The following is a 138,145-nucleotide window of genomic DNA, read 5'->3' on the forward strand; positions in this document are numbered from 1 at the left end:
CCCTTCTATCTGGCGCCATGCTTACATCAACCCCCTCCACATTGGTGGCAAAAATACTGATACCACCAACTTCAGGCCTATTGCCATCCTTTCCCCTCTTTCTAAAATACTAGAGAAAACAATACAAGCACAACTCATGGCACACCTAACACTAAACAATCTCATCTCCCCTACCCAACACGGCTTCCACCCTGGCCACAGCACCATGACTGCCCTTCTTTCCTTTCTTGAAACCATAAACCTCAAACACGACTCAGGCAAGTTCATATCCACAATATTCCTAGATCTGTCAAAGGCCTTTGACACCATCTCACACACCCTACTTACATCCCAACTTTCCACCCTATACCTCTCTCCCACCACCAACACCTGGTTTTCCAGCTACTTGTTCAACTGCCAAGAAGCTCTCCAATGGAAAACTTTAACCTCCCCCTTCCTTCCAACACCCACAAATGTTCTACCAGGTTTTGTTCTAGGCCCTCTTCTCTTCAACCTATTCATTAACAACTTTCACCAATCCATCCCAGACTCATCTATCATCCAATATGCAGATGACTCAACAATCATCTGCTCAGCCTTCTCCTTCTCTGAGCTCTTAGCAAAAACCCAACTAGTCTTCTCCGAAACAGAAACCTGGATGCAGTCTAACCATCTGACACTAAATGCAAATAAAACCAAACTAATGTTTTTTTTCCCCTACCAAAAACTCCACTGATAAATCCACATTCACCATACAAAGCCAAAACAACACCCTCCTTGAAATCGTTCCCAACACCAAGCTTCTTAGCATCATTATTGATGAAGAATTAAAATTTGACACCCACACTCACTCCGCAATCAAGAAAACCCACCAAAAGTTAGGTCTCCTTTACAGGCACAACCGCTTCCTAAGCCCCTCTACCAGTCAAACTTTTGCATCCACCTTCCTACTCCCCTTCTTTATGTATGGCACCCCTCCTTTCACCAATCTCCATCTTGGCCTTCGGTCCAAACTTGAATCCTGCTACCACAAGAGCTCCAAGTTTGCAACCAATTCAAAAAAACCTCATCCCACCACTGCCAATCCCTCCTCACCCTCAACTGGCTTGAACTACCCAACTACCTCAGTTACCTACAACTCACCATTGCCCTCAAGCTCATCTTTAAATCTGCCAACTGCCCAACTCTCACTACTTCCTTAAAACCTTACATTCCCAACTGCTCACTCAGATCCAAAAAACAAAATCTCCTTCAGATCCACAAAACTGCATGGCTTCCTGGCTATCTACTGCTGTCCCACTCCTTAGCTAAACAGTGGAACACTCTCCCCACACACCTATGCAACTTACCTAACCATACAAATTTCAAATCTCAGCTACTCTTTCATCTTCCTTCCAAATGGGAATGCCCTTGCCACACTCCAACTTAACCCCCCCTCATTCCACCTTACACTGACACATCCAACTACCTCTACCATTACTTCATCCCACCCAAAACAATCCCTCCCCTACCAAAAATCTAATTTTCTCTCTAATATCTATTGTGCTATACTCTCCAATCTCAAATATGCTATTACCCTTCCCATGCATAATATTTTCCTAACCTACTAATGGCTAGTAGCTATATATTTTGAAATGTTAAACCTACAATTGCATTTATAACAAAAATATTCACTTTATGTAAATGTTGAAATTTCTGTATTGAATTCTGTCTTTTCGTTTTTGTAACATTGTGACAAGCCAATTGCAAATATCATGGAGCTTATCTGTAAATGCTTAATTAGCTGTATGAACTATGTATGGCAGCTGTGGGAAGGCAGTGAAGGGGAGAGTTTTAGGGTTAGGAAGAGGGAGGGAAGTTTTATGGTTATGGAGCAGAAAGGAAGTTTTAGGTTAAGGGGAGTGATTGGGGAATTTAAGTTTAGGGAGGGCAAAGAGTGTTGAGGTTTAAGAAGTGTGAAGGGAGTTTTAGGTTTATAGACTGGGCAGGTAGTTTTATGGCAGGGGAGCAACTGGGGAATTTAAGGTTAGGGAATGGGAAGGGGGGTTTCGTTTTAGGGAGCAAGGACAGGGTTAGGAACTGGGTGGGAGTTTTAGAGTTAGAGTAAGAGCTCTGGTAAGGTTAAGTGTTGGGAAGGCTATGTAGTTACTGAGGATCGTGCTATTGGGAGTTCAACCATGTGCTTCTAGCTTGCAGGCACTTGTAGCAGATGCCATTCCAAGTTCTGGATTCATAAATATAATGCTCTGAACAAAGGCAGGTTCTCAGTCAATTGGAAGCATAGCTATGCAGCTCTTAAACTAACTCCTTCTCAATCCAAAGTTGATGACCAGAAAAAGAATGTCTTCTTGAGCTGAAGACAAAAAAAAGTTTGCTGCAGTCATTATCACTCACTGAGCACTTCAATGCTTCAGCCTTGCTCATAAATTCAGTATCAGCATTCATTTATGAACCTGCAATATCCTCGTGGCTTCATACATCAATGATCCACTCACCATCAGCACATGCTAATCATGCCCTCTAACCCATTGCGTCTGGGGCAGATGCCCTCTTTGTCCTGCCCTAGTTATGGCTCTGTCACACATTACTGATGCTAGCTCTCTACAAAGCAATAGATAATCATTTTTGTACTCCGTAACACATCAAAAGCTAGGAAACAATGTCAGGCAATACCAGTAAGTCTCAAAGAAAGCTCATGGATACTTGTATTGATCATGGTACACCTGACCTGAGTAAATCAAATGAGCTAAGTTCAGAGTGATTTTGAAACAGCACATAAGACAGCATGTTTCCTCCGCACAAAATGTATTTTACTTAATAGAAACAGTCAACCAAAGTAAGATTTTGTTTCCTGTGATGAGTTTTATGTGTGTGTGTGTGTGTGTGTGTGTGTGTGTGTGTGTGTGTGTGTGTTTGTGCTTTCTTTTGTGCATGTACTGCTGCACACCTTTACACCAACATATTTATAAAAAAAAAAAAAAAAAAAATATATATATATATATATATATATATATATATATATATATATATATAGGCAAAATCTGGTAAATTTTTACAAAATGATAACAAGAAAGGAGCAACAATACAGACGGATTAATTTATTTGTTTAAAATCTACATACTGAGTAGCAGGGATCGATCTTGGCATATTCGATGGTGCATAAGAAGCACAGGCCCTGCCTCTACCACAGTAGCTCAAGGCTGCCTTTGGCATACATGCAGTGGTGGATAAGAAGCACAGGCCCTGCCTCTACCACAGGAGCTCATGGCCACCTTTGGCATATTTGATGGTGCATAAGAAGCATAGCCCCTGCCTCTACCACAGTAGCTTATGGCTGCCTTTGATATACATTTGATGGTGCATAAGAAGCACAGCCCTTACCTCTACCACAGTAGCTTATGACTGCCTTTGGCATACATTTGATAGTGGATAAGAAGTGCAGGCCCTGCCTCTACCAAGTAGCTCATGACCACCTTTGGCATATGTGATGGTGCATTAGAAGCACAGGCCCTGCCTCTACCACAGTAGCTCATGGCCGCCTTTGGTATACATTCGATGGGGCATAAGAAGTGCAGGCCCTGCCTTTACCACAGTAGCTCATGGCCACCTTTGGCATATTTGATGGTGCATAAGAAGCACAGGCCCTCCCTCTACCACAGTAGCTCAAGGCCGCCTTTGGCATACATTTGATGGCGGATAAGAAGCACAGGCTCTGCATCTACCACAGTTGCTCATGGCTGCCTATCTATCATAATCCAGCTGTGCAAAAAAGACAGCCCACTGATCAAAGACAACCAAAAACTGAATAGTGCACTTTTGTGAGTATGGATTGTACAACAGCACACCAAGTGCATATGTGTTTTACAGAATCCATATGTAATAATATTGTTTGCATGTATAATGTATTTGTTTAAAATTGTTTATCAGGTCTACCACATGACAGAGTCATCCTGCCTGTTGTGATACACACACCTCTGCATTATAACCTTATAAGTTGTAGTAAGGTACATCACATCTCAGCAACCAGATGAACATATTAGGAAACATAAATATGCATGTCATGTTACAACAAAAAGACAGCAGTCCCAGCTCTGTAGTGCAGAGGGATGAAGCCCTGATTATGACCAAGATGACCCAGGTTTCACTAGCAATTTGGGCAGTGGAGGAACTGACAAAGAATGGGAATGAGTGGACAATGCCAGCTCTACCATTCCGGGGTAAGGAGGGAGAGTGAGGTGTCTGACACATGGTTAGTGCTTCAATACAAACAGAGGTCATTGCCTTAAGTGTGATATCCCAAGTTGATGATGGCAATTCTTAAGGAAACGTGTGTGGATACATGCATGGGAGAAGGTCACTGTTTATCTGCACATCATCAAATTGCATTTTTGTATGATTTTTGTCTCTCTGTATGCTAACCTTAATAAACATTGCAATGTTGGAGGGGGGCTATCATCTGGAGACCTATGAGGGTGCTTTGTGCTATCACTATTATCCCAGCAATGAGAGCATTTTTATTTTATAGGTGGTCAGGATGGTCTGTAGGTGATATGAGCAAGCTATTCAGTGTTTGTCTGCAGCATGGTTGTTGGTCTACAGATGGCCAGAGACAAAGCATCATCATGTCTTTGTGGATGACAGCCCCTCTGGATAGCTCTCACTTTATGCTGGGGTTACCTAGTATGGGGACTGAATGGGCTTAAGTCTGATTAGAGAGTCTTGATGGTTAGCAGGCATGGCAACAAAACAAAAGCAATATAAATACACCAGATTAATCACAGATTTTGGCCACTACAGTCCATTATGTAGAGTGACAAGACAGAGGACGCTTAAAGTAAAATAACACAATACAGTAAACTCTCAGTTAACCTGCACCCATGGGATTTGTAGATGCCAGATAACTGTAATTTCTGGTTGCTTGAGAGTTACTATTAAAAATAGGTCTGACTAATACTGTATTGTTAGGTTTGACTTGTTCATAGGTTGGGGAGAGAGGGAATTTATCTTTACAAATAAATAGTAGGGTGTTTTTATTCCATCCATTTTACCAACAAGTTCTTATTTTAGTACTTGAAGTGGTCTGTATAGAGTTTTATATTTTCATTAATGTAACATATTGGTTTTAATATGGACTGTTTCTTTAAATGAAACATTTCATTGATTGGTTCATTTTATCATGTGCAATTTGGTGCTGTGTATTTTAAAACTGTTGCACCAACTGGGTATTTACTTCTGAGGAAGTTACCATACTTTTGGTGACGAACAGCATTTCAAGTTGTAAATAAACTTTTTTACGTTTAAACTTTGTTCTACCTTGGACTTTCGGACTTATTTTCACTTGTTTGTCATTCATTGTATTTGTGCTTTTCCAGCTTGTTTGTCATTTATTTAATATATATATATATATATATATATATATATATATATATGTGTGTGTGTGTGTGTGTGTGTGTGTGTGTGTATATATATATATATATATATATATATATATATATGTGTGTGTGTGTGTATATATATATATATATATATATATATATATATATATATATATATATATAAACACACACACACATATATATATATATATATATATATATATATATATATATATATATATATATATATATATATATATATATCTTCAACTGTATGTTTTTGGCTTATGTTCATTTGTGTTATACAGATGTATGTTTTCTTCAGCAATACAACAAGGTACAGTTTAGCACAGTAGTGCAACAACTGTTAGCGTGACCTCCATTTGTGGTCACGGCTGTACCAACCCACTGCATTTACATTCTCCACACCTTCTCCACAACTGCATTAATGTTATAGGTCTGCCTATATACATACTGATGTTATATCATCCATGGAATCCTTCAAATATACATGCTGCCATGTAGATGTTCTTACAAAAAAAAAAATCATGTGTTATTAGCAAAACCTGCTTATTTATCAGATGTTGACATTATGGATGCTCTCAGTATGCCTTATTATAGACAATGCCGTCTGCACTATAAATGAGCTGGCAGTTAAATAACACCATCCTGCTGGTGCATGGCAGGTCCTCTTATCCTACTGGGGTCTTGCTGCCAGTGTAGGGACTGCTTACAGTATTTAGTACCCTCTCAAGACCTGCAAACAAGTGAACTGATGCTACATTGTGTGGGATAGTAGTGGGTGCTGTGAGTGCTGAAATAAGAGAGCACTGTGTCTTTAAAGCAAAGGCAGACAGGCAAATAGGTGTATGACAGGAAAAAAAAATACAATCAGCTGTAGGAAGAGCTATATCTGGCCCTGCTAAGAGGCATTTCCTGACCTCTGAGTGAAGAGGAAACTAGAAGGACTAGCAAAGAGAGTTAAACAGTGTCTCTGAAGATAAGAACTAATGGATATCCCTGAAGCCAAAAGGGATGAGAGTTAGTGTAGTGAATGATAATCCTTGAGGAAATGCTGGAATGTAAGGTTTGCAGAACTGTTTTGGCAAAACTGTTAGAAATGCACAATGGACTAGATAAAAAGAATTAAATGTGCTGTAAGCAATATTTTGTTTTGCATTTTGAAAAGACCATGATGAAGCAATGTTTTCTTTTTAAAAGCTGACCTTTCATTTATTTGTAAATAAACCTGCTTAAATTGACGATTGCAACATTGAGTGGTTGGGCATGACATTTTTGTGGGGTATCTGTGGACATAATATAGATGTTTACACACTAGAACAGGTTGGGGAAGGTGGCATCTACTACCCTGTATTAAGATGACTAGCAGATACCTAAAGTACCATTAGTAGGCCATGAGCTGTTCTTGTACCAAAGGTAATGAGGGCTGAGAATGCAGTATAAAGTGGGATGGACCATCTGTTCTGTGCAGTGTTGGTCATGCTTACATGACAAGTCACATATATGTTATAGGTTGAACTGTTTAACCCTATACTTGTTTGGGAGCTACTTTTCCATGACCTGTAAGGTGTACAGCACCAAAACTTTTTTATTACCTCTATGAAGTACTACCAAATCCAGACATGTTAACAATACTTTCTTCCGCCCTTCTGTGGTGTACTCCAATAATTTATGTTGCTGCACAACTCTGGGTATGCATGGAATGGTCTACTTACATGGTCTAGGAATCGTGCACACCTCTGACATGCTGTTTTATCCTGTGTGAGTCTTCATTTACATGCCATCTACTATTTTGCTTTCCATTGTCTTAAAATGTACAGAACATGCTTGTACAGGATGAAATGTTTGTGCATTGCAAACCATTTGTACAAGTGTACCACAGTGAAAAGTGCCATGCATAATGTGCATGCACCCCATCCTTTATCTACTAAAAAAATCATGTGCTTCTGTTATTAGCAATAATGCATTAAAGAACTGTATTAGCACTGTCTGACAAGCACTGTTTTTCACTTGTTTGGACTGGTTATTTGTTAAACTGTTCATTTGCTCCAGCTGCTGATGCTACAACAGTTTATTAAAAAAGGCAATATCAAAAGATGTGTAAATGTTTTTATTTTTCATAAAACAGTATGTCTGAGTGTCTATGAATGTCTCTTTTAATCAAGTTAAACGTGTGGCAGTTGAAAACATTACTTCCTTTTTTTCAGCAATTGCAGGCAGCTTTGAGGGCTATTTTAGTGGCATCATACTTGAAGTTTTTTTTTCCCATTAAGGGTGTGTCCTCCCTATATAAGGAAATGCTACCAACAGTGAGAAGCCAGTGGATTTCATGTCAAGCTTAAATGGTTTATGGCATGCATCCAGACAGTACATTCATCCATTGAAGAAAGAAAGAACACATTATATAAGGTAAGTGTTTACTATTTACAAAGTGTACTAAATATTTGACATAATGGTAAACACCTGCAGTAACAGCTTTTTTCCCTGTGGAACTACTATAGCACTATATATTTCCCAATAACAGACACTACACTTTTCATTGCTGAATGTAGATCACCTGTTACTTACAGTATATTAAAGTTTTAAGTTGTACATTTCAATATATGCTGCAGTTTATGTATATAATGCATGTTATCTGTGGATCATAGATCATAATGGGATATAGAACTGGAATGTTATATACATACAGTATCTGCAAGGAAATGAAATCCTGACACAGCTTTCACAAAACAATTGCTGCTGTAAGGCAAAAAGGTAGCATATGTTACACCCCAAAGTATGCCTAGCATGCCTCCTGGTACATAGAGGTATTCTAGAACAGCACAGTCATTATGCATTCTGATTTAAAATATTCAAAATCACTGTTCTGTTTGAGACATTAGAAGTAAGAGGGGACATGATATTGTGATGTCAGCAGTTGTAATATTAAAACGTAGTAGAAAATAAAATGTTGGCAATTTGAGTGGAATATAATTTGTTTTATGGATTTCACTTAATGCTCTATCTGGGGACTAGAATCAATAGGGGCAAACATATTTAAGGATACTTTTGAGAATAAATAAAAGTTATTTAAGTTAATCTAACTAGGGAATGCCATATTTCCATGAGCTCGAAACACTTAGATATGCAGTCTTTGCAGAACTTTCTGCTTCTATCACTAAACGGTCTTTAATTTGCTTATGTTGTACTTGTCTGGCAACCTGCTTATTCATTCTTGCACTTTCACCTTGTATAGCTGATAAGCAGGTAAATAGTGTGGTTATCTGTTTACATTCCTGTTTTTCCACTTTATTTAGTTTTCTGCATTTATATATGTGTGTGTGTGTGTGTGTGTGTGTGTGTGTGTGTGTGTGTGTGTGTGTGTGTGTGTGTGGGAGACACACTGAAGACATTTCATGATAAACTATAAAATCACAAGTAAGGAGTGATTTTTTTTTCTTTTCTTCTTTTAAAGATGTGAAGGCATTTGTCTATCACTACAGATAGTGTCATCTAGTGGTGAAATCTATTATGAAGGAGTTATAAGAGTTTATCTTTGAACTAGTTGTGCGTGTGTGCGTGTGTGTGTGTGTGTGTGTGTGTGTGTGTGTGTGTGTGTGTGTGTGTGTGTGTGTGTGTGTGTGTGTGAGAACCAAACACACACATTTATTAAAATAGAGGATAACTTCTTGATAAACTGCAAAACCACAAATGGGAAGTGATTTTTTTTTTCTTTCTTTCTCTCATTTTTAGGCTATGAATGCAGTACAGACAGTGACATCTAGTGGTGAAACCTATCTTGAAGGCTTTGTTAGAATTTTGTGTGTGTGTGTGTGTGTGTGTGTGTGTGTGTGTGTGTGTGTGTGTGTGTGTGTGTGTGTGTATAAAATAACCTGCAGTTATGTTTGCAAAATGCAGCCGTGGTAAAATGTCAGACTCGTGTATCTATAAAAAAGTGAAGGCTGCTGATGAATGGTACATGGTGTATTGCACGATATCAGTGTATCTGCCTTGCACAGGCTAAATGACAAAACAATATATCATTTATTTCTTTATAGTATCTGACATTTGTTTACCGTGGTGGTCTAACTAGGTCTACAGAACCCGTTTTCAACAGAGGCCCGGGGAGAAAAGCTCCACATACAGTACAATGAATACAGTATACTACAATACAATACAAATGACATTAGAAATACTATACAAAAATAAGTTGAAAGAACATAAATTGTTACAATATATTATAATATATACTACACATGTAGACAATAATAGTCACTTTCACCATATACATTGCCTATGAGTAGATACTGTCCAAAACTAGTATGTAGGTAGTGCAGTGTATGACATTGACTGTTATAGTACATGAAACATAGAATGCTAGTTTCATTTAGGACAATAATAGCCAGAAAGTCAGTGATGCAGAAAGATAGTGAGAGAGTTAAGAAGAATGGAGGCATTACAGTCTGAGCAGTAGCTTAAGGATATGGTACAGAAACAGAGAAGGAGTTAGGAGATCCTTAGGGTCTTGCAGACTGTGAGGGAGTGAAATGTGACAGAAGAGGAGGATGAAGCTAGTGTGGAAGAAGAGGAAGAGCTGAGAATTAGGTAGGCTTTATGCAGGAGAAGAGCCATGTATTTTTGAAATGATTTTTAAATAGGCTTTGAAATGGGTTAGGTCAGACAAAGACCTGGTAGCTAGAAGTAGTGAATTCCATGGTATGGCGACAGAGTATGAATACAGAGAGTGACCTGGTTTTCTTGTAGGTTTTGAGATAGCTAAGAGATTTTTGTCTTCTGATCGTAAGGATCAATTTGGTGTATACGGTGTGACTAGATTGGCTAGTGCAGGGCAGGCAGTAGTCTTGAAAATAAGGTTGTGCAAGGTAGACAGCTGAATAAAGGCAAGCTGGTTGGGGAGTTCAAAAAGTTTAGTTCTAGTAGCGGTTTACAGTGGTGTGTGTGATATTTAGAGTTTCTGACAAATGTTGCAACTTTGTTGTAGCACTGTTCCATCTTGCTTAGGGTAAATGTTTGTAAGTTATTTAGGATAGGAGCATCGTAAAGAAGGGAGGGAAGTAAAATGTTTTTGCAAGGGTAGTTTTGGTTGCTGCAGTAAAGAAATGTTTGTTTCTATATAAGACTCCCAGCTTTTTATAGGTTCTCTTTAAGTTTTGCTGCATATGGGGGTCGAATGAAAGTTTATTGTCAATGACAACTTCTAGAAGTTTGGTTTCCTGCACTATTTCTATGACAGTGTTTTGAGATACAAGGATGTTGAAATGATCAGTGACAGGGGAGGTGTTTTTTGGGGTAAAAGAGTATTAGTTTAGTCCTCTTTGGATTAAAAAACAGTTGGGAATTTCTTAGCCAGGATTCAACTGTAGTAAAGGACTGTTGAGTTTATGAAAGTAGTTCTGGTAGTGATTGAGCAGTACAGAATATGGTGGAGTCATCAGCATATTGAATGAAGGTTCCAGGGTGAGAGGCAGTGTGAAAGTTGTTTGTGAAAATGTTGAAGAGTAGGGCGGGGTCCGAGGATGGAGCCTTGAGGTACTCCAGTAGGGTTATGCAGAAAGGGTGAGAGTTCATTGGACCATTTCACTGCTTGTTTATGATCCTGGAGGTAGATTTGAAACCATTTTTTTGTGTTATGTGAGAAGCCTAAGTTAGATAGTGTGTTCAATAGTAAGGGGTGACACACTGTGTCAAAGGCCTTGGAGAGATCAAGGAACACTGAGGCTATATAGCATCCTGCATCTCTGGCCTTGTTCACGGTGTCTGTAAAGGATAATAGAGCTGTAGCTGTGTTGTGGTTGGGTTGGAAGCCATGTTGGGTTTTGGTTAAAAGATTGTTTTGCAATAGGTATTGCATTACCTGCTGATGGATATCTCTCTCTCGAGAATTTTGGATATGGGTGACAAGATGGACATAGGACGGAAATTGCATGGTTCAGAAGAGTTGTCTCTATGGATGGGGTGATATGAGATTGTTTCCATATGATTGATAATTGTGATTCAGATAAAGACCTATTTATAAGGATACTGATTGGGTGGGCAATTGAGTTGGCAGCCTGTTTAGGTAGTGTGGTGGAAGATTATCAGTTGAGGTGGAGCAGAGTTTTGTTTTTGTAGCAGTTTCTTAATGGTATAAGTAGGTATGGGCTGAAATGAGAATGGGGTTTGTATGACATTTTGTTGAGTAGGGGAGTTATTAATGACATGATTAGAAGTAGTTGATGGTCTAAGGTTGGTGTCCGAAGAGGCTGAAGGGTGGGGGGGGGTCCAGCATTAGAGGTGTTAGTAGGTCTGATATTGATTTTTTGAAGTGCTTGTTAAAGGTTTCTGCTATTTGTGAAGGAGGGGTATCAGGTGAAATCAGGAATATCTGTTTGTTCCAGGGTTAAAGAGACAAGTATGGAGTGGCAACATTTATTGGGGTTGATATTGATTTTATGCTGGAGTTGAAGCTGGGAATAGTATGACTTCTTATCTCTGTTAATTAGTGTTGTCACTTTGTTATGTAGTGTTTTGAAATTAATATGATTTTATTCATTTTTGTTTTGTTTCCAGGTCAACCAGGCTAGGTCCCTTTGCTTCATCAGGTGTTTACATTCCTTAGAGAACTATATAATGTCTCCTCTTCATTTGGGGTATAGGACTGCGTATATTAGTAAAGGTTGATATTAACTAAAATGACATATTAAAGTATTATAAAAAAAGTTTTGGGTAAAACTACTGCTAGCCTACAGTTCACCAAGAGAACTTGGCCGTGTTACAGTTCACCAAGAGAACCTGGCCACATTACAGTTCACCAAGAGAACCTGGCCACATTACAGTTCACCAAGAGAACCTGGCCACGTTACAGTTCACCAAGAGAACCTGGCCACGTTACAGTTCACCAAGAGAACTTGGCCACGTTACAGTTCACCAAGAGAACTTGGCTATGTTACAGTTCAGCAAGTTCAACTGTTCAAGCTGTTAAACTACCTGAGATTCAGTTAACTGCAGGCAACTTTGAATCAGGACGGGAAAAAAATATCTATTGATTTTCGACAGAGAAGGGGTCTGATATGAGCATGTGCTGAGCAGACAGCCATGCATGCCCACAAAATACAGTACCACATGCCAAACTCAGGAAGCAGGGATGGAGGTGGACAGGTAGCAGTCCAGCTAGCTGAAACATTGGGGGAATAGTGTACCTTACTCAATGAACCAAGCAGTTATGGAGCAGAGTAGCACAGCATCAAATCCCATGCAAAGTTGCCCATTTAAAATACTTGGATGTGAAACAGAAAATTATCTTTACATTTGCATAACCTTGGATTAAAGCTTAAACCTTGACTATGCCATTTGTTCTCTGATCCTTTGGTCAGCAAGCATATGCCATTGATTAAATGTATGTTTTCTGTTAGCACAGTTTTGACAAAATGGCACAGTCTCTTTAACACTAAACTCTATGCTAAACCTCACTATTTCTGTGTGGGGAAAGGTTAGTATGTGCCCATATGTTTACACATTGTAGAACATCTTCTGTAACAAGGACAGGATTTTCAACAGTGGAAGTAATACGGGTATTTATTAAAGATTCAAGCAGACTCTGTACATTACATCAAGCAAATGGCAGAATTATATACAAGTAATAATACAATACAAGAAAAGTCAGTCAACTACATCAAATTTAAAACAGAGGAGAGAGCTTGGTGGGTAGACTGGGGTAACTACACAGTCAGCAGCTGGATGGAAAAAGCCAAAGAAAAAGGTTTGCCAGTCCTCACCTCAGCACAATGACTGTGCCACAAGATGTGCATAACAGAGATGAGTAGAAAGATATAGTGCCAGACTGCATCTGTCCATAGCTGTCCATAATTGCTGTAGAGGCATTTGTTCACTGTAAGTGGGAAAAGCAAAGAAAATGGAAAGCAACACCGTAAAAGAGCCAGGAATGGTTGGATCCTCTGACATGTGATAAAAACATGTTCATTATCCTCGATCCCTGTACAATCTGCCAGGAAGCAATGATGTTCAGCAATCAGGAGGAGAATAGGGAGTCTATTGATGGAACATCTCCAAAGAAGATCTTTCCATTAAAGAAAGTTGCGATAGTGTAACCTCGACTGTCGTAAGCCATGTGAACTGAGCCAGTCATAGTCTTCATAGGCATCAATGGCATAGCCTCTACTAAGCAGCTGCAAGTACCAGGCCTTCCGTGGCTGAGAAATGTCATCCTGAGATATCTTGTGCCAGAGGAGAAAGAGTTTAATGTCAAGTAACTCTGGCTCTGTGATGTCTCTAGTTAATTTGCCTAGCAAGGTAGCAGTCCAAAAGGCACCCTGAAAAGTGGTCAATAGTCTACCCACCAGCGTTAAATTAGCAGAGTAGAAATGACATAACAAAGGGTATAAAAACAAAGAATGCAAATATAAAGCTGGATGCAACAGGGAAAAGCCTCCCTTATGCGGTGGGGAATATAAAATTCCTCCATTACTAGGGTTAAACGCAAGCCCTCAGAAAAAGGTAAAAACAGCTGAAAGCAACTTTGTAATCCATTGGTAGGGAAAAAAATAAACAGTAAACACATAACAAATGAAGCAGCTCTGATTTGGTGATGGGGGCATCCAATTTGCCTTTGAAAGACGGGGGTATGGGAGGGACGGGCCAATGGGTGTTAACAGCCTGCTTGCTGGCATACGACTGTGACAGATGTGTGTACTTCATTAAGGATGCCATGCTTATCAGTAACGGTTGCGCCGGTATCGCTAGTGAGGGATTGAATTAAGGATTCCTTGCGAAGGGTTGCCTTTCCAAGGCAGGGAAGAAATTGTTGCATTATGCCCTTAAAAGAGTAGGCCAAATTCCACAAAGTGATGTGTAACCGGACAATGTTGCACTGATACAGATGTCGGAGGTGTGCTCAGGCATCAAGAGTACCAGCCTGTAAGGAATGAGTGAAGGTGGTATAGGCAGTGGCAGTGGCCTGCTTGACCTGGGCATGGAAAAGTTGGGCAAAAAGTGTGTGATGGGCTTGCTGAACAGTACTACAGAAGGTAATTTCATGTAAGTGGGTATAAAGTGGCAGGTGGTTAAGCTGAGAAAGTTTTTTCCTCACATCTACCGAATGTTCACAGTAAGTGGAATTATCATACACGTATCAAACTACTGAGAGTTAATGCATTGCTCAGCAACTTTTCATTTACTGTATAATGTGCAGAACTTTATGAAGTGCACACACTTTGGCAAACTGATGAGCAATTGGAATGCATATTGCAATACAGTGGCCAAAAGTATTGGTAGACATCACCACTAACATTAATCAGTGATAATAGTCCTGTTAGTCACTGTTTCCTTAGTTATTACCTGTGTATACCTCCTGATGCCTAGCATTTATGAACAGGAAGTCCACTTGTCAGCAATGATCTGTTGGTTAGCTGCATGACTCAACTCCTAGAACCTTCTGCTGCCTGTACAGAACAGTTATGGCACATGACAGGGCTCCCACTCTGAGCCTGCAGCAGGTAATTGTGGAGCAGTGCTCTACCCTAATTAACATGCACAAGTAAATACATAGTGTGTGCAGCTACATGCTCTGCACAGCTCAAGGCAGCTGTCCACATTAAGTAGAACTAGCCAATGTCTATTTGAAAGGGAAGGTTAGTGTTGCAGTCCTAGAGCACTCTTGGCTGGTTCGCATGATGGTCAATTGCACTTGGAGAGTATACTCGACAGTGAGTAGAACCAAAAGGAAATATAGTTACATACTGCTACAAATATGCACACATTCACTTGTATGTGCACATGGGTTCATGTACATGTGTGTGTTTGTGAAGCACCATCAAAAAGATTGATTAAGATCAATTACATTAAGTATGACAGTCCAAGCTTTTTAAAATACACTTACTAAATTTCCATTTCAAAGGAATAAAAGGAACATGTCTTGCATTCTTGGGAATGTCTTGCTAATGCATCACAGAGGCGTCTGCGATCTTCTGTATAGCAAGTTACTGGTGGTGATATGGACATTTCCTCTGAAAAATAATTAGCCTAAATACATTATTATTGTGTCATTGTGCATTTATGAGGCATTGTGAGGAAATTTTACATCTTTCCAATAATGCCTTGATAAATAGAAGTCTGCAAACATTTCCTTCATATGCTAAGTGGGCAGTATGCCACAGTGAGGTATGGACAAAAGGCAGAAGGGACTAGGAAGGCAGAATCATTGGCATGCTTCCATGCTTACTTAGACTGGCATTTTTTCTTAAGTTATTTTTTTCCTTTGACCCCACCAGCCATATCTCTGGCTGTTTGGGGGATTCTGCTGATCTGATCCAACCAATACATGTAGTAAGAGGCAATGCTAACATCATTATGCACGGCTGTGAAGTTACTTTATGACCCTATTGTTTTACAGCCTTCTACAGAGGATGTCTTCTATGCAGTCCACCAAAAAGGAATGTGCAATGAGTGAGATTTGAGATTCTTCCTATATGATGAGCTGCCATGTTAAGAAACACTAGGTGGACAACAGATGAGTTTGAGTTGAGCTTGAGGGTGGTAGGTTGGCATAACGGTTAAGATGTTTACCTTACAGACACAAGGTGCAGGATTTGATTCTCACATGGGGTTAATTGGCTAGGCCTAAAATGGCCTGTATAGGCAGCTAGCCTAGTACTAACCTATGAGTCCATTTTAAGTAGTTTAATGACTGCTTTACCATTTATCTTGTAGTAGAAAAATCTCACTCAATGCACATTCCCGCTTGGTGGGCTGCATAGAAGACATCCTCTACAGAAGAACACAATAGGGGCATAAAGGAACTTCACAGTTCTGCATAATAATGTTAACATTGTATTATGTTTGCTTGAACTGATATGCCTGAACATTTAAATGACATTGGTAAATACCAGGTCACACAAGGAGCTCTGTAGGCTTGATCTGTGAGAGTAACCAGTTGTGTTAGACCTGTTTTACTACATGACCAATGATAATGAGTATTTCTGGGATGTAAGGCATTCAAACCAAAATCTCCACATATTATAGTATTCTTTCTTGGGACTGCAAAATGCATCTGGGAAAGTGTTTGATCAATTAGAGTTAAGTTGGGAGGTAGTGCAATATAAGTTAAATGTTGGTGTTTTCTGTAACCCACTTAAAGCGTTAACCATATGGTGGCATGTGTTGGTGTGTGTGTGTGTGTGTGTGTGTGTGTGTGTGTGTGTGTGTGTTTGAGTGAGCTATATTTGTAATTTTTAAAGCCCATTTTGTTTCTACTTCAGAATATATGACCTCCTCCCTCTATTTTAGTTTTTTAGTTCTTGGTCGACGCATACCTCTCAAGTTATAACAGCAAGAAATCTGGACAAAGCCATAAGTAATGGTGGGACAAAGGACCCAAAATAGAGACAGTTTTTTTAAATATTGCTCTTACAAACTTAGAAAGTTGGCAGAATAATAGGCTGTGAATAAGCATGACTCTTCAGAAGGGTATTAAGTCTGAAACTCAGATTTCTGTCATTATTTTTCTCAGTTCAACCCTCAATGTTTTGCCAATGATTTGTCAGAAAAAAACACAATTTTATGAGAAACAGACCAAAAATATGAGGCAAAAATCTGGACATTCAGCAAAAATCTGTACACTTGAGAGGTATGGCTCGACTATATAGACAAGACAAGTCATGTGATATGACATCCTCCTTTGTCATTATCAAAGCAGCAGAGTAAAGCATCTAACAAAGTGAAGATTAGGGCATTGGTGGCTACAGCTGTTCAGCATTACTAGTAACCACTCTCAGGACAAAGTGAAGATTAGGGCATGGGTGACTACAGCTGTTCAGCATTACTAGTAACCACTCTCAGGACAAAGTGAAGATTAGGGCATGGGTGACTACAGCTGTTCAGCATTACTAGTAACCACTCTCAGGACAAAGTGAAGATTAGGGCATGGGTGACTACAGCTGTTCAGCATTACTAGTAACCACTCTCAGGACAAAGTGAAGATTAGGGCATGGGTGACTACAGCTGTTCAGCATTACTAGTAACCACTCTCAGGACAAAGTGAAGATTAGGGCATGGGTGACTACAGCTGTTCAGCATTACTAGTAACCACTCTGAGGACAAAGTGAAGATTAGGGCATGGGTGACTACAGCTGTTCAGTATTACTAGTAACCACTCTCAGGACAAAGTGAAGATTAGGGCATGGGTGACTACAGCTGTTCAGCATTACTAGTAACCACTCTCAGGACAAAGTGAAGATTAGGGCATGGGTGACTACAGCTGTTCAGCATTACTAGTAACCACACTGAGGATAAAGTGAAGATTAGGGCATGGGTGACTACAGCTGTTCAGCATTACTAGTAACCACTCTCAGGACAAAGTGAAGATTAGGGCATGGGTGACTACAGCTGTTCAGTATTACTAGTAACCACTCTCAGGACAAAGTGAAGATTAGGGCATTGGTGACTACAGCTGTTCAGCATTACTAGTAACCACTCTGAGGACAAAGTGAAGATTAGGGCATGGGTGACTACAGCTGTTCAGTATTACTAGTAACCACTCTCAGGACAAAGTGAAGATTAGGGCATGGGTGACTACAGCTGTTCAGCATTACTAGTAACCACTCTCAGGACAAAGTGAAGATTAGGGCATGGGTGACTACAGCTGTTCAGTATTACTAGTAACCACTCTCAGGACAAAGTGAAGATTAGGGCATTGGTGACTACAGCTGTTCAGTATTACTAGTAACCACTCTCAGGACAAAGTGAAGATTAGGGCATGGGTGACTACAGCTGTTCAGCATTACTAGTAACCACTCTGAGGACAAAGTGAAGATTAGGGCATGGGTGACTACAGCTGTTCAGCCTTACTAGTAACCACTCTCAGGACAAAGTGAAGATTAGGGCATGGGTGACTACAGCTGTTCAGCATTACTAGTAACCACTCTGAGGACAAAATGAAGATTAGGGCATGGGTGACTACAGCTGTTCAGCATTACTAGTAACCACTCTGAGGACAAAGTGAAGATTAGGGCATGGGTGACTACAGCTGTTCAGCCTTACTAGTAACCACTCTCAGGACAAAGTGAAGATTAGGGCATGGGTGACTACAGCTGTTCAGCATTACTAGTAACCACTCTGAGGACAAAATGAAGATTAGGGCATGGGTGACTACAGCTGTTCAGCATTACTAGTAACCACTCTCAGGGCAAAGTGAAGATTAGGGCACGGGTGACTACAGCTGTTCAGCATTACTAGTAACCACTCTCAGGACAAAGTGAAGATTAGGGCATGGGTGACTACAGCTGTTCAGCATTACTAGTAACCATTCTGAGGACAAAGTGAAGATAGGGCATGGGTGACTACAGCTGTCATTACTAGTAGCCAATCTCAGGACAAGAAGAATGACAACTGTGTGTCTACAGAGGTGATAATTGGTGAGTTTTAGTCATGTACTGCACACAGTCTATGAGGACTAGCTTGCAAATATGTCACTCCCAGGGAGATGACTGTCTAGTCATTAGTATCACAGTACATTTCTATATTATAAACACTGTGCAAAATGTATTGAAAATACTTTTATGTCCTGAAATTATTATGTGCAAAAACTTTCCTAAGATATTTTGTATGTGGTACTGAAAACTAGACATAGCTTCATGTATTACAGCATATATGCCAGCAGGGGTCACTTCAAAACAGCAAGCATGAAAACAGATAGTTTTCCAAAACCAGTAGCAAAGTGAGCCAGCTGCCTTGTCATACTGAGAAGTGGTAATTAGAATGGAGAGAGGCAGCTTCAGGTAAAATACAGCCTCGCTATGACTTGCAGAGCTTTTGGTGAAGTGTTTTAAGTCTTGTTTTAGTCAAAAGAATATAGAATGAAACATTAGCTTATTATAAATATGCTGAAACATAAAAATGTTGCATACATATAAGTACACTCTTTAAAAGGGTGTGAAAAACAGGAGCTGTATTACTTGCCCAGGGTATACCAAATTTCTGTGACAAGTGCTTCTTGACTAAGAAGCAAAGTGATTTGGTCATTAGCTATTTTACTGTGCAAGACTCAACTTGCAGAATTTCAAATTAATATAATATTTTAGAAAGGTTACCATGAGGTATTCGCCTGGTGTAAGCATTTCTGATTCAGAGATAGCCCTTCATGGTACTGTCTCTGTGGCTTATAGTAAATGCTTTTGAGGCATTCTGGAGGAGCAACATATGCAAATTAGCCAGGTGCTGTCCTCCAGAAAACGCCTGCAGTAAGGAATTTCTGCAGCAGAGGGATTCAGAGAATTGCTCAGCTAAGTACGTTACCTCTTGTCAGCTGTGTTAAGGAAAATGGCCAAAAGCTTGCATTCATCCATTGCTTCCAATGGATGAGATCATGCAAGAGGTAAGTGCTGGAGAGTTTAGTAAGAAGGTAGTGGTGAGGGTTGTGTACATGTGTGAGTGCGTGTGTATGTGTGGCTGCATGTATGAGGATATGCAGAGAAATAAATGGCCTTTTGTATGTGCACTCTTTTCTGTGTGTGTGTGTGTGTCTCTGTATATATATATATATATATATACATGTACCTGGGTGGTTGTAGCAGGGGACTTAGGTAGGGGATAGGTAGCATAGGAGTGTGTGTGTGTGTAGGTGTCTATCTATATATCTATATCTACATCTATAAATATATAGATGGATCAAAAGGTGCAGGTAATACAGTTATTTATACTACCATAATTCCTGTACCTGGACTTGTTTTTTGGAATAACCGAAAAGAAACCTGTATTAAAGAAAATAAGACAGCTGTAACCATTTTTTTTTTTAGAAGGGGATACAAAGAGGGTGACATAGGAAGTAATCACATTACCAGTGAGAGAAGGGGTGGTGGGATTCCCATAGATAATTATCTGAATGCCTGCCATATAGTGAATATATTAAGGTAAATGGACATAGGTTATCAGAAGGATGGAAAACACATGATTTTGAAAGAAAGAGAGTTAAAGAATGAGAAGGATTTTTTGGAATTACTGTTAGAGTTCCCAGATGAGCAAAATGTAAAACAAATAATGAAATGAATGAGAAAATGATCTAAACAGACGTCTCAGAAAGGTCAAATGGTAGTAGAGATGAAACATTACCAATAAGGGAGCAGTTTAGACAGTGAGAATAAATCAGTATTATTGAGATGGAGAAGGGGGGCGGCCACGGTGGTGCAGTGGTTAGCATTGCCGCCTCACAGCAAGAGGTTCTCTGGTTTGATCCTCGGCTGGGGTGCCTTCTGTGCGGAGTCTGCATGTCCTCCCTGTGGTCACGTGGGTTTCCTCCGGGTGCTCCCGTTTCCTCCCACATCCCAAAGACATGCTGTAGGTGGATTGGACACTCTAAACTGGCCCTAGGTGTGAGTGTGTGCATGTGTGTGCCTTCTGTGGAAGGTTGGGCACCGTGCTGGCAACTCGACACCGTAAAACTCTACTGCCAGTCATGAGCGGACAGGTGATCCGCTGTGGCGACCTCTAACCGGGAAAAGCCGAAAGAAGAAGAAGATTGAGATAGAGAAGGGGAGGAACACTTTAAATATTGGTCACAGGTTCACAGAGAATTTGAACTAGCTTGAGAAGTGGAATGGAATTTCAAGGTGTATCAGTAAGACTGGGTAGAAGGAAAAAGCAAGGGATAACTGGTGAGGAGACTGCACAAACAACAGAAGTGATAAACAAAAGAAGAAGAGAAGAAGAAAACAACACTGACTTTAAGGCAACAGAACCAGGGAAAGCTAAAGAACCGGGTATGATCAGAAAACAATGAAGGTAAAACGGGAAGCAGAACTGCAGAAGGAACTAGATGAAGATGTATGGGTTCAGGTAGTAAGGTTCCACAGAGATGCCATACAAACATAGAAATTTAAAATATTTACCTACAAATAGCTCCACCATTATTTTTACATACCTGCAAGGCTGAATGGGATAGTCATAACAGCTGGAAGTAAATGTTGGAGGTGTAACATGAGGTAGGGGCAAACAGGGTAGACTACTGAAGCAGGTTGTTGGAGAGTAAATGTTGTTAACAAAATGCCTGTTCTTATTAGGGACTAACAGGCAGGACCCAGGAGCATATGAGGAGCTGAGAGTGGTAATAATGAAAGTAGAACAAATCAATTAAAAAATGGAAGCAAAAATAAACCCTGAAGTGAAAGAAGTGGAGGAAATGGTTTCACAACTGAGGTGAAAAGAGATTGCAATTGGAAAGTAAATGCTAGTAGAAGAATAAGAGTGAAGTGGAGAAGATGATGAGGGAGATACAGAGCATAACAAGGACAGTATGATACAAACATTACTAGCACTGCAAGGAGTCAGTGTAAGGCATGTGGGGTGTGCCTGACAAGGCTGAAAGGTCAAACCCAAATCTGTAAATAAATATGCATGTTTCCTTTAGCACAAAAGATATGTTGGTAAATAACTAAGAATTAAGAGTTCTTATTAGCTGACTTTTGCCTAAATAAAAGTACTAGTGTGCGCTGAATAATCTCAGTAAAGAGTTAAAAGCCATCAGCAGTAATAACACAGACATGATATGCAGGAGGAAAGTGTTACAGGTAAAATGACATTTGTAGTTGTAGTATAGAATTATGGTACACAATGCAGGAAGAAAGTTCAGTTGGCAGAGTATTAACAAATGGAATGTAACACCTGGTACCAGGGTATACCACTTAATGTAAACACATATATTGCATGATATACATCATAAAGATGCACTATGCATGGATTGTACTATATGTCAGCTGTGTTAAATGTATAGTAATAAAAGGATGTTTTAATTAAAACAACAGATTTTCATCAAAATGCATACATTACTGACTGACTGTAATCCTTAGTGATTTACCAGAAAAATAAAAAAAATCACAAGGGACAGGGTAAAGACATGAGACAAATTCAGAGACATTCTGCAAAATTAGGGACAGTTGAGAGGCATAGACAGCAGGTGAAAATGAAGTGTTTCTCTGTACAAGTAATGTCTTTAAAAGCTGTTAGACATTTTATTTTGCCGCATTTTATTTGTGTGGTATAATGAAGTTGTAACAACTTTTAAATGCTGTTTTATGTTTTATCACTTTTGTTTGCCAGATGGCACTGTAAACTTTTAGTCCCTAGCAGGGTCAGTCTTAAGCCAGTTGGATCTATTTAGCCCAGTAGGACCCCGCTCCCTCAGGGAACCCTGCATTACAGGATCATTATGCCATACATGAATCCGAGATCTGCTTTAAGACACTACACCAAAGTGCAAGGCATTTTCCTTTTGCTAATCTTAATCTGATAGGAGTTAGAGTGACAGTGTTATTAAGCATTGATATTCAGAACTGTGGCCTCCATATGTTAATTGGAATGTAGTGCTTTTCTGAAGTTGGTACACAGCTTGCTGTTGTTCTAGTTGCATGACAGCATTTGCCACTCACATATGTAAAATACTCCCAACCAAAAAAAAACCCCTCGGTATACTACAAGTACCTGATTCCAAATAAAATCTAAATGCAGGCTTGTGGCCTAATGAGATTATTCTACTGTTAGCTGCACGTCTGTTTATTATTACTGTTCTTTTAGTTATACAGTTAGTACAATCAGTAACCAAGTAAGCATATTGCTTGGTGCAAAACTCGCTGCTTTACGTAAGCTGTACCCTAGAAGTTTGTTCTTCATTTATGGCACATTACAAGCCCTTACCTAATTGCACACAGAAACAATAAAACAAAATGCAAACTACATCAGTTAAAATTTCAAAGAAAATGAAGACTACTAAAAACTAAAATAGTTCAAAATATAAATGAAAATCAGGCTGATGATATGCTAGTAAGTAATAAAGTATTTTTAAGTAAAGGATCCTCTCTGCATATTCTCTAGCTCTAAATGCATATTCTATCTCTGAGAAATAACCCTTAAGATTTAACATGTCATCTTAATGGCTTAGTGGTACAATTTCTGAATGTCATTAATTGAGTTTCAGAACTAGTCCCTGGTTGCCAAATGGCCAGATGAGGCATACAAAGATCAAAATTTCTGTACCAGCATTTTTGTTCTGTAAGGATTGGTGGGTTTAACAGTTATCATTGTATTGTATATATTCTAATAATATCTAGAGGTTCTACAGGAAGACTGAAGTTTGTGTTTATCAGCAAAAGACACTGAACATCTGACTTGAAAATGACAGTGCTGACAGTATTTCCTCCATAGAAAGACATCCTGCCTGTAACAAAACTCCGCTGTTACTGAAGAAATGTCCTGCTGGCTATTGAGATGCAAAGATCTTACTGTCTTTGAGTTTAGGCTGCAAGTGAAAAAGGTCATTGGATTTGCATTCACATGCATAAATAAATAGGTTTATAGGCTAAAGACTACTATGGCCTATATAAGCCTGGCAGTGCAACCCAAATGTGTCACACAAGCTATATGTTTTAGACATTCATACAGGAGTGATTGTTTGTTACAACATGATTTACTGACTACTTCTATCCATCAGAGATGTGGGAGCCAGAGGAGTGAATTTCTGATTTTCCATCAAGTGATCCAAGTTACACCTAAATAGTATTGGGGTCCATGGGGAGGACTTTTTTTCACACAGATGGGGAGCCCATTCTGGAGAAAGGGAATTCTCTGAAATATATAACTGCCTCTCAAACATATCCTGATTATGCAGCAAGCAAAATTTAGGTCTTTAGATCAAACAGTTCTGATGCTGTTTGTTGTGTATATGTGCAAAAGGTTCATTAGAGCAGGGTCCAGGTATGCTTTGTAGGCTAGGCATAGATTACCACTCAGTGGTCTGTAGGAGACAGGGCTTTGAGGTGATCCACACAGGACATTGTCTTTATGCCCTGTAGTCTTTTTGTAAGAAATCTTTGCGGACATTCCAATTGCTACATGCATCTGATCAGGTACATACCAAAAGGGGCATTTTACTCAATGATGGAAATGATGAAGGCCAAATACAGTGCTATAATGACTTCCCTGGACCTAAATGCCATGCACTTATAAGTTGAACAGCATAGAAGGATTTCCTTACTACCTTGGATACATGTTGGTCGAAGGCCAGGTAACTGTCTACATGTGTTTACAGATCCCTGACTAGTGGGTCAACTCTTAAGGATGTTTCATTGATGATGTGTTTCCTGGGGTGGCCAACTTCCCAAATGGTACTATAATGCATTTATTTGCACTGAGTTTTAAGCCATGGCTTTGGCACCTGTCATTTGTCTCTGTTAGACCCACATATAAGATGTTAGTGTCTTAGGGGATTCTATGAGTGCTCCTAGTTTGCAATCATCTGCAACCATGGTAAACCAGAGGGCTTTGACATTAGCCTTGACTTCTGAGAAGTAGATGCCAAAGAGGACTGGACCCAGTACAGAGCCTGGAGGGACTCCACTGGCCTCTTTGAGAAGGTAATATCACCAACGCTAATTTCTTAGGTCTTATCTGTGAGCCAGCTGGCTATCCAGTATGTTATATATGGTTTTATGCCTAATTCCATAACTTTGTTAATAATGCCAGATTGGGTTTTTGTATCAAATGCCTGAGCCAGGTGAAGGTAGGCAGTATGCACTGTTTTACCCTCATCCATTGTCTTGGTGACCTTCGTAAAGAAGTTCACAGGGGTCAGTAGGCATGACCTTCCTTTGACAAGCTAAAGTGGGATGAAGCCAGTGTCTGAATGTCAATAAATGCAATAACATACATTTATGTGTGTGTGTGTGTGTGTGTATATATATATATATATATATATATATATATATATATATGTATATATATATATATATATATATATATATATATATATATATATATATATATATATATATATGTATACATACAAAAGACCCCTAGTTACAGTGGGAGTAAATGATAACTCGGATCAAGCAGTAGGTTGAACTTGCAGACATGGGAAGTTATGCAGTTGTGCTAAATAGAGCAGAGACAGTTGTCACAATAAGAAAGAAAGAAGCATTCTGTTGTCATAAAATGCATTTGCTAATCACAAAATACGAAAATGCATTGCAAGTAAAGATATGTGACAGTAAGAAATGTAATCAAATTGCAGAAGCATGTAATAGAAAAGTGGAAGTGGAAAACATGAATATTATTCTATTTACTCAGTACACTTAAGGATTCAGTAGAATTTACTTATCAGGATTATAAAAGTTCTGTTTCTGTAAAATGAGTCATGACACATTCATGAAGCTATATGCAGGAACAGCTAACTACATTATAATGGTAATTGTACTTTTTATTTATTTAGAGAGCTGGCTAAGTTCGGACAATTTCATGCCAGAAGGCAACGACATAGATGTAGAAGATACAGTGATAGTTATAGTTGCCAGTTCAATGAACATGTCTTTGGGAGGTGGAAGGAAACTGAGAAAACCAGAAAAGAAATAAGAAGTTACAGGAAGAATGTTCTAGCCCACACAGACAGTAACCAGACAGAAATTTAACCACTGAGACATGCTGCTCAGGTGGACTGAATGCTGAAATGTACTTAATATAGTAAGTGAAAATGAAAACAAACATGTTTTTAACTCTGCTGGCTTTCAGAAATAGTTACCCAAAATGAATATTGTGGGAAGTGATTTTACACAGTGAATGAATGAAACATTTCCTTTCAGTTTCAGAAATCTCATCATGGAATGACTATGACAATCCCCTTTTGGTATTGTGATCATATTGTGGTGGAGCGGCTTCTCTACCCATGTGGTCATTAGGGCTATGCTGTTTGCAGTTCATGCTTCTAGCAGAGACATTCTGCAAATTTTCAATAACCCATCATGATGGCTCAGAGAAAGAGCCAAAGAATCTCACCCAGAACAAGGAAGCTATGCCCCAACCCTGTAGCTAGGCCAGGTGCTCTGGAATTTGTCAGAGAGCACCTGGTGGGTGGGTGATCCAGCTGAGCTCAGGCAAACATGCTGCACAGAGCTGTAGTGTGAGTGCAACAACCCACAATGTGAAGGGAAGGTGTCAAGTCGTGATGCTGAAGTGCACACAAGTCTAGAATGGATTAAGATGGACCAGACATCAATAATGGAAACTGGGTGTTATGCCAGGAAACATTACCTCTGTGTTAGGAAAGCAGATGCAGCTTGTGTAGGAGGCTGAAAGGTACCAGCTAGATTCCACTTTTTTTTTTTTTTCTCATCTCATAGCACTAGTTTTGGAGCCAGACTTCTCAACTGAAGTTGGTCTCTCCTCTACTATTGATCCGACCTGCAGGAGAAGCAGATGTAGAGATACCCTTGTTGTGTGCATTTCAGATATAATTTCTACCAGTAAATGAAAAATTTGCCTCAAGTGACTTAGCTAGGAAAAGGATCAGTGTTCTGCAGAAGTAGTTTGAGGAACTCAAGAGAAGTCTTAGGTGTGTAGCACACATAACATTCTTGGATACTGCCTGTCTGTGGCATTGATGAATAAAGTGTGCTTTATAAAGATGTGATTCTACAAGTGCGTTTTTTCCCATAGCTCATAAATTTAGTTCCACCGAGGACTGCGGATTCAATTGAAAGCTTCATGTCTATACTAGTTTAATGCCTTACATCTGTCTGGGATCAAAACAAGATCATGAGTATGAGGTGCAAGTGACATCTAAATTAACCCAATGAAAAGGCACAATATAAGGCTTTAGGGCAATCCTGGCTTCTTCCTTCAAAACATCAAATGGAAAAGATCAGATATTCCTCTGAGAAGGAAAAGATCATGAAGAAAATTGGAAAAGACATTGATATTATAAACACAAATAAGATGAACAGACATGACAAAAAGAAGAAGATGGCTAATGATAACAGTTTCATTGTGGCATTGTTGAAGAAAAGGGTGACACTGTAGCTGTAACTGAAACATGGTACAAGTATTATGGAACATTAATCAAAATCCTGACCCTTTTGGTGAGTTGTGGTTGTTAGTACATGTCCTTTAATACAGAAACAAAATGGTAATTGTATTTTTAATTTATTTATATGTTAACTGTGAAAGTGAGCTGGCTTATTTCAGACAAATTCATGCCAGAAGGCAAGGACTTAGATGTAGAAAATACAGTATCAGTTTAGAGTAGCCAGTTCAGTGAGCATGTCTTTGTTAAAGAACACCAGCTGAAAAGATGAATGATGTCAAACACCGGCAGTTGAAGTAGAATCTAGAGTTGGCAGAAGAAGTTACTTATGAATGTCTCAGAAGAAATGTTTTATTCTGAAAGGATACTGTATGAGTTGGATTTAAAAACTTAGAGAAGTTCAAAGAATCACTAGCATGCAAAATGAAGATAAAAGGTTTCCATTCAGTATGAAGGAATGTTGTTTGAAAGAGAAGGACTATAGACCAGCTGTTGTTGCTGTTATTATAAGATGTATTGTACTCATGTATCCTTTCAAAGTGATTTTACTATGACACTTTTTTATAGTGCCAGTCTTAGAGTTTTTCCTAATATTAGCCGTAAACACTTCCAAGGTGTAACTGCCCTGTGACTGCATTGGAGTTCCTCTTCTGTGATGGATTCATTGGCTATCACAAACATTAATTAAACTGATTTTGGACTTCAGGCCATTGCCAAACTTATTTAAAGTTATTATGCAAAACACAGAGAAAATCTTGTATTCCAAATAACATTGTAACTGTTCTATAGTTTTAGCAATAAGAGGAACATATGTAATTTGCATTTTAAATAGTTAATTCAAATGTTAACCTATAGGATGATTACATTAATTACAATTAGACTCTTTCTACATCTTTGCTCCTAAACTTTCCTTCTCCACCAGAGGTGAACTTAAAAAATTCATCGACCACCAATTAAACTGCATTTGCCACATCACATAAGGACCTTTCAGCCTTTAGCCTTATTCTGTCTTTCAGCTACTAACACTTTCTAACATTTTACTCCACTGTAGTTCCACCATGTTGTAAACATGAAATATTATCATGTAAAACTGAAAAATATGCATTTCTGTTATAACTGCTGCAACATCGTATTAATTGCTGCTATACAGGTTTTGTTATATATTGTTGCTTTTTGTCCTGTTTTTGATGTGTACAACTTATTTCCTCTCTGTTACACTTTTGTGAATTGTTTCACCCAGGCAAATAAACAATTAGATGGTAAGCTAATAGCTCTTGCATCACTTTTTGAAAAAGATAAATGCCTTATTAAACTTTGCCTTGAAAAACGTTTTACAAAATAAGTTTAACTAAATTAAAAGTGATCAATTAGGTATATATTTCTACACCAAATGTTGAAATTATGACATTTTAAGTTATATTTTGTTTCTTAAAGCTGAGACAAAGATCAGTAAATCATCTTCTATGTTCAGCTGTTGTGCAACTAATACAATAAAAAATAAATATTCCACTTTTCCTTGATGTATTTAGGTACAATGTACTGAAACCACCTTTTACTGCGGTGGTGGTACTGCAGTAGCATTGTCGCCTCACAGTTAGATGTTGCCCGTTCGATTCTCAGTTAGAGCACCTTCTGTGTGGCGACATGCGTGAATGGGCGTTCCTTCATTGAAGGTTGTGCATTAGGCCCAGCAAGCCAGTACGTAAAAATCTACTCCCAATCATTAGCGGATCGGAATTCCGCTGTGGCGACCCCTAACCGGGGAAAAGCCGAAAGACACAAACAAAGTACTGAAACCACTTTCTCTTTGTATTGCTTCCTTTCATTAATTAGATACTCCCAGAATCTAAGGCTGTCTTTTCTTTTTCTTGTCTACTGTAGTACATATTACATTTCCTATTCATTATATTTTATATTTTAAATGCCTTACATACATACATCTTTATCTATTTTATTTATTGCTGCTCTACCCATATATGTTATGTGGATTGAATGTTTCTGACATATCTCTTATAAAAACATGACTATATATATATATATATATATATATATATATATATATATATATATATATATATATATATATATATATATATATATATATATATCTATATATATATATATATATATATATATATATATATATATATATAGGTCTACGTTGATTCAACGAAAGTATATTTTTTCAATTTCCCATTTTCTGAAAGTGCATTAATTCGAAAATGCACTTTCGTGAAAAAATGGACCAACGAAACCCAGGGGAAAAAAAACAATGGTAAACACTTTTACTCAGGGGGACAAGCCCCCCTGCACCCCCCAGATCCCCTGCTACTGATAAACTCCAGATTGCACTTCAGGGGAAAAAGGGAATACTCCCTTATCCTCACTATGTTATGATCTACAAGAACAACCTCTGTCTTTTTTTGTTGATCCATTTATTCATGAAAGTACATTTTCGAATAAGTGTACTTTCGGATAAAAGGGGTCACCTAATTGCGTTTCAAAGAAATGTAACTTCAATGGATCGAGGTAGATGCATATATATTTACACATTTTATGCATAAATGCTTTATATACTTAGACACATGGTCCAATACGTTTATCATGTGTTATTGCTGTTCATTGTTGCTTTTTCGCCTGGGACATGTCTGAAAAGGGTCTTCAGATCAGCATACTTACCCAGTTAACAAATGTGAAATAAATAAATGTATAAATATCATTTTATGTGGTGACATGTATGCCTTATCATGTAAACTACACCTACAGAATCACAAAGAAATGGCCATTTGAACTAACCAAATGTATAAATATCATTTTATGTGGTGACATGTATGCCTTATCATGTAAACTACACCTACAGAATCACAAAGAAATGGCCATTTGAACTAACCATGTCAATTTGCTACTTTTACTAAAGACAAAAGTATCCTTACTCAAAGACATTTTTGTTTTTTTCAATACATTTTTCACCAGCTTTTCTCATCCTGTAACTCCTTTGATATGACAAGGTAATGTTTTGGTAACAAGGGAACAGCATGTCATCTACTTGTACTACTTTTTATGAACTATCTTTTTTGATAAATGAGCACGCAAAGTGTCATAAATGTTTCATTCTTCCCTATTTTCTTATTTGATCTATCAAAATAAATGTTTTCTGTCAGTATATTTGGGTGCAATTTCCATAGATAGTGCTTTATTTTTACTCTTTTTAAGCTGTACTAAGGTATAACCCCTATCTATGAATTTCACCTTTATGTTATGTTTTTATTCCAAGAAATCGCTATACTAATATTCCCTACAAGTGCTGCTCACCTCTCTGTATAATAAATATATCAAATAAGTGAGTAAGATACTGATCCTGAGCATGTAGAAAGCTATTTACTTATGAGGCTTCTCATAAAGCCTACTATAGATCAAACTGCATTCAGTCTTTGTCAAGATAAAATGCAAGTAATTAACCCTAGTGTTACTTATTTCAAAAGTCAATTGTAATCCAAAATCACTATTTCATATATCTATGTAAAATAAAAAAGTCTTCCTAGTCAGCTCTACAGTTCAAGAACAAACTCTATCTATCTATCTATCTATCTATCTATCTATCTATCTATCTATCTATCTATCTATCTATCTATCTATCTATTTACAATGGAAATATAATACTTAATCAAATGTTTAAAACATTATATGTCTAGTAATCAAGGAAAACTGCTCAATCTGTAAATAATAAAAAAATAAAAATAAATATAAGCATCTTTTTTTTGCAGGAGGCAAGCCTCCCTGCACTCCATACCTCTTCTAATTATATAAATCAAATCTGAGATCTCACTACAGTGGGGAAAAGGCAAATTCCCCAGTCCCACTGTTTCACAATGACATGCAAAATAACTGGTAATTCTCAGTTAGTTGATTGACAATGACCTGATTTTCACTTTTCAAGAACAACAAAAAATTGTTGGTAAAAGGGAGGGCACCCATATATATGAGCGCACCTCAAAGCTCACTCTGCTGAATAGTCAGTTTGCCAGTAGAATTTATTGTGTGTAAATTTATCAAAAGCAGTCATTGCAGAGTGCAGGAGTTAATGCAAAGAGGCAAATTAATTCACATTTGTTTTTCTGTTCTGTTAATAACATTTACCTACTTTCAGTTTTCAGTAGGATTCTCTACTTTCTGTCATTGATTATTCCATGTTAGTGAACTTGAACCATTTTAATTTTTTATGACTTGTTTTCACTCAGGCTGTGCCTGCAAATGGTCTGTTGTGATCAGTGTACTGCCCCAATGAAGACATAAATAAAATAAGATTGAGTTGTTGTGGATATGATAAGTGAAACTGTGTTTTAATGTCAACATTTTCAGATACACTGCTACCCCATAATGCCCAAGTTTTAGTTTATGTGTGTGTCTTTATTGGTTAGTGTCAGAGTAAGGGCAAGGGGGCAGGACTGCCTTAGTGCTCTGCAATGTATGCTGGCTTATATGAAGTGTGTATGAGTACCATGTTTAATGTTGGTGTGAGGGGAAATCTTTTCTCTAAAATAATGTGTAGGGGTGGGGTTAGGAACAGGGCAGCGGTACAATTAGGACTGACACATATTAATGAAGTGGTGCAGAGCGTGAAGCCTCCACCCATAACTGCAGGTTGCTTTAGATGGAACCCTACCAGAGTCATTGGACCTATAGGGCCTGCGGGTTCCACTAGTACCTAAAACAAGCCATGCTTCCTCTGATAATATCTCTAGTAGTATTCACTGAAACTGCATATTTTAAGCATATGTTCCTTAAAAATGGTCACTTTTAAGAAGAGGGTGTCTTTTTTTTTTTTTTCTTGTACTGTAAATTTCTGGCCAAGTGTGCTTAATAGGCTGTGTTTATAAAGCTAACACAATTCAAACCAAGTACTGCCATTGTGCATCATTAAATGTGCTACACAAATACCTACACCCAGATACCCAAAAATGAAATACTGACTATAAAACCTCAGGAGGCAAACACTCCAGTACAAACCCAACAAACTTATATATACTAACTCCAAAATAACCATACCATGGACAAAAGGAAATATCCCAAGGAATGGCTATGTCAGACCTAATATATGTAAGTCCATTTTTTCAAGTATTCAGTCTCTGTGTTTCAGGACTCACTGCAGGAGGTCATTTCAAATGGTTACTCAAATGGCAATGATATAGCTAAGGGAAATAGCTGTGAATAGGCAATCAGAAGAAGAAGAAAAAGAACACTTAAATAAGCCCAAAAACTACATTTACAAAAGCCCTGCTCCCCCACCCCACAATGTGTAGCCTGTGACCCTACTTCCCCTTACTTTATATATTCATACATACAGAGTAATTGCATGGTCACACAACCTGTTTCCCACACTATTTGGCCATAGCAACTATTGATACAATGTAACACTGAAACTTTGAGTCAGCAGAATAATACACAAATGGACATATACATTTCAGAGGAAAGAAACAAAAGTGATTTATCATCTGTATCAAATGTTATATAACAAAACATTAGAAAACCTTAAATTTTATATATATATATATATATATATATATATATATATATATATATATATATTTATTAAATGTGTGTATGTATATATATATGTATATATATATATATATATATATATATATATATATATATATATATTTATAAAATGTGTATATAGGTTTACTATTGAAATGTTGGACAGCATTCATGCAAACTGGGAATGGTCGAAAACCTGATTTCCAGTTCACGGAAGGTTACAGCGAAGAAAATGGTCAGCTCCTCAACAGTGAATGCTAGTGTGCATTTGGTTTTGTGAGGTTGGCATTCTATCTGGAGATCGGGGTACAGTGGGGATTGGGAAATGTACCCATTTCCTCACTGAGTGCAATCTCAGAGTTTGTATATATATATATATATATATATATGTATATATATAGATAGCAGGGGGTGTGGAGGGTGCAGGGGGTTTGCCCCCCCCCCTGCAAAACATTACCTGGAGTGACTGGAAGGCAAGGTTTGCTGGGTAATGTCAACTTTGTTGAATGGAATGGGTCGACATTACTGGTTTCGTTATTGTTGCCTGTCCGATGTTTTTATTTTCAATATTTTTTTTCACACACACATAGGTTCATAGGTAGGTACTAGGCTATTGGCCTTAGGGCCTCTATAAGCTAGCCAAAAAGGTGCCCTGGCTTTCGCCACCCAAGAAAAGTATTTTCCTGTGCCCCTGTTGAGCAGCGCCACAGAGGTGATCCTTGGGGTGAATTTCCTATTTCCCATCCAATCATCAAGATTTTTCTTGAAGAGTGCTAATGTGTTTGATATAGATAGGTAGTTTGTTCCAGAGTATTGTAAGTCTTTGGGACAGGAATCTGTTCCATTTATTATGGTGACCAGGTTTAGGTCCCTAGAACATGTAGCTCAGAGGGATTTCTTTAAGTGGAGCATGTCCAATATCTCTGGGTTTGACATAGCTTTGTATGTTAGGCAGAGATCACCTTTGAGTAGGCGACATGAGATGGAGTAAAGCTGGAGTTTTTTGAGATGGTCTACATAGGGCATCTCTTTGTGAGTTATATCTGTGTCCTTTCCAGTTGTTGTAGATGTCTTGTGAAGTACATACCAAAAGGGACGTTGTACTCTATAATAGGTCTAATGAGTGACGAGTAGTGGGGAAACCTTTTGTGATGAGGTGTGCCATGTAGAAGGATTTCCTGACTACTGTGGTGATGTGATTATCAAAGAAGAGACTACTGTCCACCTGTTTCCCAAGGTCTCTTATCACACTTTCAGTGTTAAGTAGACTACCACCTATGTGGTAGGTCATTGGTACAGAGTTTTTACCAAAGGGGATGGCAATGCACCTTTTGGCATTGAGCTTGAGGCCATGGCTTTGACACCAGGCATCTGTCTCAGTGAGGCCCTTTTGTAGGATGTCCACATTATTAGGAGTTTTGATTATGGCTCCTAGTTTGCAGTCATCTGCGAACTTCATTAGCCAAAGACCTCCTGTGTTAGCCTGTACTTCAGAAAAGTAGATACAAAACAGGAGAGGACCCAGGACTGAACCCTGTGGTACTCCACTTGTCACTGGTCTGACGTCGGATTTGGAGTCTGCTGCTTTCACAGTGTGGGTTCTGTCAGTGAGCCAGTTGGCAACCCATCTTGTGACATAGGGATTTATACCTAGTTTAGGGTGTTTATCTATAATTCCAGAGTAGGGGATTGTGTCAAAAGCCTTGGTGAAATCTAGACAGGCTGTGTGAACCACCTTACCCTCATCTACGGCTTTGGTGACTGCTTCAAGGAAGTCTGTTAGGTTTAGGAGACATGATCGGCCTTTTACAAACCCGAACTGGGTGGGGTCCAGAGTTTGGAGATGACCAATGTCTTTGTTTATAAGTTACATGATGATATGTTCCATGGCCTTGCAGACCAGTTTCATTAGGCTAATGGGGTGGTAGTTCCCAGGGTCCGTAGTGGCTCTCTCTTTGTGGAGTGGGGTAACCATTACTGTGCACCATTCAGTGGGCACAAAGCCTGAGGTGAGGCTATGACTGAACATGGTGCTTAGGGAGGGTGCCAGTTCATTCTGTAGTTCATGTAGAATGCAGCCTGGGATGTTGTGAGGTCCCCTGGATGCTGTGTTCTTGGCTTTGGAGAGTGTGGTTTTTACCTGTGCAGCCATGATTAAAGGAACTGTGCATTCTTCCAGTATAGAGATGGGCCCTTTAGGGAGTGAGAGGGGGGTAAAGTTAGTGCTGAACCTATCTGCCAGGATGTTGGCAATATCAGTTGGTTCTGTATATTTAGTGTCATTGTGCTGCAACTCAGAACAGCTCTGAGTGTTGCCATTTGGATTATTGACATAGCTATAGAATGCTTTGTGGTTGTCTTTAAAATCAGTGGTGATTTTGTTTTCATAACTAGCTCTGGAGAATTTTATGAGGGATCTCAGCTTCTTACTGAGGCTGACCAGGGAGTTCCTCCAGTCATGGGATTTTACTCTTTTTTGCAACAGTTTCTTCTGTTGTAGAGTTTGTTTATGGCAGGTGATCACCAGATTGGCTTCCTTTTTTTGGAGGATAGCATCTTGGTTCTGTTAGGGATCGCATGATCCATGCACTCATGCAAGTGCTTATAAAGTGCATTTGTAGGATTCAGCAGTCGCACCTCTATTGTCCGTCTGCACGGGTGTCGTGATATATATGTGTATATATATATATATATATATATATATATATATATATATATATATATATATATATACATATGCATATATATATATATATATATATAGATAGATATATATAGATAGATATACATATACATATATATATATATATATATATATATATATATATATAGATATACATTATATATATATATATATATATATATATATATGTATATGGGTCTACTTTGAAATCACTAAATACTGAAATTACGAATTTCACAATATTGAGGCCATAAAGCCAAAACTGTAAGTTTTCAAAAGTGTAGAATATCGTATTCCAGTATACTGAAGTGTAATGTAGTAGTTCAAAGGGAAGTTGCTTTATGCTGCACTTTCTCTTTAAGGTTTCTTTGTAACAGGTAAAAAAAAAAGGTGGAGTTTACGCTCATTGGTGTTGTGTTTGAAGACATTCATGTAACTTTAAATTATAAAAATGAAAATAAGTTATTCTAATTGGTTTGTGTTGATGTACAACAGAGGTTTAAAGTGAAAGAATGATTATTTTTAAGGTGACACATTATGTTAAAGTTATTGGTATAGGTTTTGTTGTATACGATAGTGTGGAAATATTAACAGCAGTTTTTCTTTAGCAGTCACCATACTGTTCTCTTTTCTTCAAAGTGGTATGATCTCAGAGTTGGTATATGTAATTTGCATGGGTGTGGTAGGTGCATGGGGGCATAGCCCCACTGCAAAATTGAAAGAATATCACAGTTGTACGTTGAAGTTGCATTTTGATTTTCAATATTTTGGGAGTAGGTATTTTAATGTTTTGGAAACTTGCAGTTTTGGCTTTATGGTCTTAATATTGTGAAATTCATCATTTCAATATTTTATGATTTCAAAAAAAAAAAAAAAAAAAATATATATATATATATATATATATATATATATATATATATATATGTGTGTGTGTGTGTGTGTGTGTATCTATATATATATATATATATATATATATATATATATATATATATATATATATATGTATATAGTCTTGAGAAAAAGCAGAACAGGCACATGTTAGGAACTTTGTAGACTACCACAGAGTCCAACTGCAATCATGTAAAAAAAAAAAAAAAAAAAAAAAAGGGAGATGCATTAGAATAAAGAAGACACATATCTGGGATTCTACTTTTACTGGATCAGTGTTATTTCATAAAGTTGTGGCAGGCATTTAAAATGTCTTTCCAGTAAAGTTAACATGGTCAAAAATGATATGTGAATTCAAGAACGTATAGAACAGGGCGAAGGCCATCCTTACAAGTTGTTAAATAAAAGATGCAGCATATCCAGTTTAAAGCAATGGACAGACTGGTGGAGACCATGTGGCCCCTATGTGCCATCAAAATCTGTTGCTGCAACTCATAATTTTGAAAGAGTACCACAGTTGTCAGAGCTTAGCATTTGTACTGATTTGAACATTTGTGCAAGGGAGTATTCTTGTATATAAATTATTAAATACACTAAAACTTTGCATTTACAGCATAACATTACATTTCAACTGCAGAATGGTAAATAACTGAAGGAGTTGTAAACATAATAAAGAGAAACAAATAGAAGTCATCTGCATACATTTAGATCAAAATCTCAAAGCACACTGCTAAGGCATGAAGTGAACTTTATTCAGCTTTGTTTAACTTTTTTTAAAGCTTATCTATTAGAAGTGACTTCAGTACTTCGACCACATAGTTTTAAAGTTTTAACACTTTGGTAAACAAAACTGCTGTGCTGAAACACCCAAACTTGTTTTGCAACATAGTTGCTGAGAATGATAAAAAGCTCGTTCAGTTTTGTTGAGTTATTCCAATAATGCTGCAAAACTTGTCAAAGCACATACTACACAATCATGTAGGGCCAAATGAAATATATTTACTGAGAGTGCAATGACCTAAACTCTGATAAGGAACAGCCTATTAAAAGGAAAGTAGAAAGATAAATACTCAATTGCAGAGAGGGGAATCTGAGCAGCATAAAAAATGACTTAAATCTTTAGGTAACTTTTTGCCTGCTGTACTATCACACAATTATATAAGGTTATCAGATCAAACATGTAGCACTTATGTTGTCCTATGTCTTATTTTTTAACATTTGTTATTGAGACAGAGGTATGGAATGCCTTCAGAGCTCTTTAGGTTTTTTCCCACATAAATAAATGTCATGTACAACAAGATAAAAATGTTTCTTTTGTCTCTTTTGTGAAACCTTAATACCTAGATTTGTGACTGACTCATAGTAGACATAATGGCAGTTACCAGAAAAGTGTTCTGATCAGGTAATTGTCATATTTTGTAGCATGGCTTGTTGTGTGCCATAAGTGAAATGGAAAAGTAATTTTACTCCCCTAGTAGAAGTGATTATGTGAGCCACACCTTACAAGAGAAACATTTAAAGCAAGCCAAGTCACAAGAAGTATCGTTATACAAGTGTGTGTGCTTATTATACAAGATATGCCCAGCAGAAGTATTAGCAACTGTCACAGTTGGCGTGTGTTTCATTAGGCCATGTCAACTGCAACATAGGAATGAAAGAGTCCTACCCCCTCTCCCAACAAGACCTATATTAAAACCCTTTTCCAAACTATGATGAGACTCAAAAGAAAGTTTTTGACCAAAGATGTAACATAGATTGATGAAAGTGTCTGCTGAGTAAGTGATATCTAACCATAAGTACATATGCATACTAGTGTAAGCACATGCACACGTGTGTGTGTGTGTGTATATGTGTGTGTGTGTGTGTGTGTGTGTGTGTGTGTGTGTGTGTGTGTGTGTGTGTGTGTGTGTGTGTGTGTGTGTAAATGCTTATATTGCCAAAGGTATGATGCACGGGTCTTCATCAAGTTTGCTTGCTGTAACCAGGTTTGTTGTTTCTACTTTAGATATATCAATATTATTGTTTAAGGATGTTAATAGGTTCATAGGTGAGTACTAGACAGTCTGCAGTCCTTTACCAGACTAACCAATAACCCATACTCAAATGTTCACTCCAACCTCAAGAAGAGTAATACAAGTTAAAATAAGGAAGAACTCAATGGGGAGTTTCAGGTTATGTAGGTTTACCTTGAAGCTGGCAAGGGTGCTACTCTACTTGACATGTACTGGAAGTTTGTTCCAGAGGTGGGGAATACACTAAGATATGAATCTGTCTTTCCAACATGTCCTATGTATATACTGATTGTTCTGTGAATGAATAGGATGCCAAAGAGGGTCACATCTTTCATAGTTAGAAAGGCCAGGCACAGGTTACCATAAGGTTGTCAATAGCAAATAGATTTCAGACAAAGGGCTGTCATTCTGTCCTGATAATTAGGATGTGTGAGAGCATTGATCTTTTTAGTTAGGAATAGGAACAGAAGAACATAGGAACAATACTAGGCAATGCAAGCAATCAATCACAAACATAAATTGCCTAGCCATATGCACCTTTAAGAAAATACACTTAAAAGTCCATACCTCATTTTTTCAGTAGCTAATAGTGCTAACTAACTTCCCAATCTGAGCAGGGCTGCACATGAAAATCCTGGTATAAATTTGTGTTGTCTGCTCATCCAATCATCAAGACCAGCCTTAAAGGTAGTCGAAGTAGTACTTTGTTGACCTGTAGTAGTAACTTATTCCATAGGCTGTGAGTGCATTTAGTTATGAACGTTCCAGGGAGTCTTGTTTATTTGTTGGTGCAGATCTATGTGTTTGCAGATCCATTGGCTTTGAAAGGAAAGAGAATGTCAAACAAGATTGGGTCTTTTATGACATAAAAAGCAAGATACAGATCACGTTTCACCTAGGGGCAGCCTACACACTACTGAGTTTAGTGACAGTTGTGCTAATGTATCTGGATAGATGAACGATTTAAGGTCTTTGATTTTCTCAGTAAGGTATCAGGCTTTTCTAGTTGACCAATATAACTTTGATTTATACATACCAAAGGGGGTATTGTATTCAATGACAGACCTGATAAGGGAAGAGTGCAGTGGTAGAATGAGGTATTTGGAACGTGAATATATACATCTGGAAATTAACTGGACCAGATAGAGGGATTTCCTAACTTGTGTGGAAATTGACCGAATGATAGAGAATTATCCACATAAGTACCAAGGTCTCTCATGACCTTGTCAGTCTGAATTTAATACATATGAGGTGGGAACAGTTTTTGTTTTTACCATATACTACTATGTTGCACTTTTTTGCATTTAAATTTAGATAATTTTCAATACACTGGGTATGCGCATATTCCAGCCCTTGTAGGAGCTGTTTAGTATCAGTGGGTCAGTGGATGAATGGATATAACTGCCCAGCTTACATCAAATATAGTCAAGCACACCTATGGGATATTGGACTCAAAATCTGCAAAGTAAATGTCAAACAAGAGAGGGCCCAGCACTGATCCTAGTGATATCCCACTAGTTGCAGTTCTACAGTGAGAGATGGTTAAGGTGTTTGCTTCACAAACACAAGATACAAGGTTAGATTCTCACCTTTGAAGAGAAAGTGTCTAGGCTTAAAATGGCCTGCAAGGGCAGCTAGCCTAGTTCTTACCTATGAACAACCCTGAGGACTTTTAACTTGAGTGATATGTTTAAACAAATACATGCCAAAAGGGATATTATATTTAATAAAGGATATGATGAGATGTGAATAAAGGGAGATTGAGACCTCTTTGGATGTAGATGAGATGCTTTTGGAAATTAGATGAGCCAGAATAACTGTGGAAACATGATGGCCAAAAAAATAAAACATTATCATCAAGAGTTCTAGATCCCTTTTGACAGTGTCTGACTGGAGGTGTGTGTCATCTATATTGTTAGGGAAAATGTTTTGTTTACTAATATTAACTGAACTATATTTGTTTACATTTAATTTGGGACTGTTATCCTTGGAGCAATTATTAACATGGTGTAATCCATGTTAGAGTAATTGTAAGTCAATGAGCAATCTGGTGTGTTGGCCTGCAGGTCTGAGAAATAGATGCCAAATAGTTGAGAGACCAGCCCTGAGTCCTGTAGTACAACACTGGTCATTTTTTTTGGTTTCAGAAAGACATGTGTGACTCTAACCACAGCGGATCTGTCAGACAGCCAGTTAGGTGTCCTGCACACAAGATGAGGATTTGTATTCAGATTTATGACAAAGATCTTGGCAAGTACAGATGTGGTATTTGTACGGCATTACCACTATCTGCTGATTTGGTGACATATTCAAAGAAATGAAAGAAGTTAAAGGGGCGGGATCTTCCTTTGACAAAACAGAATTGAAAACAGTCCAGTGTTGAGAGATTTTTCAATGTCCATATGAATGAGGTCTGAGATAATGCAGTGCATAGTTTTAAATGAGGTCAGTGAGACTAACGGTTCTATAGTTACCAGGGTCTGTGTTTGGGCTGCCCTTGTGGAAAGGTATCACAATGTCTATTTCCAGGCTTCAGGAGAGACATAAAATAAAATGGTAAAGTAGGAGCTGCGATAAGTCCTTTTTGGTACTGATAACCTGGCAACCTGGTATGGTACCTAATCCCATGGATTAGGTGTACTTAGTTTTCTAGAGGACAGATAGGAGGTGATCCACAGTTATTAAAGAAGTTGTCTGGCACTGCTGAACATATGGAATTGCAATAACTCTGAGTAGTGTAAAAGCTGCATTAAATTTATCAAGTAGGATATGAGCTATTTCTTTTAGGTCAGAGTGGACAGTATTATTATAGAATAGTTTGGAATATTGTTGGGTGTTGATTCTTAACTTCCTGACGCAGTTAAATAAATATTTGTAATTATATCTGGTTTTAGTGTCTATTTTAAGTTTGTGCTCACCTTTGACCTTCCTAATGGTTTCTTTAAGCTCCTTACTAGATCATTTAAGTGTGGAATTAAGGTAGATATCATGAGACTCCTTACAAGATTGAAGTAATTTCTTTCTCTTGTTATATACATGTATTTATGTGGGCATTCTACAATAAGGGTTTATTTTTAAACTTCTTGTTATATCCAATGCAGCTAGGGACTAGTTTACCAATAAAATAATTAAAGTGGGAATAGAAGACAGGTATAGGCAGAGGCTTTAGCAATGGGAACCATTGTAGCAAAATGTATTTAGGTCATCAAGTAACTGAAGTAGGTTTGCTTTTGAGAAGTCGTTAAACACGGGGATATTTTCAGGGGAGATACCACCAGTTTTAAAGGAAAAGATCACTGATTTATAGTCTGAGTTGCAACAAAAGGTGATACATATGGAGGTGTGTAAGAAACATCCATATTTTTGAGGACAGGATCAAGCATAGTGAGGTCCCTAGTATGATAGTTAATTATTTGTACAGGGAGTTGACATTTGTAATGCCAGTGAAGTTTTGAGCATACTGACAACTGGCAGTGTACGTCAGCCATTTTATTGATGGATGGTTGAAATTCCCCACTAGAAAGGTCTTGGAATTAATGGTAATTTTATCTAAGGTATCATGCTCAGTAGGGTTTACAGAGTGTATTTTACAGCTAGCTATGAAGTGATCATTAATCTTTTTTAAGGTGAGTTGGACATTGAGAAGCTCAAATGTGTTGTCCAAAGGAACTTGTTTTGAGGTGACAATAAGCTTGACAAATACTGATGCTCTCCCACGTGTGAGTAGGTCTGAAGACATGATAGACACTAAACCCAAGAACAGAAGGAGTACTTTCATTGCTTTGAAACCATGTTTCTGTAACTACACATACATGAATTTTCTCAAGTTGCAGGAGAACCCAAGTTCATACATTTTTTGTTAATCTGGTATTGAGTACAGCCACTTTAATGTGTTCATCAGAATTTACTAGACTGGCATTTCCAATAGATAGACTCTGCCTAAAAATGTACTACAGAGGCAGCAAAGGCTTTAGCAAGATTACAGAAACCTTGGTAAGAGAAGGGCACACCATCTGTGGCAAAGCAGAAAGGTTGGCCAGACATTTCATTCCAAGATTACAGCCGCCACATAGCCAGTCATCATGTCTTTGAATCTCAGCATCATGCTGGGTGATGGCAAAATACCATTCAAGACCAGTATTTTTCCTGCCACAGACATACGCATAGCAAGCTCAATCATATCCTTTGACTTGTTCCTCAGGATATAGTGCCTAAGGTCATTCACCCCCACATGGTTTACTGTCATGAAATCATTATATTTTCAGGATGCAAAGTTCTAATAGCCATTGTTATGTCCAGGATTCTAGCTCTGTTGGTTCATAGGTAAGTACTTTGCTAGCTACTCTTGTGGGCAATTTTAAGCCTAGCCAATTTCCCTTTCAAAGGTGAGAATCAAACACTGTACCTCGTGTCTATGAGGTGAACAACTTAAGCATTATACGAACTCCCCAACTCACTTCAGAAAGACAACTGTCACTCCATTATCCAGCCCTGGGAGGGTGTTGCCCATGTACCTTGCAAGAGTTGCCTATTACTAAAATATTATCCTGGGTAGATGCAGTCCCAATGGGCCTTAACAGTTTGGCGTTTGCACCTTTGTGACTCTTGGAAACATGTGTACTTACTGTGGGTGTGCGGATTTAAGGTCAATATGTTGCCATGTGAATGAATGACCGAGGATTCTCAGTTCTTGGTCTGAGAGACTTGGGCACTGTTCTTTTAAAAACCTCAGTTTGACCTGTTTTAGTGGAGGTGCCTTGTGGTGTGTGTGTGTGTGTGTGTGTGTGTGTGTGTGTGTGTGTGTGTGTGTGTGTGTGTGTGTGTGTGTGTGTGTGTGTGAGTGTGTGTCTGTCTGTGTGAGCACGTGTTTGTGCTTGTGCTTACAAAGGTGCCCTCCAAGTTCAGTAAATACATCTCACATAATGAATCACAGTGAGGTAGCAATAAAGACTGTTTAGTAAATAAGAGGCAGTTAACACACTGTCTCAAAGTACCTATAGTGCTATTAGTCTGCCTACACAAGGGGCAAAAAAGCAGATAGATATCCCATAATGATTAGTACAGATGAAGAGGTAAGAGAAAACAGCTTAATAAATTACTCTCAGTATAGAAAATATGATATGTGATATAGCAAACGTTTTTTGAAGGAGGCAAGCCCACCTGCACCCCCAGACCCACTACTAATTATATATGCTAACATATTCCCCAACCCCAGGAATTGTTCAGTCTTGGATCAGCCAACTGTTAGTCAATTATAAATGATTGACTAAACAGCTGTCAACCAAAGACACATTTGACCAGAATCTAAATGGCAACTCGCAGATATGCACTGAAGTAGTGCAAAATAGTACAAAATATACTGAACCTACTGATATTACCAACATCCTGGCAGATAGATTCAGTGCAAACTTCACCCCCTCTCACTCCCAAAAGGGCCCACAATAATACCGGAAGCGTAGTGTCCTGGAAATCAGACGCACAGGTGAAAACAGCCCTTTCAAAAGCCAAAAAACACAGCATCAATGAGGCCAGATGGTGTCCCCGGATGCATTTTGAATGAACTACAAAATGAACTAATCCCCCCACCTAAACACACTGTTCAACCTCAGCCTCTCCACAGGCTCTGTGCCCATAGAATGGCACACAGCAATAGTTATTCCTCTCCACAAAGGAGGGGACACAACTGACCCTGGTAACTGTCGCCCCATAAGCTTGACTAGCCTGGTCTACAAGGCTATGGAGCGCATCATTATGGAACTCATTAACAAAGACATTGGGAACCTCCAAACACTTGACCCGACCCAGATCATGCCTACTAAACCTGGCTGACTTCTTCGAGATGGTCACTAAGGCCACAGACTAGGGAAAGGTGGTTCACACAGCCTACCTTTACCTCACCAACGCTTTTGACACCATTCCCCACTTGGGTATTACAGAAAAACTCGCCAGCCTGAATATAAACCCCTATGTCATGAGATGGGTTGCCAACTGGCTTACAGACAGAACTCACACGGTAAGAATAGTGGGCTCCAGGTCCGACTCTAAACCAGTCACAAGTGGTGTCCCACAAGGCTCAATCCTGAGACCTCTACTGTTTGGCATATACTTCTCAGAAGTACAGACAAACACAGGAGGACTATGGCTAACCAAGTTCGCCGATGACTGCAAACTGGGAGCCATAATTGACTCTCCGGCTGACACAGACATCCTCAAAAAGGGCCTTACTGAGATGGACACCTGGTGTCAAAGTCATGGCCTCAGGCTAAATGCCAAAAAATGCATAGTCATCCTGTTTGGGAAAAACAAAACACCCACAAATTACCACATAGGTGGCAGCCCTCTTAATAAAGAAGAGGTAATAAGAGATCTGGGGACCCAGGAAGATAGTAATCTCTCCTTTGACAATCATACTGCCAAAGTAGTTAGGAAATCCTTCTATGTGGCCCATCTAATTACTAAAGGGTTTGCATCTAGAAATAAAGAGGTTATAGTGCCCCTCTACTCGTCACTCATCAGACCCATCATAGAGTACAATGCCTCATTTGGAATGTACCTCACAAGACACTTGCAACAGCTGGAAAGACCACAAAAGTACCTCACCAAGAAGATTACTGGCCTCAAACATATGTCCTATGCAGCCCGACTGAAAAAACTCCGGCTGTACTCAGTGGCATATCACTTATTCAGAGATGATCTATGCCTGACTTACAAAGTCATGTCCAACTCAGAATTGATGTACATGCTCCACCTAGAAAAATCCAAGTTACTGCGAGCCATGCGCTCTAGTGAGCTAAACCTCACCACAACAATAAATAGAACATGCTGGAGGGATAGACTCCTGTTACAGAGACTCCCCGTGCTTTGGAACAACATTCCAAACTACATTAGGCAGAGCCCCTCACTAACACTCTTCAACAGAAACCTTGACGAGTGGGTGGATAATAGAAAATACAGCCCTGGGATTACTTCATTGGCTCTGCTTGACAGAGAATCAGTTAATTAATCAATGGGGCGGTGAAAGCCGACACACTCTGGCTAGGCTTATAAATGCCCTTGGGCAGATAGCCTAGTACCTACCTACCTATGAACCTTAAGGCAGAGCCCATATACATATAATACATATATGTATATGTATGTATGTGTGTGTGTGTGTATATATATATATATATATATATATATATATATATATATATATATATATATATATATACGTGTGAGTGTATGTATGTATATATATGTAAACAAAATATACATTTATATGTGTGTGTGTGTATATAGAGATACATATCTGTATGTGTGTTTATCTATAGCTATGTATGTATATATCTATATCTATCAATCTATCTGTCTATCTATATGTTTCCAGGAGTCTATGCCATAAGATCAAAAGTTTAAAAGACTGAAAACCAAAATATCTAAAAATAAAAATATTGAAACCCCATGTGGGAGACTGCACATGCTAATTTTATATACTAACTCCAAGATTGTACAACAGTGGAGAAGGGGCAAATTCCCATTTTTTCTATTTTGTGTTTTAGATATTTTACTTTTCATTCTTTTGAACCTTTAATCTTATGATTGAGACCTCTATATATATATATATATATATATATATATATATATATATATATATATACACACACACACACACACACACACACACACACACACACACACGCACACACACATATATACCTCTATCATTTTGTCAAAGGTAGATTTGACTTAACTACAAATGTTGAAAAAAATTACTGAAAGTACATATGACTGAAAAGCCATTTAGATGGCATTTCTTATCATGGGAGTTGTTAAGGAATGTATTTTAGAAGATTTTGTGTGGATTGCCAATGCCCACTGTCATGTACCCACAGATTTGTAGGTGTTTGTTTGCACACCAGCGTTGATTCACTGTGTGTGGTATTTTCTTTTTCCATGGATGTATGACTGTGCAGTAAGAATATATATTTAAGGAGGTGTGGTAGTAGAGCCTGCCAACTTTGGGAGTACTGGGGGCTTTCCCCTACAAAACACCTTTTTATTCTACATGTGTAGTGCCGACTGTTTTCAGCGAAATGGCTTTTCAGTCAAATGTACTTTCAGTCATTTGTATTTATTGAATTTGTTTTAGTCACACATACTTTCAATGAAATGATACAAAACCATATATACCTCATCAAGTGATATACTATACAAGGAAGCACAGGTGATTAGCAATGCAGTGCTCAATAGGGGAGAAAATATGAGTTTCAAGTAGATATTTGTAGGGATACTTATAGCTTAATTTTACATAGATACAAGCAGAAGGGACCCCTTTTACAGAGTTACATGTATGATATCTGTCATATGTGAGGCAGAAAATAAGAACAAGTAAAGAAGAGATGAGATCATGAATAGAGTCACATAGAAAGAACTTGACCTAAAGGGTATTATGAAAGGCAGTAATCAAAACTTGTATAAGGAGAAGAAAAAAAGAAACAAGTACAGTACATGTGGGTGATTATTACTAGTGTGTGTGCTTACAGGACTGGATGAAACAGTTGCTTTTGGGTTAATCTTAAGATAGAGTCCCTGCTATGCATTAATGTCCCTTCTCCATTGGCATTCCTTTCTCCTTGTGTATGTATTGCCCAAATACGTTCAGCCTCTGCGGTGCAAGCTATGTTTAGAGATTAAATTATTTGGAGTGGTGGTCTTTTCTACCTACTGAGAGCAAAAGTAGCAATACCTGTATTCATTCAATCAGTTATGGTGCCCTCATAACCCTCTGCAGCGTTACATGAATAAGCCTAGACTACAGTGGGTGAAGAATCTAGATACAGCCTGTCCTCTCATTCTGTATTGCACATTTGCCATATGCAGGGTTTTTTGCACTATGCATGCTACTTATGATCCTTTATAAGCCATTAGATTCTGATAGTCACATCGTTATTAATGTTGGGGGGTGTGGAGGCATTGCAGAAGCATTTTGGTGAACATAATCAAGAAACCTTTAAAAAGTGAACTACAGCTGTTGTGAATCTGCATAGTTGTTTCTGCCACTTTCAAAGTAGTAGCTATGGGAGAGACAGTGTGGTACCAGTGTACTGACTGTATATGTGCAGTCAGCCTTAAATAAGGTAGACACTTCCACGTAATATTTATTTGCATTTTAGAAATTTGCTCTGAATACCCCTGCTCAGTTCCCAGTTACTCATGTTGGCTTTTGGCTGCCTGCTCACTACTTTTTAGCGTGAGATTTTAAATACATGTTCCTGAGCGCTTGTTGGTGTGATGTCAATACATATCAGAGAAAGGGCAGGGCATGCATTGCACTGCCTGCTGGCAATCACTGTTTCTCTGAGCTGCAGTGACCTCTGAGTGAGAATGAAAAAGTAAATGAGGAAAGAAGGCAATGCCTCTCACATGGAAGATGTAGATGAGCATTTTATAAGTGGGCACAGTCACTTGTTAAGTCAGCACCCCAAGTACATTTATTATGAGAATGTGTGTACTTAAACTGTTATGAGCTTTTGTAAATGAAACACTGTCATATGAGGTTGGGTGAAGTAAACAAATATGCTGGATCTGTTCACTCATTAACAGGCAACAAAAACAGGCCCATGAATGTCTGATATGTACATTTCCAAATGTTATGCAGCAGTATTAAGATATCAAATGTTAGAATACTAATCAGGGAAAGTACTGTGGTAAATATATATATATATACTCAATATGAGTTTGCATTACCTTGGAGTATTCTCCCCCTGTGCAGTGCACTGTAATCTCATTGTTAGTGTAGGTAGGTGCAGGAGATACTGTACACAATGCTAAAACATTCTGGTAACCAGTAGTGTCGTAATTAGAAATAAAAAATATTTTGTCATGGGGCATTATTGTTGCAAGTCAAAAAATGTGGTGTATGGAGGTTTGTGTTCTAAGCGGCCTGCTTTTTATATAGGGAAAACCCAGAGGATGCTTAACAATCAAATTTATGAACATATGCAAGATATGCAAAAATTGAAGACCACAAATACCCTTTTCAGACACATACAAGAAAATAAGGACCACAGTTTTGCTTTTGTGGTTATGGAGCAGCTAACAAAAGATAAAAGGAATTTTATTATAGAAGAACATCGTAATAAATGTGAATTAAAATGGTAAATTTTACTTAATGCAAAGTATTTTCCAGGTTTGAACGATTCAATGGTTATTTATTCTGTTTTAAAGCTTAAATGCTATGACACTACATAGTTCATTGTTAATTCTATTTTTATCCTTGTGTATGGTTTTACCTTGCAATAAGTTTTATTTGGTAGGTTGGGTCTAACAGTGTACTATGTGATTTTAATTATGTATAAAAGATGTGTCGTTAATAACAGATTTAGTTCTGAGGAAGTTCTATGTAATGTACAGAATGAAAGTGCTAAACCTAAAGTTTGGAATACTGTTGACTCCTTCTTGGTGCCACAGAATATATCAGTTTATGCCTGGTGTGTTTCTGTGGAGTAGTTCATTTTACCAGTATGTCTTCTTCTCTGGGTACCTCTAGAGACAACAGTTCCAATGAGCAAGGGCATGTTAAAATTATGGGAGACCTTACTTTACTACTGCAGCAGGTAAGCCAGTATTTAGAAATGTATTCTTCCTATGGCCAAGGGTGATCGATACAAAGACGAGAAGTATCGAATAGTTTGGAAAGTTTTGGTCTCCTTCTCACTCAGCCTATGCCTAGAGTGAATATGGGCACATCTCAAACACAGCCAGTGTTCGAATATGAGGTACGAAAAGTTAATCACTTTGATTTCCAGATGACTGCACCTAGGAATCCACAATTTGACCCAAAGGTGCATCCACGAGAGATCAATTAAAAATTCCAGGAAGAAAGTTGTTTTTATTCAAGAAATTGCAGCTGGAGATCAATTATATAATGAAAAATATTGAAAGTAATATTGTACCCAATGGACTTAATTTTTGGAAGCTACCTAATGGGGTACAATATGACTCTGAATATTATAACGACCTGGTAAAAATTTTTGATAAACGGGCAGTGACCTTATGAAAGTGATTATAAAATGCAATAGCATTCAAATAGATCACTTAGTAAAAGAGGTAGACTTGCTGAATAATTCCATCAAAAGCAACCTCTTATTTGAACATTATGAAAGCATTTACTTAAATATGTTCAAATCAGTGTACAATTCATGTAGTAACATTTTCAACAGAAAGTTGACAAAGTTTAGGAGAAATTTGGAAGCTTATGCAAAAAATGAGGCATATCCTAGGCTGGTAGGTTATCATGGTAGCTGTTCCCACAGTCTAGGTAATGGTCCATGTGGTATGTATATATATATACATACATATATATATATATATATATATATATATATATATATATATATATATATATATTTATATTAATAGCAGCATCCCATCTGACTAATTTTCTGTATTTCTTTATATGTATTATGCTGCCTACTACTTCTGTTAGCAAAATTAATAACTGCTTTATACCTTTTTCCTTTATTGAATTCACGTACTTCTTCACCTAAGTTGATACAATACATTCATTCTTTTGTGTTGCTTTCAGTACCATTGATCTATATTTAATAATGAATGTGATATCCAATTCCAAATATTCTTTATATCCTCTCATTTTTGTGAAATAATAGACCTGTATTGTGTATCCTTAAATACTTTCATAAACCAATATTTTAAGACTCTTGCAAAAATAGAGAGCTGACCCTCATTTAAAGACTTGTTCTTATTTCCTTTAAACATGGCAACTTGTTTAAACTTAAAAACTTCATCTGATACTTTAAAACTCCATTCAACTTACCTGACGAGGCAAAAAGAAAAGAAATATATTTTAAATATTTCATGTACGCCTTGTATGTATTTCTCTTTCTGACTGCACTAACAATTTGTTAACATCTCTTAAACTTTCTGTTTTTACCATCTGCTTGCATAATAAAGTTAGCACTTCTTCCAACTTACCTACCCATACATTTTACACGTGGAGCAGTCTGTTCTTTGTTCTTCTTTGTTGTGATACAGCACAATACCTTTTTGCTAAAGACAGTTTATTATTTATTTCTAGCAATACTTCTATAACTCTCACAATATTCTTTATTCTCTCTTTTTCTTGATTTTTTTCTTCTGCTACTATTCATATTCCAGTATTAATTTTAGTGTAAAAGCCTTCCATCAATTCATCAATGTTTTGGACAATTCTCACATAATAAAGTGATCCTATCATAAATGGTAGTCCAGGGGCACAGGAAAATAATTTTCTTGGGTGGCGAAAGCCAGGGTACCTTTTTGGCTAGTCTTGTATAGCCTAGTACCTACCTGTGAACCTATGAACATTTACTTTCCATCCTCCTTTCAAATTCTTTTATTCTTATTAAACCCATGTACCTTATTTCAGTATCTCATCTCCTTCTAATCCTTTATTCTTATTAAACCCATGTACCTTATTTCAGTATCTCATCTCCTTCTAATCCTTTATTCTTATTAAACCCATGTACCTTATTTCAGTATCTCATCTCCTTCTAATCCATACTACCGACTCTTGATTTATGGTCTAAAAACTATTTTTTAATTCTCTTGTGTAACCTTACCCAATTTTTACTGCACATGATGTCTTCTATATTCTTTTTATACAGCCCTGTTTGATATGTAACTATGTTACTTTCTCTGCCCTGTAAGCATTTCCTTAAAATTACTCCCATTTTTTTTCTTGATTTACAAAATTAAAATTAAAATTCTCAGGTATAACAACCCTAACATTTATCAAGGTGTAAGGCTCTGTCAGTTCAAAATGTTCTTTCTCTTGATTTTTGACATCAAATCACATCTATGCATATTCACATCTAAGCTATGAATGCAACTTGTTCTTCCTGCTTAAACAATTATGTAATCTAAGACATGTATTTCCCTGCTTTTATTCAATGAAACACAAATATCCGGGCATTCCTCAGTGCCAGTATTCTGTAATACTTTAGCACTACACCTGTATTGAAATATTTCCGTTTGCTCTGAAATATACCTGCAATCTTAAAAACATGTAGAAATGATTTATGTGTTAGCTCATTCCAAGACGTCCCCCATATTAATTTGACTATAGCCTCTTTTGCACTCTCTAAGTAAATCATTCCTTCAGTACTTTAAACATTTTTACTCATTTCATTCTGAAAAGAGTGACCTATATCATGCATAGCAAGTGTAATTTGACTGTTTACTTTTTAAAACTCATCTAAATTGTTTTTATTTAATCACTCTGTATGTTCATTATTTGTTTCACTCTGTATGGCCTCCTGCTTACATTTCAGTCGTATGAATTTCACACTTTTCTACCATCTCTTCCTAGGTGTTTACTACTGCCCCAGTCTCAGTTTTCAGTCCAGTTAGTCTTGCTTCTTCATAATTTGTTTACCTAAAAAGATTTACCTCATTTTTCATATTTTTTAAAATTTCTATGTAATTATGTGTTTTACTTTTTCTTTATTGTATTCTTCACAGTGTTGTAGTACAATTCAAAGCGAAATCAGTGCAAGGCTCATCTCTTCAGCATCCACCCTCAAGAGGGCCTTCTGTTGTCAGGAGGTCAGAACAGCTTTGGCCTGAGGAGAATTTATTGATACCCATTAAACTGTCAACATTCTTTTCAGAGGTAACTTGGGTATCACACTGATTTTTACATGTGCTAATGATTTAGTCCAGAGATGAGTTAAGCAATAAAAATGAAGATGGCCCAGCAGATGGTTCCATTTATTTGTTGATGGAGCTTTATTTTTTTGTAAAGGTATTTGTTCAGCCATTCAACTTCTAAAGGTGAAGAAGCTTGAGGACACTGTGTTTTTTACCATACCCTTTTGGTATGTACTAATCAGGCACATTCAACAATTGGAACATCCACAGAGGTTCCTCGCTAAAAGAATACAGGGTGTAAGTAACATGTCCTGTGCAGACCACCTCAAGGTCCTATCCCTGTATTCTGTCTCCTTCAGGCTGTTGAGGGGAGATCTATGCCTGGCATACAAGGCATTATCAAACTCCACTCTGATGGACCTCCTGCATATCCACAAAACAAACAGCATCAGTATTACCCATTCTGAAGACTTAAACCTTGCCTGAGATATAAATAGAACCTGCTGGAGACTACCCCATCTCTGGAATAGTCTCCCCAGCCATGTGAAGCAGAGTTCTTCCCTAACCCAATTCAAGTGCAACTTGGGCAATTGGGGGAACAGGAAATTCATCCCTGGTTTGGCACCTATGTCTGTATTGGATATAGGCAGCCTGTAAATGTTTCATCTCCCAGGCTCATGCTTGTAAATGTTTCACCTCCTAAACTCCTGCTTACACTCATCAAGGGTACCAGAACTTATTAGAGATTTGGGATGCATGGCTAGGCTTAAAAAGGCCCTTGTGTGATTAACATAGGAATCACCTATGAAAAGCCAGGCATAGGTTACCACATTCATATCTATAGTTCATAAGAGATAGAGCACAGGACTAAAGCTATACGTTTGCCTTTCTAGTTTTGAACCTTTATATCAATAATGTTTTTCATTAGAAAACTCTGGGGGCCTTTAAAGTTGTGCATTGTATCTGGACATATTTGGATAGATACCTGTCAAAAGGGTTGTTATATTCCATAACTGGCCTGATGAATATAGCGGAACAATAACTTCTTTAGTCCTGTACCAGATGACTTTGGATATTAGCTGAGCCAGATAGATATATTTCTTCACCACAGTTGTAGCATTTTGGTCAAAGGACAGGAAGGCATCTATTGAATCACTCTGGGGATGGGAACCTTCTGTCTCAGAAAAGTCAAATGTGCCAAATGTGAATATGCTCTACATTTTGGCCCTTAATTTGAGGTCATTGTGTTTACACCGGTTATTTGTGGTTTTGTCCTTTCTATAAAATCACTGCATCAGACATTGAGTGAATTACAACACCCAACTTAGAGTCTTCAGTGAGCGTGACTAACCAAAGGTCCTGGCATTACAGTTTGAAGATTAAAGAAATACATACTGAAGAGGAAATATCATCACTTTTCAAAGTGATACACATATACAGGGACAGATTGTCCTGATATATTGTTTGCTACCTTATTAACAGTGCAATAGGATACATATGGTGTAAATGCAGGTATATATTTAATTTCTAGTTTTATATAAACTAAATACCCATACAAGAGTATACACAAAGTTAGACAAAGGCAGCCTGCTGCACTTGCAGAGCACTAAATATTTCCTCTGACCTGTTTGTAAATACTGAAAGTCTTCTGTTCTTCAGAAAACTGCTGCCTGTTTCTGTAAAACAGCTTTACAAATTTGCATGAATTAGCATCAAAAGAGATGAAGTGTTTAAGTATACAAGTTTATACTTCTTTGTGTAGCATCTATACAGATAAACCAAAGTGTGATCGATATCCAACCATCATTTTATTTTTCTGGTGTACATCTGTGGCGTGAAGCATAGCTTTGTGCATGTACTTGCCTCTGACATCCTTTGACTGTGAACTTGAGCAGGAGACCTGAATGAGTATGTATATCACACTTCTGTGCAGCTGTAAGCTGTGCTACCCACTATATATATATATATATATATATATATATATATATATTGTATATTGTGGGGTGTATTGATAATGTAACACGATATTAAACATTTCTTACATATATATATATATATATATACATTTAACATTTTACACTGATTTCATATACACAATTTTAAAAAATGGCTTGTGTTTTTAAGTAAAGGGCATATGCTAGAATTCAATTAGTTTAATTGATAGACTAATTGTTTGCTGATTTATGTGTGATATATAAGTAGTTTAGTATACCACAGTTTGTGTTATCTGAGGAAGTCTGTGGAGACGGACGAAACCTAGGTAATATTTCGCAATAAATGGTGAACTACAGCACGGAGTCTTTGTGGAGTGGTTTTTCTTCAAGGAACAACTTTAGTTTCACAATTTGTGGTTTTCATTTGCACTTCATACGTACAACTTTTTCCTGTCATTGGGAGTGACTGCCAGGTTCCACTACGTCGGTAGTGTTTTTCCGCATCCACCGGAGAATTTTGTGGTTTGTTTTTTTGTGAATTACCAGTATGTATATTACACTTCTGTGCAGCTGTAAGCTGTGCTACCTACTATTCCGAAATCACATTGTATATGTGATTCACAGCTCCCACTTTATTCCTTGAATGGGGCTCCATTTGTTGAAGATACTCATGCACCAATGGTTACCTCTGCATGGTATATGAAAGAGAGGTAAATATGGCTCTTTTTCCTTCTTGGTCATGTCAGATAGCTACTACTGGGCCCCTATGCTAGTCCATTCCACAACAGTAATACCTGGTATTATATGCTTAAAGTATTGACCTCAGCCATGGGTATAATGAGGGCAGGGGAGGGTGAGCAGTATAGGCATTGATGTGATAACCAGTGATGCTTTACCTTGATGGCCATACATGGGAAGCATAGGTTAGGTAACAATGTCCCTATACATATTGCAAATGGACTGCATTGTCATTTTTGGTATGTGTGGGAAATGTTCATCCTACTGACAAGTCTTTGTGTCAGTGTACCACAGTTATACTGACTTTTGTTTTTTGTTTCAGCGTGAAATAGCAGTGTTCTTGGCATGTACTGTAAATTGGGGCATTTCAAACTGTGGACCTTCCACTGCTGCTGAATGAAATTAGCAAACTTAATTTTGGTGCCTATACTATACAATCGTTACAAAAGTTACATGGTGGATAGAATCTTTCAAGTCTTCGATGATAAACCCTAATCCCAAGTCAACAAACTTAACTATGGAATACCTCAAAGGCCTCTTACTGTTTTCCTTTTTATAAATTATCTGTCTCCTTCTTCCCTTGATATAGTGATGTGTGCTGATGATCCCTTACTCAGAGTCCAGCGAGCTCTTACTGAGCTACAGCACAGGTTGTAGTGCATGTGTTTTTCCATGTGTAGTTGGACATACAATAAAAATGAATAATGCAACCAAATTAGATGTCAGTCTATTTGTTCCCACACATAAGCTAGCTAACAGCTAACATAGCCCTGCTTACACAGAAGAATAACATGAACATTTTTTTCCACAAAATAATTCACCAAAGATATCTTGGCCTTTTTATAGACCCTTCATTAACTTTCTCAACACATTCTGACAGGGTTGCCAGTGAAATAATAGCACACCTGAAACACTGAGATTTCCCATCTCCTCACTACAGATGCTAATTCAGCCATAGCTAGAAATGTGCTTATACTGACAGTTGATAATGGTGTGAACCTATTAACCCTTCACTCTGGCACTAATCCTCAGACGTTGCAAATCAATGAAAGCAAAATGTCAGTCTCTGCTGCTGGCTGACATGCGCACTCATCATTGTGACCCTCTAAAACATTTCTACTGGCTCCCTGTACAGAGCATGTGTGACTAGCATACTACTATATCTCTACTGCAGATCCAGTGACAGATAGACATGCTTAGTAGACAGCTCCACTACAGCATGCCTCTTCTCAGTCTGTATGTAGCTGAGGGCTGAGTGGAAAATGAGGCTTGGAGTGTCTTGCCAGAGGTGTTCACTGTTCATCAGCAGCAGTTCATAGATTCACAGGTGTGTACTAGATTAATAACCATAAGAGCTGTTTTAAGCCTAACCATGCATCCCAAAGATATGTGACAAGTTTTGGGAACCTTAAGATTATTCTAAGGGGCATATGCTGGCTCAAGCTTGAGTGGTCAAGTATTTATAGGTTGCCCCTGTCCATTCAGGACATGGGTACCAGACTAGGGGTGAACTTTGTTTTCCCCATCCACTGTTCCAAGTTACACTTGAATTGCGTTAGGACAGAACTTTGCTTCACATGGATGGGAGGCCTGTTCAAGAGAAGGGATACCCTACCAGACACACACTTGTCCCTTCAACATGTTTTATATATGTTGCTAGCAAGGTTCAAGTCCCTTGAATGGGTAATTCTGATGCTGTTTGTTTTGCAGATATAAAGAACATCCATCAGAAATTGATTCAAGGATGCCTTGTACGCCTGCCATAGATTCCCCCTCAACAGTCTGTAGTAGACTTACTACAGGGGATAGGACTTTGATATGATCTGTGCAGGAAATTTTATTTACTCCCTGTATCCTTTTTGTGAGCAACCTCTGTGGACATTCCAGTTGTTGCATGTGCCTGGCCAGGTACATACCAAATAAGGCATTGTACTCAATGGCTGGTCTTATGCTGGCCAAATATAGAAAAAGTATGACTTTCCTGGATCTAGACACCATCCCTTTGCTTATAAATTGTGCAACATAGAATTATTTCCTTACTACTATAGACACATGATGGCTGAAGGCTAGCCTACTGTCTACTTGGTTTCCCAAATCCATGACAACTGGGTCTAAGCTTACGGGTATGCTATCAATGAGGTAGTTTCCTTAGGTAGCCAATTTCCCAAATTATACTTTTGTGTATTTCTTAGCATTGAGTTGTAAACTGTTGCTCTAGCACCTGTTATTTGCCCTCATTGGGGGATATTGGGGTCTGAGAAGATTCTATGACTAAACTTAGTTTGCAGTCATCTGTTAACCTGGTCAGCCAGCGGCCCTTGATGTTGGTCTTTGCTTCAGAGAAGTAGATGCCAAAAGGATCATAGGGCTCCTCTTGTGACTGTCCTCTTTGTATAGGTGGACTCCCTTATCCTAACTTCTCTGGTCCTATCTGAAAGCCACTTGGCTATCCAGAGAGTGATATAGGGGGTTATTTCTAGTTCTGTGAGTTTGTCTACAATACCAGAGTGGGGTACTTTATTAGATGCTTTTCTGCCTTTGCCAGGTCAAAGTCGACAGTGTACACCATTTTGCCCTTGCCCATTGCTTTGGTTATCTTCTTGAGGAAGTCTGCCAGGTCTATTAGGCATGATCTGCCCTTGACAAAACCAAACTGGGTTGGATCCAGAATCTGAAGATTTCCTATGTCATTGTCAATCATTTCCTTGATAATTCTTTCCATGGCTTTGCATATCAGACTAGACGGACTTAGGGGTCTATAGTTACCAGTATCAATAGATGGCCCACCCTTGTATAGAGGGGTGACTGTTGCATTTCTCCATTTGTGTGACACAAAGCCTGTCTGGAAGCTATGACCGAATAGTGCCTCTAGTGGTCCTGATAGGCCATGTTAACACATATTTAGGAGGTGTCCTGGAATGTTATCAGGACTCTTCAATGTGGTATTCTTGACCTTGGAGAATGCATTGAAGATCTGCTCCCCTAATCTTAAATTAGATTTGCTATGTCTTCTGGCTCATTGGATGTGGCTTCATTAACAATTATTTAGTTCTGCACATCTTTTTGCTGCCTTTGAAGTTGTAGACATAGCTAAAGTAAGACTTATGGTTGTCCTTGTCCTGGGATGCTATTTTTACCACAAGGTTTCCTTTGGCAAACTTTATTTGCCCTCTGAGCTGTTTGTACTGATTGATGAAAAAGCTTTTATCCTGCTGGGAGTTGCATGTCCTAATTTACACCATATATTTCTTACTTCTGTTATGTAACCTACTGATGTTGGGATTCCATCAGTGTGGCTTGTTTGAGTTTGTTTTGAGCTTTTTCCTGGTAGGCACAGCTGTCTCTATGGATCTATTAACATGATGGTACAGAGCCTCTGTGAACAATTCTGTATAGGTATCAGTGTTCCAATGGTTTGGGGAACTTGCTATTGTGCCAGACTATCAGTTAATGGTAGGAAGTTTGGATTCAAATAGTTCCTAAATATTCCAGGGTGCAGGAGTTTTATTTCAAAGACAACTTTATCATCTGACTATATAACAGACATTACATTAAGGGGGTGCAGCATTCTCCCATGTTAGTAAGGACCAGATCCAGTATGTTCACACCCATAATGGGTGTATGAACTGTGCATTCCAGGGTGTTTGTGTTGACAAAGTCCAGGAATCTCTGTGCCTGCAAATCTGGGGTCAAGTATGATTCCCATTTTACAGTGGGGTAACAATGAATAAGGTACTGGGTTGAAAGGTGAGTGTCTCCAGGAAGTTTAAGTATGTGCTATGGGTCTCCTGGGTCATAGAAGGGGACGGGACCTATAGCTTGCAAGGGTATGGTGCGGGCCTTTGCATATAGTAATTTAGACATGAAGCAACTCAAACACTTCATCCTGTTTGACCAGCCTTGAGGTATGATTGTTTTTGAAGTAGATTGAGACAGCTCCACCTTTAGCCTCTGCCTGTGCAGAAGATCACTATGACTTTAAACTGTGTCTCAGTAACTGTACAAGTGTCTGGATTCCTCAAGGTGAGGAGAACTTGTTTAGACTCCTGGTATTGAGCAGTAAGTAATACATTTAGAGTGTTTTAGGGTGGGTTTTGCTATGTCAGAAGGTTTGTCAGTTTGTCATTCCCTAAAAAAAAGAGCAAAGAGAGGACAATATGTTTACCGACATTTGAAAGCCTAGATAGGACAGGATCTGACCAGCCTTAGCAAAGCTGTGTGGTCTGTTGGTCATATCCACCCATGCTGACAAATATACCCTCTTTGAGTGGCACCAAAAACTAAACCAGTCCATCATTTTCTTTTCAGCTTGTGGCATCATCCTTGGAGAAAGCTCACAGCAGCCTGGAACACATAATCTGAGTGACTGATTACGTATCTCTTCATATAGTCCATGGACGTAAGTCTCAGGTTATTTACAACCACATGGACTATGACAGAGTCATACTGGTACTTGTGAACCAATGATCTGAGTGCATGCATGATCTGGAAGATCCTGGCCCTGAGAGCCAACTGACAGTTACACTGGCCTTACTCAGCCTGCGGACTGGGACATCTGTGTATTTCAGAATGACCAAAATATTGAGTTGTGTACTGGCTTGCCTTATGGGGTTAGACATTAAGGCTGCATGGAATATGGCTATATGTGTTGTAGTGGGTGTTATTTTGCTGAATGTTTTTGGGGATGCTGAGAACATTCTTGTAGGGGCAATATCTGAGAGGTCTCTGGGGCTTAGGAAGAATACATTTAAGACCCTCAACATAAGTGGGTCCATGTTTCTGGTCCATCCCAAATGGGGTGGGTGCAGTGTGTGTGCATTACTGATGACCTGATTGGTATTGTGAGTGAGAGCTTTGCCTCAAGTGAAATTGTGCAATTACATCTCTCACATACCTTATCAGTTTGTTTATGAATCAAAGGCTGTCAGCAAACATGAGGCAATTGCTTTACTGCTTCAGGATGTCCATATCCACAAAGCTGGCTGCTCAGGCAGCAGGAAAATTCATATCCATGGTTTTAGGCCCTTTTTTATGATCAGAAGGTTGCTGAAGGAGCACTGACTAAAATCAGAAGTATCTAATGCAACACTCGAGGGGCAATGCTTGTCACTGTGCAAGCTAGTTTCTGTTTGTACATGCGGGACTGGGGGAAGTTTCAATAGTAATTTTATATAGAAAATGTCAATTATAGGTTCCTGCAACTATACAGGACACTGTTAAAACTTACTGCATGATGAGCAGTGTCACAGTAACAAGCTAACTCGATACAGGCACAGAAAACTGAGTAAACACACAACATTTCCCAATGAGGCCCACCCATAGCTAGACATGTGCAGTGTACAGAGAGAAGTGGGAAGATATGTGGCCTACATATACTGCAGATTTACTCATTTGGCCATCTGAGAAGAGTGTGGCCCATAAAACTGGCCTCATTGATCCATTCTCTTCTGATGGATCCCGGTAATCTCCATCCAGGCCAAAACTGCAGACAGGACAGGGCTGCTTATATCCCACCCTACCTCTGGCCAATTATAACCACTTCCATTGTGTCATACCTTGTACCCTGTGCATTAACCATCTCTCCCAATCACTATTTTAAACCTCCTGTTTGTCTATGTCCATCCCATGCCTCCTTGTCTTAGAGTTGGCACATCTGTCTTGTTTGTTTGTGCTATTGTGCATGTGTGTTTTAAAGGTCCTGTACACTGACCTAACTCCTAAAGAAAAAAAAAGGTGCCTTATACCCACAAGTAAGTTGTCTTGCTTCCACCATCTTGCAGATTTTATACAGCAATGGATCACCGATGCAATGTAATGTACTTTGACTGCTATCACTGAAAAATATTCATGTAAACTTTATACGGACACTGAACCTCCTTCTTAAATGCTTTGAGTTTATATTGGTATGTCATGCTTAAGGTATCAATGTTCACACGTTTCCTGTTAGATATATGGTCCATACATCTCAGCTGTACAGATTTTCAAAGAATGTCCAGATTTCTGCCTCAGATTTTGGTCTGCTTTCCATAAAATTGTGGTTTTGTGGCAAATTAGTAGAAAATCATTAAGGAATGAAGTTAGAAAATAATGACAGACATTTGATTTTGAGACTTCATACCCTTCGGAAAATTCATGCTAATGTAAAACTGTTATTCTATCAAATTTCTAAGTTTGTAAGAGCAGAATTTAAAAAATGTCCCTATTTTTGGACTTTTGACCCACTTTTATGCATGACTTTGTTCAGGTTTCTTGCTCTAAGAGGTTTAGAGGTATGAGTATGCCTTCACTACATTATAAAATACTGTCTGAGCTTACCTTATAATCCGTTGCATATGCAATTTGTCTGCACATCAATTTATTTGTTACTTTTCTGTTTTGTGATAACTTTTGTATGCTTGTCTAACACAGTGAGCCATGACAGGAAATGGCCCTTGGACTAATTCATCTAAGTATCTACCAAATAAATGAATAAATAAAAATAAAACTTCTGGATATATGCTCTAATAAGAGGATGAACATAAAGGAAATGATTTAATAAACTGTTACTTAGGAATGAATAAATAAAATGTTTCATCCAATGTTTTTGAGTTGTATCTAATTCCTATAGCAACTTCATGCACAGAGTACCACTAAAACACAAAACACTGCCTTCGTAACACCAGTTAGCACAAATAAGTAGTCCGTAGGTGTAATCCCAAATTCTTTAATAAATCACAGCAAGTAAAACACAACAGTTTTGTGCTTTCATTCGAAGGTGTTTGAATGAAAATGTGGTACTTGGTTCTGCTTTTGTGATGCTTTTTGTTTTTATTAACTCCATATACAGGCAATGCCATCCAGATAGTTACTAGATAAGCAGGGACTGGAAGTTGATTGCCAGACCTTTCTTCCATATCACACATGCACTGCTAGGTAAATGGACAGTCCTTATTTCCATATCACATGCAGACACACACACACACACACACACACACACACACACACACACACACACACACACACACACACACACACACACACACACACACACACACACACACACACACACACACACACACACACACACACACGCATACATACACCCACAAACAATTTAGAGTTCTAGTACAGGCTTCAGCATACTAAACTGAGATGAGTATAAGCCTGTATCCTGGTGCCATAGTATTCCAAACTCCATGCTGTAAGGCTGACACAAACAGAAGCTAAGTTTTCAGACAACAATTGATATGTATTAATGTGAAAGTGACCCAGGTGTATTTTTTTTCTGCAAGCTGACTCTTGTACAGGTGTTGTTGTATCTTTCGGCTTTTTCTGGTTAGGGGTCGCCACAGTGGACCTCCGGTCCGCTAATGATTGGCAGTAGATTTTTACCTACCGAGTTGCCAGCTCTGACACACAACCTTCAACAAAGGTACTCCCATTCATGCATGTCTCAACACAGAAGACGGTTTAGCTGAGAATCTAACAGGACAACGTCATACTGTGAGACAACAACGCTACCGCAGCACCATCACCAATCTGTTCTGGAGGCTTTAAAATTTGGCCCCAGGAAAACCTGCATTTGTATTATATTTAATTATATTATTTGTTGTCCTACCTACTGTTCTCAGCTTTGTTAATACAGTTTTCTTCCCTTGCATTATTAGCATGGTTTCTTACCTATCATATGAATAAGATTGTTAAACAGCTTCTCTGCATAAAGGTACAATGTTGTTAAAATATGATGCTTTTCTAAGTTTTTGTCTTTGCCCTGGGTTGTCACTAAAAGGGGTCTTTGACAGTGGCATCTGGTGACTTCAAATCAAAGGGGGGGGGGCTGCATGAGACAGCTGAATAGGTGGGATCAACGGGGAGGAGCTATGCTCACAACCACAAAAACTGTAACTTTAATTAAATACGCTGCCCTGGGTGCCAAACTGTCATTATGAGAGTCTAATCAATACAAAATGAAGTGTAGAAGAAAAAAAAATATTTCAGTGCATTGGCTGCATGACATCTTACTTAATATCTAGGTGGAAACAAAAAGGTTGTGAGGCATGAAAAAATAAATTACTTTTTAAATACATTACTGGAATTCCAGTCAAAACCAAGTATAAGAAAAACAAGTAGCACTCAACTCGAACCACTTCTCCTTGCACTGCAGTTCTAATTATAATTTATATTCAGCTTTATTAAAGTACCAAGTAACATGCTGAAAGTAGCAATCTCTGTGATACCCCCACTCAGGAGTGGCCTTAGGTCAACTGGTGCCCTAGGCAAAAGGCTTACACGGCGCCCCCAACCACACCACTCAGTGCTCCCATCCTGGTCTTCTTACAGCAAATAAATATTGGAAAAGCGCCCCTGTTAGGCGGCTGCCTAGTTGGCCTATGCCTAAGGCCGGCTATGCCCCCACTTGTAAAAATGTTTCTTATCCAAAAAAGACCTGCTGCCTGACAACTATCTACTTGTTTCATGGGGGAAACATGATCAAAGTAAAAAATGAAAAGCAAACAAGAAACAAGCTCAAGATACATTGCTTAAAGGATTACTGTACAGGTAATGGACCACACATGATAGATTGGCATTCTGTTTGGTTTACAGGTAAAGCTTGCAAAGGACTTCAAGTCTCCAACAAATATAATGAGCTTCTTAAAATAATGTAATCCTGTCCTTTATTACAAATACTGTCATATGCATTTCAATACCCAAGGCTTATACATTATCTAGTTATGTAAGTATTCTCTGCATGGCAACAACAGAAAGGCTTTCAATGTTGGCAATTCTTTAACAGTATGCTTATTAAAGCTTACTTGCATCTTACAATCTCAGACAAGCTTACCTGATGGTCATTACAGCATTGCTACTTAAATACAGAGCAACAGGCACTTTCTGAGTAATAATAAGCATAAATCAACAAAAGCCCAAAAATAAGGACAATTTAAATATTGCTCTTATAAACTTAGAAAGATAATAGAATAGTAGGTCTTGCATTAGTATGAATTTTCTGAAAGGTATGAAATCTGAAACTCAAATGTCTGTCATTATTTTTTAACTTCAGTCTTTAATGATTTGCCACTAATTTGCAAAAAACACAATTTTTTGAAAAATGGACCAAAAATGTGATGCAAAAATATAAAATAGCCACACAATCCAGCTGGGAACCTGTCAAAGAAGGGACACTTTTTTAATATTAGTACTGCTAACTTGAAGAGCTGACAAAAATAAAAAGAATCTATATGCATTTCCGAAATAAAAGTAATGTATAACTGATCATTCCTTCCCTCTTATATGGTACCCCACTTATTACTAACCTACATTCTTCTCTAAAGACAAAACTGTCTTCCGGTTATAATAAAATCTCCAAGTTTGCTACAGGCTACAAATCTTCTACCCACCACTGCAATGTCTTTCACAAACTTAACTGGCTAGAGCTGTCCAATCATCTTACCCACATTCAATTCACTTATGGTCTCAAACTGATCTTCAATCCCTCCTTCTGCCCCTCCTTGGCCTCCTCTTTCAAAATGCATCTACCCGATCAACTACTAAGATCCAGAATCTGATCAAATTACATAAACCTCCCCGCCCACCAGGCAAACATCTACTATCCTTTTGTCTAGCATGCCTTTGGAACTCCCTGCCACCTCTTATCTGTACCACCTGTAACCACTCTTCCTTTAAAACCTTGCTTCACGCCAATCTTACATGTCACTGGGTATGTTCTTGCTTTCACCCCACATAACTCCCTCAGTATTGTACCATTTTCTCACTCCCCCTCTCTTCCCACTCTTCACACTAAGCTAAAATCCCTCCTTACCCACCTTTCTCTTCACCTCATTACCTCTTACTCTACTCCTTCTTACAATTCCCTGTTTGCTTACCTCTATATTAAACTTCTCCTGTCCCACTTACCCTATCCTATCATAACTCTCATAAGATACCTGTGCAAAGCTCTTTTGCCTTACTGTTATATTTCCTCTGTATGAACAAACATATTTGTAAATATTTACTGAAAGTTTTCTTTTTAAATTTGCTAAAACTGTAAATTGTAATTGTCTCTTCACCTGTATTAATTATTTGTTAAGGACTTGTTGACTTTGTATAATCTCTTTATGAGTTGTATCACCTGTTCTAATGTATTACTAATCTACTACTCAATTGTTAATGATTTGTTTACACTGTACAATGTCTTTACGGAGCTTTTCTCCCCAGGACTCTATGGAAAATGGGCTCTTCTTGGCCCAGTGGACTATCCTGGTAAGCAAACTGCAAATAAATAAATAATATATGAATGTAATGTTTGTAAGATGCAATGAACATAGCATCATGTGTCTGATTATGGAAAGTTTAAATCCTTGTAGTTTCATAGGTAGGTACTCGGCTATCAGCCCAAAGGCCTGTCTAAACCTAACCAACAAGGTTCCCTGGCATTTGCCACCCAAGAAGGTTATTTTCCTGTGCCCCTGTCGAGCAGAACCACAGAACTGATCACCGGGGTGAATTTCCTATTTCCCATCCACTCATCAAGGTTTTTCTTGAAAAGTGCTAGTGAGGAACTCTGCTTGATGTAGATAGGTAGCTAGTTCCAGAGTATGGGAAGTCTCTGGGATGGAATCTATCCCTCCAGCATGTCCTGTTTATTGTGGTGACAAGGTTTAGGTCCCTGGAGTTTGTAGCTCGGAGGGATTGGGATTTCTTTAGGTGCAGCATGTCCAACAGCTCCAGGTTGACATAGCTTTGTATGTCAGGCAGAGATCACCTCGATATGCGACGGAGTAAAGCTGGAGTTTTTTGAGATACTCTCATCATTATTTTTTTTCTTGGAGAACATATGAAAATTTGTCACAGGCTTGATAATAATAATAACAATAATAATAATAACAATAATAATAATAATAATAATAATATTAATAATAATTAGACTCTGTGTTACGAAAAGCAATGTGTTTAACTTTTAATGTCCTAATAGTAAGCCTTTAAGATGAGCTCTAGAAGGCATGGAGAAAGGCCAGTCTATGCCAACTTTTTTTCTTTATAAAAATGACATGGCTATGTCTACCAGTCTGGGACTTTTAATTAGAAGTGCACACATTTCTCTCAATATCAATGTCAGAATGCATCATTGCATTTTCATGACATTCACCATTCTCAAACATCATCTTTATCAGACATGTCCAAATATTTTTTCTTGGTTGACTTCTTCATCCTTTTGTAGATGTTCCATAATTCCATATGATCCACTGGCCATTACCCAGAATAAATAACCTTCCTAGACTACAGGTGGTTGGTACACCATGGATTTATCATGTATCCACACATACTAATTTCCTTAAGATTACTGTAGTGGTGGTCTGTCTTGGGGCTCACTGTCTTCACCATCTTTCTGTTGTTCCTCCGTTTATATTTTCTTACTTATAAGGTAATTCTGTAAGGTTTTGCAGCAAAGTTCCTCATACTATTATTGCTCTTTTGACATCATTAATAATACACTTAAAACATACATTTTTGTTGAACTTAGTAGGTTGTACCTCCATTTCATTAGCCTTATTTAATGGGAAAAGATTCAGTTGCAGTTATTATAAATAATTTTTTAAGTACCGGAAGTAAACTTTGTTGCATAGTTTCAGCTCACAAACAATAAATCCTAAAGACTAATTTGCCAGTTATATAAACATAAATACATATTTTCTGAGCTGCCAATCTTATGGCTTCCCAGCTGTATGTGCTCCTCCCCACACCTCATTATCATAACTGCATCACTTTCTACAATGACCCGTTTTCAGTGCACAGATAAATACATAAATAAATAAACATTTTCTTAGCTGCCAGACACCTAGTTTCTAATCTGACTGAGCACCTAAGCCCATTCTTAGGACTTTAACTCTCCCTGCTCTACAAAGATTTATGCATTCTCAGGAGTGCATCTCTGCCTGCTCTACAAAGATTCACATGCCAAACCCTAGACTACAAGGAGCAGAACTATTTAAAACATGATACTTATGGCTTGCAAGAAAAATCTTAACAATCCATAAATTGCAGGCTACCTCACCCATCTCAGGGTTATACCACCATTTGCATTTTAATATCTAATCATCAAACAGTGTAAGAAAATAATTTTACATAAGTAGGTCCATCAACATTTTCCAGAACATTATGAAAATATGTTTTTAATACATGTAAAAAACTAGTAATAACAATAATGGTTAACAATGGTTGCATTCCTTATGAGTTCACCTCTTATTTGTACATTGGAATACTAATTAATATATACAGAACACATGGTGACACATTAAGATATTCATGGAGAAGCCATATGTTTCATAAACATTAATCCTTCATAACAGTTTAAGAATCATGAAATATAACTCATGGTCCATAAACTCTAGCAATATGGTTTTAAAAATTATCCAGGCACAGAATTTATGCAGTCTAAACTATCTCCAAGATGAAATGGAGTGCTGGCAAGTATCAGGTATGTGGCAGTAACTTCTTCAGGTTCAGGTCTGCTATAAAACAGAACAGTTTGTTTTATCAAATAGCCATAATAATGAGTTTTACCTAATTTACACAAGGTATTCCACAACAGAATGTTGGCTCAAGTTTATGTAAATGGGACTTTCATCCTGCAAATAATGACAATAATCTGTCAGGAAAGCAGCTTTTTCAGATAGGTAATTCTGTATGATAGTAAAAATATTCATTATAACATTTTGGACATCAAAGATGGTCTCTAAGACAGATATATAGAAATAGAAAGCAGCTTGTGTCAGGTAATAAACGGTGTTTAATAGCAATGGCATTTATTTTAACATTTGTACTATCACAGATGGTCTCATGCAGACTGGTTGAAAGAAACACAGATCACCATCATGCTCGCATTGTTCCGTTCCTCATAAAATTTGTGGCTTCCTGTAAAATCATTGAGGAGTGAAATCACTAAATAATGACAGACACTTGAGTTTCAGTCTTCCTATCCTGCAGAAAAGGCATCCTAACACACAATTGTTATTCTAGCAATTTGTTAAGTTTATAATATAAATATTTAAAATCTGTCCCCAGTTTTTGGCCTTTGTCCTGTCATTATTTTTAGCTTTGTCCGGGATTCTTGCACCAAGAAGTTGAGAGGTAGTACGACACTGGTATAGAAATGACTGTCTGAAGCACAGCGTGATATATCCATTTTAATAAATAATTATTTAACAAAAAAGAAACTTAAGCATAGCTAATACACTAGTCCAGCAGTTAGCACAGCTGCCTCACAGCTGATTTTCTTGTTCAGTCCATACACATACACAGACTCAGACACACGCGCACACACACACACACACACACACACACCCTACCTCCATCAGATCCAATCCTCCATGTCAGCTAAGTCTTCCATAGCAGTCTGCCGATCACCTGCCCTCCTCCATAGCAGCCCGCTGATCACCTGTCCTCCTCCATAGCAGCCCATGTAGGCTGTTCTGCTTTCCCCATGAGACCTGAGTTGGCTGGAGCCTCCAGCCTGTGGGCAATGCAGTCCAGTGTTCTTCCGGTCTGTCCGGCAGTCTGGAGTTCAGGAAAAGCAAGCATGCATGCTTGAAGTTCTGGACTGCCTAACACAGCAGTCAGGAACTAAGCACGCATGCATGGAGTTGGGGTTCCGAGACTCATGAATTTTTTTTAAATTTTATTCTATTAACGTGGGGGGCAATTTATTTTTCTTTTTCTTTTACAGGTGGGGGGGGGGCTGCAGTCCTATAGCACGAGCTGCCACTGGTCTTTGACCATTTCACTTACCCTATTGTCAGATAAACAAGCAAATAAATAAATTGCAAGTCTATATGCACATAATTTGTAATAAAGTAGGCATTGTTTCTTTGCTATGTCACCACTGAATGATCATTTCACTGTTTCTTTACCAACTGTTAACACCCTTGACCATAGCACTGTTTCATTTTCTAGTTTTGACATATCACAACTTATGCACTGATCTTCATAAACATACTTCCATTCCCTTAAAAGAAAACTCCATCTTAGAGCTAAAAAATCTATTTTTTACTCTTTGTTTTCCTAGCTATTTTAACAACCTGAAATCACTCCGAGTGCTTCTTATAGAATTTTAATACGTTTTTCCACATATGGCTGCCAATTGGCTTACCATATTAATGTTATCTTGTTTTCTTCAACCTTCTCTGTTTCCCATAATCCATTTCAAGTCTGCTTTGTGTGAATAAGGAAGTAGTGGCGTATTTCCATTCCACTGACATATAATGAAATTAGTGTCAGTTACTGTCATCTTATATACCTCCTGTAACAGGACTGATTCTTTTTTCCTGGAATGACCCTCATTTATGTTTGTCTCAGAGTCCATGTTACACTATACTAATGAGTTATACAACTTCAACCAAAAAAGTAGCTAAATTGCAGGCCTTTGTTCAAAGTATCCTTTTGCAGTCCAAGATGAAGTGACAGTCCCCTCTCTCCACAATATCTCTGAGGTATTGAAACTGTCACTACACTTAAAGATACTTGCAGTTTAATGTGTGACAACTGCTACAGGAAAGTAAAGAATCTGAGAATTATTTTTTTTCAAATACCTTTATTGAATTATCACTTGTGACATAGGCAATTTTACATTCATATAACGGTAATCAAACACTTTTCCTTGGTTCTTGCAGTGGAAATATTTTTATTTATTTAGTTATTACCTGAATGTTGAGAAAATGCTTTATTTTCATTTATTTTATAATTAATGTCATGTTCTTTTTTACCTCTTACTAAGTAAGTCTACAACAATATATGACTAACTGTCTACTTCTTAACTTTTGATAAGTATTTTTTCTGAGGCACAAATGTCTGGTAGCATTATATTTTCTATCTTTTCTTGTTATTCTTGTCATATAGTGATTTATTAAAATACAGGAAAATCACTCTTCTACAAACCTGACTCCTTGATAATGGCACAGTAAAATTAAGGGACTGTAAAATAATTGTATTCACCAGTCCTTGCAGTGGGAAGATATCAGTTGCATTTGTTTTACAACTAATGTTATGTTCTTTTTCTCTTTACTGTGCTGTTCTGTCATTCTATAACCAAACATTATCAACTTTATATTCCTTACCTTTGGATAACTTTTTGTATTTTTATTTGTTTATGTATTTATTTTATTTAATTTTATTTTGCAGCACATATGTCTTCTGGCATTAAGTTTTTCTTTTTTAATGTTTTTCTGCTCATTAACTGAATTTGTTAATGTACAACACAATCTCTTTGATAATGACACAAGCACTACTGATGTTCTGGGCTCTGTAAGAGGAAACTGCGCTCCTGGTGATTACAGCTGTCATTGAACAGAGGCATGCAGCAATGTTTTCTTGTTCCTCTGACTGAACTTGTAATATGTCTATCAGTAAGTGCAGAGGACTAAAGTCCTGCTTCCACTGCTAAGAGTATCTGGTTTGAATCTTTCCATTTTCATTTCCCTGCTATGTGACCTTGAACAAGTCACTTAACCAGGCAGTGCTTTGCAGCAAATGGGAATTTGGACTAGACTCCCTAATGGTCTCATGGACTAAATGCTTAGCAGCTTTGTAGGAACCTATGCTCATATCCATTTACTCCTTTTTTTACAGTACATATCATAACTATCACAGCACTGTTTCAATGTTATGCTTTTTAAATTCTTAGCTTTTCATTGCATGTCAATCGTTTCTGTAATGTTTTCTCCCCAGCCATAATTGCAGTGGTGATGTGTTTAACATACAAAACATTTCCTTTCTGCACTGTCTTTTCCTGTTTATTCCATTCCATGTTCAGCATACTTCCCAGACTATAAGAAATTACATTATCAATGATATTTTATTGCTCATGTACTCTTTACTTTTGTTTGTCATATGTGCACATTTTGCCCTTTGTATGGTTCCCCAGTTTACCATCTGCCTAGTAATCGTGTCTTGTGAAATGATGTGAATAGCTACTTTAGGAATGCTTACTGCTAGTAAAGTGGGTCAGCCGTCTCACCACCCACTAATATGGCTGTCTACCCCTGGCAAACTCCACAGTTATTGGACTAGAAAACAATGATTTGGTGACCTATATGAACACAGGCAATGCCAATGACACAAGCATAAATGGCTGTCAAATAAAGATGCTCCATTCACAATATGTTACACATATGACTGCCGTTTCCCTTGTAAAATGGTAAAAAAGGCACAGTACAAATTCAAGAATGTGTGATTGTCATCTATTTTCTCCAGGACCTGCACAGTCTTAGGAAGCACGGTATATTGCTGATGCACTTAATATTTTTAAAAAGCATTTTAGTGTCCTTTCTCAAGCTCATTTTCTCACATTGCTCTCCCCCGTGTTGCACAGGAAGTACTGCATCTCCTTGACTCCTGTCTATCATCCACTTCAAGCACCAAAATACTTGTTCCAAAAATGGAAAATCAGGAATTCTCCTCAAAAAAACATAGAGCACTGCTGACGCTGCCAAATTTCATTTAATACATTCTGGTACCTCGGCCCCACTGGCCTTCAATGGAATAACCTCATACAAATCAGGCAGCATTTTATATTCCATCCCCACAACTAATTCAGCTTAATAAATTCATTAATTAATTAAGTTAATTACACTTTGTCCAAACATACTTCATTCTGAAGCAAAGATGTGCCCCCCCACACACTAACACATTACAATAAAACATATCAAAAGTGCAAAAAGTGAACTATAAACCTCTCTTTTTATAAGAAAAATCTGATAGTATTATTTCCAAAAATATACAACATTCATTAATTAATAATGTCTTCATATTTTACATTTTTACTCCCTTTTTTAGATTTTATACTATCTAAACAATCAAATTACATTCCTCAAAAACTTAATTAAGACTATCCTAAGCCTTATTAAAGTGCAATAAAACAATTAAAATCTTTTTTCATCTTTTAACATATACATGTTATTTTTAATTTTTTTATTTTATTTTTTAATTATTGTATTATTATTATTATATTATATTCTTTGTTGTTTATATATACCAAATGCAAATCTAAACACCCCACTCTATTTCAAGATTAAGACCTTTCTGGAATAAAGTGCCAAAATAAATTATTAATTTGGATTCCAATTTAACCAACTTCCTTTTACATTCATCACCCTCCAAAATTTGTTCCCCATATAGCTTTGCTAGTACACTAAAAAAGAAACTATCTACCTGACCTCAATGTGTGCTGCAAAAATGCTGTGCCACTGGACTATCTAATCTCTTGTTTCTAACATCTCCAAGATGTTCCAGAATTCTGAGTTTCACTCTTCTCTTTGTCTACTCCACATACCATTTACATGGTGTGCATCCACATCCAATGATGTAGACCACACCACATGAATTACAATTAAAACTCATTTTTTACAGAAAATTTCTTTCCATTGATCATCCATCCATCTACATTCTTTATTTTATCACATACTTTGCAACCCCCACATGGAAATACCCCCTTCCTTTTAGCTACCTAAATCTTATTTTTCATTCTTAATAATTGTCTTAAATTATTAAACCAGCTAAACGAAAAAAAAACCCTTTCAGGGAACAATTTACCCACTATTTCATCCCTACATATAATAGGCCAAAGGTCATTGACTAACCTTCTGAGCTTCACAGAAAAGGGAGAGAATTTACTCACAAAAAATAAGGGTTCAGCATCTACTTTGTACAAATCATTATTCTTAATGACTTCCCTACTTTGAATTAAGTTACCATTTAATCTCCTACAGCCCCTCTTATTTTTCAATTTATTTAGGGCGTCATCTATACATTCCCCACTGTAATCACGCTTTAATAACCTATCTTTAACCAAAAAAACTCCCTTTCTAACATTTTTATATCAGAAGTATTAGTTTGTATCCTTTTAAACTCCCCATATGGTAGTGATTTAATCAAATGGTCAGGATGAGCGCTACTCGCTTGAAGGAAGCTGTCCACTGCCGTCTCCTTATGAAAGGGTTTGTACTGCAAAAAGCCCTTATCATCTATGTAAAATTTAATGTCCAAGAACTGCATACATTTCCTATTCAATCTATAGGTAAATTCCAAGCCGTACGCATTACGGCCAAGTAAGTCTATGAACTGATCAAATTCACTAATATCCCCACTGCATACAAAAATCAAATCATCAATAAATCTTTTAAAGATAATAACATTGTTTTTAAAAAAATCAGTCACATAAATAAACATAGTTTCAAAATGTGCCATAAACAGAACTGCATATGAAGGGGCAAATGCAGCCCCCATAGCAGTTCCTTCTAGCTGTAAATAATAATTTTCCTCAAAAACAAAATAATTATGCATCAAAGCAAATTCTAATAATTGACAGATGTATGTAGTTTTGGGTTCTTCTCCCAACATCTTCACTACTGCCTCCAGACCTATCCTGATATTAATATTAGTGTACAACTATTTTACATCCACACAGGCAAAATAAAGGTTAGGGTTCCACTGAATCTTCTTAACTTCTTCCAACACATGAGATGCATTTTTAATATAAGATTGTATTCCTGGGAGATAACATTTTAACTGGGAATCCAAAAAAATCCCTACATTCTGTAAAAAAGAACCCACCCCCAAGACTATAGGTCTACCGGTGGTGGTGGGGGGTTGTAAGAGATTTATGGATTTTCGGAATAACAAAAAACCTAGCATCTTTGGGATATTTTAAATACAATTTTTTAACATCCTCCAAGTAAAAATCCCCAGTCTTTCTCCCCTTTCCAATAGTTCTTATAGCAAACTATTAAATTATTTTATTGGATTATCAATCAATTTTTGATATACTTTATCATCTGATAGTAAATCCAAAGCCATTTTCCAATAGTCCTTTCTATTCAGTATCACCCAATTCCGTCCCTTATCCACCTGTGTGAATGCAAATTGATCAGTAACAGCTCGTAGTTGTTTCAAAGCTAACCATTGTACTTTATTCAAATTCTATGATTTTGACCCAGACATGAATCTGTTATATGAAATTTCTACCTGTTTGCACAATGCACATTCAAAGACATTGATAACATTTGTGTTTTTTGGGGGTATGAAAGAACTAACATAAGGCACTTTAGGTACTTTTAACTTACTATGCCCAGTTGAAAAACCTATATTCATTTCACATTCATCTTCTGACTTTTCACTTTCCATATCCCAAACAACAAATGGGTTTTCATGTACAGAAATGTCCAACAAATAATCATCCACATTACCACTATCCAAATCAGTTAATGCACAAATATCCCTTTCTAAACAATGATATTGTTTTTAGCACCAAAAAATACCCTTAAGTTCCACTTCCTAAAAAATGCTTTAATCTCATTAATTATCTCAACCAATGAAGGAAAAAAATGTAGGCACATATTTCGTGCCTTTAACTAATACACTTTTCATTGCTTCAGTTAAAACCAGATCAGATAGATTCACATTTTCCAAATTTTTCTTTCCTATTAAAGTTTCATTTTCTACCCTTTCATTAGATGCAAATACATTTAAATAAGCATGATGTTTGGAAATAGAACTTGAAATTGGGCTAGGATTAAAGTCATTGCAATTCACCCTTCTCAGTAATGTGTTAGTTTCCAGGTACTCAGGGAGATCAAAGTTCGTTAAATATTCAAAACGTACCTTTGACTGTCTTACTCAACAGATTAGTTCTTTCTTCCCTTTCCCTGGAACCTTCTTCCTTTACTTTTCCCTTGATTCTGATCCTCCGTTGAATCGCTATCCACCAAAGACAAAGCCTCTTCTGATGCCCTTCTAACATCTTCGAAGGATACACTCTTCCGCACATTAGAAACAAACTCCATGGATAATGTTGACATCTCTGGTGAGGAAGGCCCTGAATGTGATCTGCCTCTTTTGAAACCAACCGACTTGGAATGCCCCCTTGATTGTTTACGTTGCCATGAAAAAATTATTCCACTGCTATAATCAGTGATATCACGTGCTAGTTTCTTTTTCTTCCTAGCAACCACCTCCGTCTCTACTTTGGCAACATTAACTTTAATATCAAGCAATTTATTCAAGTAACTGGATTCGGAGATGTCATTAATTAAAGTCTCTTGCAGCTCAATAATATTTTTCCGTACTTTGTCATGAGCACGAGTATTTCTTTTTATGAAAATTTTTAACAAGTTTATAGTGCATGCAAGAGAAACAGACTTCCATTCTTCCAAGAGGTCTAATTCATCCTCTGAAAAATCATATGCTGGAAGTCTGTCAATTCTTAATCCTCTAGGCATTAAAGTCATGTCCACATATTTTTGCAACAATTTTATATCATAATATAATGACACCTCCTTTTTTAACAAATTTTCCAGCTGCTCATACCTCTCATCCATTCAATGGTCCCTCCCCAGAGACCAAGGATCACTCTCCCAACATTTTATTGTGTCTCTCCTTCCACATCTCAGTGGATCTAAACTTGTTCACATCAACTTGTGTTATCATCCACTTCAGCCACATTTTATCTGCTGTCTGTGTTGTGCTTTTACTCTTCCCATTCAATTCATTTGTCGGTTGTTTTCCTTACATAGCACTGTTTACCATATTTACATATGTAATGCATGAATGCCACAATCAGGGACCCTAATATTAATAAACTGATTAATGAAAAATAGAGTGGTTTCCTTGTGTCAGTGTTTCACTCTGTCTTTGCATTAAGGTTTAGCCATGCTGTGCTTCACCTGTACTTAGTGCAGGATTGTGTGACTAGCAGACATGGAGCTTATTTAGTGTTTCAGTAGCGTAGGATTTCAGATTGAAGTGGAAATAGACACAGCAGGCATGTTTCATACACATGAGCCTGAAGCTTCATCCCCAATCACTCCTATTGTTTATTTACTTACTTATTTACATTTTTACCAAGAAAATCTGACTTGGAAATAAACACCCTTTTCAGTGGATATCCATGGAGAAAAGCTCTTTGGTTACATATACAAAGTTATGAAAATGTGCAAAACAATTATTAAAGCAACAACATTTATAAGTTTATAAGACATACATCTCAAGATTTAAAACAATGAATTAACTGTACTGTGCACTGCACATAAGTGAGTCTTTTATACCAAATTAAAAGAAGGACGGTTTTGGTGGTTGCAATGTACAACAGAGATATTTGGATTTGTTTTACATGAAAAAAATTGCAGATTGGGAGGTAAAGTGTCACTAGTTGTATATGCACATGCGCATGCACAACCCCTCACACACAATCTTTTTTCTCCATTACACACATACTCATATGTTCCTATACATACATGAAAGATGTACTTCATATATATGTAGCACATAGACAGATAAAGTACTTCTGACTTCCTTTCCCTAATGTTTTATTTAAAGAGCACATAACACTTGCATGCTAAAGTAAATTCAGCTGTATATCATGGTTGCCATCAATGGTTACATTTCCTTTGTAGACTAGAGAACACTCGTGCACTCTACCAGTGTAAGGCCTGACTCAAAGTCAGTCGAAGATGGATGTCTCTTCCTATGCATCTGCACACCAGATATTCATCCCCTCTGGTAGGATGTCCTAAGAAAGCATACAGGATCTGCAGACATTATTAGTGTACCTAGTTGATAGGGTTAACACCTGTCTTACTTCCTGCAGAGCAGTCCTGATTTAAATAGTTCTGTCTTGGTGGTGGCGGTGAAGGAATGGCATGAAAATGGTAAATGTGTAGATACTTTACAAGAATTACAAAAAATTTTTCTCTAAATGTCACAGACATATTTCTGACATCTTAATATATAAAGTAGTACACACAGCCAACATTTAAATCTAAACATTTCAATACTGTGATGCTGATTATGTACATTTGTCAGAAGAGGTGACAACTGCGTTTGAACCCTTGACTGATCTAATTGCATTATTTTTCTATGAAAGACATGGCTGCATTGGAAGTATCTGTGAATCAGTGTAACTTCTCTTCCAATCTGCAATAAAGACAGTGGAAAGCAGTTTCACACCTCTCCTGTCTTTTTATAGCAGCTGCGAAGCTCCTTATATCAGTAGGACAAATTGCCCATATAAGATATTCAGCAGTACCTGACAGGGTAAACTACACATTTCTCTGTGTCTGTGGTATGTCATGCAGATGGAGACAAATTCTTCTGTAAAGTATGTGAGAAGTTGAGCTTAAAAAAGTGGATGAGTTTTTCCTTCCTTTGATTACAAGGCAAGGTAATGAAAAGTTTTATAAAATACAAGCAGGTTTCTGCTGGAACTATATTGTAGGGAGAAATGCAACCTAAGGGCTGAGTTAGATTGTAGGAGAAGGTGGAGTTTTCATTAAAGTACTTTGTCTCATCTGCTCAGAAAACAAAAAAATGAGTCTTTTCTCTGAAAATGTTTGCACTCTTACAATCCATTGTTGCTCATTTGATACTATTGTTACAATTAACAATATGACTGCCTCTTTTTTTTTCGTTGTGTCTTTTTTAGACTGGCCACAGTACAGGCAGCACAGGTTTGAGGACCTTAACAGATACCCTGCAACTCTAACTATCTGTCCGGAAGCCACCATTTTAAGCTTAAAATAATACCACTGAAGTATGTGTCCCAGTAAATAACTAGTACAAAAGCTAATCTTTTAATTAATGCTAGATGTTATAAGCACAAGAATTTACAGTGGTTTTTTTTGCTAGTCACCATGAAAAGCAGACGCCAGCAGCTCCTATCCTTTCTTTTGGTTACCCACTATCTTCATACTGTTTCTGTGTATATTCACCTGTTCTGCACTTTACCCTTCCCTGAATTTATTTCTAGCCTCATTCATAATTGCCTTTTCTAGTGCACCTGCCCTATTTTACTGTCTTCAGACTCTTACATATTAATGTTTTTTTGTATGTTTTGCCCTGCTTTTAGCAGCTAGTAATACCTCTCTCTCCCTCTGCAAAGCCCCTCTCTATTGTAGCTTATTTTAACGATACAGCACTGGGTTTCCTTCAAGTAAATCTACTTGTGTAGCTTGAGGCCAGTGTCCTTTTGTAAGCTTACTTCTGCTCATATTTTATTTCTTTTTATTTTATTTCTGGTGACTATACCTTTAGAAACTTTATATCCTTGTCTCTCAAGCTAGTTTTTCACTATCTTTTCTGATTCTTTCTATGACTACATCTTGAGCAGGGTGCTAGCCCCGCTCCGTTCACCCTCGCTACACTCGGGCTCACTTTGCTACCCTACCCCACCCCCCATTCCCACCCACCCCATTACAATTACCTTTATACCTAACTATTCCTCCCCTTCCTGTACCACTAGCCACTACAATTCCACTTCCTGCCTATTGCCACAACCACCTTACTAATCTGTCAATCTTGTGAACACCACTTCATCTATACCACTGTCTCTCTACCTACTCTGTCTGACCATATTTTATTCCAACATGTAGTTTTTTCTAATATCTTCTACACTACTCCTTATTCTACACTACTCCTTATTCTCTCTATCTCCACCTCTTACCACTCCATTCTCTCTGACCCACTCCTGTGTTCACCAACTTCTCACTCATACATCATATATCCAACTACTTCATCTTTTACTATCTCCCCTAATCTCTTTACTACCTCTATCTCAAGTCTATATAAACTATCCATAAAACAGGTTTTTAAACCTTCCCACAAAGCTAAGTCAAAACTGGGTTCAGGCGCCTAGGCGGTGCGACAACCCACTGTGAGACAACTGGAGGTGGACAGATGGCAGTATGGAAGTTTAGCTGCAGTGACAAATGCCTGCAGACAATTCCCTGTGAAAAGAAAAGAACCCCCTGCACCCTAACCACAGGTGTGAGACAAAAACCCTGTATGTGATCTACACACTACACCCCCTAGAAAACACCGTGTGCAAGTAACACTGTAACATGTGCCTAGAATAGGATGCCAAGTGGGCATCAAAGTGGTACACTGAAACCTGTGTGCTGTGGGCAAAGCCTTTATTAATGCAAAATGTAAAGTAATGTGGGAAGTGCTTGGTGCATACTAAACCATGATATAATCATAACTTATAGAAATGTGCCACAGCACGGAGGAAATCCTGCACGTCACTATAGTCACACTTATGTTGCAAGATGTGTTTTAGACGACGCTCCCTTACAACAATTGCCTTTCTTCGTGGTGTCACAGGCATCCCCCGCAACAGAGATTCTCAACAGGTATCTGTTAAGTTCTGCTCCTGTTGGATGTGGATGTCAAGGATGATTTGCTTATAGTCAGACGTGACCAATAAGGGGGTGACCACTGGTGTAGAGCATCTGTCTCCCATGTTGGTAATGACCTGGTCTGGGATATTGGAGCCCCTGGTGGGACAATGGATTAGTTGATCCAGGGCATTGGAATTTATAAATTCCAAGAACCAATGGGAAAAGGAGTTGGTACCTGAGTTGTTGTAAGGGAGCGTCGTCTAAAACACATCTTGCAACATAAGTGTGACTATAGTGACGTGCAGGATTTCCTCCGTGCTGTGGCACATTTCTATAAGTTATGATTATATCATGGTTTAGTATGCACCAAGCACTTCCCACATTACTTTACATTTTGCATTAATAAAGGCTTTGCCCACAGCACACAGGTTTCAGTGTACCACTTTGATGCCCACTTGGCATCCTATTCTAGGCACATGTTACAGTGTTAGTTGCACACGGTGTTTTCTAGGGGGTGTAGTGTGTAGATCACATACGGGGTTTTTGTCTCACACCTGTGGTTAGGGTGCAGGGGGTTCTTTTCTTTTCACAGGGAATTGTCTGCAGGCATTTGTCACTGCAGCTAAACTTCCATACTGCCATCTGTCCACCTCCAGTTGTCTCACAGTGGGTTGTCGCACCGCCTAGGTGCCTGAATCCGTCAAAACTATACAAACTCCATCTAGCATCTACTACACACTCTCTCCTCACTAAAAACCTACTTTGTTCTGGAGCTATCCATCCCAACCCTGGCCCCTCTTCTCTCCCCCAAAACTACCTCTATACTGTCCCCATCTTACTCCTTTAACAGTCACCAACCTCAGTCACAACAATCATCTCCATCCAAATACTTAACTATTTACTCATTGAATATTCAGAGTCTAGCAAATAAAGTCACTGAGCTGCACTCATGGATAGCTCGCAATACCCCTCACATCCTCTCCCTATCTGACACCTGGCTCAAGCCACACATCTCAAATAGTGAAATACTCCCACCAGGTTGTAATATCTTCTGATCTGATAGACCTGTTAATAAAGGTGGTGGCGTGGCCATCCTCTACTCAAACATTCTTAACCTCTCACCATACCCTTCCCCAATTCCTGACTTCCTTCCAGCTGAAATCATCATCCTTAACTGTCATCTGAATCCCCACAAAAAACTTGCAATTGCCTCTATCTACCTTCCTCCTGGTACCAATCTGCCCATTCTTGAAAACATCCTATCCTGGTTCTCCCACAACATACCATATGAGACACTTATCCTTGGTGATGTCAACATCGATTGGTCCAAACTCACAACTGACTCCCCCCAACTCAGTGTCCACCTACACGGCTTCCACCAACTTATAACATCTCTCACTCACTTCCATAAAAATTCCTCTTCCAGCTCCATCATAGACTGGATCCTTACCAATTCCCCCCACCAGTACCACAATCCCACCACCTTACCTGACACCCTCAGTGATCATCTCCCTACCACCATCTTAAGACACTACTCCCATATTTCTAAATCACACATTATCAAAGACTGTCGAAAACTATCGACTTTCCATTCATCCCAATTTAACTCCTTTCTCCACAACAGAGATTGGTCTATTCTAAAACACTTCCCCCTAAACGATGCTGGAAGCACTTTCAATAACATCTTCATGAATACTCTAAACTCCTTAGCTCCCTCTAGGAAGATCAGAGTAAAATCAAACCATGCTCCCTGGCTCCCCAAAGAGACTAGGTCCCTTATGAAACAAAGAGATCATGCTTGGAAAATCTGGAATAAAACTAAACAACCACCTTTTCTTCAAAAATGCAGGCAACTGAGGAACCTTGCAAAAAACATACAACTAATGACAAAAAGTTATACTATAGCTCTGCTCAGCTTAACAACAAATCCAATCCTCAAAAATGTTGGTCAACTCTCAACAACATCCTCTATCCTGGAAAGCCCTCTAATCCCTCCCCATACCCTAACTCTTCCTCTCAGGAAACAGCTACCCTCCTGAATAAACACTTTATCTCTTCCATCCAAAATCTGGTAACCTCTAAGCCAAACTCTACTTCGACACCTACCTCTCCAAGTCCCACTAACACAACTTTTTTTTTTTGAGCCAGTTCCCTTTACTTACATCAAATCTCTACTACTCAAGATAAAACCTTGCTCTCCTTCCACTGACAATCTATCTCCTACATTCCTCAAAATTGCTGCTGACTCAATTCCCTATCCTGTATCTATAATAATTAATCGATCTATTCTGGAATCAACTCTCCCCACCCTTTGGAAATCTTTCTTCACTATCCCTCTTCATAAAGGTGGAAACTCCACTGACCCCTCAAACTACCGACCCATTGCCATTCTGTCCCCCCTCTCCAAGATATTAGAAAAAATGTATTCACTCATATCTTCTCAATCACCTCTTCACACACCACTTACTTACCCCTACCCAATATGGATTTCATCCTCACCACAGCACCACCACTGCCCTCCTCTCCTTCACTCATATCATTGCAGAGGCCCTAGACAACAATAAACTCATTTCCTGTCTCTTCCTAGATCTCTCCAAAGCCTTCGATACTGTCTCTCATCCTCTACTACTATCCAAACTCGCAAATCTCCACCTATCCCCCTCCACACTTGCCTGGTTTAATAGTTACCTATTTGGCAGGGAACAATTTGTCAAATGGCTTTCATCCTCCTCACCTTTCCTTCCCATCTCCACTGGTGTCCCCCAAGACTCCATCTTGGGACCCCTTTTGTTTAACATCTTCACCAATGATCTTTACACCTCATGCTAAGAATCCTCCCTTATTCAGTATGCCCTCGACTCCACACTTATATCCATCTCAAATAACATTCCTGAACTACACTCCCTGACCCAACAGGCCCTACTATCCACTGAACAATGGCTCTCTCACAACCTATTGATCCTAAATCCCCCCAAAAACAAACTCCTACTTTTCCTTCCCCGTTCTCTTTCTCATCACAAAACCTCCTTTTTTATTACATCTTCTAACAATACAAATATCCAACCTGACACCCACACAAAACTCCTAGGGGTCATTATCGATGACGAACTCAAGTTCAACCTACACATACTCCAATGTATAAAAAAAAAAACAGAAACTAGGTCTGCTATATCGGAACAAAAAATTCCTAACCCCTGAATCTAGACTTACCCTGGGCCAGGCACTCCCCCCCCCCCCTCTTATACGCCGCCTCAGTTCTATATCCGGCCTCCACTCTAAACAAACTGCAACAGACTTACCATAAAATAGCCAGATTCATTATTAACTCCCCATACAACTCACACCACTGCATTTCTTTAAACTCTCTTCAATGGCTTGAACTTCCCCAGTTTCTGCTATCTTATCAATTTCATATGCTGCACTCTATTCTTTATAAACCCTCCTTCTGTCCATCTCTATCTTCCTTAGTCTCCATCTACATCCCATCCCAGACCCTCCATACTTCTAACCAACAATTACTTGATATCTACCACCCAAAAAGGTCAGTAGGCAAACTACTCTACAAACACTCTGTTGCCCATGCTTGGAACAAACTTCCCCTTGACTTGTGTTCAATCTCCCACACCTCACACTTTAAAAATGAACTAAAAGCTTATTTTCTCAATTCCAGAACCTGCCCTTGCCATGACCCTACCTAGACTTCCTTCCCTTTATGTACCCTCAAAAGGACCATACTTAGTACCTCATTACACCTCTCTCTCCAATGTGTCTACTATGCATTTGCACAATTTTATACAAATAAAAAATGTTCATTGTTGACCTATTGAACTATATCAATGTAAAATTGTTACTTAGCTTCTTTTTAATGAAACTTTAACTTTATGCATGTATCCCAACATATGTGAATTGTTTTGCTATAACTGCTATTATATCAATATTGTTGAAAATTGTACTTGTTTTAAAATGTATTACTGGAGCTTTTCTCCTCGGGTCTCCACTGAAAATGGGCCACAAGCCCAGTTGGACAAACCTGGTTAACAAATGTCAATAAATAAATAAATAAATAAATAAGATTCTTTGTAACCTCAGGCTTTCTGTGCACCTTCTTCTGTTATCTGTGCATGGGTTCCTGTCAGATGACTGAAGCTTTAAAACTTCAAATTGTATATGACTGAGACCATATGATCGAAGTTTTAAAACTTTGAACGTTCTGAACAGAGATCTCCATACAACACGGAATGGGAAATGTTCTGTTTCCCTCACTGTAGTGCAATCTCGGAGTTGGTATATTTAAATAGCAGGGGGTGTGGGGGTGCAGGCGGCAAAAACGTCCAGGAAAATTTTTTGTTTTGTTTTTATTTCAGGTGTTCAAAGTTTTGAAACTTTGATCATCTGAAGTGAATCCCTGTGCATTTATTCCTTCTCACAATATGAGCCACCATACACAGAGTAGGATGCTGAGGGGGGGGGGGGGTCCTTACACTTGAAGGTTAATATTATCTTGGCAGATTCTCATTGTTACATGGGTCTGCAAGGATGGTACAAGGTATGAGGTGCTCAGGAACTATGTTATCCTTTATATATGTAAAATGGTTGGATATTTCATGTGCATCACAACACTCGTACTGGGCTGTAAATTCATCATTCAGATTTTTATCCTTGACATTTATCTGTAGCCTCATCTGAAAGAGAAGCACAATGCAGCAACCATATTCAGGCATCAGTTCTGCATTCATATGCCAGACTTTAGACAAGATTCTGTACTCCCACCTCAGTCATAATCACATATCCTAAGTGCCACAAGAAACATTGCAAATATGCACTAAAGTCACACCTGAAATAAACAAAATGTGCATTACAAAGACAGAGAATAGGAGTCATCAAAATTATCTCAGTGTAACCACATGTTCTGCATGTGCAGATCAATTTGAGGATAAATGCTTTGCTTTTGAAGCTGAAAGACGAGACCACAGGCATCAGCAATTAAAGAAAGGAAACTTCAACAAGTGGAAAGCTCTCACATAGTGAAGCATGTGCCATTTCTGTGGTTAGAACCGCTGGCCAAGGCACCCATTAAGTGAACCCTGGTAATTCCTCAATCAGTGAGTTTGTCGCAGACAGTAGGGGGCCTATGGGTATTTGCAGGGTTGGCTATAGGGAATATATGGCTGCCTAACACCAACTATTTGGTAGAGCATAATTATTTTTCTATTCAGTATCTATTATATTTATTGGGAGAGATACAAAACAGTATTAATTGCTGCTAGCTTACTTACCTAAAAGACATGCAGAGGTCTAGCTGACTTATGAAATTGTTGCATTTTTTTTCTGAGCAATTACAATTACGGGTTGACTTTACATCAATTCAGTTTACATACACACAGCTAAAAAAAATAAAATGCAGAAAATCATGTCAGCCATCTTGACAGACAGAGAAAGGCGGTTATTAGGGGTAAGTTAATTAATTCCTAATACTGTATGTGTCATTATTGCTTTACAGAAAGTTGATATAACACACTCTGTTACTGACTGTAGATGGATTTCAGCCATAATAATATGTTTTGCAAACAGAACCCTACAGAATGATTGGTACTGCCTCTGGTCTGTTTTCACTGTGTCCTTCATTAGAGGGAGAGTCAGGGTTTGAAATGTACATATTCAGCAGTTACACTATGCCAGAGATGTCACCACAGCTGTACATGGATGCTTCACATATAAATCACATTCTGAAAACACAATGCCAGATCTGGAAGGAGACCTTCCCCTAGTAGCAGGAAATGTTTGACATTTCCTCATTAGTCACAGAAGGAAATTGCAAGTGAAGTATAAAATGCCACTCTGTATCTCTTGAGTCAAAGCCAACATTTTGTTTTTCTTTTTGAACAGTCAGTGCATAGGTGTTTCCTTTTGCTTTTATTTTATATTAATGTAGTTATTTTACTTACTCAATTTTGTTTAATGGTTAGTCTACTAAGTTTGTGGCTTAATTTCAAGGGATGTCCAATGTGAATTTTATATAGTTGAAGGGAATTTGGTGTGGATACATACCTCTCAGCTGGTCAGAGTTTTACAGCATATCCAGATTTTTGCCTCATATTTTTGGTTTGTTCCTCATAAAATTTGTGTTTTTCTGGCAAATCACCAAGGATCAAAGTGACTAAATAGTGACAGCCATTTGAGTTTCAGATTTCATATCTTTCAGAAAAACAAATCCAGTTGTTCTAGCAACTTTCTAAGTTTATAAAGACAATATTTAATACCTGTCCCTATTTCCTGAGCCTTTGTTCCCCCATTAATTTAGGCTTTGTCCAGATTTTTTGTACTGAGAGGTTGAGAGTTATACAAGGACACCATAGAAACTCTGCTCTTCTGGTTACTAATTAGAGTTATGGAATCTCTAACATCCACTTAAGTTACCACTAACTCAGGCAGATGGGACCCTGTTTTAGCGTCTTGTCTGAAGGATGAGAGCTCAGGAGTGTAGTGTTCCCTTAATGACGCATTATAGCTCCAGTGCTGGAATATGAATCCAAGAAACTGGCCTGAGAATGGAACCTACAAACCTGATCTTCTGCAGCTACTTGAGCAATATTTGGAATTGGAGGACTAGGACACTTATTCTTCTTCTTTGGATAATTGAAAACATAGACATTGTTGGCAGATAAAAACTGCTCAACACACCTTGTGCCCATTTCTTATTTGTTAGATTTTTGTTTTTATGAGTCTTTTTATGTTGACCGTAAGCCCTTCCATTCCATAATCATGCATAACTATTCGTCTTTAGATAGATATTTATGGGAGTCCTGACATCTAGGCAGCCTTTAAGGGTTTTTCCATATTTTTCATCCCAGAACATTAGTACCCTACAATATAATCTTTGACCATTTACACACTTCTATCCGTGTACTTAACCTGGCTATACAGTATTGATGTGCTGGTTGACTGATGTCCATTATGACACTTTTACTGCTTTTGCCATGGTGATCACCCTTCAACAGGTCTTATTAAGGCCAGGGATTGAGTTGCCTCTTATCTCCCTCATCCCGATGGCAAGCCAACACTCCTACCATCCTTAGCAATGCTAGTGCCCAGGTTACTGTTCAAGGCTTGGACACGTGAGTTACCATAAGGATTTTATTTCTCTTTGCCATGGAATTGACATCATTTCTTATCTATTGCAGCAGCCTTTTTTGTTTTTTTTATTTTCAATATGGAATAATTGTCTTTTTTTACCTAAACTATACATTCTTAAGTGTTGTTACTGAATTTGACTCTACAGTCTCTTCATCGAGGCAGTTACAGTCATCTACAAGTCATTCTGAGAATCACAGATCCTCATTCTTCACATGACCCATCCATCTTGAGTCTTATAATATTGAGTCCTCTTGCTCTGTACATCATTTTTTGATACATGATATTCACTCAAAAGGTATGGATTCTGCTAAGGAACTTGTGTCTGGAACTCATGCCCTGCCATCATGCATATACACACACACACTTTTATATCATTTTTCATTTTGTATATTGGCAGGATATTCCATACACAAGAACCGTATGTGCTCAACCATAACTATTTATGCTAAGGTATGAATTTGTCACTCTGCTGCAGTCCACCCAGACAACCAGAATTTGGAGCTTCTCTTCAAATGCAATAAAAGAGTACCATAAACACTGAAGCTATTTAGCTGAGAGTTAAAAATTGCATAACAAAAACAAAAATAAGCCTCTACACTCCCTACATGGGGACTTCACTCTCCATTGGGGTTGGCATATGGAGTTAGCAATTTGCATAATGGTGAAGGTGTTTGCCACACAGGCACAAGGTACAAGGTGTGATTCTCACCTTTGAATGGAAAATTGGATAGGCTTAAAATGGCTCTCAAGGGCAGCTAGGTTAGCAGTTACCTATGAATTCACTGCTTCATTCAAGCAAGATTATGCACCCTTGGTGGTAATGAAAAAGCTTCATCACCTGCAGTGTCATAATTTTGAAAGCAGTATAGCTGCACTGTTTATACTGAATCTGGTTCAAGTGTTCTGTGCTCCCAGGCAGCCAAACAACTTGTTTTAGTTGAGCTACAAGGTCGTGAGCATTTATCACCTACCCTGTGCTGATTTCAAAGCTGCTGAGAGAATGTACAGAACTAAGTGCCATTTTTCAATTTATTCTGACTTATACTGCACTTGTATTTAATTAACTGTGTTGTTTTATTAACCTGCATTACATCTGCACTGTATTTTTCACTGTTTTTACTGTTAAAGTGTTTAATTAACTGAGTGTGAACTGTTCTGTTGTTATATTTAAGTGTGTATCTGTTCTCCTGTGTTAAATTGACCTAAACAGAGTTTAAATGTCCTTAGCATAGTCTGGTTACAGGTTTTGCTGTATCCAGATCTGTTTGTGTGATCTCTGTGTTTCCTATGTTTTCTGCTATGTCATCTTGTGTTGGCTGGGGCCTACCTGCACTTAGTGGGAGTAAGTGAACTGGTTGGAACTGATCTGGTATATGTTGTTTAGCTAAGAATCGAGGGACAAGGATTGATTGGTCAATTTCAGTGTTTCTATTTTACTTTTGTTTTTGTGGTACTTAAACTCTGCGGTGGCATGGGTTTGCACTTGTTTGCATGTTGTGCACTGCCACTGAGCTGTTTTAACCCTTTGCAAGGTATCTCAGCTGCATTTTCCCCTTACTAGCACTCCTGTATAAGTGAGGCCCTCCCTTGCAGCTACTGTATCGATTTTATCCAGCCCTACTCACATCTACAGGTACTCTCCTCAGATAGTACCCACTCTACTGTCCCTGACCTCTCTTCCACAGATTCTGATGACCGTGGATGAACAATTTCCTATGTTTTTTTCATCCTAGTATGTTTGATATGGGCATCCTGAGACAGTGTAGCAACTGCCTCATGTACATTGACAACCCTCTACTACTACCACCTAGGAACATTATATGTGAGAGATGCAATTACAGCAAGAATCCTTGCTGTCTCAATCACAAACCAGTACATCTGTCACTGAGAAAGCTGGCTGCTCAAACACTAAAAAAACCAAACCTCTAACACCACCCACACTTGTACAACCCACTCCCACATATGCCTGAAGACAGAAAAGGGGGTGGGGAGGCTGCCATAATGGTTAAGGTGTTTACCTTACAGACTCAAGGTGCAGTGTTTGATTCTTACATGGAGTAACTGGCTAGGCTTAAAATCGCCCACAAGGGCAGTTAGCCTAGTACTAATCTATGAACCTAAGAAGGCTTTAGAAAAGGCTTCAGATATGTAAATGGTAAGTTAAAGTATAACTAAAAAGGAAAAGGTGCTTTTAAACTGGACATGAACATTGGCAAATATGATTTTTTAGTGTCTTGTTGATAGTTTAAGACAAATAATACATTAAACTGGACTGAAATAGAATTGCTTACGAGTAAAGGACAAAAATATACCTGAAACAATGTTGTGTTTGAAAAAACAGAGCCAGGATATTTCCTTCAGTCATTTTTGTTGTCACAGTTGATACCAATCACTGGCACAGAAGTATCCAGAAAAATGAAGTTAAAAGACAGTTGGTCATGTATATCTAGTTTTCTCATCAAGAAGTGCCTATTCTTACTTTTAGTTAAACTTTGGGGATATCACATGCAAATATAATATCATTATTCTATTTCTGTTTCTTGCCTGAGGCTGTTCTACTGTTTCTCTGCATATTATTTTGTACTTTGTGAAATTTCATATTATTTCCTTCCATTATTTATCCCATCATCTGTAAAATTATACAGGCAGCTTAGACTATCTTACAATAAAACTAATATGGAAAACTCCCCTTACATCTAGGTATAAAGACCAACGTACAAATCAGCATGGTTTTCCTGTTCCAACCTGCTACTTTGGCATGAATAGTGGCCCCAAAAGGCATTGGAACAGCTGGACAAGATAAGATAACAACAAAACTATTTCGTATTTATAAAATTATGTATGCATCTAGTGCTTGAGATGATTATGTATCCCTAAACTAAATGTAAATGGAGTCATTTGACTGTGTATATATATATATATATATATATATATATATATATATATATATATATATATAGTTTACTATCAAAATGTCGAATGGAAAAATAACTTCTGTTCGACACACCAAATAAAAAAAGAATAAATGAAAGTCAAAATGATGTATAACATGGCACAATGTTGAAATGGCTGAACGAATGCAGCAGATTCAACACTGGGTTACCATATTTGGTTATACGAAAAAGCGGATGATAGATTCTTTGTCGGGACAAAAGGTCTTTCACAGTAGGTGAAGACCAAAAAAAAAAAAAAAATGCAGAACATAGATTGGCATTCTATTTAGTTTACGGCTAAAGCCTGCAAAGATGACTGCAAGTCTGTAACAAATGTAATAAGCTTCTGAAAATACTGTATTCCTGTCCTTTGTTACTAACAAATACTGTCATATGCATTTCAATACCTAAGGCTTAATAGTTATCTAGTTATGTAAATATTCTCTGCATGGCATTTTCTGAAAAATAGAAGCAAATACTCCCAGAATGGGTGGCAGACAGGGAATCCACAAAGTTATTCAACAGGGCACAGAATGGAAGAGAAGCAGTAAGGGGGGGGGGCAGTAAAGATGGAAAGGAGGTACCATCATAACAGCACTTTTAAGGCAGATGACAGATTAGAGAGGAGTGCGTTGTCTCCTTCTGCTGTCCTGTAGATTCAGTACAATGTAATTTAATTCTCACAAGAGATAAGAACTGCAAAAACTGATATGATGCAGACATACAAAATAAGTAAAATAAGTAATCTAACCACAAATCATTAACAAACATCACAAAAGAATGACAATTCTGTCAGTACTGCTTTCTTACTGCAATGAACAAATTCTGCACCTCAAATAAATGTCATAAAAGGTCCATTACCACAAGGCAAACATTCTGAGCAATCCACCCCCTCCCCGCCAAAAAAATATTAATAATAATAATAAAAATGCAAACACACATCCACTTTTGGCTGTTATGTTTATAACACGACAGAATAAAATGATGACAACTGACTAATGAATGGCCCAGCATATCTACAGGCCAGCTACTTAATTTATAAATGATTAAACATGGGCTACTGTTACTGTGCATGAATGAGTTTTAGTGGAGGTTTGTGTGTTTGGGGCTAGGATTAGTTAAGCTGTTCATTCATTCTGGGAAGGTGAAACAGGTCTAAAAGTAAAGGGTCTTTCATAGAACCTCCCAGGAGCTTGCAGGTTACTGCAGGACAAATTTAAGTCTGTAAGGATAGCTGTTATTGTTATTGAACTATATTATGTTACTGATGTTATTCTTGCACTTTCTTGTGCCTAGGTTATGACTGAAAATGTCCACCTAAAGTCAGCAAATTACCCCAGTAAACAAACCAACAAATAAAATGATGAGATTTACTCCCAAATTATCTGCCTGATAGAGCATGAAAAAGGTCTATCTGGAGTAAGGGCAGAAGCAAACACGCGTTGAAGAAATGTTCCTCCTCCTATTACCTTTGTAAACCATTGGAGAACCACTATTATAAGATGGAAATGCTGACGACTTCTTGTTTTCAATTATGCTGCTTATACATGCTGTTTGTTTGTAATCTCAAATTTAATGGTGATATTTTACACTAGCTTACTGTAAGTAACTAGGTCACAACAACCGCATAAAGGATTATATAGTGCCACTCTTCTAGCATGAGATGAATTAATGTGGAGCATGCATGATGGTACAGGCACAGTGAGTTCATCTAGTTTCTAATGAAATGTGGCTGCAGTCTTCTCTCACTGACTTGTTTTACTTATCAAAAGATTTCTTTGGTGACCGAGGATGGAAGCTATTTAAACTTTTATAGCAAAAGGTGCGTCTCAGTTTTCCCACCTTCTCTACATTACGTAGAGAAGGCGGGAAGACTGAGTCTGAGAGACAGTGGAAAAAGTTTTTTGCTTTAAAAGAATAGCTTCCTGCTTCCATCCACGGTCACCAAAGAAGTCTTTGATATGTACAGTATGTCAGTCAGTGTCAGACAATGACAGTGTAATAGTTAACCCGTTACAAATATTGCAGTTATTGAATGAAGCTAGCTTAGCTAGCACTGACCTTACTTAGCAATGGCATCAAATATTGAGACTGCCATCTCTCCTTCTCTCTCTCACAGTGAGAGTCTCATCTCCGAGTGCCGAGTCCGACGACCTGTCCTCCTTGACACATATAGTCCTGCTTTTCCCCACGCAAACAGTCTTGCCGCTCTCGCGAGCTCTTCTACCTTCCATGCATGTGTGGATTCAAATTCTGAGTCAGGATTGTAAAACCCGGTCAAATCGCGGAAGTTTTAAAAACCGCTCGGACGCCTGGACAGGAGCACAAAAAGAGGACATATCCGGGGAAAACCGGATGTACGGTAAGTCTATCTATAGAGGAGCTCAGGAAAAGAAAACTCCTATACCTAACATCATATTTTTGCAAGGGGGGCAATCCCCCCTGCACCCCCCTGTGGGGGGCTATGCCCCCCACACCCCCTGGTAACTATATATTCCAACTACGAGATTGCACTACAGTGAGGAACGGGATGAATTTCCCAAACCTCACTGTACCATGATCTCTGTACAGTACTTTGAGTTTATATTAGTGAATGCACAGTGTATTCGCTGATATAAACATTCAAACATGGAGATGTTTCGAGTTTTACATCTGTGGAGCATATCTGTTCACAATTTTGATAGTAAATCTCTCTCTATATATATATCTATATCTATATGTGTGTGTGTGTGTGTGTGTGTGTGTGTATTGACAGCAGCTGGATCACCCGCATGTAGCTCAAAATGTGATGCATGAACACCCAAGGAGATGTGAATTTAAACCACACGCTGAAATATTAATAATGACAGCTGAATACAGTAGGCAGCATGTACATTTACACAATCCACAGAAAAAGGGTAGGAGAAACAGGCAAAAGTAGACTGTAAAGTACAAAGCTAGAAACAACTGCATATCTTGTTACTGTCTGTAATATATTCATGGTTGAGGGTCTGTACACTAAAAACACAACAATTTGGCAAGATTGTTAGTTTATAAAAGTCTCCTGTATTAAGCAACTGAGTAGAAAATGCAAGCACAGAAAAGCCAGCTAAGCTACTCTAGAAGGCAGGTGGGCATATAATACTTCAGAGCTGTTAGTAGGAAGGAATGCAGTAAATTCCACTTGGAAAGGTAATAAAGGTTGGTAGACTGGTTAAGCTTACCAATGTAAGATAAACAGATCCAGTCTGACTGGACCTTAAATAGGTCACAGACCATGACTGACATAGTTCCAGGATATCAGTCAGAATCAGTCCACTTATAGTGAATACATTCTAAATACAATGAATAAAGTAAGATATCCAGTTAAATGGAGAACAAAGGTCACAAGAATGGAACTGTTAAACTAAAAGGTGAACTATGCAAAGGAAAAAATAGAAGTACTGAAGGAAATTCTTTTCTGCTTTGTCTTCCTAATGTGGTCAAGTGGAGGGATATCATTATGAAGATGAGATAAGGAGACTGTTGCAAACATGGAAATGGGAAATATGTGATCACGTAAATCTATGGTAATAATAAGAGTGAGAAACTGTCAGTGGAAAAAATCACGATAGTTATTGTACAGTTATAGGTCATACAGGACAGCTCTCTGTTGGATAATACTGCATATGTGCACATATTCCCAAGGCACTGGGGCATATAGCTGGTGGCTGATGCAGAATATTTCCATTATTACCAGCAGTACTGCCTAACAGTGTGCTAGAAAGTAGTGTGGCAAAAAAAAAGAAAGAAAAGCTGTTGAGATTGCCATATTGGTGGCAAAGAGACATGGTACCCCTCTGTGTTGCAGGAACCCAGGTTCAGAAATGGACTCTGTCTGCCAGTAAGACTGATTGCAGGATTAGGATGAAGCATATGATGACCAGCTGTGCTATCCTGGGGAGAGGGTGAAAGGAAAACCCATTGACTGAATGACCATTTCACAGCACATCTCACATTAAACCTCATTGCACTAGCCACCAACAAATCTAGGATAATTGGCAGGCCATCACAATATGATAGCTCGTATTCTCTATACTGGCTGCTCCCTTTGAGATCTCTGATTCCCTAGTCCTAATAAGTAGGTCTACTTCACAAGGAGTTTGGATAGCCACTTAGTGAAAGGTTACATCTATGGTTCTCAGAAATGAGCAATTTGGGGATTAAGGGATTAGTGAGCAGAAAAGCTTGCTAGGAACAGCTTGGTGGTATGCAAGGTTCGGAGGGAAGGAGTCAGGGAAGGTATTAAAAATGTAAGCTGAAGCACAAACAGCATGCCCAACAAACAATCACTTAGTATAAACCCCAATTATTCCAGAAAAAAGACCAAAGGCCTTGCTAAGGGGAAAAAATGAAAAGAAGAAAAGGGTTGTAGAGGGTAGTGCATTTACCTGTCAAGCAAACCTGCTCATACTATTGAGCTTATTTCAGAGTAATTGTAATTCATGTTTGAATTAGGAGGAAGATTTCTATGTACTGTGCACTAATAATGAGTCTGATGGACCAAGTTTCCTTTCTGCAGGATAAGACTATGCAGGTTATGATGTTTCTATGCAGACATCTTCAGAATAGCTGTTCCAGGAAAGAAGATACACTCTTTCTTTCTTTCACCACATCTGACAACAGTTTTTGGACATCTTAAAAACATGACATCTTGTCCTGGGCCCTGCACAGCTTTTGCTCTGAACACAGCATGATTATTACCATTGTTTGCTTTACTATCTTCTAAGAAACATGGATTAAGTAGTGCTGTCTGGAGCTCTTTAGCAATCTGCCTAAATGTTTTAGCACAGTGTACTATGAAACTCATCTTTTGAAGCTCATTGGTATAGCAAAGTCCATCTTCTGAAAATCAGTGAAAATAGGGTGACAGGTAACATGACATCATGGTTTCATATTTATTTACAGTGGCAGTCCTGTCAGGTTCAAGATTTCTTCTCTAATCTTAAAGACTCTGCCTTACTTAAATTTTTTTCAGCAATCTACCAAGGATATGGAGGAGTGGCATCCAAGTTTTTTTTTCCTGAATATGCTTTGTCCATGTTTCAACAATTGACTCAGTTACTAGAGGACGGCCAGCCAACAAAGGTGGAAATGAACAGCTGACAGCCAGCTGCCCGTCCATAGGGGATCAGTACACTGCTGAGCCTTCAGTGATAGTTAGAGGATGATGCTTCCTTCCGGAGAAGGTTGCTAGGTAGCACCTGGATGTGGGCTAATGCTTCTGAGGTATATATGTTGCCATATCCAACATTAATACATAATTTCCACTGTATAGCTCAACACATTTGTGGTCTTTCTTCATGTTCTACTCTTTATCTGTCTCCTATTTTTGATATTTTTTTTGTATTCAGGAATCCCCCTTGCCTCAACTTTAACTCTCCAATCATGTTTTATAGGGGTCTGTCATTGTGGCTTCTTAAACCTATCTGCTCTTTCTCTGATTTCTTCAAGGATTTTTATTATGCAACTCTTTATTTCCCCTGCCAGCACTATTTGTGGTATTATGCTCCCTTTTATTGGGGCTTGTCTTTTACATGTGCTTGCCAGGTTCCTGTCCTGCATGTCTTCCCATTCTTTTGTTTTATCACAATACTTTATAATCTAGCTACATTCTCAGGACATGTATGCCTTTACTGCCCTTTTCTTGTGACAGCTCCAGCCTCTAGTGCGTCCTGTTTTCAGCTCCCTGTGAAAAGTTCTTTGAGTTCTCTACTACCTGTTCAGTAATCTCCAGATCGTGCTGGTCCCAGAGCTGTGGTTATCAGTTCCCTTTCCATCACCCTGATTCTGTCCCCCTGGGTTACCTTTACTCTTTCCCTTCCTTTTGTCTCCTTTCATTTCTCTCTCACCTAATCTATTTCTTCTTTCTACTCTGTGTTGCCCAAGTCTTTATATATATCATGCTTGCTTTCCCATTCCATTTGCACCATTCCAACATCCTGGTATGTAGTGTTCCTTTCCCCCCCTTGTAACTCCTCTAGCTGTTTTGTTCCAAAATTGTTAATGAAACATAATTTCCCACAAACTGCCTTCAGCAGTGTTAATAGGATTAAGAATGTATGTGGGGTTTGCCTGTGCATGATACTAGTATAAACAAATGTCAGTGATGTTAGTGAAGGCAAATACGAGTGTAAGAGTAGACCAGGAGAGTCATAACATATGCTAATGTTGAGTTTTTATGCAAACCTGAGACTACAATATAAATTCCAAACTTTCTGAGCTGACTGAATTCCAAACATTATATGGCCTACTTCTTTATTACAGAGTAATAAATTTAGATATGTCATGTTGTCAAGTACATTTCTATATATGTTTATATATTCTGTACAAATTATTATGCATCCTCAAAAGTGCATATTTCAAAGGTGGTAAAAAAGACAATGCTGTGATCATGGTCCTTTAAAGTTTATTTCAGGCAAATCATAGAAACGTTGGTAAGTATTTACAAGTTTAATTTTATGTTTCCTACTCAAAGTATGCTATTACTTTATAAACATAACATTATTTTGTTTGATTTTTTGTGTGTCATACTTGGTAATGAGAGCTGTATTCCCCTAACCAAGTGTAATAAAATTCTGCATTTAAAATTTCATACAGTGCAGACGTTATAAAACTACAGCATGTTGTAAATTACTCCAAAAAGCTTTCATTGGGATTTCATATTGATATGCCGTAATAACATCAATTATTTTTCCTGCAATTAAAATATAATCGGCAAATAATAATATTTAGGAAGATAATGGTTTGATTCAATTGTTGCTTTGTTTATGCAGACATGTTTTACTCAACATAATGGGAAAGTACATACTTCACTTTAAATATCATAGTTATATCTACCTCTCCATGTGCTTCTTTCTTATTCATTGCAGTAACAAGTATTCTGGCAAATAAAATGATGCATGGATGATGGACTAGCAAACAAACAAAAAATGAAGGTCCATTACTAAAAACAAAGAGCAAAACATTACTGTGACCATTTTGTAGTATTACAGGTCATCAGACTGCAATAAAATTAATTGCTTCCCATACTATCAGTGTGTTTTTTTATTTTTGTATTAGATGTGCTGATTAATTATGCTCTATTGTCTCTGTTGTTAATCTAATTTCTGTGTAGGTGTAGTTTAAATCTTTGCTGCTTGTATTTCATTTATTTGATAAAAAGTAGCACAACAATTCTCTTTTCATATTCCACAATATGAATAGAAGCCACAAAGTTAATAAAACTATTCAGACTTGGCTATTATGAATCTGATAGGAATTAATACTGAATGCACTAAATATCATTCTTGATTTGTCTGATTTACCATAACCATTAAGATACTGCCTCAATTCGTATCTTCTTTTTAGAAACTACAATAACACAGTTATTTATTTTATTTGTATTTTGTTTCAGTAACTACAGATCGACAGAATAACACCTGACATACCAATAAATATTGTGGTTGTACCGAATCTATTCCAGTGAAGATTTTCTGTTACTGCAAAAATGTCAAATCAGCTTGAAAGCTTTGTAGCAGATAAAAAAGAAACTATTGAAAATGTGATGGAGATTCTTCAACAAGGAGCAGAAATTCTTGCTAGCACAGTAGGAGAGCTGTTCCCTATTTTCCAGATTGCTGCACCAATTGTTCAACTTGCTTTGGACAACGTGGACAGTAATGAGGCAAAGTATGTTAAAGAACAGTTTCAAATTGTAAAAGATAAGATTGAGGTACTCACAGAAGAGTTAGAAGACATAGCCAAGGAGATAGCCAAAAGCAAGATTGACCTGAAGTACTCCATAATTGAAGAAACACTTGAGAGCCAGTTTAGAAAGTACATGGATATCCTTAATGCCAAACCACAGTTTAGAGATGTCAAGAAAAATCTTTTTCTTGATCACTACAGCAAAAGTGGGGGAAGTAAAAACCTTTACACTCTTTATGATGCAGTAATGGGAAATAACAGCTTTGGAGAATCCATTCTGGACATTGCAGTGAGATATGAGCAAAACAACCGTCGAGTGATGGAAGATTTCTGTGCAAGGCTCAAGAAACTATTTTGCCTTGGTCTGATTGCTCTTATGGGTCATGCAGCCGTCATTGGAGATGACCATGAAGCTGTAGCAAAGAAGTGGCATGAGAAGATGCAGGATGTTGAAAACAAGATGAAAGATGTGATTAACAACTGCATCGAGTCTTTTGCAGAACAGGCCCAAAGGGATACAGAGAAACTTATTAAAGACAGCAATGGCAGGAGTAACAGGCAATTAGCAAAATACATCCATAATTTCTTAAAGAAGAAGTATGATTGGATTAACTGGTCTGTGCGTGTCTATAACCACTCCAGCAGCTGGCAGTCAAAGGAAAAATATCACTTTCTGGTTGGCAAAAGTCAGCTGGAAAACTTCAAAGTAAATAACTCTCATGTTGTTATTTCTTATACAAGCAAGCCACAGCCCATAGACAAGGATGAAATTCGGCAGCTAATGGAAGGCCTAGACAAGAAAACAGATGATAGTGCCAGAGTTGTAGAATATATCAATGAAAACATGCCAGGCTGTGTCATACATGCTGTTGCTCGCTACAGGGACATATGGGCTGCCTGGAATTTTCCTGAGGAGTGTTATTACTGGGAAAACTATAGGAATGTTACTTTGTATGTCCATTCAGAATAGGCATCACATTTCTGCTCCTTTTTAAGTAGCTATCATTGATCAGCAATGATACATCAGTGGAATAAAGCGGCATTCAACAGCACAGTGAGTATAATAGTTGAAATCCTTGCTGCAAATAATGGAGACTTATGGGGGAACCTATGAATAAAATGAGCTTAATGATCTGATATATGGACATTTTTCTTAGGTCATACAGTTGTATAAACACTTTCTGCGTTGTTTGAAACACTTCACAGTTCATTATATAAATGCATGAATAATATAAATAATAGGTGCCCAGGCTTTATTCCTCTCAGGTGATTGAATTCAGTTCAGGTTAGGTATCCTCATCTGCATTAACACTATGTGAAATGTTTATAACTTTATCCGTATAAATGCTTCTAGAACTGATTAGCTTTACTGGCCAAGTGAATGAGTTTAGTTAAGTAATTTATAGACATGACATAGTTTCTAATATTAATTTTAGATAAAGTTCAGACTATTTTCATTGTATATGTTTCCAATTTGAATAAAATGATGTAAATGAATTTTAGTATTGTGACTCAAATAAATTCGTTAATCATGACCTTTTCTTAAATTACCATTCCCATAACACCTCAGTCTTTATGCTGTGTGCTACTGTTCAAACAGAAGATAGTACTAAAGTTAGTGTGCTAAAATTCACTGTGAAACAACCTTCAGGCCTCTCGACTGCACCTATTTTTGAGCTATGTACTAATTTTCGGGACTGATTTAGCCCTTTACACGAAAGACCTATTTTTGGAGGTATGTTCCTATTTTCAGCCTTGCTTTACCCCTGCACATAATTATTTGAATTGTCCCTTCCATACATGTTGAAGCTGTTTAGTATATAAGAAATATGTCTATATGGCCAATATGCTGGTGCCATCAGTTACTTAAAGAATGAAGGCCCAGATGTTGCATCTCACATTTTTAAAAGCAAAAATAAAGGACTTTGTGAGGTACAGTTATACAGAATCATTCATTAAATTCTATAGATTTTGCATTGTGCATTTCATAATATGCTTATATTTTTGCATCATTTTTGTCACTCTCATTGCTTTCAACTTGTGTTTCTAAGTAGTATCCCACAATCCTACTGGAAGTGGTAAGACTTATATGCTATTCGGTATTAACATTTTATGATGACTAGGTGCCCAGAGTTTTGGCAAGATGTACCTAGTTCCTTTTTCAGTGTCTGTATGTTGAGAGGCATGTCATTTGACTATACTAAAAATGTCATAGATGTGGCTTTCACAACATTTTATAGAATGCTCTTCACAGCTCATCAATTGCAGTTGCATCCTAAAAGCAAGCAAGAAAACATAAATTGGACCCATTAAAAAATTATAAAGTTGCATTACTAGAAGATTCAGTGTTATTTAGCTGTTGTAAGTATTATTTCCTAACTGTAGCCTTCTGTGGGAGTGCTTCAGGAAAGCTAATTAACACTTGTAATTTAACTTTTATTTTGACAGTACTTATTTTTCAACAGTTTACTTAAAAATGCTGTATATGAAGTAGGCACTATGATATATTTAATCACACCCAGTTCTATGAACTATTGAGATGTAGGCCAACTAAAAAAGGACAGCACTCCCACGCTGAGATAGGGATACACTCATGAAGGACACAAAGTGTGTATTCTTCAGATATTGTAACAAATGAAGTAATTCATTTCAAAAGTGGTGCTTTATAATATCTACCACTTGGATACTTCAACACTTACGATGCGATAACAGAGGTGTAACATACTGCACATACTCTACATTGATTAGATGAGTCCTTAGTCACTTTTTGCTTGAAACATGGTTGCTACAAATGAATGCTTATTAATGAACTGCATATAACTTTGTTTAAATATGGAATGGCATGTTTGTAAGTGTATTACTTGGCAAACTCCACCTGGTCCTTTTCTGTAGTGATTTTATGTGACATACTTCACAGTAAGCATAGATGAAATTTGGTCATAAATTCTACTAGTTCAATCTGTCGGCATTTTCTGCAAATATGCAGCCTGCTTTCAGTACTTATCATTTCTACTGTCACCTTTTGACTCTCTCCATGTTAAAACTTTGTTTCTTCAAATATGTTTCCAACATTTCATAGCTCATTAAAATGTAGGATAGTACCTTCTTTTCTGTTGCATATTGATTACATATTCTCCACATATAACTCAATTCTTTTCCAAGCTAACATTTCCAGTCAACCTTGCTTTGTTGGCTACTTGTATCCATTCTGTTATGTCTTTTTTACTTTTCTTTCTCATTCATTTGAGAATTGTTACTGTTTTCTAATCATCATCTGATTTATTCATTTACATGCACTTACTATCTGTGCAGATATTTATTGCATTTCTGTGTCTTCACAGTTCCATCATCTATTTCTTAACAAACTCATAAGATTCTTCTTTTCACAATTACTGTCCTTTGTTTCAATGCTTGTTTTTAATTTATATTAGTTACCAGCATGTCCAGAATACTGTCACTACTGAGCACAATGATGGACTTTAATCCTTACTCATCCTTCCCAGCCTCTGTGAATAACCAGAGTGTTTTGAGGGGGTCTATATTATAACAGCGAATGCTGTATAATCAACCCTTAAAAATCAAAATGGCAAAATGCCGAACACACAGAACAGCAATTTTTTTCCCAGGGAAAAAAATCGCTGCTCCATAAAAAAAACAAAAAAAAACAAACACAAAATAAAGTGGGGGGTTGTGCCCCCCACACCCCCTCCTACTTAAATATACCATCTCCAAGATTGCACCACAGTGGAGGAAATGGCAAAGTCCTGAAAACGGGCCAGTGATTTTTTTCACTGGGAAAAAAAATCTCTGTTCCGTATGTTAAGGATTTTGCGGTTTTGATTTAAAATGGTTGATCAAACAGCTTTCGCTGATATAATAGGGAACCTTATTAGCTCAGAGTTTGTAGTAAAAGAATAATGTTTGTCAGGGTTAGCAACTGCTCAACAATTAACACAGCAATGGTTATTCATTTGTGGTTATATATAAAATCCTAAAACTGTTGATTTTTCTATTGCTTGTGTTCATCCAGTTGTGCAGATTATCAATATCGCATTCTGTTGACTTCTTTAAAAAAAATTGTCCGTACTTTAACTTATTGTTCTACTTGTTCACAAATTCTTATCCCATAATATTTTTGTTCCATTCTATTGAACATGTTGTTCACTGAAAGCATACAAGTTTATCCTGGTGAGATGGGCTTATAAATGCATTTAAAAGGCAAGCAATGACATGACTTTACCAGTCCTAACCTGGTGTGTGTGCTTTAACAGAAGAATGTTTACATATCCCAGACTTCATTAAATTATTTCATTTTCTGTGCTGTCCATTATCACTTTCACCTGTGAAAAGCAATATATCCAAGAATTACAGACATAAACAGTAAGAAAACCCCCTGCTGTCTCCATGGTCTAGTGGGATGGAGTCTTGACAACAACTTGGTCAACACAGACTTGGGTAATGGCCTGGGTACTGGAGGGACAGAGGTGAACACACGTGATTATGAGCGCACATCATGAGTACTATTTATTATAATGAATCTGCAGCACAGGCCAGGAACTTAACAAGAGCCATCTGCTTGAAGATGTGAGGGTGAGGCTTCCTGAGGAGTTACATCACTCATAGAAGTGGGTGACAGTCCCACTCTTCACCCACTTCAACCCCCTTTAGTATGTATGAACCTTACAAGGGAGATGTTACATCATAAGGAAAAACTTCCCGATGGCTGTGTAGACAATATTGGGGGTGCTGTAGAAATAAAAATATGCACACGCAAGGGATCAGTTTTGTCTGGCAGTTTACCACTGAGAATAACTGCTATGGCCTCGGAAGAAGTTTCACAATATATTCCTGAGTTTGATTCTCTCAGTCTCCATTTGCATATTGATTCTCTGTAAGTCACTTAGACAGAAAGTGCTCCCTGACTGACCATGAAAAGAGGCACTTGTGCCTAGCGATATATTTTATATCATTTGGATGAGGCAAATGCCTGTGGCCCTCTTGCCAGGTTTTCTACTACATCCACATCATTAATACCCACCCCCTTTACTGTCTTCTCTCTATATAAGGTACCTATCCTTCTGGCTGCCAACAAGATTCCATAGGTGTCAAATACTAGCTCCTGTGTGTCTTTTTCTCCTGGTGTTATGCTGACATGCAATACCATCATAGAGACTGCCTTATACTGTTCAACTTCTTAACACAAGAAATATGGACAAAGCCAAAAATAATAGAGGGAAAAGGTCCATACTGCTCTTATAAACTTAGAAAGGTGCTAGAATAATATGTTTGCACTAGCATGCATTTTTGGATGAATATGAAGTCAGAAACACAAATATCTATATATAGTGACTTAATTCATCAATCATTTGCCAGATAACCACAAGAATTATGAGAAGAAACCAAAACTATGGGCCAAAGTCTAGATGTTCTGTGAAATTCTGGACAGGTATGCCTCCTAATATACCTAGTACCACTACCATTTAAGCATGTAGGCAGAAGATTTGGGAGAACCCTTCAGTGTCTACTGAGTGGCCACCCTTCTCTTAGAGTGCAGAGAACATTCATGCTACACCCTACCTGCTAACTCACCTCCTCTCAAATTTCTTTCCTAAATCAGATTGTTGGTGGCATGTATGGTCACCTTGCCCTTGCACCATCAGGTCAACTCATGCATTTTGTGTTTAATTGGTTAACACATGAAAGCTATAACTGACAATGTAGGATATTCTGAAAAGCAGCCTTAGCATCTACTTTATGAAATGGAAAACTGAACAGCTTTGATAATGGATGCATCTACTATATAATTCAGATTGTAGGTAAAGTGTAATATGGTTTGCAGTATTTCACAGCTCAAACCAACAGTTACAGCATATCATCTGTTCTAGGTCTGGTTCTGATATCTAAACTATTAATTCATGTTTAATACAGCTAAACTTGCAATGATATCATTGGCTTTAGCCTCACCCCAAATACTGTATTAACAACTTAAGGTAGGGTTATTTTTATTTTTGTTGTTCCCTGCATGAGCCTTCCCAGCTGATCACCATCTCCTAACTCTCAGTCGTGGTACCATCCCTTCCATGGTTGGAGGCCCCATGATGGAATGAAGGAGAAATGTGAGAGCAGTTTCATGCCGGTAACACCCCCCCCCCAGCTGAGGCAATCCTGGTTGGTTGTGTAGGGGGGGGGGTAAATGGATTGCAAAACTGAGTTGGATTCTAACAGCATTACATGTACTATCACGCCGAGGCTTTCTTAGCCCCCCACCCCATGCACTGATGTTACTCCTGTAGGCTGGGCAGGAAATATGGTGTGGCCTCTGTGAATGGGTCTTAGGATGAGCACAACTTTTCAGCCATCCCACACAACCAGCCCAGAGAGTGCTTAAAACTCTGGCATCTACTTTGGCTCAAAAAACAATTTGCCTCCACTAGCACAGAACCTCCACTCATGGGCAAAACTCCACTTCCCTCTAGCAGTTCCATCGTATACATGACCCTCTAACTGAACTTTAATCCCCTGGACTGTAGTCTGGAGTTTATCTATCTATGCTACTTTGCTAGCCAAAAAGAAAGACAATGACACTGACATAGACTCCTTTCAAAATGTCTCTCTCAGTGATGGATCATGACAATTGGTATACCTGGGTATTACATAACATAAAATGGTATTGGATCAGCCTGTTATATATCTGCATTTGATCTAGACTATTGTTGCCTGTATCTTGCATAGTCAGGAGTTTGTTAATGGAGCTACCTGCTCTTTAGATTTATCTGCTACTTGATTTTGTTTGATAACAGCCAGACCTGGCCTCCTTCTGCTTCCCACTAGAACACGGGCAGTGACAATTATGTTATTTTAATCTCAGCACTTTGCTGTTGTTCACTGTACTACTAGTTTGTCACTATTCTGCTTACACAGTAATATGGCTTTGAAAGAGAAGGCACTCTGTTTGAGTTCTAGGTGTTTACTCACCGGAGGTGGTTCTGCAGTTGTCTAGATGACTGCCTGGTAAATTTGTCTACTGCTGTTAAATTAACCTTGCTGTGCAAACCATTTAGCTCAGTGTGTTTAGGCTGCACTGAAATGCAGAACAGCTTGCTTGCAAACTTGCTGCTTGATGTAGCTGTTTGACTGGATTTGACATTCTGCTGCTTGACTTTGGCTGATTATGACTGGACTTGACATTCTGCTGCTTGATTTTGGCTGATTATGACTGGACTTGATCAATTTCTGCTGTAGTTATGTGAAACTCATTCCTTATCATTGTCTGCATAATACAGTGCTCTGGGATGTCAGTGTGACCTGGTGAAATTACAACTTAATATTAGTCCTCCACCAGACGTACTGTTAGGTTAAATTCCTCCATTTTTTTAAGTCTTATTAGGAGGCACATTGCTAGATTGTAAACCCTATAATCTGGCAAATCATACGAGGAGTATAATCAGCACCCCCTATGCTAATTACCCCATCTAGGAGTATAATCAGCACTCCCTATGCTAATTACCCCATCTAGGAGTATAATCAGCACCCCCTATGCTAATTACCCCATCTAGGAGTATAATCAGCACTCCCTATGCTAATTACCCCATCTAGGAGTATAATCAGTACTCCCTATGATAATTATGCCTTCTTACAGTGAAGTCCCTCCTTGCTATTAAGTTAGCTTTTACAGAACCACTGCACTAATATACTAGAGCCTATTAGGTAAGACACAAAGATCTGATACAAAGTGGAATAATCAACTATTTAAATTTACACCTGTTACTCTACTATAACCAACTTGCTACTAGGGGGTCACAGTCTACTCTTAAATGAGATGCTGTTGGCTTATTAGTACTTGTTAACCTGAAACAGTGCATCAACTGCCTACCCTTTATTCCTACCTTACACGAACCTACAGGTGGCAGCTGTAAATATGCACTAAAATCAGAGGCAAGCCTCTCACCAAAGCATATACACCACCCCCATCAGATTGACAGTACCCATGAACCGATGATACCAGGGACAAGTCAGTATAATGAAACTTAGAACCAGACAAAAAACTGATCTCCAAGCTTCACAGAGACAACAAATCAAACAGGATGCAAGTATTCAAATAAAACAATTTATTGACCACCACAAAAATACTAGTTAAGCACTTTTGTCCTTAAAAGAGGTCAGTTTTTGTCTGGGTCTAAGCTTGACAGTACACTCCTATTATCACCATTCCACACAACAAATGGAAATCCTTTCCTTGCTGGGGGTTCTTTAAAAAATACCTTCTTAAACTAAAGAGGACTCAAAAGTGTAAATTTGACACAGAAAATCCTCAACAGCAGAAAGACACTTGACCAGTTGCACTACTAACATCATCTAATGTACAGTGCTAAGAAGGGTAAAAAAAAACTAGCACAGTTAAAGCTACTCAGGCCAGCAAATGTAGATGGAAATATCCTGGTTATAGGCATCTTCATAGTGAGAAACACAGATATATCTCTCAGCAAGATGCACAAAAAAAGGACAATCATCAGCTTCCACTCAGATACCAGGATATATCAGGTGATGACGACCAGCAGTGTACCTAGGATGGGATGAAGGGGGTAGCCTTCCCAGGGGCAAAAGTAATGGAAGCATGATCAACCAATCCCGATTACTCTTTAGTGAATACTGACATTCAAATGTTGGTATTACATTTGCAGTAAAAACTGAGGGCTGTAGTGCTCTGTGTTTGGTTGAAACTGTAACAACTGATTGCTTCATTTGTAGCAAGCAGTTGTAACAGTGTAAAAGAAGAAAAAAAAATATTTTTTAATGTCATTCTTCACAAATTAGTGCTTTTTTAGGAGGAGTGCCAAATTGGAGAATGGCATTGTTGCTAAAACAGTTAGCTTGACCTCTGATGAGGACACGCAAGCCCCTACTCCCTGGGGACATACGCAAGTTGGTCATTATTCATCTAGGTGTAAATAAGTTGGAGCATGCGCATCCCCAGATTATATGAATACAAATACAATGACACTCTCTGAATATCTAACCGAGGTTGATATAAAACGGATCTTCAGCAGCATCTTACCTTTACTGAGAATGATGTCACAATATGAACAAAAATAATTTACTTTAACAGCTGGCTTATTTAATGGTGTCATTCAATGGAGGTCCAAAGCATGTCAGCCAGGAGGGATGTGGTTGAGAGTTTTACTTGCTTCACACAGGATGGTCTGCAACTCTCTTTGCAGGGCTTTCAAATATTGGTCCAAACTTTATCCATCTATTTAGGGCCTTTTTTTAAGCAATGCCATTTGCTACTATCTTTCAACCTATGCAAAACAGATCAGGACAACACAAATGTAATGCAATTCAGTGTTATAAGTCTCAACAAAAAATTGATTTCCTAGCCACGGGAATCATAACAGAAACTGGGTTCCAGTTTAGTGATACTATACTAAGATATAATCCCTGTAATTCATTCAGACTCTCTACAAAGTGGTGATGCATCACAGCTAGATTTGTACTGCAAGGCAATGACCTAGAACTCCTCCACATCCTGATAACCATAAATACTATACATTACCATATCCTTATAAACTATGGAATCTCTTCTATGGTACCAAAAAAAAAAAAACTAGAGTCCCTCTTCATGCAACCTATCAGTATTGTCCTTGGGGACTTCAGCTACCCATCTATAAATTGCAAAACAAACATTACTACAAATATGTACATTCAGTGCTTCCAGTATTTAATCAGGGCCAACTTCCTGATTAGGTAACACGCCTTTGTAATTACTAACATGTTGCCATTATGCTTCTCCTACAGTAGTCTAGTGTCTGGCTAGATCTGACCATAGTCGTATCCACCACCATCAGAATTCCACTCAAAAATGCATCTAAACCCAGTTAATCGTAAGGGATTTCTTCAAGGTTAATCTTCTTCAATTAAATGATGATCTGATGTGGTTTAGTAAGACTCCACCATGAAAGACTGCAGCCAGTATCACTGTGCTTGCTGATAATGTTGGTGCTTATTTCAAAACATGCACCAAGATGTTTGTCCTGTTTCAACAGAAATCCAAATTTTGGAGAAAAAAAATACCATGGTGGACTGCTAGCATGAACAGCTTTTATAACAAATGAAAAAAACATCCTCTGTCTGAAAAACAATCTGAAAAAATTTCCTCTGAAATTTCACTCAGGAACCCAAATAAAGAACAGTGGAACAAAATCAATGCTGTCAAGGCTATTCATGGGCTGAAACTTGTCACCACTATCAAAATGAGTCATAAACCCTTCAGCTATGTTAAAATTAGGAGCAATACCCAACACTGCATGGAGATGAATGTTTTCAATACCTACTGTGCCCCGGGAACATAGCCAGTATATTTACTGACAAATTTAATTCAGACTTCTCCCTATGATCACCTCTGTACAATACTTAAAAGCCCTCAATGAAAAACATTAACTCTAAGGGAATAGTGGATATATAATGCGTTTCCCTTGTAAGTACTACGTACTGTCTCACTGACATACTTCAGAACAGTTCCTCAGCCTATCAGGTGTTTGTTGTACCTGCGGTCAATGATCATTCCCTACCACAAGGATGAACCCACTACTCATCCTGGCAACTACAGAGTAGTAAGCTTTGCTAGCATTATCTGTATGTTAATAAATGGCATTATTGTAGACCATGTAGAGTATGATATAGACAGCCTGCAGTCGTATACCAGCTTGGGTTCATAAAAGGCAGATCCTGGTTGATAAATGTATTTATTTATTTACATTTGTTTACTGGGAAAGACAAAATGGGAATTCAATTCCATGCTCAGAGAAGGCCTGGGAAGGAAAGCTCCATGGCTACAAATACAAAGTTATGACAATGTGCAAAACATCTATTAAAGCAATAGCAGTTATAACAGAGACCTGTCAAGAGTTCAACAATTAATTGCAATGTGTAATATGCATACATTAAAGAGAATGTTTTATAAAAACTATACAAGGATAGTTTTGGAGGTAGCACTCTAGTGCACATACATTAAATTTAATTATTTTTACAAAATTAATATAAAGACAGTTTTTATGCAATGTATAATCCTAGTGGACTTTCAAAAAGTCACAGAGACAGTGGAAAATGATACATCTGTTTACCTGGACCTGTTTAAGGTCTTTGTTACCATTCCAAACCTGGATATCATAGACAAACTAATCAAACTAAACGTAAACCCCATGTGAGCCACCGAATCTTGAATTTGCTCATGGAGAGAACACAACAAATTAGTGTTAGAGGTACTGTCTGTTAAAAAAGGTCACTTACTAATGTGGTTCCCCAGAGCTTTATACTGGGACTGCTCCTGTTCGGTATCTACTTCACAGAAGTCAAAGCTAACTTTCAAGATTTATGACTTACCATGTTTGATGATGATTGTAAACCCGGAGCTACCATGAACAACCACCAGAAGACCACCAGAACTTGCAGGAAGGGCTAGCATCTACTAACAAATGATGCCAGGAACATGGCCTAAAAGTGAATGCTAAAAATAAGAGTACTGTTTTTCTTCTTTGATAAACATGAACAAGCCAGCACCTATGGCAGAGATGACACACTCCTCAGACAGATATAACTTTTGGCAAACTGCTTAACTTTGTGAACAATGAACTCACTTTTCACCCCCATGTATCAACACTTTTCATAAAACCTTCCTTTCAAGCTCATTGGATTATGAAACGTATCTTCCAGGTCAAAGGATGTTATCATCTCTCTCTAATTCTTCCTTATTGGACCCATAACTTTATACAGTGTCCCCTTCAGTATTTAAGTGAGTAAACACATGACCCAAATGGAAAGATCTCAACATTTGTTGAGAAAGAAAATCTGGCAGTAATGGAGAACACTGGGCCATGCATACGTTGCATTGAAGAATGAAGATGCCAGTATTGCCTACGTCACTACCAACACCAATATAACACTTTGGAAGCTGTTTTTAATCCACTTAAAAAGTTAATAGAACATCAGCATGCATTTTATGAACATTAAGCAGTATTACACTCTTAATGTTTGACATTACAGACTGACTGTACACCTTAGTTATTTCTCAAAAAAACAAAAATTTCAGAAGGGACAAGACAAAAATAGGAGGTAAAATCAAGTACATTAAAAGTCAATGGTACAACAGGCTTTGCAATCAACACATATTTTCTGAACTAGGACGATCTAATGTCCGACATTGAGTAACTGCATTTTTTAGTGGTTTACCAGAAAATCAAACATTTTATGAGGGAAAGGGCAAATCAAGGTCACTCTGTAGAAATACACAGCCATAGAAATGCTTATATTAGTGTTTCATATGAAGGATCACTTAGCATCATTACTGATTTTTTTTTAATATTTGTTTACTGGATTTTTTTTCTGATATGACTTTTTATAAAATGCTTTTTATGATAAGGTTTAGCTTGTTAGAGCAACAGCTAGCAGTTGTCGAAGTACGCTTCTAAGCAGTACACAAACACACTACTGCAGTCCAGTGTTCTCTATTATCGCCAAAAATCAAGGGTCTCAGTTCCATATCCAATGCGGAAGGACTGAAGGTCATTTTATTTTCTCATCTCATACAGACATCTTTATGGTGATGTCCGCCTAGCCTACAAGGCCTCAAATGAATCTATATTATATAACCTCCTACATGCTCACAAATTCTATAATACCTCCAACATTCACAAAAGAGATCCAAACCTTCACCATAATAGAAATAGTATAGGCTGGCACTATAAATACCTACTCCAAAGAATTCCTCTTCTTTGGAACAGACTGCCCTTCAGCATCAAAGTAGCTCCCAGACTGTCTTCAAACACAATTTTAATGAGTGGATGGGTGACAGGAAATTCACTCCTACTCTACTTATACATGTACCCTTATGGAAAGGGGTAGCAAGTAGTGGGGATAGCTCTGGCTAGGCTACAACTGATGTATCTGATCAGTAGCATAGCATGGGCCTATGAACATATAACCTTGATTTTGTTAGTGTCTTTGCCTTAGTTGATGTACTTATTACATTAGCATTTTGTGAGCAAGTAACTGCAGCAATATGGTTATTACCCTCTGTTCTCTGCATACATAGATGCATTCTTTTATTCCTCCAAAGACTCCATAAAACCTACTGGTCAATGATCTAAATTCTTGTCTGAAATATCATTTTGTTGCACATTATGGTGACAGCAAAAGATTACAGTGGTAGTAGTACTACCACCCCTCAACCTGAATTAGATGTTACAGGTAATAGTGTGTCTGTAGACTGCACTTAAGGATGCACATTCAGCTCTGCATCTTCTGCGGAACCCTTTCTGCTATCATCAAAATTCAACTGCTTCTTCCACTTCATCTCTTTCAGAGACCTTCCATCAGCTATAAGCCTCTGCTAACTACTGCAGCATACACTGAGCCTATGTAGGTACCCTACAAGCTCTACAGTTATACCAGAACTCTTAGAATGTCAGTGGCTGCCAAATGAGAAAAATACATCCATCAAACAATATTATGAGTCTGCTGCTGTGACAATCCTATCAAAATGGGAATGTTTTGCTTAGTGATGGAAAGAACCAATACCTGCTTTATCCTAATTATCAAAACTACAATCTGCTGAGAAAATTGAAAGCAAGCTAAACTCCAAAACATGCTCCTTAGGAGCTAAATTCTGCCAAACAGCTTAACAATTTGCCTTTCCCAATTTAAAGTCCTTATCGATAAAGTGCTGTCTTTTTATTGTTATATGCACCTTCCTTCGTCACACTTCCCCCATATTTGTGTGGCCCTGGAGAATATTATATTAAGTACGGGGCTGCAACAGTATTTCCTCCTGGCCTAGACTTCTGGCTGTTAAATAAGTCAAGCTTGTGAAGTTCTTATGCATAGAAAGAATAGAATTAACATGTATGTCAGATGTGAAAACTGAACAAACCAGCAGTAGTATGCACGTTTCTAATTTGTTTATCATTATTGTGCAGCTTGAAAACTTTGTTTTCAATATAAAAAAAAACAGTATAATAGCAAAGCAGCAATCTCATGCACATAACTAGATGCATCTTTAAAAAATACAAGTATGTGCCCCCTCCAATTCTGAATAACATTTTCTATGTTGCTAGCTACTAATACAGATATCACACTGACCCTAGCAATGAGACTATTTTTCCTGCAATCATATCTGAACTGCTTACAGAACTATGACATGGAGTAAAAGGAATTGTGTTAGCATGCATTTTTTGAAAGTTATAAAGTCTGAAACTCATGTGTCTGTCATTATTTAGTTACTTCAATCCTTAGTGATTTCAATTCAGTTCAGCTTTATTGTCATATGTATTACAGACAGCGTTACTAAGTACAATGAAAATCTTAGTCTGCAAGTCCTCCGGCAGCATATTAAAAACAATGACAATTAACAAGAAGACGTAATCTTCTTCTTTTGGCTGCTCCCATTAGGGGTCGCCACAGCAGATCGTCTGTTTCCATTTCTTCCTGTCCTCTACATCTTGCTGTGTCACACCAGCCACCTGCATGTCCTCTCTCACCACATCCATAAACCTTATCTTAGGCCTTCCTCTTTTCCTGTTACCTGGCAGCTTCATCCTTAGCATCTTTTTCCCAATATTCTCTGCATCCCTCCTCAGCACATGTCCAAACCAACATAATCTTGCATATCGGGCTTTGTCTCCAAAACTTCCAACCTGGGATGACCCACTAATATACTTATTCCTAATCCTGTCTATCCTCATCACACCCAGTGCAAATCTTAAAATCTTTAACTCTGCCACATCCAGCTCTGACTCCTGCCTTTTTGTCAATGCCACTGTCTCCAACCTATATAACATAGCTGGTCTCACTACCCTCTTGTAGACCTTCCCATTCACTCTTACTGGTATTCGTCTGTCACAAATCACTCCTGACACTCATCTCCACCCACTCCATCCTGCCTGTACTCTCTTCTTCACCTCTCTTCCACACTCACCATTACTCTGAACTGTTGATCCCAAGTATTTAAACTCATCCACCTTCACCACCTCTACTCCCTGCATCCTCACCATTCCTCTTATCCTCCCTCTCATTCACACACATATATTCTGTCTATCCTCCCTCTCATTCACACACATATATTCTGTCTTAGTCCTGCTGACCTTCATTCTTCTTCTCTCTAGAGCATATCTCCACCTCTCCAGGGTCTACTCCACCTTTTCCCTACTCTCACTACAGATCACAATGTCATCTGCAAACATCATAGTCCACGGGGACTCCTGTCTGATCTCATCTGTCAACCTGTCCATCACCACTGCAAATAAGAAAGGGCTCAGAGCTGATCCTTGATGTAATCCCACCTCCACCTTAAACGCATCCGTCACTCCCACCGCAGACCTCACCGCTGTCACACTACCCGCGTACATATCCTGTACCACGGCACTCTTACATACTTCTCTGACACTCCCGACTTCCTCATACAATACCACAACTCCTCCCTAGGCACCTTGTCATATAACATATGTCATACAACAAATAGACAACAAGAAAAATACCAGTATCAGTAAATATATATATATATATATATATATATATATGTATATAAAACTGTGCAAAAGAGTGCATTTGGGCATAAAAGTTCTTTTCCCTCCAAAATAGTTTTATTTAACTGTGTAATAGCTTGGTTGTTTTGGTGGCCATGCTTTTGTAACGCCTCCCTGACAGTAGCAGCATAATCAGTTTGTGTTGTGGGTGGGTAGTGTCCATGATAATGTTTTGGGCCCTCCTAAAACCTCTTTTGGTGTAGATATCCCCCAATGCAGGTAGTGTTACTCCAATGACATTTTGCACAGTTTTTCTTACTCTCAACTGAGTCTTGTGATCCTGTATTGTACTATTCCTGAACCATACCGTAATAGACTGGGAGAGAATGCTCTTAACTGTACATCTGAAGAAGTTGCTAGAGGATGGTGTTGGGCATGCCAAACTTCCTTACCCTTCTCAGAAAATACAGTTACTGCCGGCTTTTCCCTAAAAGGCCTGTGATGTTATGAGTTCAGGTAAGGTCCTAAGAGATGTTAATACCGAGAGATTTGAATGTAGCCACTCTTTCCACCTCAGACTCACCAGTATATAGTGGTAAGTGCTGCCCTCTATTCCTCCATGTATCAGTGATCATCTCTTTCATTTTGCTGGTATTAAGACAGAGATTACAGTTCTGACACCAGTTTATGATGTTCTCTACTTCCCTCCTATATGCTGACTTTGACTCATTTGCCAGAAAACTACAGATTTTATGAGGAACAGACCAAACGTGAGTCAAAAATCTAGACATTCTGCAAAAATCTGGACAGTTGAGAGGTATGATAGAATGCGAACAATCCACCATTATGACTGATAGTAAGTGGTCATAATTCAATTACTTATGCATGTGCAAAGTATTTGGACAAATAATAAGCTTGATAATGAAATGTCCCCAAATTTGTAAAGATTCATCGCATTTCCTTGAGTTAATCAAACACACACAGTATTGTGACCATAGTATACTTGTAATAGTGGACATCAAGGACTTATTCTCTGTGATCCTTCATAAAGACGGTATACAGGCTGTAGAAGTCTTTTTAGGTGAACAGGGCATCACACAGTCAAAAATTAATTTGTACACTGAACTCTTGGAAATAGTTCTTAAGAACAATTACATCTATTTTAAGGGTAGATATTTTTTTACAACAGGTGGGTGTAGCCATGGGCTCACCTCGTGGCACAATTTTTGCGAATATAGTTATGGCTGTGTGGGAACAGCAGTACATTTATGGGAGTGGGTTTTTTCACCATATTAGTCTATAATTACATTATTTGGATGACAATCATCCTTTGGAATGGCAGTCAAGCAGCACTAGATTTATTTATTTCATATATTAATACAACTACTCCATATTTGACATTTACACAAGTGGATAATGAGATAATTTTTTTGGATGTTATTTTAAGTAAGGATAGGAATAATAATAGATTTATAGAAAACCAACCTACACAAATTCATTCTTGCATTTTTCTAGTGAACACCCGTCAATTAATAAAAAATCAGTAGTTAAGGGACAGCTGGTCCGGGCGGCAAGGATGGTCAGCTTAGATACGGACTTTGAAATAGAGTGCAATAACTTGATCAATATGTTTAGAAAAAGAGGTTATCCTAATCATATTCTTAAAGAAGTGTACAATGAAGTAAAAGTAAAAAGATCAAGTAGTCATTTTGCACCTATTTTAACATACAGTAATATCTGAATACCTTTAGGTGTGAGCGAATGCCACCTGGATAATGCTGCACTTTTCATAACATCATTTAATACACATTTTTATGAAATTAAGTCTATTATGATGAAAAACTGGATACTTATGGATGAGGATTTGAATATTAGAACAAAATTGTGTCATGGTTTTAAAATGGTAGTAAGAAGAGCAAGTAATCTTAAAAACTTGTTGGAGTATGGCAAGACAATTTATATTGCCAATAAATCAGTGGGTATTATGAATAGATGTGGAATGTGCAATTATTGTAGATATATCCATCAAGGCCAATGCATACAGGTAAAAGGCACAGAATACACCATTAAGAGTAAATGTAACTGTAATTCCATGGGGGTAATATATGTGGCAGTATGTCGACTCTGCCTATCACTTTATATAGGAAAAACCACCAAGTCTCTTAAGGAAAGAATCTATGAGCACGTGTATGCAATAAGGAAAGATCAGTTAAATAATGCACTAGCCAAACATGTGCATGAGCAACATGATCATCATTTTAGATTTGGAATATTGCGGCAAGTGCTTAGTAATGATAGAGGTGGTCCCTGGGAATTACAATTGGAAAAGACAGAGTTAATATGGCAGCTTATGCTTCATTCTTATCCATGGACCAGACTCAATGATCTCTGCAGTATTAACAGTATTTTAAAATTAAAAGCATTAAGTAGATAACGGTTGCTTTAGTAATTGTAAGAAGTTTTGTTTAGGTTAATAAATGAATATTTCATTTATGGATATAAATATATATTTATTTAATATCTTAGGCAGCTAATTATAATTTTTAATTTATGCAGTCGCATATATTGTGTGTATTTGGTGTATTTAGAATGTGTAGTTATACATATATAAATATTTATTTATTTGTGAATAATGGTACATGGAATGGGGGGGAGTAGCATATTTAGGCTTGTGATGTCATTTCCTGTTGTAGAAAAACAGCGCCAAATTTTAAACTATTTAACGGTTATAAACATGTTTTAATGATTTTGTCAGATAAAGTTTACTAATGCAGTAAATGAAAAGCGCTTAACATACAATACAACTCCCTCTTTATTCCATAACCAGTATTGTGCTTGTTTTATTATATCTCAGACCATGCTATAAAACAGCAGAGAATTCTGCATTAAAACCACCCAGTCCTGGTCTTTCTCTTTCTGCATGTTATGGATTACACAAATGACCCCTTTTGCAGTAATCAGAGCATTTAAAGAAAGCTTATATGCCCCTAAGACAGGAGGAAGGTTAGCTTTTTAGAGTAAATTTTGTAAAGGCTTTTGATAAGCATTGTTCGAGCTAGTTAGTATATGAAGTACGAAAAATGATTTAAAAACTGTATTGAGTCCCCTAGGATTATTAATTAATGAATTGCTGAGAGGACGGTTCTCTAATTCCAGGAATTATAGCTGCCATTCTTCTGAGTTTAATTCTATGCACTAGGAGCTTCCCTGTCTATTTCCTTCTGTCCAGGTCTGAGTCACAACTCTTTCCAAATACAGCTGTGCTTTTCCTTTAAGGGCTATATTTAGATGCTGGTAGGTTACCTTATATTTCTTTAAAAGAGAGAGATTTAGAAATTAAGTTATTCATCATCACCCCATGCCATAACTGTATGCCCTTTAGGGTTTTCAGTCTTGTTTTCTAATGAATTAAGAAGAGTAGCTTTTGCCCAAGTGCAGATGATATGGAGTTCTAATTTAAGGAAATCCCACTATAGTGCAAGAGGAAACTAGAAGATGGCGACTGTGATATGTTTTGGGAATAAAAAATCTGAATATTTGTTTTTGAAATATTATCCTGAAGAATCAAAGCATCCATCCTCCATCTATGTTGTGTTGCAGGCATGCTTTGTGGTAATAAATTAAGGGATACAGCTTCTGGATTTGTTTTAAGGGCTGGCATTATATTAGCTCCTGTTTCTGAACTGGTCAACTGTGCTGACTCATTATTCTCCATATGTCCACTAATCCTAGGTGCTCAATGGTTTTGTGGATATTTTTTTGTGTTTTAATGTGTGTGTCACTTCTGGGTTGACTTCTATTCCACACAGAATTCATAGTGACATTTGTGTCTACAGCCAGACATATTTTATTAATAGCTCCCTAAAATTTTCCACCACACTAAAGAGATCGGTGTAGAAAGTCAGATGATCCCTATTTTAGCCACATATTAATTCCAATGTCCAAGTACTCCCTGGAGAGGCAAACAGCCCCATAATCCATTTGACATGTTTATCTGAATACTTTTGTAGTAGTTTCTACCCTAAAGAGGCCTTCACACCTATAAGGCACCTGCCTTAGATTTGTTGTTAAGACTATATATTAGATCACCATTCCAAAAGGACTGCAATACCCTCATATGTCTCTTGGCAACTTTACTCTCCTGGCCAAAATAAATATCACAGCATGTCAAAAAAGATAATTTATCATCGGAAGAATTGTCTCCAATGGCTACTATAATGCATATAAGGGAAATAAAATATTTTAAAGCCCATGTTCCAAATGGACTTATGAATGAGATATTAAGTCAATACAAGATATAGAGGAAGAGTTTCTAATAAGTGGTTTTGATATTTTGGAAAATTCTCTGGCATTCTCTTATGCTTGGAAAAGCAGGGTAATCATTCCAATACAGAAAACTAGGAATGAAAGAAATATGTAATTATATCACCCAGTAGTCATATCAGATCATTCACTAAAGCTGTTTTTAGACATCAAGTTTGCTGAAGAATGAAATTAATACAATCAGACTTTCAAGATTCCAATTTGCTTATTTTAAAAAATAGACTGATAAAGCAAGCATGCTACCATTGTCAACAAATAATAGCAAATTGTGTTGTATCTCATAAATGGAAATTATGTACTGCTTTTATGGTGCTAAAGGTAGCTATTAAATTGGAAAAACAAAAACTTTCAGAATTAATGTGAAAAATGGATTGTCAGTAAGATATTATACATGTAATATATAATAATTTCAGTTTTGTATGAAGACAGCTGGGTGATAGTTAAAATTTCCGGAAATGGAGTTAACACAAAACCTCTTCCTGTGTTAAACAGACTAAAGCATGGCCACACATTAGCCTTTTGCCTTAAAAATCTCCCTTAATTCAGGAAATTTCAAGAAAAAAAACATTGAAAGGTAAAATTGTTGGCTGTTCTCTAATTGTCTATGGAGGTTACTTAGTGACTCTACCCTTAAACCAAAAGGTACTATAGACTCAGTTATATAAAATAGGAAGAAAAATCTTTCATAATATATATTATTTCTACAAAAAGGTACAATTATTCTACATTTTATATTAACAATGTAACACAATAGCAAATGAGTACAAATAAATATGACTGATATATGCTGCTAACAGTACTAGGCACAGACATATAAAATTAATGAGAATCAGAACTGAAAATGTGATAATTGTCTTAAATATCTTTGATAGGCAGTGTAGCAGATACTACTGATTATTTTTGCTAACCGTATTTAAAGCAAACATTAAAGTGCAGTTACATTATATGCATAAATATGAGGACAGAAAAATAATGATAAACTGTTAAATGGTCTACTACGAAGGGAAATTCTAGAATTACCAAGGTATTTTCCAACTGTCTGAGCCGAACTTAATAATGAATAGGGAATAATAGACTCAAAAGTATTGTCTAACTGATTCAGTATTGTTATATAACCTGAAGATAAGTTAATATGTATAGTACCACAGGGAGAATATCGGAAAAGTAATTGTAAATGTACTTCAGCTAAGAAGATAAAGAATTAGATAACTAACTTGAGAAAAAAGTTTACTTTAAGTGAATCCTATTTATCTTGCATGAAAAAAATAATTAAGAAGACCTGGAAATCATCAGATAAAATCAGCACAGGTCAGATAAGGTATTCTAAATTGTATACAAATAACCTAATAATGACAATGAGCATATGTCAGTTTTCTAAAATATCTGAAAACTGTATTTTTCAAATATAAGTCTGAGCAGCATATCAGCAAAATAATACAAAATTATTATAAAGATACTCATCCTCATTATGCATGTGGAAGAGAAGCCAAGGTGTCCTCAATAAATATATTTTTGAAATATGAAGCATAGCGTGACATGAGAGCATGTTTTCGCACAAAAGTCATGGGTCCAATATATCATAATTATTCGAATAAGGACCAAGGTGAAATGGCCAAGTTATTTTTCACAACAAAAGATTATTATACAATATACAAACTGACATTTTTGTGTAAAATACTAAAAAAAACAAAAAAGTAAAAAAATGGGCAATTGTTGAATGTTTTAATGCAGATCATATTAATATTAATAGATATTATTTATATTTTACCAGCTAGACTGGTTGGAAGAGTAAATAAATGTTATCTGTTTAGCTCGCTAATGAACTAAATGAAGTTTGGCAACAAACTAAGTTGTCCCGGGACATCTTCATAGGGTGATTAGGTTAATATTAAGGGGAGTTAAGTGGGGTGGGGAAGAGAAAGGGTTAAGTGGAGGCAGGGATAGTTGGGAGGAAATCAGATAATGATGGGGAGGGGCTTAAGAGGTTTAGTCTAGTGTAGTTGGGTTAAACAATCACTTTTTGGTGTGAACTTGCTACTGCAAGTATGACGTCCATGATGACCAGTGGGTATGGTCCAGCAAGTAGGCCTTGGTGTTTGATGGAAGGGGGTAATGTTTGGTAAATAGCCATGATTAGTATGAAGTGTTTGGGGATAGCATGGATGTGGAGTTATTTGTTATAATCTTGGTGTAGGTAGTCTGGGCATGTGATACTAATTAGTGGGTATATGATGAATGGGGCAGCATCACTTTGGTGGGCTTGGGTTTTCAGTGTTGTGTGGTAGGTGGGGGAAGGAGTAGTGGTGTATTCTCAAGGCAGGGCTTATGTAGTGAGATCATTGGTGGTGGGGTGGTTATATGCTGGGCTTCAGTGTCGACAGTGGTGGTGAGGTGCTTGATTTTCTCTCTCTCTTTTCCTCGCACTTCCCATTGTTCCCCTTAAACTGGTAGTTTTAGTCAGTATGGGGTGGATAGTAAGAGAATGTGAAGCGCGACTGACCATGTGGCGACACTGTTGAGGTGAAGTATGGTCGGTACCTCTCTGATGGTTAGTAGGCTTGACAGACTGACTGCAGTGGGCAAGAGCAGAGTGACTCTCTTTCCTAGGTGGTACATTTGCATTTGGGGTTGCTGGTTACTTCTGTAGATGGGCTTTACTAAGCTCAGTCTTGTGCAACTCCCACATTTTCAACCAAATACAGGGTTAACAGAGGTCCGGTAAGCTCACCATTAGAGAAGCTAAAGATATTTTCAGTGTAATTGTTCATAATCTGATTATACGACAAAATACCGCTGAATCATGTTCGTAAATTGCTACCAATCAAATCAGATAATGATGCCTCAGAGGAAGAGAGCATTATGAAATCAATGCAGTGAAAAGCAGCCTCAGAAGTATTGTTTATATGGGGTTTAATTATTGACGTCTCAAAATGGAAAATAAGCATTGCTATGTTAAATTTTGGCCTCTTCGTTTTCACAGCAGATGATCCATAAGGGCCTGTTGTGGCTGGATGGTCAGTGTTGTGGAGACAGTGACTTCCAGAGAGTTGCAGTCATTGGCTATTTGTTTTGAGGTTTGCGGAGAGACTGGGACAATTTTACTTCCCAGATTTGTAAGTACTTGTGTGCGGCGGGTAGAAATGCATTTTATTTTCTGTATGACTGCTCGTTGTTGAATGGGGCAGAATAGAGGGAAGTTTGTTTTATAAAGGTTTCTTTATAAATGTATGCATTGTACTTGGTTCTTTGAGGCAGAGAGAGCCTGTTTCTGTGGCGCTCACCCGCTTTGTAGAAGGCTTCTGTGGACAGTGTGCGGCAGTTTTGGAGAATGGGGATTTTGGGTCCAACAGGCTTGGATTTGTTCCTTGTGCACTCACTTTGTGTGTTCTGTGGTTGCTGTTGTTATCCAAATGGTGAGTCACTGTTTGGTGTGTCTCTGGTGCATTGTTTGCTTTTGTGGGCTGGGGGTGCTTGTGTCAGTGGGGGCAGCATGCTTGCTGTCTTTGTGGGGCTTCTCTTGAAGTAAAAAAAAAAATGATACAGTTCCACTGCCTGTCTGTTTATTTGCTGGGGGGTTCCCAGTAATGGTGGTGGTTTGTGGCTCTCACTCGGGTTTTGGGATGCTCTAGCAGGATCAGTCTATCATGCTCAGTTGAGGTAGTTCCTCAGTGAAGCCCAAAAGGTTTTTGCAGGCTCTGAGCGGGTCAGTGTTAACCACTGCAATGCATGTGCGGTGGCAGTGACAGTGAGGATGGTGGCCATTAGGTCTTTCAATGGTTCCAGAGTCAGCAGCCTGTGGTTCATTGTGGAGCAGGTCAGCAGTGCATGAGGAGAGATTTGAACTAGTTGGTGTTGTGTTTTGCTGATTTCTGCAGTGTTTCACAGTGGAGGGTCCCTGACGGCTTGGTGGCATGGATGATTCGGTAGCAGAAGGGAGAGAAAGTGGGGTGGTTTGACAGGATGGCATTGATCTCTCCTTCCCATTCCTGGAGTCACTGGCAGGTTGCGAGACATGCGCCATTTGCTTGTGGCAGGAGCACAGAAAAGGAGAAGGGGAAGAAGGAGAGGTAAGAAGTTCTCGCGCTAGCTTTTTGTTTCAGATGAAAAAATGGATAAAGGAATAAAATGTGCATCCATTGTTTTATATTGTGGTTCCTGGTTTGATAAAAAGATAGAAAGGGCCTGCTTTGTACGTCACCCCTTTTTTGCTTTTGCTGGGGATTGAGGCCCCATTGTGTAAAACTGGTTTGCTGGGTTGTGTGTTGGCCATGTTGCAGAGGTGGGACTGTCCTCCTTTTGGGTTGTTGAGTTTTTGTAGTCCTTGGATTTTTGATGATTTGCAGCTACATGATGGTGGCCTTATGTGGAGCTTTGGTTGTGGTACTCTCTGATTTTCTGCCTCCTTGGGTCTTTCAGGTGTCACTCTTGCCTACAGCTGGGTTGAGAGTTTCCTTCCTACTGCAGCCATTGTCGGTGGTGTGCCATGATTTGTTTCATCGGGGGAAGGATCCTCTGATGGGGTTAGTTTGCCGTTAGCATCTCGGGGTGTTTTCCTCAATGGAGGCTGTGTGTGTTTGTTCTCTTTTGCGGGCTCTGGGGAGGTCCGAGTAATGAGGTTTGCCACGTTTACTTTGCTGGTTTGGGCATATGCAGCTTCATAACTGGCATGGTTGTAGTCTGTTCACCTTTAGGCAATGGAGAATGAGATAATGTGTATGGGAGTAGTTGGATGGGAAAAATCAGTAGTTTCTGAGCTCAGGGCAGTTAGTGGAAATGGGTTATTCTGGCCGTTTGGTAATGGCAGCTGAATATTGCATGCTATAATTTATAGGCCTTTGGCCCACCTCCCATTATTTAGGTTCTGTCAGATTTCTTGTACTAAGAGGCTGAGAGTAGTTGGACCCTACTTAAATCTACAGGTTCATAGGTTGGTACTAGGCTATCAGCCCTAGTGCCTACTCAAGACTAGCCACAACAATTCCCTGGCTATTTCTTCCCACACTATTTACTTCCCTAGACCCGTCTAGCAGGGCGACTGACGTGATCCCCAGGATGAATTAGGTTCAAAGGTTCATAGATTAGTACTAAGCTAACTGCCCTTGCGAGCCATTTTAAGCTTAGCCAATTATCCCTTGTGAGACTCAAACCCTGCACCTTGTGTTTGTAAGGCAAGCACCTTAACCATTAGGCCACCCTCCCAACCTTTCTCCCATCTATTTATTAAATATAAATATCAAAAACAATATATATATATATATATATATATATATATATGTAAATATCAAAAACAGGAGTGTGCAGGCAAGGACAGGGATTTCAGTGACGACTTTCAGGACTTCTCCCCCCCACTTATAGCTTTAACCAGATTCCTAATTACCATTAATAGAAAACAGACACCACAACATTTGAAACTACATTTGTCACAGCTGTAAAGGTGGCTCAGGTGAGGTGATGGCAGTGTAGGAGTCTCTTTCTGGGAAATTTATGGTGGCCTACTAGCAAATCATTGCAGTTTTATGTCAAAGAATGACAATCATTTCAGTTGCAGGCTTCATACCATTCTGAATAGCTAGGTTAAGCAAACCGGTACTGTCAACCTTTTAAGTTTGTAAGAAGAATATTTAAATAATACCTAATTGCATTTTGTAAACTGCTAGTAAGCTATTAGGTTGCTGCATTTTGACCATTTGTTAGACATTATGTTGGTTAGTGTGCCTTATTTGGAGACGGAAGGTAAACAGCTAGGCGGATGGTTTTACAATATAAGTTAGCAGTGTGCCAAGTGATGTGGTATGGAATCTCAAGGTTACCCTGGCTGGGGGATATTGATAGGTCCCTTCAGGTGTGGGGTTTAGTTGTAACATACTCAATTGGTAGTTAAATTTATAGTGGGTGTTTGATAGGTTCATTGGATGTACAGCTTCAGTTATGGCTGCTTTGTCATAAATGTGTGTGGCGGTGGTACACTCCTTCCCGGGATGGCAGAAGGTTGTTTTGAAGAGGTCTTGAAATGTGCATTATGTGTTTGAGATGAGTTATATGTCTTTTCATTCTTGCAGATGGGGGGGGGGTTTGGAATGCTGCTGCTATAATTTGGAATAGGTGGGTATAAGGTAGAGCCTTCTCTTTACATATTAGAGGATTTACACTTGTCCTTTTCTTTGTAGATGGTTGTGTGCCAAGTACCAGTGGTGGCGCTACACAAGGAATTTGCAGATGATGGAAGCAGTGGCAAGCAAAGAGGTTACACATGGGGAGCACAAGGTGGCAACAGTTACTGACTGAAATTGCTGAAGGACAGAAGGCATCATGCAGTGGCTTGGAAAGGGGATCTGAAGGGTAACGTTTTGATAGGACGGATGTTTTGCCACCAGAATGGGGCACAAGGTGGGTCCGAGTAATCACCTTAAGGTATATTAGAGCTCTGTGTTTGCATTGGTATAGGGAGCAAGTAAGGAAGAGGTAGGTGGGGGGGCCAAAGGGGAAACAATTGTGGACGGTTTGTGGGGAGGGTGGGGATGAGTAGAGTCATGACATTCATACGAGCATAGGACTTATTAGGCTAAAGCTCTATGGCTCTTGTCAATTTTGTGAGTAGAGTTTTAAGAAGCATGGTAGGTAGGTGGTTGGTGGGGTAATTTTAAAACTGGGTGCATTGTTACAGGGGAGTCAGAAGGTTTAAGGAAGATTGGTTGCAGGATAAGGCGGTGGTAGGACAGTTCTTAACTGCCTACTAGTGGTATAGGTAATATAAGGAAAGAGCTCTCCAGGGGAAAGGCCAGGGCCAAATGGTTTAAGAATGGTATGCTGCCCTGATTAACATTACAAGGATGTTATGCTGCATTTAGAATCAATTATACCATGAATAGTTGTAACATATTCCGTATCTTACAATGTGATTTAAACTGACAAAACAAAAACAGACACTATTTATACAGGCAATAATATTTCAAAAAGAAAGATGAAAGATTATTAGAACAGGTGCATGAGCAAAAGCAAATCTTATCAAGTTATGAAGGGAAAATTATGCGCAAGTCTGTATACATTAATCATTCCTGGATACCTACTTTATCCCATACAAGGTTGCAAGAAAACTGAAACCTCTCCTGATGCTTAGTCTGGAGAAAGCAGAGAACTATTGCTGGACAGAATATTAGTCCATCAAAGGATACACAGTTATAGACATACACACACACATGGGTGGATTACTGGAGTGACAGTTCACATACAGCATGCCACTGGGATGTAAGAGAAACAAAAACACCTGGCAAAAACCTACATGAGCGGAAAGGACATATCCACTCCACACAGAAGCAATCACTCCCAGTAATTGAACAAAAAAAACAAATACACATTTGAACTTTATGTAAGCGGTATCATATTTAATGCACTTAGCCATGCAGCAACACCTTTGAAGATGTTTTCATTTATGCAATACCATTCATGAGCGCTTAAAAGAAATATTTTAGTAAAACAAATACAAAAAAATACAAACTAAACAGATCTGGATTTTTTCCTTAAAATGATTAAAGCTAAACTTAAATATCACTCTTTCATCTCAGACCATATGTTTGGCCTTAAGTGTGACATATTTTGTTTGATGTAAAGAAGTTTTATTAGTGTTGCCCAAAATTTGTAATAACTTTACTGTCCTGAGCATTGGCCATGTAGTGTCATATGTCTGGGATGCCACCACATTTGCATAAAATTAATTTTCTATAGCATGTCAGGCTTTGAGCTTGTTTCTAACAATATCATAAAGCTACACTGGAGACGAGTCTACACATTTGTAAATCACAATGATTTCATATGAAATGAAGGTACTGAGTATTAGTGATATGACAATGAGTCTTAAATTAGAATGATGCCATACAGCTGCTTTCCTGTAGATGTGGTATTTGTCCTTGGTGAGTGGAGGGATCTCTTAAAATATACTTCTGTGGAGAAACACATGAATTCAGTTACAAGCTTCAATGTACTATCATTTGTGGGAGACAAAAGTGATCACATATATACCACCTTTTCCTTACATGTCAAAAAATGGCTTGCATGTCCTTGATTTATAAGACTGAGTATGCAGTAGCTCTTTGTTGTTAATGAACTGTTTCCTGTGCCCTACATGCCTCTCAACTGTACAGGTTTTTACAGAATGTCCAGATTTTTGCCTCATATTTTTGGTCTATTCCTCATAAAAGTTTTTTTTTTTTTTTTTTTTTTTTTTGACAAATCATTGAAATGTTGTGCAAGAACAAACAACTGATAAAATATAATCAGATCCTGCAGATAGACTAGTGGTGGACCGTAGCTGGGATAGCTACTAAAGTTCAAAAAAATGACACGGATATATGAAACTTGAATTATGTCACTGATAAAACAGAACGAAAAAAAGATGAAAAAACACTCCTTTTAAATCCACAGAAACCTCACTGCTTCGCCGAATTGGCAAGATGTTGAACTAAAGTGTAACAAAAAGACTGTTACACACTAATGTTTAGCAGTTCAAAAGTAAAGTAGGACTAAATCTGTTTATATCCCAGGCATATACATTCCTATAACTCTTCCAAATGATGCAAAGTAACTTGAACACAACTCACAACAGTCTATGTGGGAGACCACAACAAGCATAAAAAAGTACCTTAGAATGTTTGTAAAAGCTGATGAAATGTTGTAGAGCAAATGCCTGGTTGCTCAGGAAGTCCTGACTATCCGTTTGGCTTGTGGTAGAAAACCCAATCCAATACTTTGTAGTTAGAAAAACACAAGAAGCTTCCCTTTGCAAACTCAATAGTTCCAGACTTGCAGGAAGCAAATGAAGCACTAGCACAATTGCTATGTAAACAAACTCAGAAGTTCCAAACTCATAGGAAGCAAAAAGGCGCTGTAGACTGAAAATAAATCCTTTATTACAACGATAGCATTCCTTAAGCACTAGTTGAGCTTTCATCTGCACCATCGCAGACTTCATCAGAACTAGTGCAAAACATTTAATTAACTCATTTAAAAACAGTTTTGGCCAAAACTTTGTTACTCAATTTAAAGAAACAGTACTCCATTTGTAACATAACTAATATTGGACCTATATAAAAAACATATAAATCTTGGTGATTTATGTATATACATACCAAAAGTAAATACAAATGTATATATAATTATAAATATTGATTTTAAAAGTCACTAAAAATAATTATTCATATGGTATTGTGATTGAAATACTAAAACATGAATTAAATTCACTATGTGTACTTACAGTTCATCAAATATTGCAGCCATAAAAATATTATATATCAAGAATACATTCTCCTTTATGATAATAGATGAGGTGAAGGAAATTCCTTTTGGAGGGGATTGGAAAACAAGACTGGCCTGTAAAGAAAGCAAGTGGCAGATTTTAACTGATTCCACCAGGAATCCAGGTATTAACGATTTTATAAGTATAAAACCATTTTTAATTCTTGATATATAATATTTTTATGGCTGCAATATTTGATGAAATGTAAGTACACATAGTGAATTTAATTCATGTTTTAGTATTTCAATCACAATACCATATGAATAATTATTTTTAGTGACTTTTAAAATCAATATTTATAATTATATATACATTTGTATTTACTTTTGGTATGTATATACATAAATCACCAAGATTTATATGTTTTTATATAGGTCCAATATTAGTTATGTTACAAATGGAGTACTGTTTCTTTAAATTGAGTAACAAAGTTTTGGCCAAAACTGTTTTTAAATGAGTTAATTAAATGTTTTGCACTAGTACTGATGAAGTCTGCGATGGTGCAGATGAAAGCGCTCAACTAGTGCTTAAGGAATGCTATCGTTGTAATAAAGGATTTATTTTCAGTCTACAGCCTTTTTGCTTCCTATGAGTTTGGAACTTCTGAGTTTGTTTACATAGCAATTGTGCTAGTGCTTCATTTGCTTCCTGCAAGTCTGGAACTATTGAGTTTGCCAAGGGAAGCTTCTTGTGTTTTTCTAACTACAATGTATTGGATTGGGTTTTCTACCACAAGCTAAACGGATAGTCAGGACTTCCTGAGCAACCAGGCATTTGCTCTACAACATTTCATCAGCTTTTACAAACATTCTAAGGTACTTTTTATGGTTGTTGTGGTCTCCCACACAGACTGTTGTGAGTTGTGTTCAAGTTACTTTGCATCATTTGGAAGAGTTACAGGAATGTATATGCCTGGGATATAAACAGATTTAGTCCTACTTTACTTTTGAACTTCTAAACATCAGTGTATAACAGTGTATGAGTTTGGAACTTCTGAGTTTGTTTACATAGCAATTGTGCTAGTGCTTCATTTGCTTCCTGCAAGTCTGGAACTATTGAGTTTGCAAAGGGAAGCTTCTTGTGTTTTTCTAACTACAAAGTATTGGATTGGGTTTTCTCTACCACAAGCCAAACGGATAGTCAGGACTTCCTGAGCAACCAGGCATTTGCTCTACAACATTTCATCAGCTTTTACAAACATTCTAAGGTACTTTTTTATGCTTGTTGTGGTCTCCCCACATAGACTGTTGTGAGTTGTGTTCAAGTTACTTTGCATCATTTGGAAGAGTTATAGGAATGTATATGCCTGGGATATAAACAGATTTAGTCCTACTTTACTTTTGAACTGCTAAACATTAGTGTGTAACAGTCTTTTTGTTACACTTTAGTTCAACATCTTGCCAATTCGGCGAAGCAGTGAGGTTTCTGTGGATTTAAAAGGAGTGTTTTTTCATCTTTTTTTCGTTCTGTTTTATCAGTGACATAATTCAAGTTTCATATATCCGTGTCATTTTTTTGAACTTTAGTAGCTATCCCAGCTACGGTCCACCACTAGTCTATCTGCAGGATCTGATTATATTAAATCATTGAAATGATTTAAGGATTAAAGTCAATAAATAATGACAATAATTTGAGTTTCAGACTTCATATCCTTCAGAAAATGTATGGTAACATAAATCCTGCTATTCTAGCAACTTTCTAAGTTTATAAGAGCAATATTTAAAATGTGTCCCTGTTTTGGGGCCTTTGTCCCCCCATTTTGTTGGGCTTTGTCCAGATTTCTTGCAGTAAGAGGTTGAGAGGTATAGCCCTAGGTACAGTATTTGATTCCTTTTACCTTCATTTGCCTGCTGTGTGACTCTAAGCAATTGACTTAGACAGTGCTCCTGAGCCATCCATGAAAAGGGATATCTGCATCTAGTGGGCTTACCTGGTCAACAAACAGTTAAAACAATTTTTTGTCTCATTTCACAAAAAGTATACATATGGTTTACCTTGAAAAAGACGAACACGGTCATGTTGAATGTTTAGAATAGTGAGGAATAACTTCTTGGGATGAAACGCTGGCTATTCTGATTGTTGGCAGTTGACTCAACTAAATCCGATACCACCCAACCAAATACTGGACCTGCACCCCCCCTCCCTTGGGACCCATGGTAGCACTTGTTCCTGAGTCCAGAGCGGTAGGGAATTCCGGTGCTTTTAGGTGCTGGATTTGGTATGCAGTCTGTTTGATACTATGTGTTTGTGAGATTGTACATCACTGTTGTGAGTGTCTTTCTTAGTGTTCATAAATTCGTTTGCACATACATCATGCGACTATTTACAGGTAAACATATATGTGTATACATATATATTCTGAGTATAGTTTACATATGAACATTCTATCTCATGACAAAGACCTCATTAGGGGTCCTCTTGACAAAGAGCACTTCATTACAGTGCATCTCCTCAGTCTTGATTCCCAGCATAATGAATCACTGATTGTTTTGTGTTGTTTCACTGTCGCGTGAGATCATACTTCATGTGGGTAGTGTCTTCATCCCTGAGCCTGAGCAGTGCATCTGTTTTCCCCATGATTGCACAAGAGAGGGCTTAGTATATGTAAATAGTGTGTGAGGGGTATAGCTAACTAAACTATTGTAAATGGTCCACTTGCAGATTTAGCAGGTTAGTTCTCAATATTTACAGATTTATGAGATTGAAGTTGAAAGGTTGTGTGTTGATTTTCATAGTAGAGCCTTAGTAACTTTTCAGCTTCAGACACCATAAATTTGGGCTCAAACAGCAGTACACTGCATCAGTGATGTGTGCTGTTTATCACTAATAACAGTGAGTGATTCTACCACATTTTAATTAAAACTGATAAACTCAGCATCTCCACATAGGAAATAATATCCTCTATCAAATAAAGGATAGGATTTTTTTAACTTAATACACAATTGTTGTTTATACATTTTGACTACCAGATATAACACATTTTTTTTGCATCTCAGCTTCCAGTCTATTTCCATGTAATCTGATCAGAAATGCCTGCTACAATAACCCATACAGATTTGTTGTGCTGTTGCTAAAGTGCTCTGTTATCTCTCAGTTGATCAGAATGCTTTCCAGGTATACATAAACAAATGCTACTATAAGCCATTAATAGGGCTTTACATGCTACAGAAAATGAATTTTGTGCAAAAATGGTGGCATTACAGACTTATCATACTACTTGGCCAATGCTCAGGGTAGTAAAATTATAACAAGTTATGGACAACACTAAGAAAACTTCTTTATGTCATACTTAAGACCAAATATATGGGCTGAGATGAAAGAAAACAAAAACTCAGGAGCATGGGGGAGAAGTTCTGGAAAGAACCATTTATTACTATACTGCAATTTGCAATCGAGGCACAGCTGAAATGGAAAAAAAAAATCATAATGTGAAACAAGGCTGACTGTGACAAAACAAAGTAGATGTGGAGTGAAACTATCAGCATGCATTACCAATCAAAGTCTATGATTGACAAAGACTAACAAAATGCATCACTTAAAGTGGACAAGGGCTAACAATAACACTGTCAGTTTCACAAAGCTGAGACTCCTACTGATTAAAGACAACATGGCATAGATGCTATTATTATACAGAAACATGTTAACAGGGCACCCACTCCACCTCTCCAAGCAAACTTTAATGGGTCTGTATCAATTTGTAAAAGGTTCACTTCTCAGAACCTTTTTTCATTGACAAAAAACCACCAAACGTTCTGTTCTATGAATGTTCACATCAAAAAAATATTTCACCAGGGGAAAGGAAGCACTTGACCAACACTACACTGGAACACACTCTGCAGTATGTTAAACCCACCCATGTGGGAGGCTGTGCACCCCACACCTTCTAATGTGGGGGGGCTGTGTCCCCACCCCTAACTATATATACCAACTCTGATATTGCACTACAGTAGGGAAAAGGCCAAATTTGTGCTGTTGGTTAAGTGATGCCTTTCCCTTCTTAAATCCTACATTCACAGAACTGAACATTTGGTGGTTTTGGGTCGATGAAGAAAGGTTCGCAGAAGTGAACTTGCGACAGATTGATATAGACCCCCATTTAATTTCCCAAGCAGCAGGTGGAATGCATTTTTGGAAAGCTGAGGGGATTAGACTTGGGACACATACTACTAACTTTTACATGCTGGTAAAAGCATTCAGGGGACATGGTGCACTGTACACATTAGGCCAACAGTAATCTATGAAACATTTATTACTGTAGAACAAACTGAAGTTCTCAAACAAAATTATATTTTCTGTTTAAGCAAACAAGTGTAGGAGTCCATCATGATTCACAAAATAAAAAGAATGACATGGTACTGATGAAACATCTCAGCTAAGGCATTAAACGGAGATCCCAGCTGATGGTAGATATAAAAGAGTCCATGGCATCTGAAAAACAGTAGGTGAAGTTCTGTGGTACCAGGCCAAATATCCATCCATCCTTCTATCTAATGACTACTATTTGTTTCCATAAATTCCAGAACATACCAATCCTATATTTTCTGTAACCATTTGGAACCTGAAATTAAGTAATGTGCACCAGGAAATAGTTTTTTTCTTCATAACCTTGCATTCTCCAGAAAATTAAAGTAAAAATCATCCTGCTCTCATGGAAGAGTTCCTTAAAAGCAAGAGTAAACACAACAAAACAGAGTCTACTAGCATGCATGGAAAAGAAACAAAAGAAGAAATTAATTAAGACAAGAGCTGCTGAGAATAAAATAAAAAAGTGTGTTTCTCTAAATCATTGCTTTATAAAGTTCTCACATCTGAAAGTGATTGCCAGTTCCTTAACTTTATATCATGAGGCAATCGTGATGTCTGCCAGTGCAGTATAATTTTGACAGGTAGAAATACTATAGGCACCGGAAATTAAACAAAATTGCGCTTTAGAGAGTTAAACAACACACACAGTACAGAATTAAACATAAATATAATACAGTGTGAGTGGCTCATCAAGTAGCACACACATCTTTGGTGCTGTAAGATGTGAAGGCTGTGGATTCTATTCCCTCATGAGATGCTTGGAACTATTTTCTAATACTGAAACTATAGTGCAGCATAAGCAAGGGTAGGGTGCTGCACTCCTTAAGTGCACCAGCCTTCACATAACATGTTAAACTGAGGTCGCAGATGTCTAAGCTGACGGTAGCAAAGATCTCATGGCACAAGGAAGTTCCATGGTGCATGGCTGAATTTCCTCTATTCAGTATGAATAGGACCTCGAGTCTCCAATAAAAACAGGCTGTTGTCCTAGTGGGACTAACCTGGTTAAGAAGGTATAAATAAAAATTAAGGCTAGGACAATGCTGAATCTTGATGTCAGCAAAGTACTATCTACTCCAGAAGACATGCATGCTGTTTGATATTCATGAGCACTTGATAAAATCCCGACCATTTTTGAAGGTATACACATTGCATATATAAATGGTGTTTACAATATTTAAGAAGATTTTCAAGGATAATGCCTGAGGTAATGCTTAACACTACGACAAGCACATAGTACTATGCAAAATATGGTTGCAAAGCATTTTAATGCCATTCAAGCTGAGGTAGAAATACTAGTATGATATTTAATTTTCCTTGAAGTGTAATTCACTGAAGTCAGCTCCGAGCATGTGTATTGTCCCTGTGTAATGCATTTCAAGTTGACAACCGCTGATCCTATTCCATGGTAATTGCAGACTGCAGGAAGTATAATATTATGACTGAATTGTAGGCCAACTGATATTTGGTACATTTACTGTACTTGCCCATCTACAACTAACATCTAAAAGTGTGTTTGCAGTCTTGTAAGCACGACTCATTAGATTTACTTAGACAACGTATGACCTACATCAAGTACATAATCATTTTCTGTATTTATAACGTTTACACTTTCCAGCTCTATTATAGAAATAGTCAAAATCTGCATGCCATCTCTGCCTGTAATTTAATTGTGCATCCTCCAATTTGCCCACTGGCGTGTGTGTGAATATGTCCAGAAAATGGACTGGCACCTTGTCCACACACAGCTTCTTTGCCTTGGAATAAGTTTTAATCCTTCCATCACCAAGAAATAGATCATGTGGGCAATTTGGAATGAGTGAATGAATGATCTTATTCTAGCTTAAGATAGTCATTCTTGAAGCCCTACATTGCAACAGTTTTCTGGAGCTCAAGTATAATCCATTAACATTCAGTGATAAAGTCCTGATTATGACACAGGTGATGGAAGTTCAGTTAGTGGCACTGGCACCCATTAAAGCTAGTACTGGGGAAAGAGAGGAATGAAGAGGCTTTGCCTGCTAATCAGTCTTTGTAGGGAAGTATAGGAATGTGTTGATGTGGGACTGTCACTCATGTTGTCCTAATGGAAACCCAGAATGACAGCTAGGCTAGGGTTGTGAGCAGGTCTACAAGGCATCATAAGTTTAGACGGGGGAAGTAAGGGCAATTCCTAAGTTTATTCTTCATTTTATAGCAGTGGTCTGTAATAGAATGTCAACACAAAGAAGGCAAGGCGTCCACACTATTAAGCTAGCACCTCTGTATTGTGGCTATACCAACTGTATGGTGTCCTATATACTTCATTTGTCAGCTTTGTGAGTTGGGCTAGCTATCCCAATTGATAGTGGTGGGGTTAACTCAGTTAATGAAGCACATGGACAGAGGCAGTATAGGGGTTTCTGGAGACCCTATCTCACTGTAGAAGCAGTGAAATTTGATGATAAGAAGGGATTTGATTTAGTGCTCCCTAATGAAGAGAGAGAGAAAGGAGAAAGCTGAAATTATCACAGAGGTGGAAGTGGGTACCCATATGGTAGCAAATAAATCAATGGAAAACATAGTTCTCATCTGACTTAAATGCGGGGTTGACTCAATCAAAACTAAGAACAATGGACTTGAAGTGAAGACTATGGCAAAATTGAGTTAAATTTCAGAAAAGCAACAAAAAGGTATAGAGATGCTGTGCAAGAATAACAGGGCTTAGATCAACAATGTCACCATAGAAGTATCAGCCCTGTAGAAAATATGAAAATAGAAATATTTAGTGGATCTAAAAGAGAAACAATTTGGTGCTATAAAAAGGTGGTTCCAAAGGTGACAAAAAGTGATTACAATTCATTTGCTTGCGTCACGGTTGTTCACAGATCAAAGTCTCAACCACAGTGCAACATGCATGTACTAAGAGTTCAAATTAAGTAAGTACTGTAGCCACAGGGAGTCAATGAGAGATAACAGGTTTTGGAGTGACAGAGATTTAGCATTATGGAAAGGGAGTAGGATTTGGGATGAGAGTTAGAGAGACTTAAAATTGTAGGGTTGGGTTGGGTTAGGGTTAGGGAGCAGAGATTGAGATTAGTGTTAAAGAATGAATAGGATGTTTACCTTTAGGGAGTGATGAGGAGCTTTAGTTTTAGGGACCAGGATTTATGATTAGAGCTAGGGAGTGAATGAAAGTTTTAGTGTTAAGGAGCAGGGTTTGGGATTAGAGTTAGGGAGCAACAGTGAGTTTTAGTGGTTGGAATTAAGGTTGGGGGAGAAGTTTAGGTTTAGGGTAAGGAAGTGGTTGAGATTTCTATGGTTAAACTTAGTGTGCTTGGTGTGCATGTGTGCAAAACTGAGCTAGAATGAGGTTGGGTACTTTGCACCTCACAGCCATCAGGTGAGCAATGACCTAATAATAGCATGTGAGTGCCTTTAGGAAATAAGGAAAAAGTCATGTAGACCGTAGACAATTTAAAGCATCTCATCCGTCAAATTAATGCAGGTAGCAGCCATGGGCAGGAGTTGGCAATTCTAACATGGCTGTTTAGTGTCAGAAGGCCATACAGCTTATACAAATGAAGTACACAAAATAGCAGTGTGATTCAAACAGATATAAAATGGTGGTGCTTCATGGCAGTGCATACATGCACTTTTCAAATGCAGTGACTCAGTGTACAATGGGAGGGAGCCATGCTAGGAACAGCATCAACAGATCACTGCAGCATGAGTTAGGAGCAGTCATTGGGCTTTTTGAAAATTTTCTGGGGCTTCCAAAGATCATGTTTTTTTAAAGGTTAAGTAGAAGTTTTTTTGCAGGAGAGCCCTTTCTTTATATCAAGAAGATAACATTGAAGTTAGTCTTGTATGTTCTGGTATCTTGAACTAAAACTGTAGAGAAACTTAGCATAAGCATGAAGCAGTAGTTGTAGGTGAGGTAAGCCAAATGGGAGCTGGATCGGAAAGATTGAAAATAGAAGGGTAGGAGTTGTGCCTTGTGGCACACCAATTGCGCAGTGGCTTTGGAGGAGCTGAAATTTACTATGAGTGATCAGTTTGTGAGAAAGTCTTTGAATCATTGGGTGACCTGTTGAATGACCCCATATCTATATGTCGTGAGAATAGCATTTTGTGATCTAACATGTTGAATGCCCAGATGTCTGACAAAAGGGCACCTATTGGATTGCCAGTGTTCATACTGCCTAGAATGCCATTTATCAGTGCTCAAAGTGCAGTTGACCTACCACTTTTTGACCAAGCCTGTACTGTTCTTGTGAGAAAATGTGGTATTGTTGAAAGTATGTGGTGAGTTGTTTGCATATGATTTTCTCTAAAGTAGTTAGACCAGAGATTGGCCAGAACTGAGTACTGGAGGAAGGCTTATCTTCTTTGGAAGTGGATGTGGGTAGTGCTGATTTCCAGTTATCAGGCATGGTGTTAGACATTAGGCCAAGGCTGTAGATGGGAAGTAGAATACTGGTGACATACTGTTGACAGTGATATAGAAATCATAGTCAGAAATTATCGCATTCTCTAGGGGAGTAAAGATGGATTTTTTTCCAACAGTGATGCAATGTGATTTGCTGAGATTTTGTTCAGACTGGAAAGGTGGTATGTATCCTGGGGATATGGATCCTTGGGACAGCATGAAGGAAGGAGTGGTTAAGCTAGAAGATTGGCCAATTCTTTTAAGGAAGTCAGCTGGTATACGAGCTCCCTTTTGACACTGTAAAAGTTTCTGTGGAGGAGAGATCTTTAGGGGTTATCTTGTCTACAAGCTTGTTAATGTCTCACTAGAGCAGAAGTGAGGCTAGAGCCAAGGCACTTGGTTTTGTGTCTTTGTATTGCTTGTTTGGGGATTTATGTCATATGGTAGTGTGATCTCTGGATTCTTGTGATAGACTCAGTTTCCAAGTGTGCCATGGCGTATTATACATATTTGCATGAAGTTCTTTAGTAAAAATCTGATAACTAAGAGAAAATATATATTTTGGATCAATAGGAGAAATTGTGATAGGTTTTATGCAGCAAAGACAAGGATTATGGATGTTCACAATGGAGACGTGGTATAGAGATGATATTTGAGTAGGGAGATGTTGACTTCTTATATGGGTGCAAAAAACTGATTTATTATTATTATTTTTTTTTTTTGTGGGGCACCAAGTATTAAAGTTGCATATGTTGACTGCAATGGGGCAGTGGTTATTGTACGTAAGGGACGAGTTATTATAGAGGATTTGTGTTCTGGGAATGGGGTAATTAAGACATCTAGTAAAAAGCACTTTTTTCAGAAGGTGTCAAGTCTAGCTGGGAGAAGTTGTTACTCAATTAGGACTGCAAAGAGTTGCAACTGATTTACATTAATGTCTTGAAATAAAGGATTACACTGAAAGTATATGGTGTAATAAGGGTCTTTTTTGTGCACTTCTTTCAAAAGAGATCAATTGTGACTTGCTGAAGTGGCTGAAAAAGTTTGTGCTAACATTAACGTAATAAATTCAGTTCTGGAGAGGAGGGGAGGAGGCTGATGATTATTTATATATATATATATATATATATATATATATATATATATATATATATATATATATTACTGTTGAAAACAAGGTAAACTAAATGAAAGGATGTATAGATATGCATTTTAGTGCATGACTGGAATGAATTGGTGCACAGATCTGTTGCCTAGAGTTTGTTTAAAATTTGACTTGTCATGTAATTATGTTCCTCTTTTTTATGAGAGAAGGCTACAAAGCAGAAAGTGGGACAGAACTAGCTGCTACAGATTTGGGGAGTCTCTGGCAGCTGTGAAATTGGATGAGGAGAGAAGAGGGCTATGTTTCTGATACAAGCAGAACACAGTCAGTTGTACATGGGCAGAACTGAGGCTCATTCACTTTTTCTGTCACTGTTGCAGCACCACAGTTTTTCGGAAAGGGCATTACGATACAACTACAGCAGTCTTGGAGTGGCATTTTGTCTAAAGGTAGGGTTCTTCATCCAGCTGCAGTAGCACTGAAAACTGCTTCCCACCAGAGCATATTGGTAACTAAGTGGAAGGGATATATACCACAGGGAAGAAATGGTTACCTAAAAGTAATAAGAAACAATAGGAGGACTCATGGCAGCTTAGTAACTTGAGAAAGACACTTCCATTTCTACCCAGAGCAGGATACTCATTGTGCCAGCCCTGATCCTTATAAAACTGCCACAACAAAACATTTGCACGTTAAATGGAGGGAGGCTGGAAAGGCATACCTAAAATGCTGAGGATAGTGGAGTGTCATACCAGTAGCTTCTTCCTTTATAGATAGCTATTATATTGATTAACCTATTAATGTTTCCACAACCGCTGGTGTTGAATGCAGAAACAAATACAATAATACTGATTAGTCACAGGAGAACAGAAACAAAAAGTGTACAACTGGAGTTTCAGAGAAGTAAGGTGAAAATGTTAGAACATTAGAAGTATAAAACTTCAAGAATATAGACCAAGAATATAGACCAACAATACATGTCTAACAACTTCTTCCTGTAATACAGTATGTAGTCATCAGCAGAATATTCAAGGGAACATCAACTAATTAAGGTTTTTGTGTATAACATAATATAAAAAATATTACATACTAGTCATCCTTTATCCTTCAGTAACATTTGATGTGGTGGACCACAAGATCTCCATAGACAACCTCTAAACCCTCTGTGAGATTTATGCTAAAGCCCTTCACTGCTTTGCCTCGTAACTCTTGAAGAATTTTCAAATTTGTTCCAGAATATATTCATGTGCTGTGGTGTTTCACAGGTCTTGACCTTGACACCATTCCTGTATAAGCTCTTCCTAGCAGATGTCAATAGGAAGACAAGTTTAACAGACTACAGTTATTTCTATGGTAATTAGTGGTATAGCCACAGCACAGACGTATTGTTTAATATAGCTAGATGTTTGTTTTCCCCCCAAAGGCATGGGATAGGTTAGATAACTCATATTATAACATTAGCAGCAAATCTGAGAGAAGGAAAATCATTGTTTGGCCTGACCATTTACACATTCAAAATATATGGTCTCAAAAAGCAGAATATCATCAATTGTCCAATGTGTAAGGTAAATATCACATCTTAAGGGGTGATACAATATTAAAAAATGGGGATAGTTGTTGGAACCTTTCTAAACAAGCTACACAGTCAGCAAATGTTAAAAAGAATATCTGGAGTTTTTCCAGCAGAGCAAGGTATCTAATTGGAAATCTGTAAAATGGTGCAATGTTGTCTGTAAAAGGGCAAGTGGGACAATTACATCGTTTGATCAGGTAGCTATTCCCACTAAAGTTAAATTTGTTACTGCAGTGAACTTTGAGGACTGTTACAGTAACCATCAGACAACGGGGCCAGTTCCTTTCAGACCACTGTTTACGAAACCTTTTCCATGTTGAATATTAGCCCATCATGTTGTGTAGCAGCAGTGGGTAATGTCTGTTGTCTGCTGTAGAGGGGTGGTCTCTGTTGGGTTCTGTCTAGCCTGCAGTTGTCAACATACATTGTAGGCCAAATACAATTGGCAAGATCTGTATTTCATCAGTACACTTTAGAGGAAAACACCTAAGAGAAGTGTACTTAATAATGACCATTGTGAAACCCCACTAATACTCTGGGTAGCTACTGAGAATTTACTACTTACTGTGTGTCATGTTTGATGGTCAGCTTCTGTGAATTAACTCGCATAATCACTAACCAAGGGATCCTTGTTTATCATTCCAGCATGATGAAGTGTCAAAGATCTTAATGAGGTTCAAGTATGTGGCATGATAAACCCTACAGCCTGTGCACTAGACATCCGCTCAAAAAAAAAAAAATATATATATATCACTAGATTCTCCCTTAACAAACCAATACTGACTGATGTCCCAGTAATGATTCTAATATTTTGCAAAGTATACAAGTGAAACTTAGAGGTCTATAGTTATTTAGGGCACGTGAGAGATCTCCCTTGTACAGGGAACCACCATAGCCTGGTGTCAAGGCTAGGAACATAGTCTGTGGAGAACCTACAACTCATTTGCTAAGTTGTCAAGTATAGCATACAGGAAATTCATTAGAATATTTTCTGACTTCAGTGAGTTTGCATTCTTGATTTTGCATGAGGTTGACTCAACTAAGCCAAGTGGAATACCCATCTGGGCTCTTTGTGGGTCTC

General features: G+C 37.9%; 1 protein-coding gene across 1 annotated transcript; it reads left to right on the forward strand.

Moving 5' to 3' along the window:
• The first annotated feature begins 7,669 nt into the window (after positions 1-7,669).
• On the forward strand, positions 7,670-98,381 carry LOC122789069 (protein rapunzel-like). Its single transcript, XM_044056262.1, has 2 exons — positions 7,670-7,784; positions 96,251-98,381. The coding sequence occupies exon 2, from the start codon at positions 96,344-96,346 to the stop codon at positions 97,511-97,513; it is 1,170 nt and encodes a 389-aa protein (XP_043912197.1). The 5' UTR covers positions 7,670-7,784; positions 96,251-96,343; the 3' UTR covers positions 97,514-98,381.
• The last annotated feature ends 39,764 nt before the right edge of the window (positions 98,382-138,145 follow it).

Source organism: Protopterus annectens, chromosome 14.part0 (genome assembly GCF_019279795.1).
Source record: "Protopterus annectens isolate FY-2018-M chromosome 14.part0, PAN1.0, whole genome shotgun sequence".
NCBI classification, from domain to species: Eukaryota; Metazoa; Chordata; order Ceratodontiformes; family Protopteridae; genus Protopterus; species Protopterus annectens.

What these genes read in the sequence shown, in the direction of transcription:
- LOC122789069 (XM_044056262.1), top strand. Translation starts at nt 96,344, where the DNA reads ATGTCAAATCAGCTTGAAAGCTTTGTAGCAGATAAAAAAGAAACTATT.